Source organism: Lithobates pipiens, unplaced genomic scaffold, assembly GCF_037356315.1.
Source record: "Lithobates pipiens isolate NorthernLeopardFrog02 unplaced genomic scaffold, aLitPip1_a1.2 Scaffold_27, whole genome shotgun sequence".
NCBI classification, from domain to species: Eukaryota; Metazoa; Chordata; class Amphibia; order Anura; family Ranidae; genus Lithobates; species Lithobates pipiens.
Genome location: NW_027507788.1, coordinates 117,311,644 through 117,433,539, shown reverse-complemented (window position 1 = coordinate 117,433,539; position 121,896 = coordinate 117,311,644). Strand labels below are relative to the sequence as shown.

Here is a 121,896-nt window from a genome sequence, read left to right as displayed (position 1 = left end):
ATCGCTCCCGGCGAATGAAAATGTCCGGTGACATCACTTCCTCTCCTGTAATGTAAACACAGGAGAGGAAGTGATGTATTCTCTCCTCCGTGTCGGTAGTTTTCGTTCCGGCACCGAGGAGAGAGAGTCGGTGAGTTGCACCAACACACCCCACATACAGTAGAACATGCCAGGCACACTCACCCCCCCCCCTTTACCCACCAATCACCCCCCAATTACCCCTGCCCCCCCAGTCACAGTGACACCAATTGCTTTTTTTTATTTTTTTTTATTTTTTTTTTGCATTGGTGTCATTTGTGACTGTAGTAACTGTTAGGGCAGTTAGGGTTAGCCCCCTTTAGTTCTAATGTGCCCCCCTAACCCCCCAATAAAGGTTTAACCCCGTGATCACCCCCCGTCGCCAGTGTCACTAAGGCTGGGTTCACATTGCAGCGGTTTATGAGAACGAATGTGATTCGCACCGCACTGCAGTGCAAATCACATCCGATCTCTGTGCGATTCGAGTTCAGCCATACAGATAGTATGGCTGAATTCGTGTCGCACCCGCCGCACCCGCCGCACCCGCCGCAAATTCGCACGGGACCCTTTTTTTGGCCCGCAGCAGAATCGGATCGCATGGGTGTTCACACCATGCGATCCGAGTTTGCAGATCGCACTGCGATATGCGAACTGATCTGGGGGTGTCATTAACATTTCACTGACACTCCCAGCAGTTCGCATAGGGCAGTGTGAACTGCCGCCGGGAGGCATGCGATGCGGGAACCCGCCGCGGATTCATGGCGTTCCCGCATCGCTCCAGTGTGAACCCAGCCTAATAAGCGATAGTTTTTCTGATCGCTGTATTAGTGTCACAGGTGACGCTAGTTAGGCAGGTAGGTATTTAGGTTCGCCTCAGCTTTTTATAGCGCCAGGGACCCCCATATACTACCGCATAAAGCCCCCTGATTGCCCCCTAGTTAACCCTTTCACCAGTGATCACCATATAACTGTTACAGGTGACGCTGGTTGGTTAGTTATTTTTTTATAGTTTCAGGGCACCCGCCATTTATTACCTAATAAAGGTTTAACCCCCTGATCACCCGGCGGGTGTCATTTGTGACTGTAATAACTGTTAGGGCAGTTAGGGTTAGCCCCCTTTAGTTCTAAGGTACCCCCTAACCCCCCCAATAAAGGTTTAACCCCGTGATCACCCCCCGTCGCCAGTGTCACTAAGGCTGGGTTCACATTGCAGCGGTTTATGAGAACGGATGTGATTCGCACCGCACTGCAGTGCAAATCACATCTGATCTCTGTGCGATTCGAGTTCAGCCATACAGATAGTATGGCTGAATTCGTGTCGCACCCGCCGCACCCGCCGCAAACTCGCACGGGACCCTTTTTTTGGTCCGCAGCAGAATCGGATCGCATGGGTGTTCACACCATGCGATCCGAGTTTGCAGATCGCACTGCGATATGCAAACTGATCTGGGGGTGTCATTAACATTTCACTGACACTCCCAGCAGTTCGCATAGGGCAGTGTGAACTGCCGCCGGGAGGCATGCGATGCGGGAACCCGCCGCGGATTCGTGGCGTTCCCGCATCGCTCCAGCGTGAACCCAGCCTAATAAGCAATCGTTTTTCTGATCGCTGTATTAGTGTCACAGGTGACGCTAGTTAGGCAGGTAGGTATTTAGGTTCGCTGCAGCTTTTTATAGCGCCAGGGACCCCCATATACTACCGCATAAAGCCCCCTGATTGCCCCCTAGTTAACCCTTTCACCAGTGATCACCATATAACTGTTACAGGTGACGCTGGTTGGTTAGTTATTTTTTTTATAGTTTCAGGGCACCCACCATTTATTACCTAGTCTCACTAGTGTACCCCTAAATTTAGGGGTGTCTACTTTCCAAAATGGGGTCATTTGGGGGGGTTTGTGCCATCTTGGCATTTTATGGCCTTCAAAACTGTAACGCCCTTAGAAAGCCTGAAGGCGGTGCTTGGTTTTCGGGGCCCCGTACGCGGCTAGGCTCCCAAAAAGTCCCACATATGTGGTATCCCCGTACTCAGGAGAAGCAGCAGAATTTATTTTGGGGTGTCATTTCACATATGCCCATGGCATGCGTGAGCAATATATCATTTAGTGACAACTTTGTGAAAAAAAAAAAAAAAAAGTTTGTAATTTTCCCACAACTTGTGGCAAAATATAAAATATTCCATGGACTCAACATGCCTCTCAGCAAATAGCTTGGGGTGTCTACTTTCTAAAATGGGGTCATTTGTGGGGGTTTTGTGCCATCTTGGCATTTTATGGCCTTCAAAACTGTAATAGGTAGTGAGGAGTGAAGTCAAATATTTACGCCCTTAGAAAACCTGAAGGCGGTTCTTGGCTTTCGGGGCCCCGTACGCGGCTAGGCTCCCAAAAAGTCCCACATATGTGGTATCCCCGTACTCAGGAGAAGCAGCAGAATTTATTTTGGGGTGTCATTTCACATATGCCCATAGCATGTGTGAGCAATATATCATTTAGTGACAACTTTGTGAAAAAAAAATAAAAAAAAATTAAAGTTTGTAATTTTCCCGCAACTTGTGGCAAAATATAAAATATTCCATGGACTCAAAATGCCTCTCAGCAAATAGCTTGGGGTGTCTACTTTCTAAAATGGGGTTATTTGTGGGGGTTTTGTGCCATCTTGGCATTTTATGGCCTTCAAAACTGTAATAGGTAGTGAGAAGTGAAATCAAAAATTTACGCCCTTAGAAAGCCTGAAGGCGGTGCTTGGTTTTCGGGGCCCCGTACGCAGCTAGGCTCCCAAAAAGTCCCACATATGTGGTATCCCCGTACTCAGGAGAAGCAGCAGAATTTATTTTGGGGTGTCATTTCACATATGCCCATAGCATGTGTGAGCAATATATCATTTAGTGACAACTTTGTGTAAAAAAAAAAAAAAATTTTTTTTTTGTCATTATTCAATCGCTTGAGGCAAAAAAATAAAATATTCAATGGGCTCAACATGCCACTTATCAATTTCCTTAGGGTGTCTACTTTCCAAAATGGGGTCATTTGGGGGGGTTTTGTACTGCCCTGCCATTTTAGCACCTCAAGAAATGAGATAGGCAGTCGTAAACTAAAAGCTGCGTAAATTCCAGAAAACGTACCTTAGTTTGTAGATGTGACAACTTTTGCGCAAACCAATAAATATACAATTATTGACTTTTTTTTTACCAAAGACATGTGGCTGAATACATTTTGGCCTAAATGTATGACTAAAATTGAGTTTATTGGATTTTTCTAATAACAAAAAGTAGAAAATATCATTTTTTTTCAAAATTTGCGGTCTTTTTACGTTTATATTGCAAAAAAGAAAAATCGCAGAGGCAATCAAATACCATCAAAAGAAAGCTCTATTTGTGGGAAGAAAAGGACGCAAATTTTGTTTGGGTACAACATTGCATGACCGCGCAATTACCAGTTAAAGTAGCGCAGTGCCAAATTGTAAAAAGACCTCTGGTCATATACCAGCAAAATGGTCCGGTCTGAAGGTGGTTAAAGGCACATAGTCTCTCTAACCAAATACCTGAGAAAAATATATCAGTTCTGGAGAATTTAGAACTTTCCACACAAAAAGACTTATCCCCTCCTGTAACGCTGAAACAAATAGAAAATCTGCTTCAAAAATCACTAAAATCCACTGCAGATACCATCACCACAAAACTTACTAAAGAAATTAGAGTACTTGGTCAGCGTACATCAGCACTGGAAATTAGAGCAGACGATCTGGAAAATTATACATCTAACATTGCCTCAGAAATTGATTTTCTTAAAGCGGAAAATGACATATTACAATCCAAATTGGAGGATTTCAAAAATCGTGCAAGACGCTCCAATATACGTATTAGAGGAATACCCGAATCTGTGACTGATTTAAACGGTGCTATTACTGTACTTTTTCAAGAATTACAACCAGCTATCCCACTAGAGCAGGGGTGGCCAACCCGCGGCTCTCGAGCCGCATACGGCTCTTTGATCGGTTTCCTGCAGCTCTTGCGTTCGGGCTGGTTCGGGCTGTTTCATTGCGGTGACAGGCAGCCCGAGTCTCTGCACTCCTCCGCTCCTCCCACACATCAACAGCCAATCAGCATGTAGTGTCCCCAGCCCGCCACATTTGAATACATAGGCGCTGGAGTGAGGCTGAAGGGGGGCAGAGGAAGGAGAAACACGCTGTATCTGAAGCCGATGAGATACAAAAAGGTATGGCCACAAGTGTGCAGGTTACTGATCTGTCCTCCCTTCTCCTTCTGTCTTGCTCTGTACTTTTTTTTTTTTTTTTTAATAATGGTTTCACCTGAACACTGATAAGATCTGCTCAGCACATTCTCTGTCTGTTGATAGTGTGACACACTGCTGGCTGTTAACCATTTCAGCTTCTTTTCACTTATTTATCCAGAGCTCTGTGTGTGCTGCATGCTTTCTGTGATGTTTTTTGGAAGAATTTACTGCTAGTTCAGGCTAGAAGACCCATTAACTATTTATTGTTATCCTGACCAGTTCACTGTTTGTAAGACAATTTGTATTTTGGAAATTAGATGAGCTGCTGTCTTCTGTCACATGGATGTACTTTCAAAGGAAGATTACTGACCTGTGGTCTTTGTAGTGTTAAAACAGTGTGTGACATTTACAATAAATCCAGCTGAGCAAAAGTATGTGTGTATGAGGAAGGGATGGGGTGATGTTCATGTGTGCCCATGCGTATGATGTGGCTCTTTGCGGTAACTCGGTAAAAAATGTGGCTCTTGGTCTTCGTCTGGTTGGCCACCCCTGCACTAGAGTGTCTTGAAATGGACCGGGTTCATAGAGCCCTAGCACCAAAGAAAACAGATTGTCCTCCCCATGACATTATCGCAAAATTGCATTTCTACCGCACTAAGGAACTACTGCTAAATACAGCTAGAAATAAAGATCCCCTAATTTTCCAGGGTCATAAATATCAATTATTCACAGACCTCTCACAAATTACAATCAACAAAAGAAGAACCCTGAAACCACTACTGCAAATATTACAGCGAAATGACATAATCTACCAATGGGGCTTTCCTTTCTCAGTGCGTTTTACTTTCCAAAGTCGCAAATATATGTGCCGAACAGCTAAGGACCTGCAAACTACTTTACAGAAATTAGGGATGATAAACACATCAAGAGATGCTGCGGACACTCGCCAAAAATCATCCTCATATGCTGATAATCCCTCCTCTGCTTCCAGAAGAGAAGAAGACTACAATCCACAGAAAAGAAGTCGCATACAATCTCCACCTCCATATTCAGATCTGGCTGACACTATGGACTGATAAACACCTGTACTGAGGCTACTATCTTGCCTTTTCAATAGAATGGCTACTGCCGAGTTTTTTCTCTGACTTCCAATCAATATTTTTATCATAATCTTATTTAAGAAATGTTCCTAATAATTTGGGCACCTTATTATAACTGTTTTTTTTTTCTCTCTCTTCTCTACTTAGTCTCTGAGGTTGCCTTAATCTTACATTTTTATTTTTAGCTTGAAAAATGAAATTATATGATTGGCTCTTGGTGTTCTGCAGGGAAGTTCCTTGTACCCTCTCTTGCTACCCTCAGCAGCTCGGTGTACACCGGGCAGTTGACAGTGGCTCATGTACCCTTGGAGGGAGAGTTTTTTTCCTCCCAACGGACACATTAAGAACATAGATATGTTAAGATATATTTCAATATTGTATATTAATTGTATTTTCTTTTTCAGTCATTATCTCCTTTCCCCTCCCTCCCTCCACCCCTATACTCTGGAGACAAATAATTTCTTATATGACACCCATTCTAACATAAACACCAACATATATTCACTTTTCCCAACTCCATGGCCCCATTAAACATCATATCATTAGATACTCAGGGACTAAACGTTCCAAACAAACGCACTAAAGCCTTCCGCACATTTTCATCCAAAAAAAGCACATATAGTTTGCCTCCAAGAGACTCATTTTGCGTCACAATCCACTCCCAAATTTTTCAGTAAAGACTACCCCCAAGTATACACAGCTTCCGCCTGCCCCCAGCACTGACACCAGCACCGTGATAGAGTGCACTGACATCAGCACCGTGATATAGAGCACTGACACCAGCACCGTGATATAGAGCACTGACACCAGCACCGTGATGTAGAGCACTGACACCAGCACCGTGATAGAGTGCACTGACACCAGCACCATGACATAGAGCACTGACACCAGCACCGTGATATAGAGCACTGACACCATCACCGTGATATAGAGCACTGACACAATCACCGTGATAGAGTGCACTGACACCATCACCGTGATAGAGTGCACTGACACCATCACCGTGATTGAGTGCACTGACACCAGCATCGAGATAGAGAGCACTGACAGCAGCACTGATACCAGCAACTCGCTGCTGGGCCCCAAAAATATGACACCGCTCAACCTCTTCAAACAGAAGGGTACGGGCATATAGTACGGTGTGCTTTTTTTGTACAAGGAAGTGAGCCAAATGTAGAAAAAAGGTCTGTGTGCTCGATTAAATAAATCGTTTATAGAGATATACATGTGTTGAATTCCTCCGAGATCCATGCCTCATTCATTTTTTATAAATATGAGGTAATCAACACAGTTGTGAGCTAGGCAAGTGCGCTTATCGGTCACGATCCCCCCTGCTGCACTGAACGTCCTTTCGGACAGGACACTGGATGAGGGGCAAGCCAACAGTTCCATTGCAAATTGGGCAAGCTCTGGCCAGAGGTCAAGCCTGCCCACCCAGTAGTCCAGGGGTTCATCACTCCTCAGAGCATCCACATCGGCCGTTAACCCGATGTAGTCGGACACCTGTCGGTCTAGGCATTCCCTGATGCTGGATCTGGATGAGACCTGTCGATGGGTCGGCTGAAAGAATGACCTCATATGAGAAGTCACCAACACATCTTCAAACCGCCCTCTTCTTGCAGGCGCTGTTGGATTGGTACCTGCAACTCTTTCTCTGGGAGTGGGAATTCCTCCTCTGCCAGCGCACGCAAAAGCAGAATGCAGAAGTTGTCGAAGCAAGGCCTGGAAGTGCTCCATTCTGACAGCCCTCTGTGACGGTGGTAACATTTCCACCATTTTATGTTTGTACCGGGGGTCTAAGTATGTTGCCACCCAGTACTGGTCCTTGACCCTTATGCTTTTTATACAGGGGCCACTGTTAAAACACTGGAGCATGAAGGCCCCCATTTGCACTAAACTGGAAGCGGTGTGGTGGCCTGGCTCCTGCTCATCATCCAGGATAATGTCGTCCTCCTCGTTCTCCTCTCCCCATCCACTCACAACAACAGGGATCCCAAAAAGGTTTAAAGCATGCTCTTTTTGCTCCTCATCCGCCCCGGCACCATCCTCCTCTGACTCCTCTTCAGACTCCTGTTGTTGATTTTTCTCAGATAGAGTAGCCCCCCCTGGGAATTCATCCAGCATTGCGACTTCCTCATCTTCCTGCTCCTGCTCCTCCATGACTTGATCAATGACATGATGCAATGCACGCTCCATAAAGAAGGCATAAGGTACCATGTCACTGCTGGCGCCATGGCTGCGACTGACCAGTTTGATGATCTCATCAAATGGCCGCAGAAGTTGTGATAAAGCATCAGTGGAGAGGAGACACGTTTTTTCCCATATCAACTCTTACAGGAGAGACTTTCCCTTTCTAGGGATAGATTTAATCTCACTTCCTGTTGTCTCCTTCCATTTGAAAGTAGGAGGCGTTTGTAAGTTGGATGTTTGAAAGTAGGGGCCTGCCCTATATGCTCTGCAGAAATTTGGGCCTAAGGTGTTGGTGTTGCCACAACACTGTAAGCTCTTACAGTTACTCTTGGTGGGCGCTGGAACGCCGTGCTGTGAACTATTATATCAAGAATTGTAATTACATGCCATTGTTGAACAGTTGTAGAAAAACTGGGCCTTTGGTGGTGGTGCTGGTGCCACAACACTGTAAGTCCTCACAGTTACTCTTGGTGGGCGCTGGAACGGGCCCTGCTGTGAAATATTATATCAAGAATTGTAATTACATCCACCTGTTGAACAGGGGCAGAAAAATTGGGCCTTAGGCACTGGTGCCACAACACTGCAACACCTCACAGAAACTCTAGTTGGAGCACAGGAATGAGCCCTGCTGCAAAGTATTGCATCAAAAATTAAAATTACACGCCCCTGTTAAACAGGGGCTGAAAAATTGGGCCTTAGGCACTGATGCTGTTGCCACAACACTGCAACCCCTCACAGATACTCTAGTTGGAGCACAGGAATGAGCTCTGCTGCAAAGTATTGCATCAAAAATTGTAATTACACGCCTCCTGCACCATGTAAATCAGACGCTGCCGATGGTTGCTGGAACCCATCATACCTTGGGGCTGCAGACTAAAAAATTGTCTGAACACATCGGTCAGGCGGCCACCTTCTCCACCGCTCCTTCTGTGACTGACCGAACCCTCTGCAACACGTTGTCCAGGACCAGGAATTTGTAACCTCCCAGGCTCTGGGAACGTGTTGCACAGAACTTTCTGCAAGGCCTCCCGAAGATGTTTCACCCTCTAATCCCTCTGCAACGGCAAGATAAGGTCCGCAACCTTATCCTTGTAACAAGGAGAGTTGCCAGCCAGTAATGATCCCTCTCCTTGATCCGATGAATATGAGCATCCTTCCGCAGGCTTTGCAGGATCAGGGAGGCCATGCAGCGTAGGTTAGCTGAGGCATTCGGTCCGGAGTCCTCTGGGTCACTAAGGACGACATGATCCGCAGCCACCTCCTCCCAGCCACGTACAAGTCCATGGGTTTCTTGGGACTGTAAATGATCCCTTAAAGACTGCTGCTGATGCTGGATGCTATGCTCCACCTCCATGCTAACACAATCCTTCTCCTCCTCCTCTTCCTTCTCCTCCTCTTCCTGTGTGATCGGCAGGCCAGCAGGAACACTGTCTGGATAAAGGAGGCCTTGAGAGGTAAGAAAGTCCTCCTCTTCCTGCCTCTGTCCTGCCTCAAGGGCCCTGTCCATTATTCCATGCAGCATGTGCTCCAACAGGTGCACAAGAGGGACAGTGTCACTGATGCGTGCACTGTCACTGCTCGTGGCCTCCTCAAATGGTGACAGGACAGGGCATGCATCCCTGATCATGGCCCACTGGCATGGGGAAAAACAACCAAGCTCCCCTGACCCTGTCCTGGTGTCATAGTCACACAGGTACTCATTGATGGCCCTCTGCTGCATGTACAGCTGCGGCAGCATGGCCAACGCTGAGTTCCACTTGGTGGGCATGTCACAGATTAGGCGGTTCTTGGGCAGGTTCAATTCCTTTTGGAGGTGAGCCAGCCAAGCACTGGTATTATATGACCGGCAGAAATGCACACAGACTTTCCTGGCCTGCCTCAGGACATCCTGTAAGCCCAGGTACCTGCCCAAGAACTGCTACACCACCAAGTTAAGGATGTGAGCCAAACAGGGCACATGGGTCAGTTGTCCCTGTTGGAGGGCGGAGAGGAATTTGGTGCTATTGTCACAAACCACCATTCCTGGCTTAAGCTGGCATGATGTCAACCACCTCTCAGCCTGCCCCTGTATAGCTGACAGAATCTCTGGCCCAATGAGGCTCCTGTCCCCCAAGCACACCAGCTCAAGCACCACGTGGCATCTTTTTTTGCCTGCGTACTTGCGTAGCCCCTTGAACGCCTACGGAGCACCTCTGGTACAATCTGACGTTGGTGTACCAATAGTAGATTGCCTGCAAGTACTTGGCTGTGACACACCTAATTCTACACCTTCATTCCTCTCAGTGCAAGTTTCAGAGAGGACTGAAGGTATAGTGGGGTTGGAGATCCCAGCTGATGAGGAGCAAAGAGAGGTCCGCTTTGTTCTTTGGTGTGGGTCTTTTAGGTACGCTTGCCAACAAACTGCATGGCAGGTTGACATATGTCTGGTCAAGTATGTGGTACCCAAGCGGCTGATGTTTTGGTATAACCTCTTTTCACTGTAAGGATTCACCTGTTTTGGATTTACTTCCCATGAGATCACCATTTCACACATTTCACAGTTAGACTGAACCCCAGGATGGACTGTAAATGGGGGATAACAGGTACTGCTGAATCTGAGGGCAGCCAATTAGAGTTTGCAAGCACCTTTAGAAAGCTAGTATGGGGTCTACAGGCCTGTGCCTGAATTCTTAGTGGCTGAATTTGCATTCTACTACTAGCCGCTTTACCATCTTGTACTTCTCTGGGGCTCACCACTTCACTATGAGACACTGAAATGCCAATGTCTAAAAGACCAGCATGTACTACACTGCTGGTGCTTGCCAGACCACCAAAAAGTAGTGAAGCACTAGTACTCGCAGTCTCCTCCATACACATAGCTCCCAACTGTCCCCGATTTCAAGGGACTGTCCCAGATTTGGAGCAATGTCCCTCTTTCCTCATTCGTCCCTCATTTTGGTTTGATCTGTATAGATGTATATAAGATGCACTATTTCTTTCAAAAAGTGTTTCCCAGCGCTAAACCTTTTATTCAATTTCTAAATTTTAAAAGCCAATATGAAGGAATAGTAGTGGTAAAAGAAAAAGCCCTTGTGGATTTAATTAACCTTTTTTGGTTAATTCTCCTTTAAGGGGGTGTGGAGGGGAGGACGTGTCCTATGCCTACATACATTTGCTAGTAGGTGTCCCTCATTCCCATCACAAAATGTTGGGAGGTATGCATACAGTATGAGCATAATCATGCATTTCTAGCACCTCAGCAACAGCTTTCTACAGGTTCATATTCTGAGCCCAATTCTGACAGTGAGGCATCCCCTTCACTCTCATATGTCATGTTTAGAATCCTGTACACCTCTTCACTAGTGTACCACTAAATTGGCAGGTACCTAGTGTGATTAATGGAAAAAGAGCTCCTGGCTGTCAAGGACTGCTTGTGCACTAAAAATAAAACTTACCTGACAGTGCAAGCAGAGATCAGGCCTGATCTTGCCAACACTGGGGTTTTGTGTACAATGGATTAGAGGTGGCAGTGATCAGAAATCAAATGAAAGTACTAGCAGTGAACGGGGATGATCCTACGAACACTGCATTTTTGGGGACAATATACTATTGGGGGCTCAAGTATAGTTCTGATCGCAATCAAGACACAGATTCATTCAGAAAATATATTAGTACTGGTGATTATAGTGTGACTAATAGTGTTGCTGGCAATCAAGGGGTCAACTATGGATGGTTCTAGTGTGGCGATCTGATGCTAACTGGGAGGGTCACTGATGCTATTTGAAGTTGCCTATGACAATAATAGTGATCAGTAAAAAAACTGAAGTTAGTACTTACCGGTAACTCCTTTTCCGGTGGTCTTCCAGGGCAGCCCTTGAGAGTGGAGTCCCTCCCATCGACCCAGGAAACACATTACCACAGTTCAAAAGGCGGTCCCTTGGGTTCCCTGGTCAGTCATTCACCAAGAACCGAAGGATGGAACTGCAAAACATATAAACCATAACAGGTAATAACATTAGTACATCAATATAATCAAAGAAAGGGTGGGATTGTGCTGTCCTGGAAGACCACCGGAAAAGGAGTTACCGGTAAGTACTAACTCCAGTTTTCCATAGTGCTCTTCCAGGACAGCCCTTGAGAGGATCCCCAAGTACTCACCAGATTAGGGGGGGGAGGGTCACAGCCTGGAGGACTTTCCTCCCAAAAGCCTGATCCTGACTAGACATTAGGTCCAGTCGATAATGCCTTGTAAAGGTGGAAAAGCTTGACCATGTGGCCGCTTTACAAACTTGCTCCAGGGTGGCACCAGCTCTTTCTGCACAAGATGCCAAGAACGCTCTTGTGGAGTGGGCTTTAACACCCCCAGGAGGATCCTTGTTCAAGGCTTTATACCCCCTCTGCTACAGCTAGCCTAATCCATCTAGCTATGGTTACTTTTGAAGCTTTTTGCCCCCTACGCTGCCTGGAAAAAAGGACAAAAATGGGAGTCAGAGATTCTGAATGGATTTGTTATCTTCAGGTATTCTAGAATACACCTCCTTACATCTAATAAATGAAACTGTTCTTCTTTCTCATTTGATGCACTCTGACAAAATGAGGGGAGGACAATATCTTGTGACCTATGGAAACTAGGGTCTGTCTTTAGAATGACTCTGTCCTCTGGAATCTGTAAAAACGTTTCTCTGATGGAAAGGGCTTGGATTTCACTGACCCTACGGGCTGAGGTGATTGCCACCAGGAGTACTTTCTTAAACGTAATAAGTCTTAGGGAGACTTCTGAGGTTCTGAGGTTCAAAAGGTGACCCCAAGAATGCTTTTAGCACAATTTCTAGATCCCAGGATAGAACTCTGTTGACTCTGACCGGTTTACGTCTAGCAAATGCCTTAGCCCTTGTACACACGGTCGGAGAATCTGTCGGAATGAGTCTTATCGGACCGTGTCGTCAGATAATCCGACTGTGTGTGGTATGCATCGGACTGATTCCATCCGAATCTCCGTCCGACCCAATTTTCCAACATGTTGGAAATATTTCCCGACCAACTGGGCCGGACGGACCTAATCCGTTCATGTGTAGAGCATTTTCATCGGACCAAGTGCCACGCATGCTCAGATCAAATTCCTACATCAAAGCTATTGGCTACTAGCCTGAATGTAGTCCCATCGTAACGAAATTACGTCATCGTGTTCTGAAAGATCGGATTTTTCGCCAACTTGGCCCGACCGTGTGTATGCAACAGTTTCGGACACAATCCGTCGGACTAAATCCGACGGGTAAAATCCGACGGATTTGTTTGGCAAAATCTCCGACCGTGTGTACGTGGGCTTACAGAATCTAGCAACAAAAGGATTTTCCCGTAACTGTTCATCTAGGTACACACTTAAGGCAGCTGTCTGTACCTTAATAGTATTTAGAGTTAACCCTTTGTTTATCCCCTCCTGGAGAAACTGTAGAATATTAGTTGTATTCATGTTTTTCTCCTTACGGCTATTCAGCCAGCTATTAAATTTCCTCCAGACTTTCTTGTAAATAGCTCTCATGACTGGTTTACGACTCAGTAGTAAGGTCACAATTACCTCGTCTGTCAGGCCCTTACACCTCAAAATGTCCTCCTCAGTAACCATGCTGAAAGCCTCAGTGTGGCCACGTGCGGATGAGAGAGGTCCCTGCGACAGGAGGTCCCGTCTGCAGGGAAGTCTTAGAGGAGGATGGTGTGTCAATTGTAGCAAGGCTGTGAACCACGGTTTCCTGGGCCAAAACGGTGCTACTAGGATTAAACAGGTTTCCTCTGTGAGGAATTTTGCTAGGACCCTCGGAATGAGGTGAAGAGGGGGAAATGCATACGCCAGGCTGAAGTTCTATGGAGTCTGCAAGGCATCTACAGCCAGGGGCTGATCTTCTGCACTTAGCGAGCAAAAACTGGGAACCTTTGCATTCTCTTTGTTTGCAAAAAGGTCCACTACTGGTTTTCCCCAGTGAGTTGTTATAAGATTGAATACTTCCGGGTGCAGAGACCATTCTTGATTCGAAACTCTTTTTCGACTCAAGAAGTCCGCCGTGCTGTTCAGCTCCCCTTTCAGGTGTACTGCAGAAATGGATCCTAGATTGGATTCTGCCCACTGGAATATGTGTCTGGCCACCGACATTAAACGAGGACTTCTGGTACCTCCCCATTTGTTTATATAAGCTACAGCCGTCATATTGTCTGAGCGGACTTGTAGATGGTGACCCTGTATTGTGGTCTGAAAAGCTAAAATAGCTTTTAGGATTGCTGTTAGCACCTTCCAATTGGAGGACTAACATTTCTCTTCTGGGGTCCACCTGCCCTGGACCCAGCTTGAGCTGAGATGGGCTCCCCAGCCTCAGCTGCTTGCATCCGTGGTCAGTGTTGATGTGATAGGCAGGACCCAAGGAACCCCTTTGTTTAGGTTCTCCCTGTCCTTCCACCACCAGAGGGAGCATTTTATTTTTGAGGGGATCGATACCTCCTCCTCCAGACTTCTGCCCTTTAACTGTTACAACAAGAACCTCTGAAGGTCTCTTTGATGGAACCTGACCCATTGTACGGCTGGGGTGGCTGCTGTCATAAGACCTAGTACTGACATTACCTCCCTTACTGTACATTTGGGGCTGCATTGAAGAAAAGACATTCTCTGCCACAGATTCAATAACTTTTCTTCTGGCAGGACTATTCTCTGGTCTACAGACTTGATCCTGTAACCTAAATACAGGATCTCCTGTGTTGGGGTAGTCGTGGATTTCTCCTGACTGATAATCCACCCCAATTGACTCAGGCTGAGCTGTGTCAACTCTAAATCCTGAGAAAGTCGACTCTCCGAGTGTGCTGTTAGGAGTAAGTCATTTAGATAGGGAATAATCAAGACTGACTGACGGAACTAGTGCCTAGTCTGACTGACTGACGGAACTAGTCTTAATGGAACTAGTGCCTCCCCGAGAACCTTGGTAAAGATCCTCGGGGAGGACAAAAGTCCGAAGGGGAGTGCTCTGCACTGAAAATGATAAACTTTTGTGTCTATCTGAACTGCCATCCGAAGGAATTTTTGGCATTCCTTCCTTATTCCTTATTGGGATATGCAAATAAGCATCCCTTAGATCCAGGGTAGCCATAAATATCTCTTTCTGGAGAAGATTTTTTATGGAATAAATGGACTCCATCCGAAATCTTTTGTAACGGATGGAGTGGTTCATGATTAGTCTGAACCTCCCTAGTGCTTTTTTACCATGAAAATGTGTGAGTAAAAACCGTCCCCCTGTTCCTGAATAGGGACTGGTGTCAATACCTCTTGATCCACCATCTCCCCTATCAGTAATGGTAAGGCCCTGGCCTTTTCTGAGTGACTTGGGAGTTTTGTCACCAGAAACTTTGAGGGAGGGCTGCTGTGAAATGCACGTGACCCCTTTTTATTATATTTAAGACAAACTCGTTTGAGGGTGTCTTTTCCCACTGTGGAATAAATTTGCTCAATCTTCCTCCCACAGGAACCCTGACGTCACTGAGGTTTGGGGTCTTGATTGGGGCGGTTAAAAAGTATGCCCCCTTTTCCCTTCCCCTTATGTCCCGACCAGTGTTTTTTGGGGATGGAGCCCTTCTCTGACTTGGAGGGTTCCTTAGAGGGACGAAAAATCTTCCTTTGAAAAAAAAATTTTTGTGGGAAAGGTTTTCTTTTTATCCACCGTCCTTTCTAAGGTGGTATCTAACTCAAGTGTGGAATCACTGTGGTGTGATCGGCTTTTTCTTCAATACACAAAACTTTTTATGGACTTTTATAGTATTGGTTGTGATTTATTTTTCTATTGGTGTAGTTCCTTTTTTATATGTTTTTTTGGCACAGCTCTTTTTCTATTTGTTATCTAACTCAGGCCGAAGACTAAGTCTCCTGTAAAAGGGACACTGCACAGGCGAGTTTTAGACACCGTGTCTCCCCCAAGTTTTCATCCATACTGACCTCCTTGCTGCCACTGAAAGTGCTGCTAAATTAGCCGTAAACTTTACGGAATCAGTGGATGCATCAGCGATGAAACTAGTGGCCTTGAAAAGCATAGGGAAGGTTTTCCAAAGCTCCCCCCTAGGAGTGCCTGCTTTTAAGTGTTCCTGCAGTTCTGACAACCAGAACTCTAGGTTTCTAGCTACACAAGAAGTGGCTAGAGCTGGTTTCAAGCCTGCCATAGAGGCATCCCAGGCCCTCTTTAAGACTATGTCTGTTCTCCTGTCCATTGGGTCTTTTAAATGGCCCATATCCTCAAAAGCCAGATCAGCTTGCTTTGAGACTTTGGACAGAGGGTGTCTAGTTTAGGATTTTTTTTATTACAGACCGCCTCTGGGCTCTCATCAAAGGGAAACCTTCTCTTAATGGAATTAGGAAAGAAAACCTTCTTATCCGGTTCAGATCACTCCTTGAGGACAAGGTCAGAAAGCACTTTATGTATTGGAAAAACCTTTGCTTTCTTTTTCCCCAGAGCCTCATACATCTTTATGGTTAATTGAGTTTCCTCCTCCTCAATTTCCAGTGTATCATAGATAGCGCTCAATAGCTCATCTACTTCCTCAAGAGACAGCTTGTATTTTGAGACTTTAGATGCTGCTTGATCCTCATCCTGGTCTGAATCTTAATCAGAGGATTCAGGGCTAATCAACGTGGGGCTAGGCTCCCTGACTATACGGGGCTCCCCAGAGCTGGGTGTTGTAAGGCATGGAGAGGAGGAAATTGCAGTTGTTCTACTAGTGGAGGCAGCTGTGCCAACATCCGTGATTAAATCCCGGAGGGACTTAAAAGTTGATGCCATTTCTTCTTTAAAGGAGCCCAAAAATTTAGCCAAAGGAGAGTCTGCCTCAGATTTAAGCAAGCCTGCAATGCATTGCTTGCATAGGGCTTTCTTAGAGCCAGAAGGTAATCTATTCCCACAATTCCCACAAAAAAACCTTCTCTTAATGGAATTAGGAAAGAAAACCTTCTTATCCGGTTCAGATCACTCCTTGAGGACAAGGTCAGAAAGCACTTTATGTATTGGAAAAACCTTTGCTTTCTTTTTCCCCAGAGCCTCATACATCTTTATGGTTAATTGAGTTTCCTCCTCCTCAATTTCCAGTGTATCATAGATAGCGCTCAATAGCTCATCTACTTCCTCAAGAGACAGCTTGTATTTTGAGACTTTAGATGCTGCTTGATCCTCATCCTGGTCTGAATCTTAATCAGAGGATTCAGGGCTAATCAACGTGGGGCTAGGCTCCCTGACTATACGGGGCTCCCCAGAGCTGGGTGTTGTAAGGCATGGAGAGGAGGAAATTGCAGTTGTTCTACTAGTGGAGGCAGCTGTGCCAACATCCGTGATTAAATCCCGGAGGGACTTAAAAGTTGATGCCATTTCTTCTTTAAAGGAGCCCAAAAATTTAGCCAAAGGAGAGTCTGCCTCAGATTTAAGCAAGCCTGCAATGCATTGCTTGCATAGGGCTTTCTTAGAGCCAGAAGGTAATCTATTCCCACAATTAGGGCACTTTTTGCGGCCTGCCTTGTCTTCCTTTGGGAGCTCTTTAGTCTGAAAATAAAGAAACAACAGCATCCAACTCCAATGTCCCTCCTTAAAATCACCATCACTGCATACATCCTTAACTGTGAGGTAACCACCATCGTGGGGCACTACAGATCCCAGCCTTACCGACACCACAAACTCCCTAGACCAGCATGCCCAGCAGCCTACCTGGGATTGGCTGGTGCCTGCCTCCGCCAGAGTGTCCTGGGGATTAGCCTCCATGGTCCCCCTGGATCCTGCCGCTAGTCCTGTGTAGCTGGACGCTGGTCGGGACTGTGTAGGCACAGCGCTGGCTTTCCCTCTCCTCCCTGTGCCCTAGAGACCCGGAACCGGAAGTCTCGGCACACAGTGATGACGAGGTTCCGCCGGAAATGACGCTCGGCGTCTCCGGCCCCACCGCAACAAGGAGCTGAGATGGATGGTTCCACTCACCACTCCTGGGGGGAACCAGCGCCATCCTGCCCCTGGCCACCTCGGCACTGGAAGGAGGAGGGTAACAGGTCTGCTCCGGTCAGCTGGACGGTACCCGAGCCCTGGATAAAAGCGACAAGGACCCCACTGGAGCCTCAGATAGGACCCAGTCCCTTATGGCTCCAGACTCTTCAGGCAGCCCCTGAGAGATGAGTCCCTCCAGGTTCCTGGCAACATGCTCCTCCGACAGAGGAAACACAAATGACTGGCCAGGGACCTGAGGGACCGCCTTTTGAACTGTGGCAATGTGTTTCCTGGGTTGATGGGAGAGACTCCATTTCTCAAGGGCTGTCCTGGAAGAGCACTTGGGAAAAATGCTGTACACTATACTAATGACACTGACAGGGCAATCAAAGTGTTAACTGGTGGGCAAGCGAAGGGTTAAATGTGCCTAACTGGGTGTATGCAAATTCTATTCATTAGGACCTGATTTATCTTTCTTCCATTCAGATCCTGTCTCTGCGATTACAAACATTAACATGCTGCAGCTGATCAGCAGGTGCAGGGCCAAAATCATTAACAGGGAACCTGACGATAAAATTGTGCTGTAGCAAATCCCAGCACAGATTGGGCAGGGGCACTCACCCTAAACCCAGGACAGGTTGGATCATCCAGCCTGCCTCTGCAGGATAAATATTAAACCATTTTTCTTCTTTTTAAAGTCAGCAGCTAGTAATACTGCAGCTGCTGACTTTTAAAATATGGACACTTACCTGTCCAGCACGCCCACGATGACGGCACCCGAAACCAGCAACTGATCTGTCGGTTTATGTTAGAAATTAGGTGTTCATTGTAACTATGGGCATTACCATCTATAATATTATATATATATATATATATATATATATATATATATATATATATATATATATATATATATATATATATATATATATATATATACACACATACATATACATATTATATATACACACACACACCTATAGAGGTAATGATTCACTGGGATTATAAAAAGGTAGCCACTGAGGGTTTTTTTATCGTAAAAAAAACATTTTGATTACAAACTTTTATATATAAAACCTGCATCCACCGGCCCTGTGCATTCACACAGTGCCCTAACCCAGGACTCGAGCCCCTCAAGTGTTACCAACATTAGTGTTCCTGAGTGGACAGTGTTTTTCCTCTGCCCCGGCTGCTCTGAGTGGGTAATATTTCCCACAAATTCATGCAGTTTGATGATTAGCAAAGACACTTGATCCACATTATACAATAGTAGATACCGTGGCAATATTGAAATGCATCGGTGTTCCCATTTATCCTGGTTGACCTATTATGCGATGTATGACAAGTGGACCATCTTCTTATGGCTAATTGATCTGTAACCGCAAAAAATGTTTATACATTTTTATTGTACTTAAAAAATACACGTTTTGATTTTGATTAAAAGAAACTCAGTGGCTACCTTTTTTAATCCCAGGGAATCAACATAACTGTAAAATGTATAAAGTACAACTCTACAGAAATGTTGCAGGTATTAGCAGTGTTGAAAAATAAGAGCTTAGACAATATCCTTCCAGTTCCACTTGTTTATTACGTTTTAATCTCATTTGTTCTATCATACATTTGTTGTGTCTTTTTTATTTTTATATCAAACTGTCAGTCTCATCCCAAGTAAATTTAACATTAAGATCTTTCATTTTGTCCTGGTAAACTGTATTCATGTATTCCTTCTGTTTTTGCGAGAAATGGTTTTTCCAATCTTCAGTAATTCCTAAAAAAGAATAAAAAAGACATTTAGATCATTACCTTTGTACAATTCTTTCTACTCTGGCAGTCTGACCCAATTCAACAGAATTGTTTAAAAAGTCATTTCAAGCCTGCAGATTAGTTAAAAGCCAATGTTACATATTTTATGAAAGCACAGACCTTAGAAAATAAAATGTTGTTAGTTACAATTGTTATCAAGTGCACAGTTCCAGTAAAATTCGACTAAAGTTAATTTTAGGGTACACAAATGCGCAGGGGGGTGCACAGAAAGTTGAGTCAGCTTGTAGAGTGTAAAACCCCCACTGCCACAAGAAAAACAGTGGTTACAGTAAAAGGGTTCAAGTATATCCAAGCTTAAAAAAATTATAATTATTATAGAGGATTATATATATACATATATACATTATATAATACGTATTAGACTTGTGCACAACAGAAAATTTCGTTTAGTTTCGGTTCGTTGTCATTCGTAAAATACATCATTTCGTTCTGTTATATTCGTTATGTTACGTTAATACGTTTTTGGATAATTCATTATTATTTGTAGAGTGTCGAATTCATTCGTTCGTATTCATAGCTCGTAAGGGGCGATGATAGCAAACGTTAACGACTAAAGACCTTAATATATACTTCTTGCTTTGTCCTTCACAAGGGGGCATGAGCTTGTTATTTGGTAAGACGGAGGGGACAGGAGGCTACGTCCCCTCAACCTTCCCCCCCCCACGTTCCCAATCCTTCCTTCCACCTTCCCTATCACCCCCCCTACCCACCCTTCCCAATTTAATTTTCTGAACCCCATGTCATCTATTTTTTTTTGATGTTGGGTTGTACCTAATGGGGGGGGGCTGAGTGCGGATCCCAATGTGAGTGGGACCGGCGGTCAGCACCCCCCTATGCGAGAAAGGGACAACTCAAGGTGAGGCTCTTCTTTGAGCCCACATGATTATCTCTACTTCATTGGGTGTACCCTAAATACCATAGAGTTGTCTTTTATGAATGAAGGGCTTGTACATTCAGCACAACAGTTGTACTTCTGAAATTACGTGCAAATTCTGCTTGTACTCTGACTGAAAATTAAGTTTTATGATCTCTTCTGTAATGATGACATTATTCGCTTGTCTGTTGCGTTCTTGTAAAGTTTTATTCATGTCTTGTTTACCATTTTCTTAAATAAAAGAAAATTGTTAAAGTAAAAAAAAAAAAAAATAAAAAAAAATTAATTAGCTGATTGGACTATAAGATTTTCTTTGAGATGACCTTTTGTTTCATTAGATCTTTAAAGAATTACCAAATCATGTCGAATTCATTCAAATTCATTCGTTGCATTTCTTTCGTATTCGTTGTTATTCATTATATTTTATTCGGATGCATTTGAATGTCCGAAAGATGCAAAAGTCGGCCGAATTTCGATTCGTTATGAAACAAATTGCACAAGCCTACACTGTATATATATATATATATATATATATATATATATATATATACACATACACACACACACACACACAAATATACATATATACACACACACACACACACACACACGTCCTCAGATGTGGCAGCTGCATTCGTAATTTTTCTGGTTAAGAACATTTTCAGCAAGTACATACCTGTCGATATTGCCAGAAATACAGTATCCCTGTCACTTAGGGCTCCTTCACATGGGTGGACTCAGCCAGCGGATCTGCATGCTCAGTGGGAAATCTGTCCCACTGTCTGAGTGGACACAGACACACCCTGCTTTCCTTTATGGGTGGCTTAATGTCACCTTAAATACACTATTGACAAGTTTAGACATTTGCTGAATTCTGCTTACTATAAGGGATTAATCAATAAGAAAACTTGGGTGTTTCTTAATGATAAGGCCCCAAAAACACAGACTCTGTATGCCTTGCCAAAGATCCATAAAAACGCCACCAATCCACCAGGGCGCCCAATAGTCTCGGGGAATGGATGTTTAAGTGAAAACGCGAGTGCACTGGTTGATGATTTTCTCCATCCCCATGTTGAACGATTAGCTTCCTATTTGCAGGATACTCTTGATTTGTTGAGGGTTCTGGATGTGATTTCAATCCCTGAAGGCTCCTGGCTCATTGCTCTCGATGTTGAGGCCCTCTACAACTCCATTCCCCCATGAGTTGGATGTTGGAGTTGTGGAGGGCTTCATTTTGGAGAGCTGCAATGCCTCATTGGAATATTTCAAATTCATTTTGAATTTGCTTCAATTCACCCTAACCAACAAAATTTTTCTATTTGGCAGCTCCCACTACCTCCAGATGCAAGGAGTGGCTATGGGGGCGAATTGTGCCCCCTCTTATGCCAACCTGTATCTAGGTGGGTGGGAGCGGCACCTTCTCTATAGAGAGGATATGCTGGCATTTTTGGACCAAATTCCCATCTGGAGACAATACTCCATTCTTCATTTGGACAGGGACGGAGAAAGATCTAGTATTTTTTTAAAGTTTAAAAACAAATTCCTTCAACCTCAAATTTACCAGGGAAAGAAGTCAATCTCACCTCACTTTTCTAGATTTACAGATTTTTGTTAACTCCAATGGTAACATAGGTTCTACACTGGTTTCGTAAATCTTCGGCAGCCAATACTTTATTACACGCAAAAATTTCTCACACAGTACCTCTAATAGCCAGTGTATCTTATGGTCAGTACCTCCGACTTAAAAGGAATTGCAGTGAGGAAGCTCACTTTGAATTAGAGGCTAAGCAACTCCAGATGCGTTTACGTCAGTGTGGTTATAGTAATAAATGTTTGAAAAGGTCTTACCTTAGAGCCAAAAAACAAAGTAGATTGACTCTTATCCATGGTAAAAAGACACCCAAATTTGATCTTGGGATCAGATTAATCACTCGTTTGTCAGGACAACACCTTCAAGTACGTAATATTTTTAAGAAATATTGGTACCTCCTTAAAGCAGACCCCAACGTATCCAAACATTTGGGTGATCACCCCGAAATTGTGTTCAGAAGATCTCAATCCCTTAGAGACACTTTAGTACGGAGTCACTATGTCCCATCGGTATCCTCTGGGACAAAACAAACTGGCACCAGACCTTGCCATAAATGCAATTTCTGTCGCTTTATTTATGCATCTAAACACATTTTGTTGCCCAATGGCCAACTTTTTAGACCTAAATTTTTGGCCACATGTCAAATCGATAGGTGTAGTATATATTATGATGTGTGATTGTATGTAATGCCTTTTACATTGGCAAGACCAAACGTCCCTTCTTCCATCGCTTCAGAGACCATGTCTCTTTGGTGCTTTAGGAGCCACCACCGTCCCTGTTTGAATGACACCTTGAGTTTCAAATCTTTTCTTTAAAAAATATCTTTACAGTTGATACACTTTGTACTCAGAATTTATGCATTTATTATTATATGCATTATATATTTGATTAAGCATATGATCATAGAGATGGAAACCAGGATTAATTCTCACTATAAGACAATGGTGAATTGATTGTATTATTTAAAAAATGTAATTAATTTGTTATTATTTTTGTTCACAGCCCTCCCCTTTTTTCCAGCGTGCTAGGGGTATGCCGGCTGTTTGCTTGTATGGGCGCCAAGGGCATACCATTGGTTTCCAATCAATCACCTCTCCCGGTGGCCTGCCTTACTTTTTGGGCTTTGCCGCCATGCCTCCTGGAGGACTTTGAATGTTCCTCTTTCCCGGTGTTAAGTGGTTGGCTTGGGCTCTGGCCCACCCATCCCTCCTTTGTAGTGTCTGCCCTCTATTCCAGTGTTGAGGGCAAAGGTGTTCAAAGATGGCTGCGATGCATCAGTGACGCGATTAGAGTCATCGGACGCATGCTCAGTAGATTTCCCTGGATTTCCGGCCTGGTGAAGATGCCTAACTTCCGCCTGCGACTCGGCGGTAATTTCAGACGCCTCCGAGTCGGAGAGGGCTCTTAAAAGGCATTTGTATTCTGCCTTACTTTCTGCTGAGACAGCCATTGAGGGACACAGTGTTGGGCTGTTCCCCCCATTTGGGTTCTCTTTATTTCTTCAACGTTTGGGTAAGACGTTTTTGAGCTTTATTACTGTCATTTTGGGCCAGTATTAAATTTTTACTCGGAAATAGATGTTGTTCATAATAGTACTTAAAGCGGGAGTTCCGCTGTTTTTTTTTTTTTTAAAAGCCAGCAGCTACAAATACTGCAGCTGCTGACTTTTAAAATAAGGACACTTACCCGCCCAGCGCGCCCGCGATGTCGGCACCCGAAGCCGATCTCTCGATCGTCTCTCGGGTGCTGCTGCCGCCATCTTGGGTATGGGAGTCAGGAAGTGGTGCCTTGCGGCTTCATTTCCCGGTTCCCTACTGCGCATGCGCGAGTCGCGCTGCGCAATAAGGATGGTCCCCGCTGTCTCGGGGATCCATGTGTTTCCCAGCAGACAGTGGGGGACCTGCGGAAAGGGGCGTAAATATCCACAGATTCTGCGGATATCTATGCCGGAAGTGGGTGCAGATACCTGTACTGTACAGGTACCTGCACCCCCTCCCCCTGAAAGGTGCCAATTGTGTCGCCGGAGGGGGGGAGGGTTCCAATGAGCGGAAGCTCCACTTTAGGGTGGAGCTCTGCTTTAACCATATCTTATATATTTTTTATTTAGATCTCTGACCCAGTCAATACTTGGTTTGTTGTCAATTACTGACGCCTCTGAGTTTGCTGGTTTTGAGCTATCGGCTATCTTAGCCCTTATCTCTTCGCATTGATTCAATGCTAACTACCAACCACCCAGAGGTAACATTACCGCTATTGGGGGCATTAAGCATCATTTTTGTCTGGTTGCCTTTAACTTATATATACCTTTTCATATACTTTAGACCCTTACAATTTGAGTGTTCCCTCTCTGCAAGCATTATCAATTTCCCACGCACACGGGGCTGTTCTCCATTCTTAATATTTTTATATTTTTCTTGTGGATTCCAAGCACCTGAGGTGAGACCTGGTTGTCCTTATTTTTGATCATATGTTTTCTATGCCCCTTTGTTCTTATTTTCTGTTACTGTTTAGCATAGATTTGTACTTGATTTTCTAATTAAACCTACATATGTTATATGCAGGCTACTATGTATCTTAAAAAGATGTTTTTCATTTATGCTTTATTATTACAGCATACAAAATAACTTTACCACCAATCTCCTGAAGAAACTCGAATGAGCGAAACATGTCGAGAGTGGTAGTGCTTATTATGACTCTGTCTGGATAATTCCAATATCCTGTTTGGATGTATTATTGTCATCCTTTTGTTTTTATTTCTTTGTAATATAATAAAAATCAATGTTTTTTACCTATTTCTACTGGTATTTTGACCTATACATTTGATACCGTTAAAGTCCCCTGGTTTGTTACCTCTTCAGTCCCCCCCCTTCTTTGTTCGACTTTATAAAATTTGGGATGTGGTATCACTAGTAGACATGTGCAGAGTAAAATATTTCGTTTCGGAATTTCGTTTTCGTCCGAAAACTTAATTTATTTAGTTACTCCCGAAATTCGTTTTTATTTATTTCGTTTTTCGTTCAAAAATTGCATTCGTCCGAAAATCCACATGAATTACGGCGGTAATCCACTCTTGCTATCCAGCGACGGACGGTCATCTCTCCAGCGATGTCTCATGTCATCCAGCGCAGCGAATACATCCTTCTTCTGTCTCCTCCACGGAGACACTGCAGGCATTCCGGCGACTGACGTTTCTTATATACGGAGGGCGGGGCCACCCGTCACCTGACCCCGCCCCCCTCTGATGCAAGGGGAAACCCGGGGTTCCCCGTGACGTATGGGTGACCCCGCGCCCCTCTGATGTAACGGAAACCTGCCTGTGTTACATCAGAGGGGTGCGGGTCACCCCTACGTCACAGGGAACCCCGGGTTTCCCCTTGCGTCAGGGGGGGGCGGGGTCAGGTGACAGGTGGCCCCGCCCTCCGTATATAAGAAACGTCAGCCGCCGGAATGCCTGCAGTGTCTCCGTGGAGGAGACAGAAGAAGGATGTATTCGCTGCGCTGGATGACATGAGACATCGCTGGAGAGATGACCGTCCGTCGCTGGATAGCAAGAGTGGATTACCGCCGCTGGAATCTTTTTTTTATTTTTTTATTTTTAATAAAGGAATTTTTCAAAAGTGTGTTTGTTTTATTTAACCATTTTTTACACTTTCTTTGTGAAATGGTAGGGGTACTTTTGTACCCCCTTACCATTTCAAACAGGGGGGGGGGCGGGATCTGGGGGTCCCCTTGTTAAAGGGGGCTTCCAGATTCTGATAAGCCCCCCGCCCGCAGACCTCCACAACCACCGGCCAGGGTTGTGGGGATGAGGCCCTTGTCTTCATCAACATGGGGACAAGGTGCTTTGAGGGGTCACAGACCCCCAAAGCATCCTCCCAATGTTGAGGGCATGTGGCCTGGTACGGTTCAGGAGGGAGGGGGGGCCGCTCTCTCGTCCCCCCTCTTTTCCTGCGGCCTGCCAGGTTGCGTGCTCGGATAAAGGGTCTGGTATGGATATTTAGGGGGAACCCCACGTCAAATTTTTTCTTAAATTTGAGGTAGGGTTCCCCTTAATATCCATACCAGACCTGAAGGGCCTGGTAATTGAATTTGGGGGACCCCCACGCTTTTTTTTTTATTTATTTTTTTATTTTTTTATCAATGACTTTCAATGAGTGTTCTCTGTATTACGGAGCCGACAATTCATAATAGCTGCGAGTGATTTTAAAGGACTTTTTTTCCTGCATAAATGACACTTTGTGCAGGGACAATTCTAAGCACGGGAAACATGCGCCCCTTCACAGGCATACTATAGACAACCCCCCCCCTACGAAATTTAAAGGAATATTACACTTTTATTGTTTCACTTTAATCATTATTAAAATCACTGCTCCCGAAAAAACGGACGTTTTTGAAACTTTTTTTTGCATTGATACATGTCCCCTGGGGCAGGACCCGGGTCCCCAAACACTTTTTAGGACAGTAACTTGCAGAATCTTTTCTCTCTGTCAAATCTTTTTTCTCTGTCGAATATTTTCTCTATATAATCTTGGACTAATAGAGGTAAGGTTAAGCACATTCGACCACAGGTTCTATAGACACAGATTTTTGTCAGAGTCATGTCGAATCTCCTATTCTATATCGAACTGTTGTAACAATGAAAACGAAAAAAAAGCATTTATTTATGTCGGATCTTTCGTTTTTCGGATTTTGTGCTTTCGTTATCGTTTGTCAAAACGAAAATGAAAATAGCTGAAATTCGGACGAAAATGCATTCGGACGAAAACGAATGCACATGTCTAATCACTAGTTTGACTTCTTCATCTCGCTCATTTGATATCCTTAATGTAAACATATCACCTGTCCAAGTGGACAATTCACAACATGTGGTAAGTGACGTGGCAAGTGGACAATTCACAACACGTAGCAAGTGATGTGGCAAGTGGACAGTCCACAACTTGTGGCAAGTGACGTGGCAAGTGGACAATCCAAAACTTGTGGCAAGTGACGTGGCAAGTGGACAATCCACAACTTGTGGCAAGTGACGTGCTTGTAAATTGGAGACATCCTGTAAGGACGTTATTCCATTGCATAGCTTGGTGTCATCTGCAAAGACGGAAATGTTACTTTTGATCCCAGACCCAATATCATTTATAAAGATATTAAAAAGTAAGGATCCCAGCACTGAACCTTGGGGTACACCACTGATAACCTTAGTATTTTAGTCGACTAAAATAGTATTCATTCAGTATTCAAAATGTTTTAGTCATTTTAGTAGACTAAATTAACACTGGACGGACCTTGGGTCAGCTTCCACTTCCATGGATACTCGGCTCACCGCTCTGGAGACTGATTAACAGGCCATCTGCTGTCATCTCATTGATGTCAAGCTGCAGCTGGACGATGGTGAGAATCATAACAGATGGAACAACTTGTGCCCGAGAGGGATTCCTGAGGCCACCATGGGCCCAGAACTGTGCATCACAGTGTTGGCAATTCTTAACCAATTTCTGGGGAAATTGCCCACCGAGTGCTGGGTCCTCAATCTTTTTCTTGATGTACCCACTGGTATCTTTACCCAAGCTGCTTCAATCATTGCGTAGCTATGGGAACCATTCCTATTTTCAAATTAACCTGTTAAAGTCCTCTGTTCTCTTTTGTTAGACTGTGCAGTGGTTGCTGGTCTTCGCTCCTCTTCCGCCTTCTGTTGGGCGTTTGATGCCATTCGTTACTTAGGAGTTAATATCCACTATTGCTAGTCAATATCAACAATTCAGCCGTTGTAGTGCCCTCAAGATGATGTTGCTAGCTAGGATCCTGTATGTGATGCAGGCTCTCCCTATCCGCTTACACCCCCCCTTCTTTCGTCAAGCGTATAAACGCCCTATTCCGAGGGTTTATATGGTCCCATCAGAAACCACGCCTTAAACTCCAGCTTCTTGATCTCCAAAAAATTCGGGGGGAGCGGGGGAGCGGGCCTCCCAGATGTATGAGCATATTATAGAGTGGCTCACCTCACTAGGCAGGTTGATTGTCCTGCTGAGGCGAAGCATTGGGTGGCCATGGAAATGGAGGATTCAGAGGGTACAGCGAAGAGCTAGCCATGGATTGCCTCTCCACTGCCGAAGGTTCTGCATGACCATCCTACTCTGGGAAGCACTTTGCAAGTATCTAAGCACACCTTCCATGGCTCCTCGATTTCTCTGCTGCCTTCGCCCATGGTTCCTATTTTGGGTAATCTGGAATTCAAACCAGTCCTCCAGAACCCTCAGTTTGACTTACTGGAGACAAATGGCAAACTCTCATCTGCAGCATTTGCCTCTGCTGGACATGGACATTTGGAACGGTCTTCAGCTTCAGCACTTTCTTAGTCAGTGTTCTCATTCCCCAGGAATCTCATCAGCTCAGAGTTGGAGAGCATTTGCCAAAAGAGGGAACCAATCTGCCACTGCCTTTCCACCATTTATGCTGCCCTGATATGACCGGAGATGAGTTTTATCCCCCCTTCATTTCCTGGTGGGAATCCGACCTTGCTATACAGTTTACCGACTCACAAAAGGAAAAAATTCTTTACTTTGCCCAGAAACCCTCCATAGCCACTAAGGTCCAAGAGACCAATTATAACATCCTCACAAGGTGGTATAGGGTTCCCACGACCTTACACCGTATTTTTCCACAAGTACCTGACACGTGCTGGCAGTGCAGCACGGATCGTGGCACAATGATACATATTTTCTGGGAGCGTCCAAAGCTTAGAATGTTCTGGCAAGACATGGTCAGTACTATCAAACACTTGACTAATGTCGATCTGGCAGACGATCCTGCAGCAAGTTTGCTGCACCCCTCTCGAAGGCCCATTATAAAATACAAGACCTTTCTTACTATTCAGCTATTAAATGCGAGCAAGACATGCATTCCCTTGTGTTGGAAGTCTGTGAACCCGCCTTCGAGGTCTCTCTGGTTTACCAAAATCAATGAACTCCGGGACTGGAAGACCTTACAGCTAAACACAACAGGGAGGAGTCCTTGGCAACAGTTTGTCTTTAAGGATGCCTATTTAAGTTTTGGACCCTGATTAATTTCCCCTGGGATGTGTTATGAGTCCCCGGGTGAGAGAATCTGCTTTTTTGTTTCCTTAATGTCCTTTCTGTTTCTCCCCTTTATATATGCTTTCAGTCAGTCTGGAATCTTTTCCATGCAGTTTTTTGCTGCTGTATTTGATTATGTTGTTACATTTAATGTTTCTATTAGGATATAATGGCCACCAGGGTTCCCTTTACTACTTTGTTTTTTTCTCATTGTATTTTCCATAAGATTGATTCATTAAGCTGGGGCTAGCCTATATATACAAACACATATATATCCTTGAAGAATTATGTGCGTTTTCTCTTCTGATATATTCCCATCCGCCCAATTTAGAACTCATTCTTGTATGTGCTCCCTCTTGTCAAACTAGTGGTGTAGCACTAATGCTGTGTATGTTACCAGCATAACTATGTAACTGTATTTTTGCAATAGTCTTGTTATGGTATGTATAATGCAACTTATGGTTCAATAAAGGAATAAAAAAAAAAAAAAACACATGCAGCCTGCTCTGACTCGAGTGCCTGTGAAATACCAGTGCCTGACTGCTGTGCGCCTATCAGGGAATGGCTAGTCCCGGGCTTGAGCTACATGCAAATAATTAAATGTCTGTAGCCTGGCTACAGATTCATTTGCATTATCAGTTTTGCATTATCGTAAAGGCAAGTTGTAATATGATTGGTCAGCAAGACAAGATGCCAAACAAAAAATATTTTTATTCTTTCATAATGAATCTATAGACAATTAAACACACAATTTTACCTTTCCTCATAAATTGGTTGTTTTTTGGATCCATGATGTAATTTGGAACCAAGCTATTATTGGACATGTTGTTGCTTTTCATCATATTAAAGCTAGACTGTTCCACCACCAAGTCAATGGTTTGTTCTTCCAACTCATGTCCAAGGAATGTACATATCTTTTTTATAGCTCCTCTGTGATCCTGAAATACAATAATAAATTGTTAAATGGTACCGAGGTAGAAAGGAGCCTTAAAAAAGATAGCTTAATGTCTTCATTTTTTTAGTGGACATTCTTGGGTTTTTTTTGTATTTTTTTTTTGGAAAGCAAAGTGTTTTTACAACAAAACGGTATTCACATGTCTCAGTCTCTTACAAATACACAAAATAATGTGTTTATTCCTCATTTCATCTTACTGGGTACAGATACAGCCTAATATTTTAGCACTATTTATTCCAAACTGCATCTAACTTGTCAGCCAACATCAGTATATTAGAAACCATAGCATCTGTAGCACAGGGCTTGGGGAGCAATCAGAAAATGTATAACCTAACAGGTTACGGTGAACAAGCCCAAAATAAACCATTCGTTTTTTTGCAGTGAGACCTTTTAAATGACTTTCAAGATTTGAGTTTACAGTACTGCAATCTTTTTCTGTGCATTATTAGTATTTACAGGAAATGGACATTAAAGTGGATACACACAACACCTTACCCTTTTCAGATCTTCATAACTGACAAAAAAGAGGTTACTATTATCTTTCATCTGATGCCAACCTTTGATGTGATCAAACCAGGATCCAAAGGGTACTGCAAGATATTGTTAGAAGAAAAGATTTAGAAATCAGCGAATAGCGAATAGTGAATTTTTAGCATAATTATGATCTTAGCATAACCAATTTATACAGCAAGGAAATATTGCAAAAATGCAATGTATTTGTGTTGGTAAGAAAATGTATTTCCATTCCTAAAAGAAGGCACATGAATAAGTCATGCATTGAACATTTAACAATAAAGGGCCATTGGTATAGCTGCTGGTCTCTTCAAAGGAGTCTCCTTTCTTGCATTTGCTCCAATAGTGCCCAAGTTATTTCCAAGCACTATGTTATCAATTAGTTGCGGCACATTTGCTGATAGTCGCTGGTAACCATCAACTACTTATAACCATTTTTATGGTGTTCAGGGACAAATCTGTTTATTGTGCAGGGAATTTTTTTTTTTAAACAATGTCCGCTTCATCAAATCTACTCTGATTCATTGTTCTAATGGCAGGCTTGAAAAAAAATGTACTTGAGAAAATGAGCTCCAGGCTCCCTTTTGGCACCCTGCAAAAGCGACTTTAAATATAATTTTTTACATAAGCTGATCTATTAATTAGCAAACGTTACAGCTTATAATTAATTTTATTCATACATTAATCTACATATCCCGGCTTTTCTCCTACTTGCTTACAGTGCTGTGTCAGTGCCTGGCTTCTACTAAAGTTCACTGGCTAGTCTTAATACCACAGTAATCGGATCATACATCATAGCTAAACAGGAATTATCACTATACGAGTAGGGAAACTGTTGACCATCTCTACTAAAAAGTTCAGTCCCAAGGTATAGTGGGTGAATTATAAGCACATACATTATTCCTCCTAAAAAAAAAAAATATATATATATATATATATATATATATATATATATATATATATAATTTCACATTGCGAAGAAACAGTAACACTTAGGACCCAGTCAGCCTGTACTGGAAGGCAAAGAAGCAGTCTAGAACCCATTTGGTATAAACTGGAATGTCTCTAATATTCTGTAACACGATGCGTGGGTGGCTGTGTACTTTTCCCAGCAGCTCTAGGCCATGGCATGGCTAATGCAGGGCACATACTATAAGCCCAGCAGGCTGAACGACAAAAAAAACTGACAGATCTCCTCTGCTGTGCTATTGTGTTCTGAATTTATTTGATAAGGGGATTGGTGGGATTGGGGTGGCCATCATCTTTTGTGGGTTACTAACTAAGCCTCAACTTGTCAAATTAATCCAGGAAAATACATGTGACTGTCGCCATCTTTTGCAATTTAAAGTGGTTGTAAACGCTTCCATATACCCAGTGAAGTAACTGGCCTTAAGTGATACACAGGGATAAAACAAATCCTCCTAAGCAAGTTATACCTGTTTATCAGCAGCAGTTGTGCATTTAGGTTTTGTGCTGCCCTAGGCCTGACTAAACTTGTGCACCCTCTAATTTAAATATGACCCACCCCTTCCTGTCAAGGCCACACCCCTTGCTGTTTAAGACATGTCCTGAAATTTTAAAGTGGGGACACTAGTTCTGAGGGCCTGGGGGTGAGCAATGGATTCCCTTAATTTGCATAGATTTCCTCTCACTTCCCGTTTGGCTATGGGGCAGGAAGTGAAGGAAAATCTCTGCAATAGGACAGGGATGGTAAAAAAATAAACTGACAGGTGCTATAACCCTTCCTTATTCTTTTTTTATTTTATTTTATTTTTTTTATCTTGGAAAATGTTGCCTATAGTTCTACTTTAACCACTTAAGCCCTGGACCATTTGGCTGGCAAAAGACCAAAGCGTTTTTTGCGATTCGGCACTGCATCGTTTTAACTGACAATTGCGCGGTCGTGCGTTGTGACCTCCAAACAAAATTGACGTGCTTTTTTTCCCCCCACAAATAGAGCTTTCTTTTGGTGGTATTTGATCACCTCTGTGGTTTTTATTTTTTGCGCTATAAACAAAAAAAATTGCATCAAATTTGAAAAAAACGCTTTTACTTTTTGCTATAATAAATATCCCCCCCCCCCCCAAAAAAAATATAAAAAAACTTTTTTTTTCCTCAGTTTAGGCCGATATGTAGTCTACATAGTTTTGGTAAAAAAAAAAAATTGCAATAAGCGTTGATTGATTTACGCAAAAGTTATAGCATCTACAAAATAGGGGATCGTTTTATGGCATTTTTATTAATAATTGTATTTTTTTTACTAGTATTGGCGGCAATCAGCAATTTTTATCATGACTGCGACATTATGGCAGTCATATCAGACACTTTTGGTGCTATTTTGGGACCATTCACATTTAAGCAGCGATCAGTGCAATTAAAAATGCATTGATTACTGTGTAAATGTGACTGGCAGTGAAGGGGTTAACCACTAGGGGACGCTGTAGGGGTTAAGTGTGTCCTAGGGAGTGATTCTAACTGTGGGGGGGGGGATTGTGCGCGACACGACACTGATCACCACTCCTGATTACAGGGAGCTGTGATCAGTGTCCTGTTGCAAGGCAGAACAGGGAAATGCTTGTTTACATCAGCATTTCCCTGTTCTTCCTCTCCGTGAGACGATTGCAGGTATACCCGTGGACATAGAGTCCGCGGGACCTGCGATCACACTCACGGAAGTTGCGGTGGGCGCCCGCAAACTGCTGATTAAAGGGCAACGTATAGGTACATTAATCTGCCTGTACGTGCTCTTCTGCCGACGTATATCGGCGTGAGTTGGTTGGCAAGCGGTTGAGCCCAAATTTCTGATAATTTTATGGAGAGGACTAAGAAGATATAACCATGCCAATGGTGCAGAAGAAAACATAGCACAGTGAAGAAGTTCTGTGGTCCAGGATGATAGGACAGTCAAAATTAGAATCGACGTGCCCCCCCCCCCCCCCCACCACCACAGTTGCGGAATGCTGGCTGCCCGCATGCCAAAAGCAGTGCAGCCACTTTATGGGGGCGCTAGAATAATTTGCCTCTCAGCCCAGTCCGCCCCATAAGACTGGCGCTACACTAACTAGTTTAGCGCAAACTGGCGGTGACTCTTTCCATGCTGCCCCCCTGCAAAGTGCTGCCCTAGGATACAGTGTTGATCAGCAGTCTTCTCTACAGCCATTTAAAGTGCAGAATTTATGAAGCTTGTCTACATGGTCAGAAGATAGGGAGCGAAGAGCTGAAGTTACACTCTGCAGAGCTCAGTGAGGAGAGGTTTAATAGCCGAGTGGAGGGAAGGGACACACCCCCTTTACACAGCATACAGGAACACAGCTGAGGCTGTCAATATGCTGGAAGATCCTCCCGTGTCACAATTTTTTCTCTTGGTGTCAGGAAAACTTGTCAGAAGCGAGTAATGCTGATAGAGGAACGAGTCAGCAGACAAAAATGACACATATGAGGGTTATTTACAAAGTCAAATCCACTTTGCACTACAAGTGCAAACTACAGGTGCAAAGTGCACTTGAAAGTGCAGTCGCTGTAGATCCGAGTGGCACATGCAGGTAAAATAAACAACATTTTAGCTTGCACATGATTATATAATAAAATCAGCAGAGCTTCCCCTCCTTTCAGATTTACCCCTCAGATTTACAGCGATTGTGCTTCCAAGTGCAATTTTAAGTGCACTTTGCACTTGTAGTGCAAAGTGGATTTTACTTTCGTAAATAACCCCTTTAGTGCTCTGGATTGAGGCGAGTACACACAATAGAGGGATATGATTGGTTCAAATTTCATGTCTGAAGTTTACAACCACTTTAATAACTAATGCTTAACCAAATTACTGATTAAAACGTAATTATATGTTGGGACTGTCTAGGAATTAGACCATTTATTTGGGGGGGTCTAGTAATTGCATTTTCTAAACAGGCCTTTTTTCAGCCACACAGGCACTAAGGCAGGAATCTTCAAACTACGGCTCTCCAGCTGTTGTGGAACTACACATCCCATAAGGCATTGTACAACTCTGACATTGACAGACATGACTAGGCATGATTGGAATTTTAGTTCCTGAACAACTGGAGGGCCATAGCTTGAAGACCCCTGCACTAAGGGAAGCCTGTAAAGGATATAACAAGGAGCGTACAGCTTCTGACTGCAAATTAATGCCATGTTGTTGGATGAACACAAAATTTCACGGGTTGGCCAGTGGAGTTCCAAGGCCTAATTTTCTCCAAACAAAAGAACTCGCTGCTCCAGGTGAGACAGGAAGCCTAATGATATCACAGGTGCCCGCCTCTGCATATGATCAACACTGAAGAAATGGCTGCACTACAAGATCCATAAAAATTTTCATGTAATAAAGAACATCACAAGTGTTACAGACAGTGTGTGAAATGCGTCTACCATTTGTACTAACAGGTACGCTTATCCATGAATAATAATAATGAATAAGCACACCTGTTAGTGTGTGAAAGGCGTTTACTATTTGTTCTGTCTGTAACACTTGGGATGTTCTTTATTAAAGAATTTTGATGGATCTTGGAGTGCAGCCATTTCTTCAGTGTTGGCCTAATTTTCTCCAGTGGGCCCCAGTCTCCCAGTCTGCTTCAGATTAACAGGACCAACTGGCATGAGGCAATATACAAGTATCCTCGTTCAGGCACAGGCTCTGCTGGGCAAAAGTGAGTAAATTTTAACTCACAGTTTTATTTTGTCTACCAAGTTAACATACAATAGTTTAGTAATCATTTTTCTTTTTTTGAATGTCACTCGTGCATGTACCTCTGCCTTCCAAGAAGTCCTCCATAAATTCATCAAAGCTATTAGGTTTCTTAATGACAAAAGACATGTGGGCATAATGATACAGAGATACCAGAACATCTTTTGGATTTCTCACTGTATATATAACCTAAAATAAAACAAAAACAGAAATTGTGGAAAAGCAACCATTAAATATAATCTTACATTCTCCTATCCCCATCTATACAGCTTTGAAGAGGTACCAGGCAGGGGTGTCCTCTGTCTCCGCTGTTTGACACATTTTCAGGGTACCAACGAGGTGCTACCACTCTGGCACAATTCAATGTTCCCCTATTTAAAGCAATTTGTGGACTCTGGATTCGGGAGTGTAGGGAGAATGGTTTCTCTGGACAACATCTATGATGGAAATGTATTGGCTTGGTTGTATTGGCTTCTTTTGAGGGATTGCAAAGGAAATATGAATTGCCTCAATCTACCTTTTATAGGCATTTACAACTTTGACAGGTGCTAGATACTCAATTTTGTATTTGTGACACTGACTTCTCTGAATACCCACTGATAGGAGTGCTTTGATCTCAGGGCCCCTAGGGGACATCTCAACTCTGTATCTGCTTTTACTCTCTGCCACAACTAGTGTGGTTCCACTGGGGGTGCGCATCAAGTGGCAACAACATGTTCCCGGTTTGTCTGATTAGGATTGGGAGGAGGCATGCTCCGCCCATCCATCTGTATCTCCCACAGTCAATAAATTAATCCACCTTTATATGTTACATCAAACATACCTGACTGGTCAGTCTACACGCAATGCACCGTATACCTACCTCTGCCTGCACTAGCATGTTATGTGGCTCTGTCCAGTTATAGTGAGATACTGGCAACAGGTGACAGAGATATTATCTGCGGTCTTATCAATTCCTGTTCCATGTACCCTACTGATGTGTCTACTGGGGGCCCTCAAGGAGCAATGGCCAAGACATTAGAACCATACTACTGGAGACATGGCCCGTAAAGCTGTAGCACTTAAGTGGATCCAGCCCACACCTCCATCCATACATACATGGCTTTGGTTAGTGAATCAGGTATTACCCTATGAAAAACTCCTATTTGAACACAGGGGTTGCCCAACTAAGTATAATAAAGTTTTCTTCTGCCCTTGCTGTAACCAACACTAACTATATCACAAAAAGATTTGAGAAATAGCTATTGTACTTGTGTTTCTATGGTGTTTTCTATAACATGTGTATCGGGGTCAATATGCTGAGAAAAGCAGTGTACTTGTAAAGACATTTTATTGCACTGTAAGCCCTTGTACACACGGTCGGAAATTCCGACCACAAAATCCGATTTTTTCAGACAGATTTTGTCCGAAACTGGTGTTGCATACACACGGTAGGACAAAGTTGTCGGAAAATCCGATCGTTCGGAACGTGAGGACATCCGTTCATTACAACGGGACTACTTTCAGGCTAGTAGCCAATAGCTTTGGTCTCGTAATTTGATCTGAGCATGCGTGGCACTTTGTCAGATCGGAATTCTCCACAACGATCGGACAAAGTCCGAACGGATCATGTTGTCGGAAAAGGAAAACACAAAAAATAACGCTATATTTACCTGCTCTGTGTAATGGAATTGCACAGTGCAGCCCTGATCCTCTTGTTCAGGTCCCCCACTGGTGCTCCTGGCCCCTCTGTCCAGTGCCCCCATGGGAAGGCATTTCCCATGGAGGCACTCATGCATGCTCGCTCCTGGGCCCTGGTGCTGCATCTATTGACACAACTCAGCACTGTCCCCCGTCACTGGCCTTGATTGACAGCAACACGAGAAAATGGTTCCAGATGCGCCAACAAAGAATGAGGTCTCAGGTAAGTAAAGGGGGGGGGGGGCGAGATAAAACTAATGTCTAAAAATTTGATACCTTAATGCAAATAGTGCATTAAAGGTAAAAAAATGTTTAGACTTTAGAACCACGTTAACTGTAGAAAGATAATGGCACCATTGAACCACTTTAAATTTAAAGCCCAACTCCAGGTTCTCTTTCACTTTAAAAATAATAAATTTGGGCCAAGAGAGTCCAAACAAACTATTTCATTTTTTCCATTTACTAACAGATGTTATTCAAGTAAATAGCCATCATTATTTCTCTGCAAGCTATTGGATAGTATGTTCTTATCACGGTTCTCAAATTCTTTGTCCATTAGGGAATGCTGGTTTAAATTTCAAGGTAACAATTGTAAAACAGAGATGGAGGTCATCATCATTCACACAGCATTCAGTTGAATAAGTCCCATTCAACAGGCATTTTTGGCATGAGAACACCCCCATCCACTGCCTCTTCAGCTTAAGGGGGATAATTTGGGGGGTAAAAGGCAGTTCAACCACAAGTGTAAATGAGGCATTAAAGTGCTTGTATTACCCATATTAACCAATAACATTGACATCGCTTTTCCATTTTGCCATAGAAAATAAAAATAAATATTGAATTTGTTGCCATAAATACCCCATACAAATTACATTTTAATTCATGACATCCCTTGTGTTGACAAACTATTTTGAAACCCAGAAAATATTTTGTATAAAAAATGCTTACCTTAGCTTTTGAAGAAAAGAAAGACTTTGGAAAAAACTGTATGGGCAAATGAGAAGAGAATAATCGAGGAGATTGGTATTCATCCACTAGCTTTATTCCAGGGCCGCAGACATCAAGCCAGGGGATTCTTATGTAGTTAGGGACTTTATGGCACCAGGAAATGTCACCATTGCTGTGGATAAGACTCAGGATTTCCATCATCCAATTGGTACCTAAAAATAAATACAAAAGAAAATAGGTGTCAACATTATAGAATTGAGTACTGGGCTATTGAGCTGGTGTAGGATAGGGACAACTGAGCCTTTATGTTCCAAATTTTTTCCATGGATTTCACAGACTGCCCCAAAATTGGTCCCTAGGACTTAAAGGCTACCGAAAAATCTCTACCCACTTCTAGTAACAAACCACAAGACAAATATTCCAATGGTCTTTCCTTTCTCTACTTTACTTGTTCTGCAAGTGCAGAGGTGGCCCTTTTGGTAGAGGCATTTGCTTCATCGTGTCTAAGCTGCCACCCTGATGTCTGGTGATTCGATGAGGAGTACTGAGTGAATATTCAAAAAACAGTAAAAGATGCGAAGTAAGCATAGATCCACAGAATGATTAAAGCAGAAGCAGGGAGACCCTTGCACTGTGTTCCTCGGGTACAGCTTCCTCGCCAGCAAGGAAAACAGCAAGCAGCACAATAGTGACATATAAAAGTACAAATTTTGTGAGATTCAGTCAGACACACACCGCCTTAGATTAAAAGGGTACAGCAACGAGGCTGTAGACACTGGAGTGCCTAGGCACAGGAAGTGGACTGCCATTTTTAGGAGGATATGCTGGCATAAAGTACATTTTCAGGGTACTGCTTAGGCACAATATACATTTTCAGATGTTGTCCATGTAGCCCCAATGTGCAGCATTTCTGCCCACCACTGCATGGACCGGACTGTAGCAGAGGTTCTCATTGCCTCTGCAGCTGCCAACGCAAGCATTTCTCCCTCTCCTTGGTTGCCTGTCTAGGAGGAGAGGGCACAGGACAGACTGGCACTATGTGGCTATAAACAGCCTTAACAGAGTCCTGAGGAGAGCCTACCCACTCCCCCATGTTGCAGAAGGCACTTTGATTGGCTGCTATGCAGCCTGGGAGGACAGAGGACTGCTGGGAACTGCCTGACAAATGTAGTACCCAGAGAGATCAGGTTCATGGGGGATCATCCTGTGCCTCTGTTCACTTTACTGGGTCAGTGGAAAATTGTCATGGTGGATGCCTGAGCCACAGCTGACATCACCATGTCCAGACAGAGAATGGGAGGAGAAAAATCCCAGATAGCTTGGTGGTGAAAGGCCATTAGACACAAATTCCTGGCCACTGCTTAAAGGGACAGAGACACCTATTTTTAGGATACAGCTTGGGCACTTACACCCAGTATTGTTTATTCTACTCAAGTCTGAGCACTCCAATACCTGAACTTTGGGCCCCAACGATTACTAACACACTGGTTAGTGGGAGGGGTTTGGAGACCAATGGACCTTTAGTTCCCAGTACCACCCCTTAATTAGGACCACCCCGGGTTTCAGGGTTTGGGGCAGAGACATTAGGTCCTACCAGTTGTTTATAGCGTTATTGATTTGCTGTGTGCATTACATAAATTAGTAGTCATTCTTTATCCTTGGTGTATCAGAGGGTGTGACATCGCCATAAGGTCACTGTCATCCAGAGTCATAGGACACTATACCTATAAAAACAGTGAATCTTCATTTTTTTTAAATTCAGGTTTACCTTAAACATGCGGGAGGTGCAAAAGTATACCTGTCTGGGGGCGTGGCCAGCCGGAACTCAGGAAGGACGCTCTCTGCCTGTGCTCTGCTGGCCGTTTCGGAATCCACAGCCATCCTCCGCTGTGATTCGCTCTTTTTGGTTCCAAAGCTGACCACCCTGTCTACCGGGCTTCGCCCTACAGCCCCATACGGAATTGGCCGTGTTTCGCTGCCCGCAGGCCGCACAATCCGGCCCGTTGCGGACTCCATTGGTCACCCGTCGGCCACCATCTTGCGGCCTACTAGGCCTCCAGGAACGCCGTGCTCGCCTGCGAAGCCCGCCGGGAGCTGATCCAACGCCAGCAGGCGGACATCAGGGGAGGAATCACCCGGTCGCAGGGCCCCTGTGGACGGAAGCTGCCTCATAAACCCCCGCACAGACTTTCTCCGGCTTGGTGAGTCCCCTCAGGGATTGTTCCTGGATCCCCCTCTAGGTCTTATAGGGGGGCAGAATCCTGAACAGGCCTGGAAATCCAACCTGATATTGAGCCTGGTGTCCTCTGGCTGCAGCTCTATCTAGGCAAGGCCCTGGCTCCGGCATACTCTGGATGTAGTCGGCCATCTTGCTACACCCAGCATCTTACAGCTCCTAATTTCACAGCCTACTAGTGTGGGGGGGGGGGTGGATTCTCCTGAAACCATTTGAATCCATCATCAGCTATCGATATGTGTCTCACTACCACTTACCAACATGACTTTTAAATGAGTTAAAGGGCCTATCTGCTCCCCATGACCCCTGCCACGCCACACTAGCTACTAAAAGCTCTGGGGGTAAGCATTCCTCTTCATTGCAGTGCTAAAGCGCCCCATGGGAAAAATTGGTCAGCAACAGGAATATTACAAACACATCCCTGATCAGCAGATGGGGCCTATTATGGACCGCTTTGTTACCAGATCTCAGCTGCCTCCCTCCCATTTCCCTCCGGACCCTTTCTCCAATATGGACTTGCCTCTGGGAATGGAGGGTTCTGGCTCCCTGCCAGTTATTGTCCCCCAAGCCTCTGACTCGGGTCTGCCACCCCCGCAGGGGATCCTTACCCCTGATATATTGGACGCCAAACTGGATGCCAAACTACATCTCCTGCTTCAACAGATCACAACCAATGTCTCGGCCGAGGTAAATAAAATTGCGGTGGAACTGCGAAAGGAAATCAACCAGCTTGGTGACCGCACGGACACGCTTGAAAACAAATTTGATGAGATGATCAGCTATGTTCAGGCTGTTGAGGAGGACAACCACAACCTGCGCCTCTCAGTGTCTCAACTACAGCGCCAACAGGAGGATCTGGAACATAGAGAGAGACGCCAGAATCTGCGCTTTAGAGGTACCCCGGAGACTGTGGGAGTTTCTGCTTTATGTGCTTATCTGCTAGGCCTCTTTAACGCTGTGGCCCCCACGGTAGTGGACATAGACTGGTGCCTTGACAGGGCTCATCGCTCTCTGGCCCCTAAGCCTCCAGCAGGGGCTAGCCCCAGAGATGTTATTGTCCGGTTCCACTTCTTTGAAACCAAAGAGGCACTGATCCAATCCACGCGCAATAAACCTCAAATTGTCTACAAGGGAGTGAAGTTGCAGATTTTCAGTGACCTCTCCCCCATCACCCTGGCTAAACGGAGGAACCTTCGGCCAATTACCTCTTACCTGCAGCATCACAAGGTCCCATACTATTGGGGCTTTCCCTTCCGTTTGCTTGTGTCCAAAAATGAAGCTCAGTACACCCTTTGTGATCTTCCAGAGAGTGAATACTTTCTAAAGAGCCTCGGGCTCCCTCCCCTGCTTGAGGAAGACATGCATCCAGCTGATGCCCAGACTTGCCCACTTCCCAATACTCCAAGCTGCATCTGGACACCCGTGAGGAGCAAATCCAGGTGGCATCTCTCCACACCTCAACGTCCACGGTTTTCCAAACAACCTCCCTGACTTCCCCCGCCATACACCACATGGTTCAATTATTTATGCTGCTCATACTCCCCCATCTTTTCTTTTTCCTCTGTGAATTGAAAGGATAAGATCCTGTTGCAATGATCATTTCAAGTTTGTCCTTTGTCTTGAATGTTCAAGCTGGGACTAGTTTTCCCCATCCCATGGGTTTTGTTCTTACAAAAGACTATATGTTGTTAATGCACTTTGTTAATTTCCGAGTTCATAGATGGCCCTCACACTTTTACGTAAGGCCACCTCCGGTGATCGTCCAGCCACGACCCTCTTGGCTTGGGTTGATAGCCTGGGTTGATACCCTGGGTCTCCTGAGGTACATGTTTCCCTCAGGCTCTCAAGATGTTCTGTTCTTTTTTGTTTTTGTTTTCTTTTTTCTTTTTCTGACGCTTTTGTTAATGTTCCTTTGTAATGTTTTTTGTTCTACTGTGTCAATTCCTATAGATCAGTTTTATTGTTTACTTATGCACTGCATATGCTGGTTTGGCCTCAGGTTATCCTGGCTCTGGGTATACCTAATCTTTCCCCACCGCCTAGGCATAACTGACACTAATGACACCTTATATCGATTAGAGTTTTGGTTCATTGATACTTATTGTCGGGTGTATTGCAACCTCCAGGTACTTACATATGCTTACCTACCTAGATCGCCCTTATGGCTTTAAAGCTCTTGTCATACAATGTAAAGGGCCTAGGCTCTATACGTAAGCGCTGGGTAGCCCTGAAGGAATTCAGGTCTTCTGGTGCAGACGTGATTATGTTGCAAGAAACCCATTTTAAAGCAGATGGCTCCCTTAAGTTTGCCTCCAAACACTTCCCCATCTCCTTCCTAGCCTCTGACCCCACAGGCAGAGATTTTGATCAGAAAGTCATGCCCCATTAAGGTTAAAAACTCCCATGTAGACCCCCATGGGAGATACCTAATCCTAGACTGACAATACTTTAACACCTCTCTGACCCTCGTCAACCTGTATGCCCCTAATGTTGGTCAGATTGACTTCCTTAATGGTTCGTTTGACTCTTCCCATTATCCATCACAGCCCTTTATGATAGTCGGCGGGGACTTTAATTTGGTTATGTCCCCCACTAGAGATAGACAAACACTGTTCTCTTCAACGCCCTCCAAGAAGCTTGCCTCTCAAGCTACCTCCTTCCGTCAGCTTATTAGATGCCACTGCCTTTTCGACTCATGGAGGACTAAACACCCCACAACTCAGCAATTTACCTTCTATTCTCCAGCTCATAAAATGTATTCACGGCTCGAACACTTCTTTATATCTGCCCCTCTCATTCCATTTGTGGTTGACTCTGAGGTGATGCCGATTACCTGGTCTGACCATGCCCCCATTACCCTAGATCTCCTGCTCACTCAGGCCTACCCCAGATCTTGTCACTGGTGACTTAATAATCATCTCTTACAATCTGAAAGCTCCCACTCTGTCCTTGCGCAGAACCTTGCAGAATTTTTCCAACTAAACAGTGGGTCAGTCTCTGATTTTTCCACCCTGTGGGAAGCCCACAAGGCCGTTTTTAGAGGTGCTTGCATTGCAGAGAGCTCTAGACTGAAGAGAGACAGAACCAAATATATTCGATCTCTAACTTCTGCTCTTCTCTCGGCAGAGCAGAGGCTTTTGGGCTCCCCCACGGTGGAGAGACTGGGGAGAGTCACCCTACTCAAGGAACAGATTAAAACGGCACAACTCGACCGGGCAGCTAAATCGCTGCTCTGGATGAAGCAGAAATGTTTCAAATTTTCCAATAAACCCCATAAAATGTTAGTTAATAAACTACGTCCGCGCACATTCAACTCCTTCCCTGAGTTTCTCTCCCGACCTGACGGAACTAAGGCTCATTGCCCTCGTGAAATCTCCAACACCTTTGGCGAATTTTACCACAAACTATATAACTGTCTATCCCCAGAAAACCATTTTCACTTTACACAAGAGAAATTTAAGTCCTTTTTCTCTAACCTGAAACTTCCCAAGCTCTCGTCAACTGATTTAGAGGCCCTAAATAAAACTGTAACGGCAGACGAGCTCTCGGCTATAATACGGGAGCTCCCTTCGCATAAATCACCTGGCCTTGATGGTCTCCCCTATTTCTACTATAAAACCTACCTGGATATTTTGGGATGCACATGCTCACTTTATTCGATTCCCTACTAGAGGGCACCCCCCACCCCCATTTTTCACACTCCTACATCTCAGTGATCCCCAAACCGGGTAAGGACCCCTCCATCCCAGACAATTATAGGCCTATAGCCCTTCTAAATTCGGATTACAAGATATTTACAAAAATCCTTGCTTCTAGACTGTCAGTTTTTGCCCCCAACCTTTTTCACAGAGACCAGGTGGGGTTTGTCCCTGGCAGACATGCCAGAGATAACACCCGACGCACAATCAACCTAGTGCACCTTCTGGATAGGACCAACAAATCAGCATTGCTACTTAGTTTAGACGCACAGAAGGCCTTCCATAGGCTTTGCTGGCCTTATATGTTCGCCACGCTCAAAGTCTATGGTTTTACTGGCCCCTTTTTAAATGCACTCGAGGCTTTATATTCAACTTTTACTGCCCAGGTACAGATGTCGTCCTTCATGTCGCCTTGCTTCCCCTTGATGAATGGAACTTGACAGGGGTGTCCTTTATCACCGTTGTTATTTATTTTATGCCTTGAACCCCTAGCCGAATCCATATGTTCTCATCCAGATATCCATGGGGTGGTGATGCGACAGGGGAAGTATAAATTATCACTCTTCGCAGACGACATCTTGCTAACTATTACCAACCCACTGGTCTCCCTCCCCTCATTGCACAAACTACTCTCATCCTTTGGGGGATCTCTGGTTACAAAGTGAATACCTCAAAGACTGAAGCTCTACCCATACACATACCCACTACACAACTCTCTAGGCTTAAAGAAACTTATCCTTATGGATGGTGCAATGACTCACTCAAATACCTGTTTTTTTTTTACTCCTTCATACTCCCACCTGTTCCGTGCAAACTTTCCTCCCCTATTCCAAGACATAAATAACTCCCTACTGACCTGGTCCAAATACCCTCTGTCCCTCTTGGGCAGGATCAACGTCCTTAAAATGTCAGTCTTGCCCAGATTGCTCTATCATTTTGAGACACTGCCAGTCACCATTCCAACCCCACAGCTTAAACTTCTCCAAAGACGTTTTTTAAATTTATATGGGCTGACAGATCTCACCGCCTTGCCAGTTCAGTGGTATTTGCGCCTCGAGCTCGGGGAGGTCTGGGGGCTCCGGATATCGTGAAATATTACCATGCTACTCATTTACGAATTATTACCTCTTGGTCCTCTCAACGCCACGAGTCAGTGGGCTGCTATTGAGAAGGGGGTCCTGTATCCGGTGCACCCATGCTCCTTGATCTGGGGTGCCCAGTCCCCTCTGCACCCTAACCTTAGGCGTCAATGTATGGCCCCAATGTCCTTTACCCTGGACATATGGCAAAAGTGCAACAAAAAGTACTCCCTTTCCTCACCCTGCCCCCCCTCACGAATGTGTTGTTTAACCCTAGTATCCCCGATGGACTGTCTTTGGGTAGGACCTTCGCGTGGCTGGACCCCCCCCCCTTTTCCAACTTAGAAATCTGGTGCACCCCATTTCGCGTAGGCTTCATGCCTTCGAGACCTTATGTGACAAATATGATATCCCCAAGCATTCGTTTTACTTCTACCTACAGGTTAGACAACTTTTCAGCTCCAAATCTCCGACTTTAACCCTTGATAACCCCACGGCCTTTGAACACCTTTGCGCCCAGGGTCCCCACCAATTACATCTAATCTCCTCTATCCACCAAATCCTCCATGAGTCGACCCCCTTAAATGAACTTACACATCTGTATATGAGTAAATGGTCTCAGTTGTTGGACAAACCTATCCCCCTACAGACATGGGATAAGATTTGGGCCTCTGCTTTTAAATCCTCTAAGTGTGTCACGCAAAGGGAATCGGCAATTAAAATTCTTATGTTCTGGTATAGGACCCCCGATGTCATCCACAAATTTGACCCCTCAGTCTTGCCGCGTTGCTGGCGTTGTGGGCTTGACATCGGGTCACTGTTCCACATCTTCCGGAAGTGCCCCCTGATACGTTCTTTTTGGTTAGAGTTGGGATCGTTGGTGATGGAGGTGACGGGGGTGTCCCTTCCGATCGACCCCCGGCTTATCCCGTTATGCTGGTTGTCTGGCGCAACCCCCCCAGCCTAGACTTCTCCAACTAGTGTCCGAGATACGGAGAATGGAGTACCTGGCGGCCTCGGTGCATGACTTGGTTTCCCAGTTTGATAAAGTCTGAGAACCCTGGGATCGGTCGGAATATGGGGCTCCCCTGTCTGTACACCCTTAACGGCCGCAGCTGCTGGTGGTAGCACCTCCTTTCTGGCTTCTACTCCCATCTTTCCCCCTCCCATTTACTCTCTCTATATACTAGTCCAGGTAACCCCCCCGAGATTCACCATGATGATCTTATGCATGTTTTGTTGCTTTGTCTCTCTCTGGCCTCCGGCCTACTGTCATACGGATTTTCTGCCTTTCATAAACTGTATGTTATTTACTTTACCTGTTATAGTTATGCAGTTCACTTTTGTGCCTGCATTTGTGGACATTAATCTCTAACTTCTATAGTTAACGTTTATGTTATAATCTATGTTTACTTCTGCTTATTGATTATTTCATTGCTCGATTATACTGTACTTGCTTTGAAATTTAATAAAAATACAATTATATAAAAAAAAAAAAAGTATACCTGTCTGCTTGAGACAGCCATTTGCTTTTAGGAAAGCTCCAGACAGCAAAAAAAAAAATGGCTATAGGTGCTAGGCTTGTGTCTGCAAGTCTAACAAGAGTGGTGGTGCAGCACATGTGTGCAATGTGATAATAAGCAAGCATGGCATGCTGCATATAAAGTTGGCATGGCTTAAAAATTACATGTAACCCTTAACAACAAACTTCTCTTATTTGCTCCCTTTGGGTTTGTTAAATATACCATTGGAAGCATGTTGTCATTTCTGTTCTATAAGTGCAAAAAAATACCAGCTGGCCATATCAGAAATTCAGAACTGTCCTGCGTCATCTCCCTCCCAGTTCTTGGACCACTGAATAGTTACCACTGACCCAGCTGAGGAAGGTTAACCTGGATGTTATCCACTGATCATTTATATATGCTTCATTCCATATATTTTCTGGTAAGCGCATTCAACATATGGTGACGGGCATTTCACGCGCCTTGGAAAGTGTTGAACCACTGTGGTGTTGTCATTTAAGAACACTAACGTCCGTTATTTGGATTCACCTATGAACTTTTCTTAGATTGGACTTTTTTCACTTTATGCCATTTTTTGGCTTTTTTGGTTATCTACACATTATTTGAGGTTTTTTTGCATAATTGTATTAGTCTTTATTTTTATTTTCATATTCTATTTTTAAATTTCATATTATATTTAGTGGAGGGTTGGCGCGGCTTTATATATACTTTATTACTGTTGGGTGCCATATCACATTTATTGCTGCCGCCTATTTTGTTAGTTTGTCAATTTTACACTATTTTTCCTAGCGCGGTTTACATTTTTCCTATTTTATTAAATATACCATTGGAAGCATGTTGTCATTTCTGTTCTATAAGTGCAAAAAAATACCAGCTGGCCATATCAGAAATTCAGAACTGTCCTGCGTCATCTCCCTCCCAGTTCTTGGACCACTGAATAGTTAGTCCATACGTTATGGAGAATAAGATAAAAGGAAGAGTCTGAGTAGTTTAGCAAAAAGACATCTGGGGAGGGTTGACACCACTCCCTCTACAAAGTGTGTGTTGTCAGCACACAATAAGACTTAGCTGAGTGCATTTCTGGTAGATCAATGGATATTTTATTTTTCTGAGCTTGCAGGATTGTGTAAAAATGTACTGCATCAGTTTTTCTGTACTTTTCCGTGACATACAAGATACCACCAGTGTAATACTGTATATAATCATGCAATAATCTTGTATTAACAGAGTCAAGTTTTTATTGATAACGTATTTTTTTACTTTTGTCTGGGATGTAAAGTTGCTTAAAAAGGGCCTTCTCTTACAAACGTATAGATTTTGTTTTTCATATTGTTCTTTTATATAAGTTGGTAATACATTATTGTTTCTGATTTACAGCATGATGAGGTTATTTACAAATAAAATTAAGTTTGTTTTTTAATGTGTTTTTTTCAAGCAAACAAAATGCACAAAAACAAAAGATTACAAGCAAAGAATGCCAAGGAAAGAATTAAGAACTAATTGTGCTTAACCACTTCAGCCCCAGAAGGATTTACCCCCTTTCCTGACCAGGGCATTTTTTGTGATTCGGCACTGCATCGATTTAACTGACAATTGCGTGGTCGTGTGACGTGGCTCCCAAATAGAATTGACATACTTTTTTCCCCACAAATAGAGCTTTCTTTTGGTGGTATTTGATCACCTCTGTGTTTATTTTTTGCGCTATAAAAAAAAAAGGAGCGACAATTTTGAAAAAACGCATTATTTTTTACTATTTGCTATAATAAATATCCCCCAAAAACATATGTTAAAAAAACATTTTTCTTCCTCAGTTTAGGCCGATACGTATTCTTCTACATTTTTTTTTTTTTTTTTACAAAAAATATTGCAATAAGCATTTATTGATTGGTTTGCACAAAATTTATAGGGTCTACAAAATAGGGGATAGATTTATGGCATTTTTATTAATATTTTATTTTTTTACAAGTAATGGCAGCGATCAGCGATTTTTATCGTGACTGCGACATTATGGCGGACACATCAGACAATTTTGACACATTTTTGGGACCACTGGCATTAATACAGCGATCAATGCTTTAAAATTGCATTGATTACTGTAAAAATGTCATTGGCACTGAAGGAGTTAACCACTAGGGTGCGGGGAGGGGTTAAGTGTGTCCTAGGTGAGTGTTTCTAACTTTCTGGGGGATGGGCTGTGTGTGATGTGACACTGATTGCGGCTTCTGATGACAGGGAGCAGACGATCAGTGTCCTGTCATTAGGCAGAATGGGGAGATGCTGTTTACATCGGCATCTCCCGTTCTTCAGCTCCATGACACGATTGCGGGCATCCCCGCGGCGATTGAGTCCCCGGGTCCCGTGGGCACAATAATGGAGCCCGCGAAATTCAAAGTAATGTACGGGTACGTTACTTTGCCCAGCCGTGCCATTCTGCAGACGTATATTTGCCGACAGCGGTCGGCAAGTGGTTAAAGTGTCACTAAACCCACAACAGTAAAAATCAGTCTGTATATGCAGTAAAGCATGCTCGTTATACTCACTCCAGAACCTAAGGGGTTAATCTTCTGCATTGTGTGTCCCCAATCCATCTCCTGATGAGACAGAGTTTTTGGAGTCAGTATGCACATGCTCCGTTTGGTGTGTATTGCTAGAAAGATTCTCGTTCTTGGGAGAGTGCATGCAATCAACACAGGGCCTTCTTCTTGGGTCCCCTGCTGGTGCTCCTGGCTCTCCCCCCCCCCCCCCCACTGCGATGAGTCCCCACCATCACAAGCCGCTTGCTATGGGGGCATTTGCATGGGCTCACTCCTGAGCTGTGCGTTTTAGGTCTATTGACACAGAGCATGGCTCAGGCTGCCCCCTGCTCAATGGCTCCTGCGGCTGTCTGAGCCTATGGAGGAGGATGAGAGCTGCTGTATACAGTGTTTTCAGAGCTGCCACAAGATCGGGCTCAGGTAAGTATGGGGGGGGAGGCTTAGAGGGGTGAACTGAACTCATAAGGTTTTTTACCTAGTGCAGGGAGTGCATTAAGGTTAAAATAAATAAAAATTAAATAAAAATGTCAGCCTTCAGGACCACTTTAAGAAAGCACCAGGATAAATAGGTTACTTAACAACTTAAAGACCAAGCCTATTCTGGCACTTCAAATCAGTATTTACTACAAAGTTACTTATAACCTCCTTGAATTGGGATCAGAGGGTTGGAAAGGAAAGTTCAGGTACTCTTAATGTCAAAGTCAGATTTGCTAAAGAACTTGCTTACTTCGACTGCATCCAGAGAATAGCCATTCGCAACTGGATGATCACACTCAGGTTGGACAGTCCATCTCAGCAGCCAACAAGGTGCTTACTTTAGAACAAGTCTCTGCCACATATGTTGTAGAACATACAAGATAATGTCTCTACCACAGACGTTGTTGTAGAACACGTAGGAAAACTAAGCTTGAGAACACTTGTAGGATACCTGGTTCTTTCAGCCAGCTTAGCGATATCCACAAAACCGGATTCTCTCAGTTACTTCAGCCCTTCCAGGCTCTTGCTAAGAAAACCAACCACACGTGGTGTTCTTCTGAAGAGTCCTCCCCTGGAATGCTTGAAGACACTGGGTCTCTCCCGAACCGGAGACGGCACCCAACCACCTCAGAATCCTTCTGTTAGTTTTCTTGCCTCAGGCTAGCCAGCCCTGAGACATTAAAGTCGGGTGGATCTGCACCCCAGGCCATAGCCTTCCTGGGGGCTGGTCAGGAGGACCATGATCATGAAGTCAGTACATCATTCTGGACCGGAACCCCGAACCACATGACGTCCGCATCTTAAGTACCCTCTCCCAGCAAACACAGCGAGAACGCCACTCCCACTGGGCGGGCTCTGAGAGAGAGTAGCTTAAGCACCTAACCAGACCATAGTTCCAATGCCTGCCAAAAGAGACAGTGCCCCCTGTGGCCAGGCTGAAAATCTCATGGTCTAGTCAGACTGATGTTGAAGTCTAACAGACAATTGTAACCAAACTGCAGTTTAGGCAAACTTTAACTTTGTAAAACCTGCCTAGCGCATGCTCTTCAGGAGCCTCAATATATATACATATATACACACACACTAATATATATACACACACACACACTAATATATATATACATAAATATACACATATAGAAATATATATATATATATACACACACACACACACACACACACTTTTACACTGTCCCTTTAACCACTGGGCATAACCAGACCAATTTTCAGCTTTTGGTTCTCTCACTTTGAATGATAATTACTTAGTCATGCAACACTGCACCCATTGTTCTTTTTTTCACACAAATAGAGCTTTCTTTTGGTGGTATGTAATCACCGCTGTTTTTTTTTTTATTTTTTGCGCTATAAAGCAAAAAAAAAACAAAAAAACTGAAAATTCTGTTAAAAAAAATAAAAAAAATAAAAAAAGTCTTTGTTTATGTTCAAATTCAGCAAATTCGTATTTTTTCTTCAGAAATTTTGGCCAAAATTTATACTGCTACATATCTTTGGTAAAAAATAGTCAAAATTGGTGTATATTATTTGGTCAGTGTGAAAGTTAGAGTCCACAAGTAGGGATGAGCTTCGTGTTCGAGTCGAACGTAAGTTCGAGTCGAACATTGGCTGTTCGTCCGTTCGGTGAAGTCCGAACATTTTGGTCCGTTCGCTCCAAATTCGTGTGGCGCTCACGGCCCACAATGCACTGCGATGGCGCAGTGCATTGCTGGCTCATGATTGGCCAAGCATGCACTGTGACCCCGCATGCTTGGCCAATCGCAGCGCCAGCAGCGAGGAGAGCCATGATTGGCCACAGGCAGGATGCCTGTGGCCAATCATAGCTCAGGCTGTGTAGTGCACGCCCCACACTATATAAGGCCGCCAGCACGGCGGCCTTGTGTAGTGTGTTGGCGTCTGAAGCAGTGGGTGTTCTGTGTACCTTCAACACAGTACACACTGATCGTTTTCGGCCGATTTTCGATCTTGCTGTTGTGTAGTGGTTATTGTCTGCGTGCCCTGACCGCAGTATACACCGCTATATTCACCTCACCTATATAGCTAGTGATCTATCTTTTATAATAGAGCTTGCAGTCAGTAGTGTTAGGAGATAGTGCGTGCTGTCTGCGTGCTCTGTACCCAGTACATACCGCTATATCCACCTACATAGCTGTTCTCTATTTGAGCCCACTTGCCATCTGCAGGAGTTATTGGAAGTTGTGTGTGCCTCCAGCACAGCACAGTATACATCTGTATATATCCCTTTATCTCTGGTGTTCTATAATAAAGGCATCTGCAGGAGTTAATGGGTGTTCTGTGTACCTTCAACACAGTACACACCGATCGTTTTCGGATGATTTTCGATCTTGCTGTTGTGTAGTGGTTGTTGTCTGCGTGCCCTGACCGCAGTATACACCGCTATATTCACCTCACCTATATAGTGATCTATCTTTTATAATAGAGCTTGCAGTCAGTAGTGTTAGGAGATAGTGGGTGCTGTCTGCGTGCTCTGTACCCAGTACATACCGCTATATCCACCTACATAGCTGTTCTCTATTTGAGCCCACTTGCCATCTGCAGGAGTTATTGGAAGTTGTGTGTGCCTCCAGCACAGCACAGTATACATCTGTATATACCCCTTTATCTCTGGTGTTCTATAATAAAGGCATCTGCAGGAGTTAGTGGGTGTTGTGTGCCTCTAGCACAATATACACTACCCAACTGCTTTTTTACCCAACTCCCTTCAGGCCATTACCATGTCTGGAAGGCCAGCAAGGAGAGGCAGACAGGCGCGAGCCGATAAAAGAGGGCAAGCAGGCTCTGTGTCTAGAGACAACAGTGCTGTTCGTGGACGCGGTGCATTGTCATCAGCACGTGGCCATGGGACACGCTTGTCCTTCTTTTCGGCAGCTGGACATGTTGAGCCGCAACATGCCAACGACTTGGTAGAGTGGATGACCAAGCCCTCTTCATCCTCCTCATCCTCTCTCACCCAGTCTCAGGGTACTAGCAAAGCAGCTGCCAACGCATCGTCTTCCCTCCTCTCAATGTCATCATCAGTGACTCCTTCCCTAGACCCACCACGTCCTCCTGAGGAGTCTCCTGAACTCTTTGAGCACAGTGTTGGGTACATGCTCCAGGAGGATGCCCAGTGTTTTGTGGGCTCTGATGATGACACTCAGCTAGAGAAAGGCAGTAGCGTGAGCGCAGAGAGAGCGGATGCTCAAGAAGGACAGCAATCTGGCAGTCATGTTCCACAAGCTGCAGCATACTGCCAGGTTTGCTACAGCGATGAGGAGGGAGGGGATGATGAGGGCACTGACTCCACGTGGGTGCCTGGAAGGAGAGAGGAGGAGGAGGAGGAGGAGGCACATGTCCAACGAGGCCGGGGGCCAGCTTAGGGGCAGCACACCGACTGAATCACACCGCAGAGCTCCGCCTGTGCAGAGCGCTGCCTCTGCACGTTATTCTAAAAGTTCTTTGGTGTGGGCCTTTTTTGAGACGAGTGCATCAGATCGCACCGCTGCTATTTGCAACATATGTCTCAAGCGTATCTCACGTGGCCAAAACATCAGCTGCTTGGGCACCACATGCTTGACCAGACATATGTTGATCTGCCATGCAGCTCGTTGGCAAGCGTACCTCAAAGACCCACACCAAAGAACAAAGCGGACCTCTCCTTGCTCCTCATCAGCTGGCATCTCCAACCCCACTAGACCTTCAGTCCTCTCTGAAACCTGCTCTGAGAGGAATGAAGGTGTAGAATTAGGTGTGTCACAGCCAAGTGCTTCCGGGAACTCTGCTAGCGGTACACCCACGTCCGATTATAGCAGGCAAATGTCCCTGCTCCAGCTGCTGGACCGGCGAAAGAAGTTCACTCCCGGCCATCCACATGCCCAGCGGTTGAATGCTAGCTTGGCTAAATTGCTAGCACTTCAACTGCTGCCTTTTCAGTTGGTAGACTCGGCCCCCTTCCGAGAGTTTGTACAATGTGCGGTTCCTCAGTGGCAGGTCCCCAAACGCCACTTTTTCTCACGGAAGGCGAGTCCGGCTCTCTACCGGCATGTGGAAGGCAATGTCCTTGCCTCGCTGGACAGAGCGGTCAGTGGTAAGGTGCATATTACCGCTGACTCATGGTCCAGCAGGCATGGACAGGGACATTACCTGTCTTTCACGGCCCATTGGGTCACTCTTCTGGCAGCTGGGAAGGATGCAGGACAAGGTGCAGTAGTGTTGGAGGTTGTTCCGCCACCACGCCTCCAAAATGCTACTATTGGTTGTGACACACCTCTCTCCTCCACCCCCTCCTCTTCTTCTTCCTCCATGGCCTCTTCCAGTGCTCTGTCCTCAGAACCAGCGGTGCTCCGTAGGCGTTCCAGGGGCTACGCAAGTACGCAGGCAAAACGATGCCATGCCGTGCTTGCGCTGGTTTGTTTGGGGGACAGGAGCCACACTGGGGCGGATGTTTTGTCAGCTCTGCAGGGGCAGGCCGAGAGGTGGTTGACGCCATGCCAGCTTAAGCCAGGAATGGTGGTTTGCGACAATGGCACCAACCTCCTCTCCGCCCTCCGACAGGGACAACTGACCCATGTGCCCTGTGTAGCTCACGTCCTTAACCTGGTGGTGCAGCGGTTCTTGGGCAGGTACCCCGGCTTACAGGATGTCCTGAAGCAGGCCAGGAAAGTCTGTGTGCATTTCCGCCGATCATTTAATGCCTGTGCTCGGCTGGCTGAGCTCCAAAAGGAGTTGAACCTGCCCAAGAACCGCCTTATATGTGACATGCCCACCAGATGGAACTCAACATTGGCCATGCTGCAGCGGCTGCACACGCAGCAGAGGGCCATCAATGAGTACCTGTGCGACTACGGCACCAGGACAGGGTCAGGGGAGCTTGGTTTTTTCTCACCACGCCAGTGGGGCATGATCAGGGATGCATGCACTGTCCTGTCAACGTTTGAGGAGGCCACAAGGATGGTGAGCAGTGACAGTGCATGCATCAGTGACACTGTACCTCTTGTCCACCTCTTGGAGCATACGCTGCGTGGAATAATGGACAGAGCACTTGAGGCAGAACAGAGGCAGGAAGAGGAGGACTTCCTTGCCTCTCAAGGCCCCCTTTATCCAGACAGTGTTCCTGCTGTGCCACCCATCACACAGGAAGAGGATGAGGAGGAGGAGGATGATTGTGTCAGCATGGAGGTGGAGGCTGGCACTCAGCATCAGCAGCAGCAGCAGCAGTCTTGTAGGGATGATTTACAGTCCCAAGAAACACGTGGACTTGTACGTGGCTGGGAGGAGGTAGCTGCGGATCATGTCGTCCTTAGTGACCCAGAGGACTCCGGACCGAATGCCTCAGCTAACCTACGCTGCATGGCCTCCCTGATCCTGCAAAGCCTGCGGAAGGATCCTCGTATTCTTCGGATCAAGGAGAGGGACCATTACTGGCTGGCCACTCTCCTTGATCCACGGTACAAGGGTAAGGTTGCCGACCTTATCTTGCCATCGCAGAGGGAGCAGAGGATGAGACATCTCCGGGAGGCCTTGCAGAAAGGTCTGTGCAACGTGTTCCCAGAGACTGGGAGGTTACAAACTCCTGGTCCTGGACAACGTGTTGCTGAGGCATCGGTCAGAAGGAGCCAGAAGGTGGCCGTCTGACTGATGCCTTCAGACAATTTTTTAGTCCGCAGCCCCAAGGTATGATCGGTTCCAGCACCCATCGCCAGCGTCTGATTTACATGGTGCAGGAATACCTAGGGGCAAGGTCAGACTTGGACACCTTTCCCACCGAAAATCCTCTGGCTTACTGGGTCTTGAGGATGGATCACTGGCCAGAGCTTGCACAGTATGCAATTGAGCTACTGGCCTGTCCTGCATCCAGCGTTCTTTCGGAACGCACCTTCAGTGCTGCTGGTGGCTTTGTTAACGATCACAGGGTGCGCCTGTCCACCGAATCAGTTGATCGACTGACCTTCATCAAGATGAATCAGTCTTGGATCACCCACAGCTACCAAGCACCTGAAGCTGATGTAACAGAATAATTTTTTTTGAAATATCACATCCCTTCAAGACTGCCTATGCTGATGCCGAACTTTTGGCGTGTCCCTGACTATTCCTGTCTGATTGTGGCCCTGACCTTGGCTTTGTCCCTCTCTATCCCTACCCTCCTGTTGCCTACTGTGGGTGTGAGCTGGGGGACCCTGGGCGTCGCGACCTGGAGCCAGTTGCAGCCAAGTCCATCCTCACCACTAGAGGCGCTGGTGAACACCTGCTGGCTCTTAGACTCCACGCCCCAGGGAATCTTACGCTCTAACCCCAGTGGGATCTGTCTCCCGTCTGCAGCAGTCAACCATAGGGTCCACAACTTTGCGGTGCCCTCCTGATCCCTACGGTGTGCATCTGTCACCTCGCCTCAACGTGACCTGACAAAAAGATACAGTGGCTTTCACCTTGCAAGCATCACCTTGTAATCCTAATGGGAGAGCTCAACAACAAACCTTACATGATTTTGAATCTGTATGCGCCAAACTCACAACTACGTTTTTTAAATAAACTGTTCCGTAGAATCCACAAGATTTGGGGGGCGCATGCGCGGAAGCGTCCAAGATGGCCGCATAGACCGGGAGCTCCGCGCCACCCTGGACTAACGTTCGCCGCCACGACTTTCTGAGCCCTCGTTTTTACCGGTAAACGGTCACATCGGATTGGGGAAAACACAGGCTTCACACGAATGCCCGGTTCTAAGTCCCGACGGAACCCCAAACCCGCGCTTTCCACAGCGTTAGAGAGGTCAGGCCGATCCAAGATGGCCGCCGTTACCTCACAAAACACAGCCTGCAATGAGGAATCCATAGCGGACCAAGACTACACAGTTAAGCACCTCTCTTCAACTTCAACTTCAACTTCAAACGGCACAGTGAGTGAAATTCAACCCGGGACCCCATCCCCAGCATCCACGGACCCCCTTCTGAGTCATATTAGGGGGGAAAGTAACCCATCCATACAGCATATATTACCTATCAGCTTTGCCCCATGGGACATAGTTCCTAGAGATGCGCCCTCACCTCCCACAGACTTTGCCTCCATGATGAACGCATTCTCCCAAATGTTGTCCAGAGGTTTATCTCAGACTGCCACACAGATCACAGCTTCCATCCATGCTGATTTGCAACAATTAGGAACCAGGATTGATGCAATAGAGCAACAATCAGATCAGTCATGCCTACGCATTAACCAAAACACAGCCAGGATTCAAGAACTCCAGGATCATTTAGAAACAGCCACAGCCAAAATTGACGACCTCGAAAATAGGTCGAGGAGATATAATTTCCGTGTTAGAGGCATTCCTGAATCTATCAAGGACATTCATCTCGCTATCCAAGACCTCATCAAAAGTTTAATTCCCACAATTTCACAGGATCGTCTAGAATTAGACAGGGCTCATAGGGCTCTGCAACCTCTTCGCACAGATGGTCTTCCTAGAGACATTATAGTGAAACCTCACTACTATTCAGTGAAAGAAGAGATAATGAAAGTTTCCAGAACCTCAGATTGTCTGTCATTTCAGGATCATTCCATACAAATTTTTTCCGATCTATCACCATACACAGTCCAAAAACGACGAGCTCTTAAACCACTACTTCAAGTTCTGACGAGCAAAGAAATCCCTTACAGGTGGGCCTTTCCTATACGCCTGAATTTTTCATATCACAATAAATCATACCACTTCTCGACGTTCCAAGATGGAGAACGACTTCTGCTTCAGTTGGGATTGATTAATCAGGAACTTCCACAGACTCCTACACCGAAAGGAACCTCTTCATCCAAACGCCCCTCACCGACAAGCCCCTTGACGCAAATATGGCAGAAACAGATGCCCAAGAGGTCGAGGGAATCTCCACCAACCTGAATATACACCTGAACTGTCAAATTTTTTGTTTGAAAAATTGACTTCCTTAGGGTTTGTCCTCAGGGCCGAACCTTTACCCGGGCCGGGTTGATAATAGGTCCTGTTTTTCCTTGGAAAATCTCCAGGTTTTTTTTTTCCTCAAGAAGAAATTATTTTTATTTTTTATTCTTTATTTTTTTGCTTCCAATGTGGAAAATTTAAAAATATCTTTTCTTTTTTTACATATAATTTTACTGTGGTGCCTGTATTACCCTCCTCTTCCTCTATAATTGTATTATTTATTTCTCTCTCCAATTGACCTTTTGGCTTTATATTTGATGTTTTGTTTTTTTTTTCTTATAATGGCTCTTTCTGCCATTAATTCATGGTCACCCACTTTGTAGAGGAAGAGGAGGGCAGCTGCTCATTATTTATATATCCCCTATGCTTATTTTAGTAGGGGCTCAGATTTATTTTTATTTTTTTCTGGTTTCAGTACCTTTGAGATAATCAACCTCGGCGGCGGGGTTGTCTAGGGTGGGTACAATGCACCCCCCTCTTTACTTCGATAGGAGAACTAAATCTCCTACCGGGGTTTGACTGCAGCGTCCCTTTAGGGCCGCTTTGGGATTTTTTCCCTTCCTATTTTATTTATTGTATACATTACTAATTTTTTTCTGTCTTGAATTGCTATTTTATATAATGCATATTCTGATGTTCTTTTATTTTTTTTTCTCTTTTTCTAGCTCTATTCTCTCTTTACCTTCTTCTTCCCCCCTTTTCATCCTCTCTTTCTTACCCTTCCCATTCTACCCACATCCTCCTTCCTATCTCCCTTGTACAGGATCAGGGGCTGGTTGGATTCTCCTCGTTTTTTTTCCACAAGCATTTCTTCAGAAGAACGGGTGTCATCTCCTATCTGCCAGGGATCACCACAAAGACAGGTACTCCTTTCGCACATAGCATAAACTCTTCCATGCTCTTCCCTTGATCTCTACTTCACCGGTACAATCTAATCTCCGTATAATGTCCAATAATGTTCAAGGCCTTAATTCCCCAGTGAAAAGGCGTAAAATTATGCAACAATTTCATGCCCTCAAAGCTGATGTTATCTTGATGCAGGAGACGCACTTCCCCATTTCTTATAACCCCATTTTCCTACACAAAAACTTTTCTCAATTTTATTTAGCTAATGCTCCCAATAAAACAAGAGGGGTTGCGATTTGCTTTGCCAACAAAGTTCATTTTCATCATTCCAAAACGATTAGAGACCCAGAAGGCCGATACATCCTGGTCTCTGGGACAATTAATACAGTGACTTACACATTTGTTTCCTACTATGCTCCAAACTCCCACCAGGACCATTTTTTTGAAAAGACTCTCTTGATGCTGAAATCCCATCTGAAGGGATTTATTATACTGGCGGGAGATTCGAACATTCCATTTGACCTTTCCTCAGACAGATCTAATCCTTCAAAGCCAATGCCCAAAAGACCTCCTAAAAGCAGTCTTAGGGTTGCACATTCCATACAATCAGCAGGCCTAATAGACATATGGAGAGAAATGAATCCCCGATCCAAAGACTATACTCACTTTTCTATCCCTCATAATACATTAACCAGAATAGACCATATCTTTATTCCTCCACATTTCATCTATTTGGTCGAATCCTCCAAAATTTATGATTCCTCTCTCTCTGACCATTCCATCGTTTCTTTAATTATTCGTGGGGGAGGAGGAGATAAACGACCATTCCAATGGCGGCTTAATGAGTCTCTACTAAACAATCAAGCTCACTGTGAGGTATTAAACTCAGCCCTTTCGGACTACTTTACAGATAACAATTCAGACTCAATTTCGCCAGGCTCCCTGTGGGCGGCACACAAGGCGGTTATGCGGGGTAAAATAATTCAACTCTCAGCCCGTCTCAAAAAGGAACACTCTGCAGAGCTTATACGACTCAAAGAGGAATTCCAAACACTTAGCAAAAGTCACAAACGACATCCTACCCCAGAGAGCCTGGCTGAACTTGATAGGGCACGCATCGCACTTAATCTTTTACTCACTACCTCAGCAGAAAAACATCTGCGATGGACAGGAGCTCGCTTCTATTACCAAAAGGATAAAATAGGTGCCAAACTCGCGAGTAAATTGTGTCCTCGAACTCGTACCTCGGTCTTCCCTAAAATTAGGCAATCTTCGGGTACCCTCACTCAAAATCCGGTAGAAATTTTGAAATCATTTCATGATTATTATAAAAACCTCTACACTAAGACAACTCATACACATTCCAAAGCTAGGAATCAGTTCCTCGATCACCTCGATCTACCTTACATACATCAATCTCATAAAGAACTAATGGATGAATCCTTTACCCCTGCCGAAATACTTTTTTTTCCTTTTTTTTCTCAATAGATTTTTATTAAAGATTTTCATTACAAACAAATGGTGAACAGAGATGATTGTCTCATAGCACATGTAACATATACAGTTCCATTGTACAAATAGAAAGGAAAATAAAAAACAGAAAAAGAAATAACGTCAAATCAGTAGATAACAAAGAAACAGATACCATGACTCATATGCTATAATGCCGTTACCTGGGTCTACTGGTGATATCCAAGGAAGTACAAGAATGGACTACCGCCTATTCGTTACCCTTCATGTGTCAAGAAGCTTAGCGTTTACGCGATGTGATACAAGTTACGCAGGGGAGCTCAGTACGGACCTTCATTATGTGTTGGAAGTCGTTCTGTGGGAGAAGTGCAGGAGGAACACCCCACCTGGACACCCCGTATAGGGATCACTTCTGCGTCCCTGTAGGGTGCTCCCCCCCCCCCCGCTCCGTTAGTGAATCTAGAGATCCATATGTTATTGACCTTATTCAAAGATCTGTAACAACCTTGGGGATTCGGTCCATTCTATCCATGGTTTCCACATGAGGAGAGTTTGTGATGAGCTCTTATGGGTTAGTGCTAGAGTGGATTCGTGAATAAAGTGTGTCTGTATTGTGTGAAGTACTTCTTTCAGGGTGGGGGGAAGTGGATCTTTCCATTTCCTGGTAAGGTTAAGCCTCGCCGCCAGAAAAATGTGAGCTGTAATGTGTCTGGTTGGGTTGGGGAACCTGTTCAGTGATAGAGATAGTATGGCAAGAGAAGGTTTTTTTGGTACATCAGCTAATGTTACCTCAGTTATAAGTTGGTATACTGTTTTCCAATATTCCGAGATTTTTGGACAGTGCCAAAGTATATGGAGTAAGCTGCCTTTCATTCCGCAATTTTGCCAGCATAGGTCAGATATTGCAGAATCAAATTTGGATATCCTGACCGGGGTCAGGTACCAACGATACGTTATTTTATATGCTAGTTCCCAGAGGGTGGAGCAACTGGTGGCTTTGTAGACGGATCTACCTGCTTTTTCCCATTCTTCTGCGGTGAAGGAGTGGCCTAGATCTTTCTCCCAGCGGATTAGAGGAGTCGATTTGACAAATGTCAATTTGTGGTTAAATAGTTTATAGAACAGAGATATGCCCTTACTAAGTTTAGAGGAAGAGGAAAGGAACTGCCAAGCTGGAGGATCGAGACGGTACGTTTTTTGAGGGAATTAATACAATGTTTAGTGCGAAGGTATAGAAATATATCAGAGCCGGGAAGTTGGTATTGTGCACATAGTATAGGAAAAGGTGTAATGTCATTCTCGCTAACCAGATCATTTAGGTGAGTTATTCCTAACCCTTTCCATCGCTTGAAGTCGGATTCTTCGATCAGATGTTGAAGTGTTTCAATGGGGATAGGAACATTGGAGCAGTCAGGGTCATCAGAGGAAAGTTTTGTTAATTTGGACCAAGTTTGGCATGTAGCAAGGATTGGGGGAGATAGGGTTCGGGGATGTTTGCCTCCTAAAGGGAGGGCCATTAGCCAGGGCACCAGGTCCTTGCCTGGGACTGAGGATCGTTCAATGGATTCCCATAGGGTAGGGGATGGTGCGTTGGAGAACCATGCTTTAGCTTGGGTCAGGATGGAAGCCCAGTAATAATCTTGGAAGTTAATATAGCCTAGTCCACCCGCCATACGATGTTTAGTCAGTTGGGACCCTGCGCAATGGGGTCTTTTGCCTTGCCACACAAATTTTAAGAGGAGAGATTGCAGAGATTGGAAAAACTTGGCGGGGATGGGGATCGGGACAGTCCTGAACAAATATAATATTTGGGGGAGATGGAGCATTTTAAACGCTGCTAGTCTGCCCAGCCATGAGAATTCAACCGATGCCAGCCTGGTCAGGTCTGAGTGAAGTTTAGTTCGAAGTGGAATATAATTTGCTTCAAATAATAGCTTCGTTCTAGGGGTAAGTTGGATGCCGAGGTACGTTATGCTGAGCTTCGCCCAACTATAAGGGAAGATTAGTTTGAGTCGATCGCTGGTGTCCTTACTTACTCCCAGATCCAGTATATACGATTTAGTGTTGTTAACCTTGTAATATGATATTTCTCCGAACCAGGCTAGCATCTTTTGGACCTCTGGTAGTGTTCTTTCTGGGTCTGTGATTAAAAGTATCACATCGTCCGCAAAGAGGTTAATCTTGTGTTCAGTGTCTGCTATGCGGATGCCCTGTATGTTGCTATTGGTTCTGATGCTTTCTGCTAGGGGTTCCATAACTAAGTTGAATATTAGTGGGGAGAGCGGGCATCCCTGTCTTGTCCCGTTAGTGATATTGAAGGGATCTGATAGGGTGTCTGAGGCAAGTACCCTGGCAGATGGGTTTGAGTAGAGAGCCATTATGTAGTCGTGGATTGGACCTGATAGCCCAAATTTATGAAGCGTCAATGAGATATAGCCCCAGTGCACCCTATCAAATGCCTTTTCGGCGTCGAGAGATAGGAGTAGGGATGGGGTTTGGGTGTGTTCGACATGGTGGAGAAGGTCTATCATGCGTCTAGTGGCGTCAGATGCCTGGCGGCCTTTCGTAAATCCGGACTGGTCTGGGTGTATCAATGAGGGTAGGATGTTATCTAGTCGATTAGCAAGAAGTTTAGCATAAATTTTTATATCAATATTTAGCAGCGAAATGGGTCGGAAGTTTTTAGGGGAGTCTGGCTCCTTCCCCGGTTTGGGAAGAGCCACTATTCGAGCACTAAGCATTTCAGGGGGAAATTGTGCGGATTTGGCAGCTGTGTTAAAGGTATTACATAGAAAGGGTGCTAAAATGTCTTGGAACATTTTATAATATTCGCCTGTGAAACCGTCAGGGCCAGGAGATTTGGCTGCTGGGAGGTTATGGATGGCTCGTCTAATTTCATCAATCGTGAATGGGCTATTGAGTGAAGCGAGTTGGTTTGGCGATACTTGTGGGAGTTGTAGTTTGTCAAGGAAGGAAGATATACTCTCCGGGGAGGGCTGTGTGGCGGAGGGGTCTTTAGCAAGGTTATATAGATCTCCGTAGTACGTACTAAAGGCATTGGCGATGTCATGAGGTTTAAGAAGTTTCCTGTGGGAGTGAGGGTGGAATATAAATGGGATTTTAGTCTTGGTTCTATATCCTTTGATTTTAAGAGACATTGCTTTACCTGCTTTATTGCCAGTGGTGTATGATCTGGCCTTTATTAACCTGTATAGCTTTCCTTGTTTCTCAAGGAGGTGTGCCCGCAGGTCGTGGCGCAGGGTGAAAATTTGTGCTTGGAGGGCAGGAGAGGGTGCAAGTTTGTTCTGTGACTCAGCCTTCGCTAATGCATTAGTCAATTCATCTAGCTTCTGCGATCTAGCCTTTTTTTCTCTAGCACCTAGTTGCAAGAAGGTTCCCCTAATCACCGCTTTATGAGCGTTCCACACCACCACCGGGTCCGACACAGCTTCCTGATTGATTGAAAAGTATTCTACTAGTCGTTCCCTGATATGGGAGCATGAGCTAGTATTACGGAGTAAGTAGTCGTTTACTCTCCATATGAAAGATTTTTGGTGGGAGGGGCCATCAGAGATGCTAATGCTCACTGGAGCATGGTCCGACCAGGTGGCGGTGTGTATATCAGATTTAACTATTCTCTGCAACAATATCTTATCAACCAAAAATAGATCAATTCTCGAGTAAGTGTTGTGACGCGGCGAGAGGAAAGTAAAGTCCCTCTCACTCGCGTGACAGCACCTCCAGACATCATACAAATCCATTGAGGACAAATAACTCCCCAGTAGGGAGGGGCGTCTCTTGGTGCCAGAGGTTGAATCAAGGTCAACATCAGGCACCATGTTAAAGTCTCCACATAGGATGATATGGCCTCGATGGATTCTCTTAACTTTACGGACAATTTTTTTGATAAATGCCAATTGACCATTGTTGGGAGCATAAACAGAGACAAAGGTATACATAACATTATCAATTGAACCGATCAATATTAAAAACCTTCCTTCCGGGTCGGATTCGCAGGATCCAAGTTGGAAATTCACTGAGTCTTTGATCGCTATCATCACTCCCCGTTTTTTCTTGTGGAATGAGGATGTGAACACCCGTGAGTACAGACGATGTTGGCATTTAGGGGGAGCTTTCGCAGAGAAGTGTGTCTCTTGAACGCAAATAATGTCGCTATGGTGGGACATAGCAGTTGACCATAGAGATGATCTTTTTGCGGGGTGATTTAGACCTCTTGCATTAATTGAGATGATGTTGATTCCCATATTCGTATTTAGGGGAGGATGTCTCTAGCACTTAAAGATGTTGAAGATAAGAGAGAAGGAAAAAAAAAAAATAGGCAAACAAAGGCAAGGGAGAAGATTCCTGGGGTCCTGAGGACCCGGGTGCTGGTGGATAGCTCAGATCTAGGATGTGGTAGAAGTAACTTCAGCTCTAATCGGTATCCCCTCAAGCGTTTGGAGTTGGCAGTAGTTGTGGAAAAGACCTGGGTATGTCCTCAGATGTCACCTGATAAAAGCACTAGTCGCTGCTCCTGGTAGCGGCGTTGAAAATATTGGTCGGTGAGCTGTGGTATCTGCAACTGGGGAGCAGGGCAATGAGAACAATAGAAGGTGGGACAAATGTGTCCAGAGGGGAGAAAAGGGGAGTAAAAAGAAAAAGTTAAAACAACAAAAAAAGTGGAGATCCGAGATGTGCAGTATGCACAATGGATCAGCCAGTGGCCAATTCAGCAGCAGACGCTGAAGGGCAGCTGGTCAGGGTGGGGGTATAGTTTAGCAAATATGATTCGTGTCGCAAACCATGCCGGACGGGCAGTCGTTGAGAGTGTCCCGGGTTCTTTATCAGCGACGGTTATTCTTGCGGGATCCGCGGCCTGCGCCAAAGGAGAATGGATTTGGGGTCCCTATGGGATCACGCTTCTCCGGTGGTGGATCTAGAAGGACACCCCAATCTCGCAGCAGTTTCAAGCCTCCTTCCAGGGTGGAGATGGTGTGGGGTATGCCGTTGTAGGTGGCCAATATGGTGGCCGGGTGACGCCATTTGTACTGAATTTTGTGGTTATTCATGGCCTTAGTGATAGAGCGGAGTTGTCTGCGCATCTGTAGCGTGTATTGAGACAAGTCAGCGTAGAGCTGGATATCCGAGTAGGGGGCAGGTAGAGGGGACAGTTCTCTCGCTTTCAGGAGGATTTGCTCCTTGGCTTGGAAAAAGTGCACTCTGAGAAGAACATCTCTAGGGACATCCGCCTCAAGATGGCGTGGTTTAGGCAATCTATGTATGCGGTCAATCGTTAGTTCTATGGGGGACAGTTCTGGTAGTAAGCTGGAGAACAGGGTGCTAGCAAAATTATGCAATTCTGTAGGCTGTACAGATTCCGGGATGCCGCGTATCTTAACATTATTGCGCCTTGAGCGGTCCTCAAGGTCCGCGAGTTTAGATTTCATCCATAGGGAATCGTCTTTTTGGTCATGATAGGCATCAACCAGATCATTAATCGTTTCCGTACACTCTTCCACTTTGGTCTCAATGAAAGTCACCCTGTTATCCATGTGTTTCATTTCAAGTGAAAATTTGTTGATCAAAGAGGAAAGATTTGACATGAGGGATGATTGGAGGGACACTAACATGTCCTTCATGGTGGTGTCTAGCACCGGTTGCCCCAGGGTAGGGAACTGAGCGATGGATGATTGCAAGGAAGAGATTGCAGTGTCATTATGTAGGCCTGTACTCACAGTATCTGCGGCCTGTCCTGCTGTATCCATCCGCATCCTTGTCTTCGCTGGACTCTGGGTAGCTGGGGTCGCTGGAGCGTAGTCTGGCGGTTCTCCTGAGGCCATCCTGTGCCTAATTTCGTGTGGATGGTTTGAGGCAGGCTCAGGGAAGGACAGTGAATGGCGCGCTGTGCCTCCGGCGGCGCCATCTTGCCTGGCTGTGTGGGGCTGATAGGCGAACGATTGGAGGCGCCGCGGGCCCGGTTCCTGCCCTCGTTTGCGGGACATCTCGGTCGCTGGTGATGCGGGCAGCTACGGGGGATCTGTCGGTGCCGTGGATGTCGGTGTGGGAGCCCGGTAAGTTGCTTTGCCGTCCGGATGGTGTGCGGAGCTCTCAGCTCAAGCTGCCATGTTCGGCCGCGCGCAAGCCACGCCCCCCGGATCCCCCCCCCCTGCCGAAATACTTGACGTCATTAAAACCCTTAAATCTGAATCAGCACCGGGCCCCGACGGTTTCTCCGTCAGATATTACAAAACTTTTGGATCAAAATTAGCTCCCTACATGGCCCGGTTCTTTAATTCTCTCCGGGATGGAGCCCCCCTCCCGAATGATTCTAATACCGCATTTATCTCTGTTATACCGAAACCTGGTAAAGATACTAGTGAAGTGGGAAATTACAGACCCATCTCGCTGATCAAAAATTGATCTTAAAATTATGACTAAGATATTAGCCAACAAAATGTCCAGTTTTATATCTAATTATATTCATAAGGATCAGGTGGGCTTCATCCCGGGGAGACAGGGAACGGATCAGGTGAGAAGGGCAATTGACTTAATATCACTATTGAATTCGCAATGGGACGGGGGCCCGACACAAGAAGGCCTTCTGCTGTCTTTGGACTTACAGAAGGCATTTGATTCTGTTTCATGGCCATATCTTTTTGAAATTCTCACCAAATGGGGTTTCGGGGCAAATTTTATGAACATTCTAAAATCCCTATATTCAACCCCCTCTGCTCAAGTACGTCTATTAGGCCACCTTTCTCAACCATTAGATATCTGTAGAGGTACTAGACAGGGTTGTCCCTTGTCACCGTTAATCTTTATTATAGCTATAGAAACTCTAGCCATCGCCATTAGAGCAGATACAAATATTAAAGGTGTTCGCTGTGGTTTAGAAGAGCATAAATGTGCTCTCTTTGCCGATGATATGCTTATATTTCTGACCTCACCCCTAATCTCCACCCCCAACTTACTTCATCTCCTCCGGGACTTTGGAACTATCTCAGGTCTCCAAGTTAACACTTCCAAGTCAGTTGCTCTTAATATTTCAGTTCCCTCATTAATCATCTCCCGACTTGCGCCCTTCTTTCCCTTCTCCTGGGCCACAGATAGGATTCCCTATTTGGGTATTTCTCTCACCAAATGTGTCAGTAATTTATACAATGTTAATTACCCACCCGCCTTCAGATCTTTAGAAGCAGATTTAACTAAATGGTCTAAAGAAGGATTGTCTTGGCTGGGCAGGCTCAATGCAGTCAAGATGAACTTATTTCCTCAAATTTTGTACTTATTTAGAGCCCTTCCCATACCTATTAAAAAGTTGACCCTCAACAAATTCCAATCAAAAGTGGTTGGATTTGTCTGGGGAAAACAGGGTCATAGACTGACGCGTGACATCCTGTTCCGCCGGACAACCCAAGGTGGTTTAGGACTTCCTAACCTCTTTTTATATTATCAAGCAGCACAACTAGCACAATTTTCAGCAATATATACTAAAACTAATAGCCCAGACTGGGTTTCTATTGAGAACCAGGCAGTACCTGACTACACATTAGATCACCTATTATGGAGACCAACAAAACAAAGACCTGCCATATTGTCCCCCACACTTTCTCAATCCCTAGCACTATGTGACAGACTATATAAAAACGAACACCTGATTTCCCCACTGAAACCTCTCGTACATTTATTCCATAACCCTGATTTCCCTCCTGGCCTGAATACCCAAGATTTTCAATGGTGGTTGAACAAGGGCCTTTTCAGAATTGGACATTTCATTACACCAAATGGACCCATTTCAATGGGACACTGCTACTCCAAACTAAAGATGCCCGATTCAGAACAATTGAGACTTTCACAGATTAAACGTTTTATACATTCTCTTGAACTTGACAAATCAAATAGCTACAATGCTACGATTTACGAGCAATGGTGCTTAAAACAAGGTCACCGCAAAGGAGGTATTTCCCTCATCTACTCGTCCCTGGCAGATAGGAGTGACAAACCGACATATGCTCGTTCTTGGGAGGAAGACTTGGACATCCAACTAGATACGGAAATGTGGTTTCGAATTTTTAGACGTTCTTCCAAAGGTATTTTGAATATTTCCTTAATCGAAGCTAATGTCAAAATTCTAACGAAATGGTATTATGTTCCTGTGAGACTTTCAAAGATGTATTCAGAGATTTCACCGCTTTGTTTCAGAGGATGTGGTCTTTTAGGTACAATGTTACATATATGGTGGACATGTCCCCGCATACGAAATTTTTGGAATAACTTTATACATCTAGTGAGGAAGGTCTCGAAAGCCCCAATCCCACAAGATCCTTCATATATCCTTCTGAACCGCAGGTTACACAATACCCCTAAACATACTCAACAACTAATCTTTTTTATGTGCTTGGGAGCCAAGATCACTTTAGCAAAAGCTTGGAAAACTTCTAGGGTTTCCCTTGTGGCTACCAGGCACAAAATCTCCTGGATTATGGTTCAAGAACAAATAGTAGCTAAATTACAGAATACCATTCAACAATTTGAATTGACATGGGATCCATGGGCCCAACACATCAAAGTACAATTGTTTCCAGGACACCTTCTGTCTTAAATTTTACATGGATGGAGCCAGGACCCTGAATCCTGTACATCTCTCCCTTCCTTACCCTCCCTCTGTTCTCCTGAATTCATTTTCTACTTCTCTTTTTTTTTTTTTTTGCTTTTCTTTTCGCAGGATTTTTCATATTTAGTTATGGATTTGATGTTGCCTTATTCTACTACATTCTTCCTCAGTTAACCTTTGTGGTTCTAACTGGAGTTTACTAGTTCTAAAGAGTTCATTTGAAATTGAATTGGGAATTTTGAAGTTTGGCAGTCCGCTTCCCTCCGGGGAGCACAATTTCTGGGTGCTGTCCGGGGGTTTAAAGGGACGTAGATGGGGGGTTCTTCGGCGGGAGTCCCCCGAGCTATCCCACTCCACAGTGTGAGCCCATTGGGGTGGAGTGGTGACCTTGGGGGTCTCCTTAGAAGTTGCCGCTATGTTTATGACTTAAATCTTCTACACCTCCCAATTAAACCTTAATCAAATCCTTTTTTTTTTCTTTCCCTATTTCCCTTTTATCTATGTGTATGTATGTATATATATATATATATATATATATATATATATATATATATATTTTTTTTTTTTTTTTTTGTGTCCCTTTTTTTATATATATCATTATTATAAATTTTAAATGAAGTGGATCTTTACACTCCAAGTCTTTCATGACATATAATAGTCCCAAATATATCTGTATAAGATACCTTGTATAACTTGTCTTTTTCTGATTGATGCATCCTGCCTTATTTGAATTCTCTGTCTTTTATGTTATGTTTTTGCTTTATTTCTATTTTCTGATTATACATGATGTATTTACCAAAGAGTTAAATTCAATAAAAATTATTGAAAGAGAATCCACAAGATTAGAGTAGGTTCCTTGGTCGTCTGTGGAGACTACAATCTAACTGTGGACTACCTAATGGACACTACCTCCAGGTCTAAAAGACCTCTACCCGGGCTTCAGCCTCTTTTGAATGTTGAAGGCATATATGATGTTTGGAGGTGCCAGCATGTGACTGAGAAAGACTATATGTTCCATTCGGCCAGACACAACTCGTATTCTAGGATTGACCTTATACTAGTTGACAAGAGGTTACTACAAGCAGTGTCCTCCTCCACCATTCATGATATATCGTGGTCAGACCATGCTCCCGTTTCCATGATGGTGGCGGAGGAACACACTCAAAGTCCGGCGAACCTATGACAGGCCAATCCCTGCGTGTTTCAAACACCCTCACATGCTGGCACCATTTCTGAGAAACAGAGTTTTTTGCATTGAATTATCCCACAAGGCTTTCATCAGAGGGATTATCCTGCAACTGTGTTCACGGGAAAAGAGGCTGACGACGCAGAAAAAATTGCCAGCAAACTTTCCCAACTACGCCTCGATCTTAGATGCCTACTTGTTGACCAATATGATAAGCATGTCCAGTCACTTAAATTGGCCCACTACCTGCCTGGTAACCAGGCAGGCAAATATTTAGCTCACAGGTTGAGAATCTCTAGAACTAGAACTAAAACTAAAATTCCTTATATTTACCACCCTTTAGATAAGAAGAAAAGATTCAAACCAAAGGAAATAGCTGAGTCATTTGCAGAGTACTACTCCTCCCTATACAATCTTCAATCTGACCCAAACACACCACAACCTACAGATGACAATATTCAAGCCTTCTTCTTCAGCATTAGCCTTCCCTCTCTTTCGCAGGACCAACTAGCCTCACTCAATACTCCCATCACCGAATCAGAGATCAGGAAAGTTATAAAAACCCTCCCCTTAGGTAAATCACCAGGCCCGGACGGGCTCATCAACGACTATTACCATACCTTCTCTAACATACTTTCTCCAACGCTCACTGCGGTATATGCTGAAGCAATGTCCTATGCCTCTTTCCCTCTGGAAATGCTTAGAGCATATGTGGTCACTATCCCCAAACCAGGCAAAGAACCCATTACCCCTGCAAAGTTTAGGAAAATCTCCTTACTCAATTCGGATGTTAAACTGTATGCCAAAATTTAAGCACAAAAATTACTCCCTATTTTGCCCACCCTTATCCAACCGGATCAGGCCAGTTTCACACCAGGCAGGCCTCGGATGCCACAAAGTGTGACATTGACATCATTCAATACGATAAGACCTGTCGGACGCCTTCTCTGCTCCTTTCTTTGGATGCGGAGAAGGCATTCAACAGGATTCATTGGGGTTACATGACGCACACACTACAAAGATTTGGCTTTTCAGGGCCGATCTTCTCCGCTATCCTTGCCCTCTACTCTGCACCCACAGCACAAGTGTATACGTCAAACATCCTATCCTCCCCTTTCATCATATCAAATGGGACGAGGCAAGGTTGCCTCCTCTCCCCAACGATCTTTAATCTTATTATCGGACCTGCTGGCAGAGAGGATTAGAAACCACCCACAAATTTCAGGCTTCTCCATACAAGGTAGACCATACCACATCAATCAATTCGCAAATTATATTATCTTATTCCTCACATCCTCTGCCAACTCACTGCCTCCCGCTCATAAGTTGCTTGAGGAATTTAGCCAAATCTCCTTTTACAAAGTAAACTTTACGAAATATATTATCCTGGACCTAGGAACCCGGCCCACTCTTCACACTCATTTGCAGGCATATCTCCCTTACAAGCGGAATAAGTAGACTATATCCTATCTGGGGCTCCAACTTACTACAGATATCCAAAAGCTGGCCGACACCAACTACCTTCCGCTAATTGGGAAACTAACTAAAGAGATGGACAGGCTGGCTGGGGTTGAGTTGTCCTGGTTGGGCCATTTGGCCTCATTTAAAATGCTGATGCTGCCCAGATACTATATATTTTGCGGACACTGCCTATCGCCCCACACCCTAACCACTTAAAATCGCTTAATGCTTTGATGTCTCAATATATTTGGAGATCTAGGTGGCCTAGATGTTCCAAAGCTCTGTTAGTCAAACAGACTCACGGGAGGTATGGGTTTGATGGATATTTGAGACCGGGCAGCCATCCTCACCCAACTAAAACAATGGTTAAATCCTTCTCCCACCTGCTTGTGGAGTGGCATTGAACAAACCTCAAGCCCTAATAAAAACCTAAAACTCCTTCTCCTTTTAGACATATTCAGCCCTCTTCCTTTACGGCAACTCCCAGGCACTATACAAGCTTCTTTGTCAGTATGGAGAGACCTTCACAAGTTAACACCTCAAACTGCCAATATGACAGAACTTCCTATTCCCAATTTCACCACAGCGGGGTGGGTTAACAGAGGCATAGAGTGGCTAGCAGATTTCAGGAACAATCCCTGATTCCATTTCCAGTGTTACTGAGCCGTTTTGGCCTAGAACCCACTGAGAGATCTATCTATCTATCTATCTATCTATCTATCTATCTATCTATCTATCTATCTATCTATCTATCTATCTATCTATCCCACCAAATTTCCCATCTTTTAAGAACCCACAGAGAACACCTAATACTTCTAGCGGAAGTAGTATGGCGGTTTTTTGATGCACAGCCCACTCCCCCTAAGAGCATCGCCTTTTTCTACAACTTCTTTCAACAGAAACTCACTTTTATTAAGTCCCATCTGTATCGGACATGGGAGTCATGTTTGGGGACCCCCATCTCGGATTCGCAATGAAGATATGCACTTAAAGCTAACTATAAAGCTTCTAAAGGTGTGGGCCACTGGGAAAGAGTGCAAATAAAAAAAAAAACGCCCTTAGATGGCATCTCATACCATATAAAATGTCCAAGTTTGGTCGAAGCACCTCTCTACTGTGCTGGAAGAACTGTGGGAAGGTGGGCAACCTCCTCTATATGTCCTGGACCTGCAGGCATTTGACAAGTTTTTGGAATACCATATTTTGTACCATCTCTACCATCACAGGTGTCCTCACTGCCCGTAACCCAGGGTTAGCTGTCCTCAACCTAGGTATAGAAAAGTATAGAAAGTCTCTCATATTCTTCTAGTGGCCAGAACCTCAATTGCAAGATATTGGAAAAGGGATGAGGCACCTAGTGCCTCGGAGGTGATAATGACCACTCAATTACACTATACCTATGAGCTACTTATAGCTAGGAGAAACTGTTCCAGGAATAAGTTTGATATGCATTGGCAAATATGGGACAACTGGTTTAACCACTTACCGACCGCCTCCTGTACATATACGTTGGCACTTTGAAGAGGGCTTCTGCCACAACGGAGATATCCATCTTTACAGGAGGCGGTCGTGTTTACGATAATGGTGGTCTCCGCGGCCGCTCTCCGCTGCTTACCGGAGCCGTCGGTAGCGGCGGAGGCGATCGGGACCTTTTCCGTAGTGGGTATGGAGACGAGTGAGGCTAAGATGGCCCCCACTCGTCTCTATACCATAAGAGGTTGGAAGCGACGTCAAAACGTCATTTCCGCCCATACCTCTTAAAGGAACATTTTTTTCAATGAAATTTTTTCAAAATTACTTTTTTTTTTTTTATATATATATTGCATTTAAATCCAAATATGAGATCTGAGGACTTTTTGACCCCAGATCTCATATTTAAGTGGACCTGTCATGGTTTTTTCTATTACAAGGGATGTTTACATTCCTTGTAATAGGAATAAAGGTGATCCATTTTTTTTAAATAAAAATAAAATCAAGTAAAATAAATAAGAAAAAAAATTATAATTTTTTTTTTCAAAAACACCCCGTCCCAACGAGCTCAAGCGCAGAAGCGAACGCATACGTATGTAGCACCCGCATATGAAAACGGTAGTCAAACTACACATGTGAGGTATCGCCATGATCGGTAGAGTGAGAACAATAATTCTAGCCATAGACCTCCTCTAACGCAAAACATGCAACCTGTAGAATTTTTCAAATGTCTCTTATGGAGATTTTTTAGGGTAAAAGTTTGATGCCATTGCACGAGCGGGAGCAATTTTGAAGCATGACATGTTGGGTATCAATTTACTCGGCGTAACATTATCTTTCACAATATAAAAAAAATGGGCTAATTTTGCTGCTGTCTTATTGTTTTATTCAAAAAAGTAAATTTTTTCCAAAAAAAGTGCGCTTGTAAGACCGCTGCACAAATATGGTGTGAAAAAAAAGTATTGCAATGACCACCATTTTATTCTCTAGGGTGTAAGAAAAAAATATATATATAATGTTTGGGGGTTCTAAGTAATTTTCTAGCAAAAAAAAGTTTTAAACATGTAAACACAGAGTCTGAAAAAGAGGCCTGGTCCTTAAGTGGTTAAGGGGAATGGATAACTTCAATTCTTTTTCCGTATCTAGGCCCTACAGGATGGGGTTGTGAGCTTACCTTAAAGCTGGGCTCACCTGATCTAGGACATAGGGTGTACCAGCTGGTACTGTTATTGTTTGACGTTTAAGTTTATACTTTCTAACTTTTCCTTTGCTTCGGCCACACCATAACGGTGACTGACCCTCCTTTGTGGCACAGTCTATAAAGCATATTAAAATTGCTGTTCAACTACTCCCAATTGAATACTAAGAGACATCTCGTCAGAATAGTAATCCCTGGTGGGGTGGGGGGGGGGGGGCGCAACCCCTCCATTCCACCGTTAAGATGTAAATTTCCGTCTACCATATGGTAAATTAAGTGTACAATATGAAATAATCCTTACTGTAGCATTTGTTGAATGTATATATGCTCTGTAAACCTTAGATCTGTGCCAATCTATATTATGTTGTACCATCAAGTTTTTCAATAAAAAGAAATTAAATAAAAGAAATTACTAAACCTAGTGGTTCAGTATAATAGCCAGGCAACTAGCATTTTTAGAAGAACCACAATGTGGGTCATTTGTAAAAGCTATAGGGGCAATGTCACACTATAATGTCACTGTTAATCACATTTGGTATTCGTCCTAGATTCAGATTTAACGCTGGCTCCTCAGGTAAAAAAAGGTGTCAGTGCATGTCACTGGCAGCTAAAACTCCTGAGGGGGCTGTTTAAATATCTGGATATCTGGGACAGAAAAACTGTCATCTGCGCCACAATAGGTAGCTGCTTAGACTACTGCAACTCTATCTGGGATTGCCAAAAATGCTAGAGCAGAAGCTTCAACTTATTCAAAATGCTGTGGCTAGGTTACTCGTGCATGTCCTTTTGAGGGATCATATCACCCCTATTCTCTGTGCCTTGCAGTGGCTGCCAGCTCACTATCGCATCTTATTTAAGGTAGGTTGTATTATGTTTAAGATTATGAGAGGCCTGGCCCCAAGCTATCTCTGCTCTCGTTTTCATAAACAAGCTCCTGTTGGGGGTACTTGAGGACTAGCTTTAGGGGGACATATGCAAGCAGCGAAACGCTTAATTGCTTGCATATGTCGCTCCCTGGTTGGCTGGAGGAGTGAGGCAATGCTTTCTTGGCATCCACATAGGTTTTGCAATGTTTCCAACAGCAATGGAGTGACAATTTGCTGCTGAAGCTGATGAGGCAGCTTCTCTTACAAAGTCTGGACAACCCTCACTGTTTACCATGGATGGAGAGATCTGTTAGATTTCCGTTCAACCTGTGTACTAACTAAAAATAATTTACCCAGCTAATCTGGCAGACAATAGTTTACAGAAACTCCTCTACAATGGAAACATAGGATAAGAGAAGACCTTACCTGATTTAGGAAAGGTAACAATATAGACATCATCATCCAGAACTTGAAATTCATTCTCCAGATACTCAAGTCTTTCTTTTGAGTAAATGACTGAAGCAAAGTTAATCCCTTTGTGTTGGAAATATTCTGTATCCATCAGCACAACTCTTCAAAACAATGAAAAGAAAAAACAGAAAAAACAAGGATGCACACAAATGTCCTAATGCAAATAAGTAGTCAATTATCTTCAAGCAAGGCAAACATTAGCTGCAATTTCTTTTCAAATAAAGTGCTGCATCCAACCCATCCCACATCATACTGACTGACCGCCCCACTTCTTTATGGTGGCCGTCAATGTCTTTAGTGACAAGGGATATACTGAGTATTCTGAACAGAGGTACACAGTTAATTGTCAGTACAAGTTCAAAAGAAAAAAAAAAACTAGGATGTTAAAGATCGGAGCTTTCTTTAAAGGTGTGCCAAACCCACATACTATCATTACAAGCATTGGATCTGCCCAGTTTTATGTACTTTTTGATCTTCACTTAGAGTATTATGTCACATTCTCTGTTTATATGTATTAAACACATTTCTTGTAGAACCAAATCCCCTACAAACTGAATTTATTCAAAATGTTATATAAAAAATAAAATGGAAATATGATCGCATTTCAATTATATTTTTAAAAATTAAATAGTTACATTAAAAAAAAAAGGTAATTTTTAAATGCACATTATTCCAATTTTACATTCCAATCACCTTCTCTCTCCTCAGCCATCCCTTCACCCCCCTCCCGCTCACCCCCTTCACCCCTGTCATTTTTACAACATAAATATATAAATCTAATTATAAATACCTTACTTTTATCATAAATTATATATTGTGAGGGGTTAGCTCGGCAGCGGGTGTGTGTGACCCCCTGGATGGGTTCACAACACAAAATCAGGCACAGCAGACAGCGTTGTAGGTGCAAAAAAACAAAAGATGCAGTTTATTTATGCTACATGCAGTGATACATATAACAGCCAAACAAAAGATAAAACATGAAAATAAATCCTGGTCAGCTTGACCTCTAACTACACACTTAGATTCCCTGTCTAACAACTGAGTGCAGCCTTGTGCTGCACCAGTCCCTGTCTCTGTTGTAGAGGTTTGCCACACAGGCGTTAACTCACCGCACAGAACAGATATCACACTCCCCAGTCTATACAACACAAAACTGGTTCCAGGATGGAGCATCTCCCTAAGCATGCTGGGGTTTTTTGTAGAGGTCTTAATGAGCCCACTTACTTCAGCTGGGCTCATTAACTCTTCCCCTCTAGTTGTACAAGTCTGCATAAAGCCTGAATCTAGGGCACACATATTTCCCATCCTGGATACAACCAGGTGACTTTACCTGCCTGCTGCCACATACCCCCCCCCCCCTCTTGTTTCAACCTTGGGGTTGTAACACAAGCAGTCAGACACGCATGTATCCGAGACAGAGCATCCACATTCCCCATTTTAACACCAGGGTGATGCTTAACTGTAAAGTTAAATTCCTGTAGGGCCAGAAACCACCTATTTACCCTTCTATTGGTCTCCTTGTTTTGAGCCATCCACTTTAAAGGAGCGTGATCAGTCACCAGGTCAAAGTGCCTACCTAGCAGATAGTACCGAAGGGAATCTAGAGCCCACTTCACTGCTAAACATTCCTTCTCAATCGTGGAGTAATTTACCTCATGGGACTTCAACTTCCTGCTGAGGTAAATGACTGGGTGCTCTTCCCCGTTCCAGACCTGGGATAACACTGCTCCTAACCCAACGTCTGATGCATCAGTTTCTACAACAAAGTCCTTAGAGAAGTCTGGTGAGTACAACACTGGCTGGCTACATAAGGCTGTTTTTAAGGACTGAAATGCTTCTTCAGCCTCTGGGGACCATTTAACCATGACCGACTCTTTCCCTTTTGTCAGGTTGGTGAGGGGCACAGCCTGAGAAGCAAAATGGGGAATGAATCGTCGATAATAGCCAGCGATTCCCAGAAAGGCTTGTACCTGTTTCTTGCTGTTGGGACGTGGCCAACTCTGTATGGCCTCGACTTTATTGACTTGGGGTTTTATCACCCCCCTCCCAATAGTGTACCCAAGATATTTGGCCTCCTCCTGTCCAATGGTACACTTCTTTGGATTGGCCGTAAACCCAGCTTCCCGGATAGAGTCTAGGGCTGCTTATACTTTTGGCAAATGTGAGACCCAGTCTGTGCTATGGATAATCACATCATCCAGGTAAGCTGCAGCATATTTCTGATGGGGCCTCAGAATATTATCCATTTTCCGCTGGAATGTTGCCGGTGCATTCTGTAACCCAAACGGCATTCTCTTATATTGGAATGCCCCATCTGGGGTTACAAACGCAGTTTTCTCCTTGGCCGACTCTGCCAGGGGAATTTGCCAATACCCTTTGGTGAGATCAAGAGTTGTCATATATCGGGCTGTTCCCAGCCGGTCAATCAACTCATCTATACGCGGCATGGGGTAGGTGTCAAATTTTGTAACTTTATTCAATTGTCGAAAATCGTTACAAAACCGCCAGCTCCCATCAGGTTTGGGCACTAGTACGATAGGACTGAACCAGTCACTCTGGGACTCCTCTATCACACCCAATTCCAACATCCTTTGAACCTCCCCACGTATTGCCTCCCGTCGGGCCTCTGGTATTCTATAAGGTTTTAGTTTTACCCTTTCTCCTGGCGGGGTGATAATGTCATGCTCTACGCCAGATGTTTGTCCCGGAAGCTCAGAGAAAATCTCTTTGTTACGAAGTACAAACTCTTTAACCTCCTGTTGTTGGGCTTTCGATAAGGTGTCTGCTATTCCAACCTCAGGAACTAAGCAATCAGGCTGTGCTTGTGACAAAGTCTCTGCGACTAGGGATTCCCTATCCCTCCAGGCTTTCAGCAGATTGACGTGATAGATCTGCTCCGGCTTTCGCCTTCCTGGCTGTCTAATCCTGTAGTTCACCTCACTAATTTTTTCAATTACTTCGTATGGACCTTGCCATTTGGCCAGAAATTTGCTTTCAACCGTAGGGACTAGCACCAAGACCCTATCCCCCGGGGAAAAAGTACGGGTCTTGGCCCCACGGTTGTACACTCTCTGCTGTGCTAACTGCGCTTGGGTTAAATGTTCCTTTACAATTGGCATTACCTGTGCAATTCTATCTTGCATCAGGGCGACATGCTCAATCACACTCCTGTGAGGAGAACTCTAATTTTTCCAAGTTTCCTTGGCGATATCCAGCAGCCCTCTTGGGTGTCTCCCATAGAGCAACTCGAAGGGTGAGAAACCCGTAGAGGATTGGGGTACCTCCCTAATGGCAAACATTAGATAGGGTATTAGACAGTCCCAATTCTTTCCATCTCTATCCACCACCTTCTTTAACATTTGTTTTAGGGTTTTGTTGAATCTTTCAACCAACCCATCTGTTTGGGGGTGATACACAGATGTACGCAATTGCGTCACTTTGTACAACTTGCATAATTCTTTCATAACCCGGGACATAAAGGGTGTACCTTGGTCCGTAAGCAGTTCCTTACAAATACCCACGCGGCTAAAAACAAGAGATAGCTCTCTGGCTATGGTTTTGGCCGAGGTATTTCGGAGAGGAATTGCTTCCGGATAACGGGTGGCATAGTCCAATATAACCAAAATGTACTGATGCCCCCTGGCGGACTTCATTATCGGACCTACCAAATCCATTGCGATCCTTTCAAAGGGGACCTCAATGATAGGAAGAGGTACCAGCGGGTTACGGAAATGTGGCATAGGTGCCGACTTCTGACACACAGGGCAGGAGGAACAATACTTTTCTATTTCCTTCATGACCCCAGGCCAATAGAATCTCTGTAATATCCTCTCTCTGGTTTTCTCTGTCCCCAGATGACCTCCCAGAATGTGCCCATGAGCCAATTCTAACAACAACTTCCTGTAAGGTTTGGGCACTACAAGTTGCTCAATGGTTTCTTCTGCCCTTTGAGCCACTCGATACAGAAGGTCCCTTTCCATAGTGAAGTACGGATAAGTGCAAGTCTTATCTGGGTTCACTAACTCGCCATCCATTTTCACCACATTTTCCCGTGCCTTTATTAGGGTGGGGTCTTTTAACTGTTCTGTGGCAAAATTTTCCCTGTGAACCTCAAGATCCGAAAACTCCACAGACGGCATGTTTTCATCTGAGGATGTTGGCTCCTCCCGAGTTTCCCCCGCCAATACCGACAAGGGAATTTCAGGAGAGTCCTCACCACTCCCAGAGGAATTCTGGTCATCTTCCTGGTTTATAGGGGCACCAGTGGGGGGCTCAGGACAATCCCAGAGTTCCCAGAATTTTGGAAAATCCCTTCCCACAATAGCATCATGTGGTAAGTGAGACACTAACCCCACCTGATGAGAGAGGTTACCTTTGGGGGTCTCAAAAAACACTGACGTTACAGGATACTCTTGGGTGTCCCCATGCACACAAATAACAGCCACCTTGTTCTTCCCAGAGACCTCTGTAGTAACTAATTCAGCTTTTATCAATGTTACCAGGCTACCTGAATCCAGCAACACATCAACATTTCTACCATTAATACACATTTTACATAAATGTTTCTCAGGTCCCCGAATGGCAGTGCATGCAACTGTCGCAAACAGCGACTGACGTCTCTCCCTTATAAAGTCACATTGCATAGGCTCATCAACAACTGGGCAATTTGCTGCAATATGTCCCTCTTGCCGGCAGCGGTAGCAAATAATCTTTTTCGCTGCCTCTTGCAGCATGGGCTTCCTGGGCTGCTCCCGCCAGACCTTAGGTAGAACTCCCACCCTCTCACTCTCTCCACCCTCACCCCTTGGAGTCATCTTACCCGCCACTGGGGATGATCTGGTCTTAGGGTGGAAAGTCCGTGAGTCCCTGGAAGAGGTGGTCAGGTTCTCTGTAGCCAAGTACCTCTCAACCAGATCCACAAGTTTATCTGCATTTTCTGGGTCTCCATGGCTTACCCATTTTTGGATGGCAGTAGGAAGAGCTCTCAGGAAACGATCCATAACAACACGTTCCACAATGTTTGGTGCGGTCAAAGTCTCTGGCTGCAGCCACTTCCTGCTCAGGTGAATGAGATCATACATTTGAGACCTGGGGGGTTTTCCAACCTGAAAAGTCCAATTATGCACACGCTGAGCCCGGACGGCCAGGGTGACACCCAGCCGTGCCAATATTTCTGTTTTTAGCACCACATAGTCTTTTGCTTGGTCAGGCTCTAGGTCATAATAAGCTTTCTGCGATTCCCCAGTTAACAGAGGGGCCACCAGTCCAGCCCATTGCTCCTTAGGCCACTTTTCCCTTTCAGCAGTCCTTTCAAATGTGGTCAAAAACACCTCCGGATCATCCTCTCCAGTCATTTTTGTCAATAAACGGCTCACACCAAAGGATGCGGTATTATTGTAACCACTTGCTTCATTGGTCTGCGGACGTTGCTGTATTAATGTCTCTATTTTCTGTTGAAAATTCTGCTCTTGCTTCTGCAACAGGTCTATGAAGCGGGCTTCAGATCGCTGCTGGGCTTGTTGCTGAGCTTCCAGACTCTGCAGGTGAGCTTTCTGCTGGGCTGCAAGGCTCTTTTGTAAAGCCGCATTTGTTTGCTGCTGATTTGCATTTGCTTGCTGCTGGTTTGCATTTGCTAGAGCCAGCTGTCTCAGTATCTCCTCCATGCTGGCCTTTAAAAAAAAAGATGAAAAAAACTGCCAAAATTCTCCACCAACTGTGAGGGGTTAGCTCGGCAGCGGGTGTGTGTGACCCCCTGGATGGGTTCACAACACAAAATCAGGCACAGCAGACAGCGTTGTAGGTGCAAAAAAACAAAAGATGCAGTTTATTTATGCTACATGCAGTGATACATATAACAGCCAAACAAAAAATAAAAAATGAAAATAAATCCTGGTCAGCTTGACCTCTAACTACACACTTAGATTCCCTGTCTAACAACTGAGTGCAGCCTTGTGCTGCACCAGTCCCTGTCTCTGTTGTAGAGGTTTGCCACACAGGCGTTAACTCACCGCACAGAACAGATATCACACTCCCCAGTCTATACAACACAAAACTGGTTCCAGGATGGAGCATCTCCCTAAGCATGCTGGGGTTTTTTGTAGAGGTCTTAATGAGCCCACTTACTTCAGCTGGGCTCATTAACTCTTCCCCTCTAGTTGTACAAGTCTGCATAAAGCCTGAATCTAGGGCACACATATTTCCCATCCTGGATACAACCAGGTGACTTTACCTGCCTGCTGCCACAATATACATACAGTTTCTCACAAAAGTGAGTACACCCCTCACATTTTTTGAACTATTTTTATGATATCTTTTCATGTGACAACACTGAAGAAATTACACTTTGCTATAATGTAAAGTAGTGAGTGTACAGCTTGTATAATGGTGTAAATTTGCTCTCCTCTCAAAATAACACAGCCATTAATGTCTAAACAACTGGCAACAAATAAATAAAACATTATATATATATATATATATATATATCGTAAAATCTTATATCATTTTCAATTATATTTTGGTAAAATTAAAGCAACATCAAAAAAAAAAAACAATTAAAAGTTTTTAAAATTGTTATTTAAAAAATGTGTATGTATATACCTCTTCATCTTTTTGCAGATCGCATTTTATTCGGTCCTGCAACGACTTCCAACTTTTTGGAACAAATTCACTGTGAAAAAAATATATAAATCAAGAAATGTTAAAAATAAATTATAATTTTAATAATTATGACATCTACAAACAGTAGGCCCATATACATCGATCTTCTTTCTGTTTGGGTGAAAGATTCTCCCAGTATGGTGTCAAAGATGTTTTAAATACAAAAACATAGGCTTTAGCTATACGATCAGAATAAAGCTGAGATTTTTCCTAAATTTGAGAATACTGTTGCAGTTTCTATAAGTTGCGACTAGGTCACATCTGAGGACATCCTGACCTGTACAAAAGATGTCTGAAAAGGTTTGGGGTCTGTTCCTTGGAGGGAGGGAAATGTTTGGTTAAAGAAATTGCCTGAAGGTTGGGTCAATCACCTAGGTAACCAGAGGTCACCTTAAGGGGGAGAGACAATGAGGTTACCTTAAGGGGGAGAGACAATGAGGTCACCTTAAGGGGGAGGAGGGGAGGAGCAGAAAGTGTTGTGAATCCCACAGTCTCAAAGCTAGCTTAACCACATGTTGGATCACAGAAATGCAAACAGCCAGACTAAGAAAATATAATGTATGGAGCGTCTCAATCTCAATGGGAGTTCATGATTTTATTATCTCAAAGGTTAAACACACAGGTTGGGCATATAAATGAATCTGCTAGTCAAAATTGAAGGACTCATAGGGATGCTCACTGTTGGGATCATCTGGTTATCATCAAAAGGATACAGCTTCAGCTGCAAATGCTGGGGATAACAAAAACTAGAGTTGTCTGAAGGTTAGGGCAAGCTCTACCTGTGAGAGATTGATAGGGTCAGGTTGTGTGGGGGGTCCAGCAGACATTAGCATGACATTTCTGCTGATGTTGAAATTCTATGTCTCCTCAAAGTCTTGAAGAGGACAATGCATAGATAAGCTCAGAACTTGGATAAAGGGTGGGCCAGTGTAAGCCCTTGTACACACGGTTGGAGATTCCAACAACCAAATCCGTCCGATTTTGTTCAACGGATTTTGTCCGACGGATTTTGTCCAAAACTGTTGCATACACACGTTCGGACAAAGTTGTCGGAAAATCCGACGTGATGACGTTATTTAGTTAAAACAAGACTACGTTCACGCTAGTAGCCAATAGCTTTGGTGTAGGAATTTGATCTGAGCATGCGTGGCACTTTGTCCGATCGTAATTCTCTACACATGATCAGATTATGTCCGATCGGAGCATTTTGTCTGAAAATGTTACCAACAAGTTGGAAAACTTGGAACGTCAGATACTCAGACGGAAACAGTCTGATCGATATAGACCACACACAGTCAGAATATCCGACAAAACAGTCCGATCGGACACATTCCGTCGGAATCTCCGACCGTGTGTACAAGGGCTTATAGATAGCACGTGAGTGATTAATATAGGGTTATAGGCTGGGGGAAGGAAAAGACAAATTGTATGAATCTCATTAGCTAGCTGGAAAACTTTATAACACGTTGGGTCATAAAGAAATGCAAAACAGCCAACCATCAGGGTCTCAAGATCAATGTGGGGGTCATCAGGTTAAATTCTCAATGGCTGACGGGTGAGTGAAATTCCTATTCAACTTCAGCGTCAAGTAATGCAAGTTGTGTATTGTACAGCATAATTGGCCGATGAGGAGAATATCACATGGTATATCAAGCTTGTAGGCAGTGGTAATTGAGTTTTTGGCGTGTTTTTAGCATTTTCCAGGCTCAAAAGTGATAAATAAAATGTTTCCCTTTAAAAACACTACTAGGAGGAAAAAACACACCTAAACACGGGTAGCCGTGTTTAGCGTTTGAAATGCCTCTTAACACAGCTTCTGCACGCATTTTTGGGGGTTCCAAAAAAGCCTCTAAATGAAACTGCATAGAAATGACTATAAAAAGAACCAGTGTACATGTACTGATAAGATAACAGAGGAGAGTTCAGGAGCAGTTGAAAAAAATGCCCATACATCCGTTTAGTAGCAGTGTACATGAGGCCTGGAGTTTACCAATTTGATACTATAGTATGTTTTTGCTGTATCTGCCAGTGGCTGCTTTAGGCTACATGCCCACGGATGTTTTAAAAAACTGGGCTGTAAAGCCAGCATAGACACGTTTTCCATTGAATTCAATGCATGTTACTCCGCGCTGGCTTTCAGCTGCGTTTCTCTGTCTCTATGCAAAAAATTAGACGGTCTGGTATGGATCTTAAGGGGAACTCCCACACCAAAAAACATGACGTGGGGGTTTATTAAGAGCGCAGATAGGAATGACGAACATTTATGATGATTGACCCTCCCTCTTGGATTGTAAGTGCTAACGAGCGGGGCACTCAGATTCCACCCGTATTGAATTGTATTGTAACTGTACTGTCTGCCCTCATGTCGTAAAGCGCTGTGCAAACTGTTGGCACTATATTAATCATGTATGACAATAATACTAATAATGATAAAGCCATATAAAAAGTCCACTGAGTATTATAAAAAACACTTTTCAGATTCTCAAAATTAACTTTTCTTCTTGCCAAAAGCAACAAAATAAAATACACCAGAATGATCAGTTTTCAGTTTTTGGAGTACAATCTGAGCAAGACTGCCAACATTTTTGGCAGGCACTACAGTTGCGCCACTTTTTTAAATCATTAGGACAGGCGACAAATTACCAAAGACAACTGACAAGTTCGAAACATACTGTGAGGAGAAAGAACATCTCTCTCAGACGATCTCTAAGCCCACGTACACACGGTCGGAGATTTTGCCAACCAAATCCATCAGATTTTGTCCGTCGGATTTAGTCCAACGGATTGTGTCCGAAACTGTTGCATACACACGGTCGGGCCAAGTTGGCGAAAAATCCGATCTTTCAGAACGTGATGACGTAATTTCGTTACGATGGGACTACATTCAGGCTAGTAGCCAATAGCTTTGATGTAGGAATTTGATCTGAGCATGCGTGGCACTTGGTCCGATCAAAATGCTCTACACATGATCGGATTAGGTCCGACCGGCCCAGTTGATCGGGAAATATTTCCAACATGTTGGAAAATTGGGTCTGACGGAGATTCGGACGGAATCAGTCCGATGCATACCACACACAGTCGGATTATCTGATGACACGGTCCGATAAGAAGTATTCCGACGGATTCTCCGACCGTGTGTACAGGGCATAAGATATACGAAATGTTGAGTGCCCCCCTAGATGATTTTAAGATGCCTGGAATTGAGAAATGGGAGAGAGATCTAGGAAAGACCTTCACACCCACACGACGGCAGAAAATAATATATCTCGCATTGAATTCATCGATTTGCTCGCGGACCCAGGAATCTAATTATAAAGGTACGGACGCAGTGGTATTATACCCCGTCAAAACTTTGTAAGTTCTTTCCAGAGGCTTCTGGCCACTGTTGGCAGTGTAATAAGGAATGGGGGACCATGATGCATATATTCTGTTTATGTCCCAAGATCAGACAATATTGGCTAGAAGTACAAAAGATCTCCCAAAAATGTACAACATTTTAGATACCAGACGACCCTCCCTTTTTTTTTTGCTTCACTGCACAGAAATACCTTTACAGATATATAGGAAAATCCGTCTTATGCCACTTAGTCAATGCAGCTAAGGCAGGAATCGCACTCAGATGGAAAGACCCTAGGCCACCTTCAATTGCAATGTGGCTCAACAGAGTGAGAAATGTTGGTGCCATAGAGGACTTAGTTCTCTCAGCCCAAGATAGAAAGGATCAATATGATGAAACTTGGACAACATGGAACTCATTTGTGCACTCAGGAAGGGAAGAATCTGTTAGGGAACATAGTGGAGGAGTGAGTCTGCACGTCTTTGAATGCGTTTGAATTCCTACAAATGCTCAGAAAATACTGAGCCCCATATGGGGGTAAGGGATTAGGAAGAGGAGAAGGGAAGGGGGGGTCCTTTTTTTTATGGGTATAGATTATGAGTTGGGTTAATGGGTATAAAAAGATAAAACGGAAGGGAGGCCTAAGATAGATCTGGACCTATAGTAGGGGAAGACAAGAATTAAAACAGGTAGGGATGGAAAGAGATAGATAAGCAGAGTGGATAAGAAATAAATATATACATATATTGTAGGATACAAGTGAAGGTAGAATAACTATGTTCAATCTGCAAAATGTTAAGAAAAGAATAGAACATGTTGCATTGGATATAAGATACAATTCTGTAAGACATGCTGTCTATTTTGTCTCTCATAATCACTGTTCCTTTATGTCCTGCGTGGTATAAATAAAGTAGAACAATCTGAGCAAGACAAAATCTAACCGATTCTTGCTAGGGATACATGGCTAACTAAGTGTCCCCATGGGACTTGTCACCCCCTACAGCTAATCCCTCCTTTCCTTCCAGACATGTACGGAGCTGTATTAAAAAGGAAGCGCAGGACATACATGACAGGGTGCAAGGGAATTACTGGGCTAGAAAAAAGGCAGCGTGGGGGTGGTTTGGGATGCAGGCATACTTACCCCATTGGTGGATGGTCACAAGGGGGGGAGGAGTGTGGTTCCTTCTTCCATGTGCCAGGGTGGGGCAAGTCAGCAGTTGGGGGTCAGCAAGCGAGGAGAGACGTTGTGTCCTGCAATCAGATAGAGAGAGGTTAGTTAGGATGAGTGGGTTGCAGGATCTTTGGGCGCAGCTTAGGGAAGCAGCGGAGGCTCATGGCACGGAGTGGCTTCAGGGCCAGATTGCTGCCACGCTGCAGGGGGTAGGACAGGGTCCTTCCACAGCAGGGCCTGTCCAAATGCATGCTTGGAGGTCTAGACCCCCGGAGTGCCTGAGCCCAGACAATACCCCCAGGACTCAACGCCGTTATGGGAGCCACAGCTGGGCCCCTTCAGGTCCCCCCGCCGAGCGGACACCCCGTCCACTGCAAAATCCCTGGGGGGGAGGTTCGGGGGGCCGGCGGGCCCCCACCCCCTCCTGCCACCTCCGTGGCTCAGATCCGTTCGGCTGCTACCTCCGGCGATGTTCCGTTCGGGGGGGGGGGGGGCGGTCCGCCGGGGGAGAAGCAGACAAGCGGGCACCAGTGCGGGAGTTGAGGCAGCTGGGGGCTTACCTCGTGGAGTCTCCATTTTGGCTGCTGCCAGTGTCCGGGATCGTGCCAGTGATTCGCGTTGGTCGGGAGGCTCCGCCTCCAGGCTCAGTGTGGGTCCTGGGAGGGCTGGCCGTAGGAATGCCTGTACGGTGGATGTGAGTGCGGCGATGCTTGATGACATCATCGTTTCGGCGCCACTTTTGAATCCTGGACAGAGCCCTCAGAGGGAAGACAGCTTTTCTCCAGTGCCCAGCGCTGCAGTGCCCAGGGGGAGAGGAGGACCTGAAGGACATCAGCTGTCACAACGATCGGTGGACTGGGCTGGCAGCAGCAGTGAGGAAGGAGAACTGTCTGAAGATCCCCAGGAGGCTACAGGAGTGTCCGGTGGTGCGGCTGGAGGTTCCTATCGCCTGGGACAGCCTGGTGAGTGCTCACACTCTTCATTGTCTTGTGGGGCGGGGGGGTTGTAGGGGGGGAGGGGGGGTGTATTGGGGGAGGGGGGGTTGTAAGGAGGGGAGCGGGGAGGTTGTGGGGGGGAGGGGGGTAGGGGAGGGCAGTGCTCAGGGGGGTGGGGGAAGGGTCTCAGGGGTTGTGGGAGTCCCTCAGGGAGCTGCTACGACGATTAGACGGGGGGTGAGACCCCCAGCTCCGGTCACGACGTGGGTTCTTCCGCCCACAGTGGTAGGGGGGACGTCAGGTGGGAGGGAGCAGCGCAGAGGGTGTCGGTGTCGGTGTCGGTGACAGCGGAGACGCAGACGGAAAAAGACGCCGGGGGTACCAAGACTGGATCGGAGGCGGGAGACAAGGACTTGGGCAAGGTGCGTTTAGCGGACGCAGCGCGTTGTGAGGTATACGTGTGTTTTTGAGGGCCCTTTAGGGGCTCATTTGAAGAAGGAGGTGCGGGAAAAGATTTGGAAGGACGAGTTTGTGGAAATTTTTTCCCTGCTTCCCTTGGAGAAATTTAATTTAGATCGGGTGAAGCCAGATGAGAGTAAAAAGGATGAGGAGGAGAAGAGGAGGTATAGATTAATCCCGCGCACATTTGCAAACTGGTTGCAAGCGTTTGCGATTTTTGCAAGTGTGATCGGGGAAAAGGCCCCAGAAAATTGCTCTGCACTGTTTTGCTATCTTGAGGCGATCAGTGAGGTTCATAGGGTTTATGGGGGCTTGGCTTGGATTCGGTATGATGAACAGTTTAGTCAGCGGAAGGCGGTTCGCCCCTCCATCAGATGGGATCACAAAGACATTAGTCTTTGGATGAAGTTGATGACATCTTCGAGAGGGACGGGTCAGTTTTTTCCAGGGGGGGCCAGCGGTGCTTCCTCCGCGGGATCGCCGGCCCCTAAAAAGAAAGGGGTCTGCTGACAGTTCAATGAAGGAACGTGCCGTTTTGGGACATCATGCAGATACAAGCAAGAGTGCTCAGGCTGTAGCGGGAGCCACCCCTTCCTGCAATGCTTTAATCAGGGCAAGGGTCGACCAGGGGACAATGCTGGAAAAAGGGATGATGCTGGTGAGTCTGGTAAGGGTGCTTCCTTTTCTAAGTAGGTATCCGGACAGGGCGGTGGCGCAGTTTTTGGAGGTCAGCTTTAGGGAAGGGTTTAGGATTCCGAGTAAGGTGCGGGAGGTGCCACCGATCTCGGATAATTTGAGGTCGGCCCATCTCCATCAGGAGGTGGTGTCGGCCAAATTGGCCAAGGAGGTGGTGTTAGGGCGGATGGCGGACCCATTCGTGGATCCTCCGCTGCCAGGTTTAGTTGTTTCCCCATTGGGTGTTGTTCCAAAAAAGGAACCGAGTCAGTACAGGATGATTAATCATCTGTCCTACCCTAAGGGCGGCTCGGTCAATGATGGTATTGACCCGCAGGCATGTGCGGCATGTGCGGTTACCTATACATCATTTGATGCGGCAGTAGCGTGGATTAGGAAATATGGTAGGGGCTCGCTTATGGCGAAAACCGATGTGGAGTCGGCTCTTCGGTTGTTGCCGGTACACCCCGAGAGCATGTGTTTGTTGCTGGCAGGGGGCGTACTTCGTAGACAGGTGTCTCCCGATGGGGTCTTCCATTTCCTGTGCATATTTTGAGCAGTTTAGCTCATTTTTTGAATGGGCGGTTAGGGAGGTTGCGGGGGTGAGTTCTATTATCCACTATTTGGATGATTTTTTATGCATAGGCCCCCCGGATTCTCATTGTTGCGGCATTTTGCTCGGGACAGTTCAGCATTTAGCAAACAGATTTGGGATCCCCCTGGCGGCGGATAAGAAAGAAGGCCCAAAATCGGACTTGATTTTCCTGGGGATCACAATTGATTCGATGGCAATGGAGTGTAGATTGCTGGAAGACAAATTGGTGGCATTGAGACAGGAGGTGGGTATGGCCAGTGGCAAGTGTAAGCTTCGCTTGAAGGAAGTGCAGTCCTTGCTCGGCAAATTGAATTTTGCTTGCAGGATTATCCCTATGGGGCGCATTTTCTTTAGACGATTGGCGGCGGCCACGGCGGGGGTGCGCATGCCGAATCATTTTGTGAGATTGACGAGGGAGTTACAGGAAGACTTGAAGATTTGGGATTCCTTTCTGGCGGAATTCAATGGGAGGGCCATTTGGCAGGTTGGGCCGGTCGGCAATGCAGATCTGGTCTTGTTCACGGACGTGGCCGGATCGGGTGGCTGTGGTGCTTACTGTCAGGGTAGGTGGAGCGTGGGTCCGTGGCCGGAGAGTTGGAGGGAGGCGGGTTTCCTCAAAAACGTAGTCTTGCTGGAATTATTCCCCATCGTTTTAGCTGTTGAGTTGTGGGGGGATGTCTTTGGGAACAGGAAGGTGCGATTCAATTGCGACAACATGGGGGTGGTGATGGCCATTATTAACATCTCGACCTCTTCTTCCCCGGTGTTAAGATTGTTGCGGCGCTTGGTGCTTTGCTGTTTGCGCATAAATGCGTTTATATATGCTGTGCATATCCCTGGGGTCGACAATGGCTTAGCTGATGCTTTGTCTCGTTTCCAGTGGGACACGTTTTGCAAATTGGCACCGGAGGCAAATCGGGCGGGGGAACCATGCCCGCAGGAGCTGTGGACAGTTGCATTGGAGTCACCGCAGGATTGATCAGACAGTCTCTCAGCGCAGGAACGTGGAAGGCTTATCAAAAAGTTTGGCAAGAAAGGTTGGTCCTGGTGAATGAGGTAGGAGGTACAGGGGGCCCGGACGGGATGGAGATGCTGGTGTTGCTCTTTGTATGTGCTAATCATGCCAGAGGCGTGTCTGGGGCAGCCATAGGACGGAAGATGGCTGCGTTGGCGTTCTGGTTTCAGATGGAAGGTAGGGTGGATGTCACAAAGGCATTTTTGGTCCGCAGGGCTCTGCGGGGTTACAGAAGGGGTTCCCAAAAACGAGACTCCAGGCGCCCTGTGTCTTTTGCGGTGCTGGGGTCAGTTCTGGCAGTGTTGGGGGAGGTGTGTTCGACTGGTTTTGAGGTAGTACTGTTTTGGGCGGCATTTGTGTTGGCGTTCTTTGGGGCCTTCCGGATTGGGGAGCTGGTCTCGCCGTCCAGGAGGGTGGCTGGTGGACTGCAGGGGAGTGACGTTCAGTGCTCAGGAGGGAAGGTAAGGATCTGGATTAGGAAGTCGAAGATGGACCAGGAAGGAAGGGGGGCCTGGGTGGAGTTGTTTCAAGGGGTGGATGAGCAGCTTTGTCCAGTTACGGCTATGCAGCAGTTTTTGGCGCTCCGTCCGCCGGGGGAGGGGGCGTTGTTTGTACATCAGGATGGATCCTGCCTGTCCAGGATTCAATTTTCTGCGTTTTTTCTAAAGTGTCTGGAGGCGACTGGTCTTCCTTCGGGTGAGTATGCTTCCCACTCTTTTAGGATAGGGGCGGCTACTGAAGCAGCTCGATGGGGACTTCCGTCGGAAGTCATTAAGAGGATAGGTAGGTGGGAATCGGCTAGGTACCGGTTATATGTTAGGTCACAACTATTGTACTGATTTGCTGTGTTAATTTTGGTGTTTTGTCTATTAATAATGTTGATGGGTTTGAATGTTTTTCCTTTGGTTATGTCTTTTCAGATCCCCCAAGATGTCTCGTTTGGATAATGGGACATTCTTTTGTTTTTTGGGGGGCCAGGAGGGCGGATGTCAGGCCTGAAGGTAGACAACTCAGGGTGGCCAGGGAGGAAAGCACGGTCAGGTGGATAGGGATTCCGGGGATGATGTGGCATAAGGTAGTCCCCGAGCTGCATCGTTTTGCTGCATTGGACCGGTCCCCGGATATTCTGGTGCTCCATGTTGGGGGTCCGACCTATGCGACAGGTGATCAAAGATATCCAGTGGGATTTCTTGAGGCTCCGTACCGCTTTCCCAGACATGATGGTGGTGTGGTCGGATATAGTGGCCCGCATGTCTTGGAGAGGGGCTCGGTCCTGGGAAAAACTAAATAAAACCAAGATTAAGGTAAACAAGGAGGTGAGACGGTTTGTGGCCCGGAATGGAGGGGTGGTCATTCGTCATTGGGAGCTGGAGGTATTTGAGGGGTGACGGGGTTCATTTGAACCCTGTTGGCATTGATCTGTGGGCCTTAGGGCTGGAAGATGGAGTACACCGGGCTTTGTTGGCGTGGCGGCGGCCACAAGTGTAAGGTTTCACACTTGTTCCGCGGTGGCGTTGGGTCCTTGACGACTGCTATATATATATGGAAATATATATGTAGAAATGCATGGGTCATTTGAAAAAGGTTGGGACCCATGCCAGAGATGGAGTCATTATGTTTGGGCTGGTGTCAGTCCAGATTAATGGCTAACATGTGTTGGGGGTCTGTGGTCAGTTAGTGAGTCCTCGAGGTAAGTTTGGCGGCTGGGGACAGATGCTGACGAAGAGGGGATCACAGGCTCAAAATAATAAGGGGTCGTCAGGGACCAGACAAAAAGCACTTAGGGTCTTTTGGGTAACTGGAAGTTGTTACAAGTTTTGTATTATTAAAATATTTAAAATAAAGTTTAGTTTTTTATTGTTATTTAAATAAAGGCCGTTGAGGCCATTTTCATCCAAGCAGGTGTCCGAGTATTTATTTTAAGGATAATAGTTAAGGTCTACATGTATTGTTGGGGAAGTAAGTTATCTGGCTACCCTAGTCAAGACATGTACGGAGCTGTATTAAAAAGGAAGCGCAGGACATACATGACAGGGTGCAAGAGAATTACTGGGCTAGAAAAAAGGCAGCGTGGGGGTGGTTTGGGATGCATGCGTACTTACCCCATTGGTGGATGGTCACAAGGGTGGGAGGAGTGTGGTTCCTTCTTCCATGTGCCAGGGTGGGGCAAGTCAGCAGTTGGGGGTCAGCAAGCAAGGAGAGATGTTCCCGCCCGCCCTCCCTAATAATAGATAGTGGTTTGGTTGGCAGCTTTTTCAGGTCCTGAGACATCTCTCTCCTTCCCACCTCACATCCTGGTCAAAGATAAGAAGGCACAGAAGACAGCTATTGCCTGGAGTTAATCTCTGCTTTGACCCTGGGCAGGTAAAAAAACAGGTATGCACTCCCCCTTTCATGTAATGCTGACACATTGTTCTTGCCATCTATGAAACTTCCAGCCCCTCCTCCATCCCCTCTGCTGCCTTCTGGGAGACACACAGGTCCCAGAAGACAATGGGACCATTCAGAAAGCTCTGCGTGACTCACCCATGCGCAATAGGAAACGTAATTTCCCTTAGTAAGGATGCCGGCACCTGCACCTGGAGCCGATGGATGGATTGGCTTTGGGTGCCGACATTGTGGGCTCCCTGGACAGGAAAGTGTTATATTAAAAGTCTGCAACTACAATATTTGTAGCTGCTGACTTATTTTTTCACCCCAGGCTGGAACTTTGCTTTAAAAACAAAATTTGAAAGTCAAACAAGCAACCAATGGGGATGAAATGTTTTACTTTATAGATGCCAACATCCATGGTCTGGTACAACATTCTGAATTTTCAATCAAACTGTCATTCCCCCTCCAGCCCCAACTTTAATGGGGTAATGTCGCCCCAAAGGTGTGGGTGGACACAGTTTATGGTGGTACTTGGTGGTTGGTACGGTTATTTGGTGCTCGATCCTAATTATGTCCTTTTTGTGTATATTATAATTTTATTAAAGGATAACTCCACACAAAAAAAAAAAAAAAAAAAGGAAAAATATAGCATATACCGGGGATATGCAATTAGCGGACCTACGGCTGTTGCAGAACTACAAGTCCCATGAGGCATAGCAAGACTCTGACAGCCACAAGCACAAGACACCAAGAGGCAGAAGCATGATGGGACTTGTAGTTTTGCAACAGCTGGAGGTTCGCTAATTGCATAGCCCTGGCATATACAATTGTGCTACAAGTCATATTGTAATTTAATGTTATTAAAAAAGGCCTTTCCTTTTCAATCTGCAGCCGCTGTAATTTTCTGTAAAATGCAATGCAATATGGCTACCTGAAGGTGTTCTTTACACAGAATGTGTACAGAACGCTCCCCATAAATATTTCCTGCTTGTGTGATTGGCTCACCGATTTTCCCAGAAGTCTGCACTAAGATGCAAGTCAGATTTCAGGCACCCCCTGCAATAAAAATATAATCTTTGGTGAGATACTCCCAATAGCAAATCACGTCTAAAGGGATGCAAACCATGCAATTTTCCTTATAAGAGCCCTGCAGGTGCAGCAGCTGATTGATAATTATCAAACCACTCCCTTTAGATTTACTTTCCACATGGACACTGAAAAACACACAGGGATTTCTTCAGAACAAAAAAGAGGTAGGAATTTGCATCAAAGTTTGTTAAAATCCTTGCAATGTAAATAGATCATGTAGAGGGGGATGTTTATTTTTCAACTAAAGTGGAGTTACTCTTTAAAGCCCAACTGAACTTTCACTTTAAGCCCTAGTCTCACTTTGACATGTCACGCACATATGCACTTTTTTTGCACGTTGTAATGTAACACAGAGGACAGCCCATTCATTTCAATACACTGCCTTACACATGATATTTGCAGTGCATATGCAAGAATACGCACGTAGAATTTATACTAGTTTCCAGAATGACAAACACTTAAATAAGTGAGATACAGGCACATTTGCATATACAAGTGTAAAATACTGACAACATTTTTTTTATTGAATTATCCAAGCACAGTGCCATTTTAGTGATATTTACGCACCAGTGTGTATATGCCCATTGAAAGCAATAGGCTACATTTAGATCAGTTAAAAAAAAAAAAAGCCTGAACGTCTAGAGAACCATGGCAGTTTTGTCACTGTGTGCAAGGACCCCAAATCTATTAAATGCATTCCAGGTTCATCAAAACATAAGGTTGGATATTTTACAAAGCTGTCTTGTTGTTTTCAGTTGCTAATCTCTTGTTCTTTTATTTACAGAGCAAGTTAGGAACATATTTATTTTCTGTATGCAATTTGTGCAATTGGTTGCTGTGAATATCAGCAGATGCCAGTATTTTACAAAGCTCCTGAAATGATTCCTTTGCATCAGTCCAGTTACTCAGCACAAGACAGGGGAAGCAAGTAGATATCACTTGAGCAGCAGTGTCTGCTAATGGAAGATGCTAGGTATGGCAGATGTATACAGTGGTGTGAAAAAGTGTTTGCCCCCTTCCTCATTTCCTGTTCCTTTGCATGTTTGTCACACTTAAGTGTTTCGGAACATCAAACCAATTTAAACAATAGTCAAGGACAACACAAGTAAACACAAAATGCAATTTGTAAATGAAGGTGTTTATTATTAAAGGTGAAAAAAAATCCAAACCATCATGGCCCTGTGTGAAAAAGTGATTGCCCCCCTTGTTAAAACATACTATAACTGTGGTTGTCCACACCTGAGTTCAATTTCTATAGCCACACCCAGGCCTGATTATTGCCACACCTGTTCACAATCAAGGCATCACTTAAATAGGAGCTGCTTGACACAGTAAGGTCCACCAGAAGATCCTTAAAAGCTACACATCATGCCGAGACCCAAAGAAATTCAGGAACAATTGAGAAAGAAAGTAATTGAGATCTATCAGTCTGGAAAGGGTTATAAAGCCATTTCCAAAGCTTTGGGAATCCAGCGAACCACAGTGAGAGCCATTATCCACTAATGGCGAAGACATGGAACAGTGGTGAACCTTCCCAGGAGTGGCCGGCCGCCCAAAATTACCCCAAGAGCGCAGCGACGACTCATCCAAGAGGTCACAAAAGACCCCACAACAATGTCCAAGGAACTGCAGGCCTCACTTGCCTCAGTTAAGATCAGCGTTCATGCCTCCACCATCAGGAAAAGACTGGGCAAAAATGGCCTGCATGGCAGAGTTCCAAGGAGAAAACCACTGCTGAGCAAAAAGAACATCAAAGCTCGTCTCAATTTCTCCACAACACATCTTGATGATCCCCAAGACTTTTGGGACAACATTCTGTGGACCGATGAGACAAAAGTGGAACTCTTTGGAAGGTGTGTGTCCAAGTATATCTGGCGTAGAAGGAACACTGCATTTCATAAAAAGAACATTATACCAACAGTAAAATATGGTGGTGGTAGTGTGATGGTCTGGGGCTGTTTTGCTGCTTCAGGACCTGGAAGACTTGCCGTGATAAAAGGAACTATGAATTCTGCTGTCTACCAAGAGATCCTGAAGGAGAATGTCCAACCATCTGTTCGTGTACTCAAGCTGAAACGAACTTGGGTTCTGCAGCAGGACAATGATCCTAAACACACCAGCAAGTCCACCACCGAATGGCTGAAGAAAAACAAAATGAAGACTTTGGAGTGGCCTAGCCAAAGTCCTGATCTGAATCCTATTGAGATGTTGTGGTATGACCTTAAAAAGGCCGTTCATGCTCGAAAACCCTCTAATGTAACTGAATTAGGACAATTCTGCAAAGATGAGTGGGCCAAAATTCCTCCAGGACGCTGTAAAAGCCTCATTGCACGTTATCGCAAACGCTTGGTTGCAGTTGTTGCTGCTAAGGGTGGCCCAACCAGTTATTAGGTTTAGGGGGCAATCACTTTTTCACACAGGGCCATGATGGTTTGGATTTTTTTTCACCTTTAATAATAAACACCTTCATTTACAAATTGCATTTTGTGTTTACTTGTGTTGTCCTTGACTATTGTTTAAATTGGCTTGATGTTCCGAAACACTTAAGTGTGACAAACATGCAAAGGAACAGGAAATGAGGAAGGGGGTAAACACTTTTTCACACCACTGTAGTTACATTGTGCCAAGCTGGAGCAATGCAGCAATATATTGTGCCTTAAATTTATCTTTAAAATGCGCTTAGCCTTTAAAAGTTGCCCACTGAAGACAAGTACAAGTTTTCTATTAGTGGAAGATAGTCATCTGGAGCATGAAAGTGCATTGCACATTGAGATGTTGCGGACAAACCCAAATCACTTTAAACCCCACTCCAAAAAATTCACACAATCACTGGTGGTCCTTGGGGCTTTAAACCCCCTCAAAACAATCTCACAATTATTTGTCAGTGGGATATAAACCCCCTCCAACACAAACCCCCTACAACACAATACCCGCCATTGGTGGTCAGTTGCACAATTACTCCTCCTGACCAGGTCTTTTCTGGAACTGTGTTTAAAAGTTTAAATCAGTATTTCCTGACAGACTCCATGGCAGCCTACGTGTGGGTTTAGTCCCGCCTCCATTACCCTATAGGACGACACTCCCATAAATCTTTGCTCCCTGCCACAGGCCGTGTTCTTTTTTTGTCCTCCTCCATAGGACCTAACGAGTCTTTTTACCCTGAAGACTTACATTTTTTCTGCGATACGGACCAGCCGTGCGACTTGGAGTCGCAAATTTCCGATAAGCTCTAGCTACTAGCGGAGTATGGAAAAGGGGCATATGGAAGAGGCGCTGAAGAGGTGTGTGCCTGGTCACTGACAGGTGAAACCGCGTGTTAGTCGTGAGCCTTGCTACTAGCAGGTGACTATTCGCCCCCCCCTCCTCCCAGAAGTCCGGCATGTGTGGGGACCTACCTCGGCTGGTGTCCGTCTACAGGAGTGGTGAGCTGTTTCTTTTCCATGGCAGCCTTTATTTGTCTTTTCTGTCTGATTGTCCTTCTTGTGCAGTGCCCCTTTTTGTTTCCCCATACAGCGCCGTGCGGTGTATCTGGCTTGTTGGGCGGCTGGTTTCCGTGCGTTCCAGCCGCCCAGTTACTTCCTCGTTCGCCGCTCGGTCATTCTGCGCATGCGCGAGACCGGAGCGAGGACGAGGCTTGGTTCGCGCATGCGCGATGCGGGCTTCGCGCATGCGCACTAGCTTTTTAGTGACGAAAATCGTGACGTCATTATGGCGGCAATTTTAAAAACGGAAAACAGCTTGTAGTGTTCCTGGGATGTTTGTGAAGCCTGCAGCACCATTCCTGAGCTCTGATTCTTCAGTGTTAGGTATGTGTCTTTTATGGGATCAGTTTATCTCTGCCTCCTTAGCTGTTTTCTGTATTTAAATTAGGCTGTTTTTTCTCCAGCCCTGATGGATTCTTTGGATGCCTCACCGCCTGCTAGTGGCCAGCCCTCTCAGAGAAGGTACTTTTTTTGGGGTTACCTGCCGGGGGGGGGGGGGGGGGGGCGAAGCAGTGGAACATTAGGGAATGTTCCACTAACACTGCTGTTTTTTTTCTACCTGTTCAGCCCTTCTAGGTCTACTCAACGACGTAGTTCTCACCAAGGAAGTGACTCGTCTAAGTCCCACCGCCGGCATTCCTCTTCCAGGTCCAGACGACATGATTCTCCTGCGAGAACCAGTCTCCGTAGCCGGGAATCTTCCCGCCCTTCAACAGCTTGCCCAAGTCACGTAGCTGAAGGTGTATGCTGGGGGTGCAAGACGCAGGTTCTTGCTGACAAGTCCCTTTGTGATGCCTGTTATATTAAAGCGACGGGTGAAAGGAGTGACTCTGACCAACACCTAAGGTCTATGGTCGAAAGATTGGTTAAAGACAGTCTTAAGAAGTTTGAAGCCCCCCAGTTGTCTCCCATAGAGTCTCCAAGGTCTCCGGGGAGGGATGCTCAGGCCCAGGACACTTGGGATTCCTCGTTGCCTAGCCATCCGTCTGCTGTCCTCTCAGAGAGTGAGTCTGAGGAAGAAGAGTCTGGTTCAGGTTTTGACTTTGCCCTGCTCCCTCCCTTGGTCAAAGCCATTAAGGAAACACTGAACTGGGAAGAGCCGGTAGTGGCCCCGGCAAAACAAAGAAAATTTTTCAAACAATTGAAGAAAGAGCGTATTAGCTTCCCTTTCCTCTCAGAACTGGGAGAAGTGATCTCGGATGAGTGGAGTAAGGTAGAGAAAAAGAATTCTCTTCTATCTAAGATTCAGAGACTTTACCCTTTTAAGGAGGAAGAAGTTAAGAACTTGGAGTCTTCCCCTCTAGTGGACGCAGCAGTAATGCGATTGGTCAGACATGTGACCCTTCCCCTTGAAGACACAGTCTCTTTTAAGGACGCTTTGAATAGGAAAATTGATTCTGATCTAAAGAGGATCTATCTTACGGCTGGCATGGCCTGTAAGCCGGCTCTGGCCTTAGTGGCTCTGTCTAGAGCAATGGAAGTTTGGTCCAATAGCGTTGATGATTCACTCAGGAATGTTTCTGAAGATCTGGCCAAGAGTTCTCCCATTCAGGAACTGAGACTGGCTTCAGCTTTCCTGGGAGAGGCCTCGATCGACATTATCCGTCTGGTGGCTCGAGTTATGCTCTCATCTGTAACTGCCAAGCGTGCCCTTTGGCTCCGTCCTTGGCTGGCCGATCCCGCTTCTAAGCAGGTTTGGTGCCGTATTCCTTTTGATGGTTCTTCCCTTTTCGGCAATAAGCTGGATAGTGCCATAACTCGAGCCACTGGGGGTAAGTCGGGGTTTCTTCCCCAGGATAGACGCCTGCAGAATCAAAGAAGATTGTTCCCTAGGAAGCAGGGTCAAGATCGTGCCAGGGAGGCACGCACTTACATGCCTGGACGGGAATTTTCCAGATCTTGGAGGTCCAGACAGACATCTCTCAAAAAGTCTGCGAAAAGCAGTTCGATGGGGGAGAAGGAGCCGACTAAGTCCTTTTGAGATCGAGCCCGTCCAGGCGGTCCGGGTAGGAGCACGTTTGTTCCACTTTCGGCACGTTTGGGCGGCCTTGATCCAGGATTTTTGGACCGCCAAGACGGTTTCCTCCGGACACACGTGGACGTTCAGCAGTGTACCCAAACTCAGGTGTGTTCCCACATCCATTCCAAAGTCGGAAGGAAAAAGACAAATTCTTCTAACTTACATAAAATCTTTATTGGATCAAGGCGCCGCTATTCCTGTTCCAGATGTCCAGCGCGGCAGGGGAATGTATTCGCCTCTTTTCCTGGTCCAGAAGAAGAACGGTACATGGAGACCCGTAATAGACCTGACGCGTCTAAATCGCTGCATAAAAAAGGAAAAGTTCAAAATGGAAACGCTGTCCACGATTCAACAATCAGTGCAGCCAGGGGACTGGCTTGTCTCAATAGACCTCAAAGACGCCTATTTTCACGTCCCAGTGGCCACAGAGTTCCAACAGTTTCTTCGTTTTTCCATTGGCCAGCTTCATTTACAGTTTACTTGCCTTCCTTTCGGTCTGTCAACCTCCCCTCGCACTTTCTCAAAGGTCCTTCTAGCAGTTGTAGCCTTGTTGAGAGTCAGAAAGATCCGGATTCATCATTATCTGGACGATTTGCTTCTTCTCACTCAGGACAAGGATTGTCTCTTGAGCCACAGGGATCAAGTCATTGCAACCCTCAAGGAATTCGGTTGGCTCCTGAATTTAGAGAAAAGCCAGTTGGTTCCTACACAGTCTCTCGTGTTCCTCGGCACCCTGTTCAATACGGCAAAAGGTACCATCTCTCTGCCCGAGGAGAAGATTGCAGTAGTACGGGACAGGATCCACCTGGCTCTCTCCTCATCTCGTCTCAGTGCTCTTCATTGCCTAAAGATCGTAGGCACCATGGTGTCTACTATACCGATGGTGAAGTGGGCACAATGGAGGATGCGCCCCTTTCAGGCGGGGTTTCTTCGTCAATGGTCGGGAGAGAAGGCCCAGTCCATCGAAGTTACTCGGACCATGAGAGGTTCCCTACTTTGGTGGCTTCGTCGGGAGAATCTACTGAATTGTCATTCTCTTCTGCCAATCAAATGGATCTCAGTAACGTCAGATGCCAGCAACAAGGGCTGGGGGGCACATTGTCTTTCGGAAGTGGCTCAGGGCATTTGGGACTTTCCCTCTCGGGGAATAGTGTCGAATGTGTTGGAACTACGAGCAGTCTTCCTAGCGCTGTTGGCGTTTCCACATCTGATAGTGGGTGCATCCGTAGTCCTCAGGCTGGACAATACGACTGCGGTCGCATACGTGAGGAAGCAAGGGGGCACCAGAAGTCGGTCTTTGCTGAAGGAAGTGGATCCAATAATGCGTTGGGCCCAGAGGAACCTGGCCAACCTAACAGCAGCCTATGTACCCGGAGTCCTCAATGTCCAAGCGGAATTTCTATCACGAGTCCACTTGGACAACAACGAGTGGACCCTTCACGAAGAGGTGTTTCAGTGGGTTCTATCCCTGGGGATGTCTCCAGTAGTGGACCTATTCGCCTCTCGTTTCAACAAGAAGCTAACAAGGTTCTATTCAAGGTTCAAGGATCCACAGGCCTACGGGATAGATGCCCTAACAGAGCAGTGGCGATTCCACAAGGCATATGCCTTCCCTCCAACGCCAATCATCTTCCAATTCCTGAAGAGACTCAGATGGGAAGGAGTAGAAGTATTGGCAATAATCCCGTACTGGCCCAACAGGCCCTGGTTTCCTCTCCTATCCCTCCTCAGCTTTCGGGACCCGGTTCCTCTTCCATCCAGACGGGACCTTCTCTCCCAAGGGTCGGTTCTCCATCCATGTCCGGCTCACCTTCGGTTGAAGGTCTGGTTCTTGAGAGGGGAAGGCTGGAAGCACTAGGGTGTCCTAAGGAAGCTATTCCCACTCTCCTAAGTGCAAGGAGAAGAAGCACTAATAAGGTGTATGAACGAATCTGGGCCAAGTTTGTTTCTTATGTGTCCTCCAGAACCAGTTCCTATGTTTCACCCACAGTTCAAGACGTGTTGGGGTTCCTGCAATCAGGCTTGGACTTACCCTTATCAGTTAGCTCCCTTCGGGTTCAAGTCTTGGCTATTTTCGCTTTTACAGGGGTTCAGTGGGCCAAGCATGCCCTTATCCAGCAGTTCTTCAAGGGCGCAGTAAGATTGAGACCCCAAAGAAAACCCAGATTCCCTAAATGGGATCTGCCTCTAGTTCTGGACTTCTTTTCTCTGCTCAGTAAGGTTCTCTCCATCAGAGAACTCACCTTGAAAACCGCGTTCCTGGTGGCGGTCACCTCAGCGAAACGAGTGTCAGAGATTCAAGCTCTAGGAGTCAAGGAGCCTTTTCTAACTTTTTTTCCGGACAGAGTGGTCCTAGTTCCAATGTTGGGGTCAAACCCTAAGGTCACTTCGGTTTTCATGAAAATCAGGAAATCTCTCTACCCTTATTCAGATCTTCGAATTCCTCGGAAATTCATCCTCTTGACGTTGGACGCTCATTAAAGCTCTATTTGGAAGCTACAGCTCCGTTCCGGCAGTCGGACTTCCTGTTCCTTCTGTTCTGTGGGAAGAACAAGGGCACTAGAGCATCAGTCAGGGCAATTGCAGCATGGATAATTCAAGCAATCCAGTGGGCATACAGAGAAAAGGGCTTGGCTCCTCCTCAGGCGGTGACGGCACATTCGACCAGAAGTCTTTCTACCTCATGGGCAGCTTCTCGCCATGTGGCCCCTGACGTGATATGCAGGGCGGCCTCATGGTCTTCCATTCACACCTTTATATCTCATTATTGTGTTGAGCCAGCGGCTCTATCCTCAGTTGATTTTGGAGTTAAAGTTTTGTCAGTTGACAGTGTCAAATAAATCTTTGTTAAGCAGCATTTTTGCCCACCCGGGTGTGTCTTGGCGAGTTATTTCCCACACGTAGGCTGCCATGGAGTCTGTCAGGAAAACTGAAAATTTATGTCAAATACTTACCGTAATTTTCCTTTCCTGATGGACTCCATGGCAGCAGGAGTTCCCTCCCAAATGGCTGGAGTAGGATAGTTACCGAACACGGCCTGTGGCAGGGAGCAAAGATTTATGGGAGTGTCGTCCCATAGGGTAATGGAGGCGGGACTAAACCCACACGTAGGCTGCCATGGAGTCCATCAGGAAAGGAAAATTACGGTAAGTATTTGACATAAATTTTCTGTTTTTTTGCTAGAAAATTACTTAGAACCCCCAAACATTTTGTTTTTAGCAGAGACTCTAAAAAATAAAATGATGAACTGTTGCAATGTTTTATGTCACAGTATTTGCGCAGTGGTCTTTCAAATGTAATTTTTTGGGGAAACATACACATGAATTATAATGGTAAAAAACACCATAGCTAACCCATGTTTTGATATTGTAAAAAAGTGTAGCGCTTCTCATACCATCAATCGATAAATCACATAAATCTTACATATAGATGTAAGATTATACTGTAAAATAGTGCTCAAAATATATAAATTTTTGATATAAATTCTATATATAAGTGACTCAAAGAATATCCAAAATAAGTAAAAAGAAAATTTTTTTAACCAAATAGAAGAACAAAGTCCCAAAAAACAAAGTCTTTAGTGTGTGATGTCTTGGTATGATCCACAAACGTGAAATAAATTGCACCTCCTTTCAAAGATTCATATATTTGTCGTGTACAGTTCCCATCACCAAGCGAATTGGAGGCTTACCGGAGATGTTGGATCCTCACAAATTTACATTTGGGGGATCATACAAGCTTTTGTAACTATATGCAAGTCATCACAGCAGTAGTTAACCAGGGGGACCCCAAGTATGGATGATCTCTTCATAGGTTACAAGGTATTTTAACTCCAACCAGATATATCCAAAAACGGTTTAGGAACATAAGAAAGAGAAGCAGGGACCAAACATAGCGTAATTCCGTTTTTATAGAAATAGATAAAAAATAAAAGTACAAAACACATGTGTAAAGTGGTTTGTGCACTTAACAAGATAAAACAAGGTTGCAGCAGAGTCCCAACCCATGTTTTGTAAAATATAAAAGATGATGTCACGCGAGTAATTAGATTCATAACATGTCACGCTTTAAACTTGTGCACGCTTGTGGAATAAAGACAAACTCCCAGCAATTGCCCCAGGGAAGAGAGAGGAGAGCAGGCGGCCGGATCATAAGAGCGCTGAGGAACATTGTGTAACAAATAATTCAGCGCTGCCCTTAAAGATAGCAGCTAACACAACAAATTGGATAAATGGCGAAACAAAGAAAGGCAAATATAGTGTTGCGCTTAAAACATAACGTGACGCATGGGTCAGATAAGGGGTAATAAACCCAAATAATCACAACACATGAAAATAGACGTAAAAATACAAAAAAGCATATCCAAATGGGATGGACACAAAAACATATGAAGAATGTGCAAAGGAAAACCAAAATAACGATTTTCAACATATAGTTCATATACTTGAACAATTCAAAACTTCTTGTGTATGTCCCAACAGTGAACCAGGATTTATAGCAAAAGTGAAAGGTACCACCAAAGATTTGGGAGGCTTACTGGAGTATATGAACGCACAAGAACATATGTTCTGTTAGTCAAACAGGCTTGTGTTCTATGTACAACCAATAGAAATGGACACTGGAACCTTCAGATGGCTGGAATGGAAACTCCCAGCTATCCTCAAGATGAGAGATGTCTTTATAGGTTTGCCTGGGGAAGAGATGGCATCAGGATTTACTGCGAGAAGATGACAAGCTGATGGAGGCACTTGGGTTTATTTACCAAAGGCAAATCCACTCTGGATCATTCCGTCGGATATTCTGATCGTGTGTGGGATATTCTGATCATTTTTTTCTTCAAAAAATTCACATGAACCTAGAAATAGAACATGCTTTAAATCTTTCCGATGAAATCATGTTCTATCGGGGAAAGCCGTTAGTCTGTATGCTGGTCTGACAGACCAAATACGACGCAAGGGCAGCTATTGGCTACTGGCTATTGAACCTCCTTTTCTAGTCCCGTCATACGTCATCGCGTTCAAAATGAACGAACTTTGGTCCGTTTGTGTGTGGGCAAGTCCGTTCAGTCGGAACTCCGCCAGGAAGACCGTCAGACCTTTTCTGCCAGAAAGTCCAGTCGTGTGTACGTGGCATTACAGTTCCACAGACTTCTATGAGGCTCCCTCATTTCTAAATCAAATTCTTCAGTCAGTTGCCTTATTCCAAGGGAGCCCAAATGCTGGCCCGTGGGCCACATGTGGCCTGCGGCGCCCTCTGATGTGGCCCTCCATCTCCTGCTCTGTGATAGAGGGTTGGCCCAGATTGCAGGTCCTGATCCGCCATCCCGAGCATCAGTGTGAAGAATGGCGCTGGCACTTCCTGTATAGCGCCAGCTCATGTCATTGGTGGTGTAATACCAAATGTACTCCACCTGTGACAGGAGAAATACAAGGATTGGCTCTGCTCTCTACTCTAGCCGCATGCTTCCTCTAGTTCCGGCTCCTGTCATACTGATGCTTGGGGGTGACGAGTTGGGAAACAGCCAGCAATACCCACCAACAATACCCACCAGCAGTACCCATCCTGGAGGACAGCCAGCAATAGCCACCAGCCATACCCAGATGGGGAACATCAACAGCCAGCGATACCTGCACAAATCTTGAGGAAAAAGTGAAGATTGAAGTCAGCTGAGGTGCAGGTAAACCGCAGTGCATCAGTGTGAAAGCAGCCTTAGGTCCCTTTCACACAATCAGTCCAATCGGGTTGGCCTGTCTGATTTTCAGGTGGACCCAATCTGACCCTCCATTCACCTCTATAGAGTGGCAGATGTCCACTTTAAAAAACAGAAGGGGTTTCGTCCCCTTCTGTCTGGGCGGATCAGATCAGGGGCCCATAGGATATAGTGGGCTGCGTCCAAGTCTGCACTCTATATGCAGAGTGGACACAGACCTGTCATAGGTTTGCTCATTGTGGCCCATGACTGGTTACCAAGTTGCTAAAGTGGCCCTTGCTCCTCAAAAGGTTGGGCACCCCTGCCTTATTCTGATCTATGCCCAATCTGTTAGGTAAATAAAATACATTTTCTCTCTTTTTTTTTACTGCTAGATTCACACTATTGCTGGTGTGGAATGGCATGTGAATTACATGTGTTCCTACAGCAAAAATATACAACTGTTTAGGAATTGCTGACACCCCTGCTAATCGCACCCCTATGCATTGGAAAAATTGGAGCTTTTCTTGTGCACAAAAACGCATTAGTGCCAAAATAGTCAGGAACCTTTTCCCAGCATTTCCTGCAGAGGCAGCAGCCCATTCAAATGATTGGGCTGCTGTGCCTGTGCATATGCAGCCACAGGGAACCGCACAGGTGTGTTATACATTGCAGCTTCTGGCATGGGGCTGACCTGGGAGAAAAATTTGTATTTTGTTTAAACTGTTGTTTTACTTTCAGCACTTTGAGTCTTAGAGGTTGATTTACTAAAAGGCAAATGTACTGTGAACTCTAAATGCAGTTGCTCTAGATCTGAGGGGAAGCTCTGCTGATTTGTATCATCCAATTATATGCAAGAAAAAAAATTGAGATTTAGCTAATTTACTAAGGTCTGATGCAAGTGCACAGTATATTTGCCTTTAGTAAATGAACCCCAATATATCTTGTCAGTAAAGCAATGAAGGCTAAAAGGGGGCACTATTGTTGGACTAGGGCATCAGTTGCCTGTCCCTGCTGTAAGTAATGTAAAGTTATACTGAGTATACAATCTGCATATCCATCAGGAAAAAATAAATAAAAATTTATAAAAATGCCATAAAACTATCCCCTATTTTGTAAACGCTATAACTTTTGCGCAAACCACACGCTTATTGCGATTTTTTTTTTACCAAAAATATGTAGAAGAATATGTATCGGCCTAATCTGAGAAAAAAAAAGTTTATATATTTTTGGGGGATATTATAGCAAAATGTAAAACATATTGCGTTTCTTCCAAAATTGACGCTCGTTTATAGCGCAAACCACAGGGGTGATCAAATACCACCAAGAGAAAGCTCCATTTGTGGGGGGGGGGAAATGTCAATTTTGTTTGGGAGCCACGTCGCACTACCATGCAATTGTCAGTTAAAGCGACGCAGTGCTGAATCGCTGTTTCTGGATTCTGAGTCATGGGGACACATACAGCATGTTTTTCTTCTAAAATACTATTTGACCAGGTTTTCCTTAAAATAAAATGTTGCTTCAATTCATAAGTTCAGAACTGCCGATAGGCAGAATACTCCCAGATAGGAATGGCCTTGCGGTTCGCCCGGCATTCGGTTTGTGGCAAACTTTGCTCGTTCGCGATTCGCCAAACCAGCAGACTTCTGGCGCTGTTTGTGGCGGACATATTCGTTTACATTTACGATGTGAAGAACTTTGACCCATGACACATCCATCATGAGGTACAGGACAGCCAATTGAGACATTTCAGCACATGGACATACCCCCTACCTTTTAAATAGACCTGATCTGGCGGCCATTTTACATTCTGTCTTTTGTCAATGTAGGGAAAGGACGCTGTGTGGAGCAGGGACAGTCAGTAATCACTAGCTATTACTATTAGGTCCGCAAAGATCCTTTTAAGGACTGGTATAGGTGTACAGTATATAGGGTTGTAATACACTTATAATATACTTTCTTTCAAATATAGAAAGCATATTATAGTGCACTGAATGCATGCAGTGCTGCTGACCGATTCTGCAGCTGTCATTAGGGAGGGACAGTTTAGTGTTTGGAGCAGAGACAGTCTGCAATTCACTAGCTACTATTAGGTCCACAAAAGTCCTTGTAAGCCGTGGCACCCGTGTAGATTTGGTTTTACCGCCACCGATTGCATGCAGGCCTGGCTCTTCTCCTCCTCCTCCTACTCCATCCTCCCTCTCCTCCTCGGCTGACTCCACCATTTCCGCTGCTAGCCTCTCTTCCGCTGCGCTGCCCAAGATCCCCAGAACCTATTCGACATGCCAGGTGAGACGTTGCCATGCCGTTCTGCGTCTGTTGTGCCTGGAAGCCAAGAGCCACACTGGCCCTGCACTCCTTTCAGCTTTGCGTTCACAGGCAGATCAGTGGCTAACACCGCTCAATTTGACAGTTGGTAAAGTGGTGCGTGAAAACGGTGCCAATCTGCTTAGCGCATTGAAACAGGGCAAAATTACACACGTGCCATGCATGGCACACGTCTTAAACTTGGTCGTGCAGCGATTCGTTGTCAAACACCCTGGGGTCCAGGACATCTTGCTGCAGGCAAGGAAAATCTTGGCCCATTTCAGAAGATCTTACACAGCCATGGCTCGCCTTGCTGACATTCAGCGGCGACACAATCTGCCAGTCAGACGTCTTATTTGCGATTGCCCGACACGATGGAACTCAACCCTCTATATGCTTGATAGGCTGCTCCAGCAGCAACGTGCAGTTAATGACTACCTGCAGGGGAGGGCTGGCAGCCCTAGGCCAGGGGGGCAAGTCCAGTCAAGTGGCCCATATAACCGGTGGTGGCAAAGTGATGGATAGGGAAAACAGACTAAGGTTTTCCATGATCACAAAGGTGGGGGGGAGGGTCAGGGAGGACAATGTGGCCCCCCAGGGCCCGTGGAGGACTTGTACCACCATAGCCTCCAAGAACTAAAGTGCAAACAAGTCCTTGTATGAATCCCTCAGAGTTGAGGACCTGACCCCCCCCCCCCCAGACCAACCTGTGAGGGACTACAAGTCCAAGCATTACCGCCTGAGATTTAAGGATTTGACCCCCCCCAACTAGTGAAGGACTACAAGTCCCAGCATGAAACCCTGAGATCTAAGGATGTTTCCCCGTAGGTCCTGAGCTCTGAGGGGTTCATGCTGGGACCTGTAGCCTTTTACTTTTGGGATATCACATCCCCAAAAGTAAAGGACTACAAGTGCCAGCATGACCCCTGGCTGAGATTTAAGGATGTGATCTCCTCCTCTGCTACCAGCTCATTCTCCCATGACACATATGCTCCACATTACACATATGTTCTAATTCATTCACTGCTCCCTCACCTCAGGCAGAGGTGCTTCTGTCAGTCAGTGACCGTTCCCTTCCCTCAGGCAGGCTCCGAGGCGCATGCCGCCACACAGGAGAAGATGGAGGGAGGAGGTGAGTGGATAAAACACTAATAGGCGTGGTGGAGGTGGAAGATCCTTTCCTCCTGGGGACTGTGACATCACTGGTTGCTAGATGCCAGTCAATCCTAGCAACCCCTGCAGATGATAGCGGCCAGCAGTGGAACAAACGCATCTTGGCCAGCAGAGTCACTTTGTGAGTAAAGCTATGCCACACAGAGACACCGCTCCACATTTCCCTGCACAGCGAGAGAGAGACCCTGCTCCACATTTACCTGTACCTGATTAGAGCCATAGGCTCTAATAGGCTTCAAAATAGGGTGGACTCAGAGCGCAGAGCATTGCACTTGGAGCCCACCCAGGTGTATTAGAAAAGCAAATGAATATTTGCTTTTTTTTTAACACTGAATCGGCTCTCCACCAATCAGGATAGCGCAGGTCTAATACCCATCACCTGATTGGCTGGAAGGTCAGGCGCTCCTATTGGACATCTAGCAGGAGGAAGCATGGAGGACACAGGAGCCACTGCCTGACCCTCTGCCCGTCCCACAGCTCACCCCCGTCATCTGCTGCCTGACCCACCACCAAGATGCGGTAAGTGGCAGTCAGAAAGCGAGCGGGCAGGGGTTGTGCTGGTTAAATGCTGCTGGGGGGGTCGATGCGGCTGCATTTGATGGGCACAGTGAGGCTGCATTTGATGAGCACAGTGCGATTGCATTTGATGGGCACAGTGAGGCTGCCTTTGATGGGCACAACGAGGCTGCATTTGATGGGCACAGTTTTGCTGCATTTGATGGGCACAGTGAGGTTTCATTTGGTGGGAAAAATGAGGTTGCATTTGGTGGGCAAAGTGATGTTACATTGGTGGGCACAGTGAGGTTACATTTGATGGGCACAGTGAGGCTGCATTTGATGGGCACAGTGAGGCTGCATTTGATGGGCACAGTGAGGCTTCAATTAATGGGCACAATGTGTCTGCAATTGATGGGCACAATGTGGCTGCAATTGATGGGCACAATGAGGCTGCATTTGGGCACAGGGTGGATGCATTTAATGGGCACAATGTGGCTCCATTTGATGGGCATAGTGAGGTTGCATTTGGTGGGCAAAGGGAGGTTGCATTTGGTGGGCACAGTGAGGTTACATTTGTGGGCACAGTGTGGTTGCAATTGATGGGCACAGTGAGGCTGCAATTGATGGGCATAGTGAGGCTGCAATTGATGGGCACAATGAGGCTGAATTTGGGCCCAGTGAGGTTACATTTGGTGGGCACAGTGAGGTTGCATTTGGTGGGCACAGTGAGGTTGCATTTGGTGGGCACAGTGTGGCTGCATTTGGTGGGCACAGTGAGGTTACATTTGGTGGGCACAGTGAGGTTACATTTGGTGGGTACAGTGAGGTTGCATTTCATGGGCACAGTGAGGTTGCATTTCATGGGCACAGTAAAGGTTACATTTGGTGGGCACAGTGAGGTTACATTTGGTGGGCACAGTGTGGCTGCATTTGGTTGGCACAGTGAAGTTACATTTGGCGTGCTAAATTAAGGTTGCATTTGGTGAGCACAGTGAGGTTACATTTGTGGGCACAGTGTGGCTGCATTTGGTGGGCACAGTGAGGTTGCATTTGGTGGGCACAGTGAGGTTGCATTTGGTGGGCACAGTGAGGCTGAATTTGGTGGGCACTTTGTGGCTGCATTTGGTGGGCATAGTGTGGCTGCATTTGGTGGGCACAGTGAGGTTACATTTGCTGGGCACAGTGAGGTTACATTTGGTGGGTACAGTGAGGTTGCATTTCATGGGCACAGTGAGGTTGCATTTCATGGGCACAGTAAAGGTTACATTTGGTGGGCACAGTGAGGTTACATTTGGTGGGCACAGTGTGGCTGCATTTGGTTGGCACAGTGAAGTTACATTTGGCGTGCTAAATTAAGGTTGCATTTGGTGAGCACAGTGAGGTTACATTTGTGGGCACAGTGTGGCTGCATTTGGTGGGCACAGTGAGGTTGCATTTGGTGGGCACCGTGAGGCTGCATTTGGTGGGCACAGTGAGGCTGAATTTGGTGGGCACTTTGTGGCTGCATTTGGTGGGCATAATGTGGCTGCATTTGGTGGGCACAGTGAGGTTGCATTTGGTGGGCACAGTGAGGTTGCATTTGGTGGGCACAGTGAGGTTGCATTTGGTGGACACAGTGTGGCTGCATTTTGTGGGCACAGTGAGGTTACATATGTTGGTCACAGTGTGGCTGCATTTGGTGGGCACAGTGAGGTTACATTTGGTGGTCACAGTGTGGCTGCATTTGGTGGGCACAGTGAGGTTACATTTGGTGGGCACAGTGTGGCTGTATTTTGTGGGCACAGTGAGGTTACATATGTTGGTCACAGTGTGGCTGCATTTGGTGGGCACAGTGAGGTTACATTTGGTGGGCACAGTGTGGCTGCATTTGGTGGGCACAGTGAAGTTACATTTGGTGGGCACAGTGTGGCTGCATTTGGTGGGCACAGTGTGGCTGCATTTGGTGGGCACAGTGTGGCTGCATTTTGTGGGCACAGTGAGGTTACATATGTTGGTCACAGTGTGGCTGCATTTGGTGGGCACAGTGAGGTTACATTTGGTGGGCACAGTGTGGCTGCATTTGGTGGGCACAGTGAAGTTACATTTGGTGGGCACAGTGTGGCTGCATTTGGTGGGCACAGTGTGGCTGCATTTGGTGGGCACAGTGTGGCTGCATTTGGTGGGCACAGTGTGGCTGCATTTGGTGGGCACAGTGAGGTTACATTTGGTGGGCACAGTGAAGTTGCATTTGGTGGGCAAAGTGTGGCTGCATTTTGTGGGCACAGTGTGGCTGCATTTGTTGGGCACAGTGAGGTTACATTTGGTGGGCACAGTGAAGTTGCATTTGGTGGGCACAGTGTGGCTGCATTTGGTGGGCACAGTGTGGCTGCATTTGGTGGGCACAGTGAGGTTACATTTGGTGGGCACAGTGAAGTTGCATTTGGTGGGCACAGTGTGGCTGCATGTGACGGGGGGACATGCAGGAAGACAGTGAGATCAGCAACACTGCAGCACACCAGTGTGAGCCCACATCATAGGACCAGCTAATGCACATGCTGCTGAAAGAAACTTCCTTATCTGCAGAGAGGGGGAGAGACTGGCCATAGCTCACTTACTTGGAATGAAGGACCCAGCATGAGGCTCAGTCATCACAGCTTCCACAGCGTCCCATAGAAAGGACTGTCTGCTCTGTTTAAATGTTCCCGCCCACACATCCTATTCAGACGCAGCACATAGGCTGCTCAGAGTGTGGGCGGGCACAGAGAGAGAGGGGGCTGGAGGAGGCGGAGCGGATCCACCCTCTTCCATTCGGCTGTGCTCGCAATGGACACAGACTGTCAGCTCAGAAGCCAGGGACAGCACTGTGACAGGACAGATGTCCGCTCACAGCACAAACGTTCCTGCGCTTCTGGGCTGTTATCCAGCCCTGTCAGCCTCCCTCCGGACCGAGCAGTAACATGTGGCCAACTGCGGAACTGCACATCATGTGCACTTCCCAGCTCAGCTGGCAGCACATCAGCCTTTTTCTAGCGAATCAGAGCAGCCCAGGGGGAAAATGCATCCCTGCCCCCCAGCCCAGCCCGCCCCTGACTACCTGTATGAACTCTGCGGCAGAACAAGTTCTGGGGAGCTTGTTTTTTTTTCCCATGCCAGTGGCTGCTCATGCGTGACGCATGCGGACTTCTGCGGCCATTTGATGAGATCACCAAACTGGTCAGTCGCAGCCATGGCGCCATCAGTGACATCGTACCTTATGCCTTCTTTATGGAGCATGCATTGCATCGTGTCATTGATCAAGTCGTGGAGGAGCAGGAAGATGAGGAAGTTGCAATGCTGGATGAATTCTCAGGGGGGCTACTCTATCTGAGACAAGTCAACAAGGAGTCTGAAGAGGAGTCAGAGGAGGATGGTGCCAGGGCGGATGAGGAGGAGCAAGAAGAGCATGCTTTAAACCTTTCTGGGATCCCTGTTGTTGTCTGTGGATGGGGGGGGGGGGGGTGAGAACGAGGAGGATGACATTATCCTGGATGATGAGCAGAAGCCAGGCCACCACACCGCTTCCAGTTTAGAGCAAATGGGGCCTTCATGCTCCAGTGTTTTAACAGGGATCCCCATATAAAAAGTATAAAGGTCAAGGACCAGTACTGGGTGGCAACGTACTTAGACCCCCGATACAAACACAAAATGGCGAAAATGTTACCACCATCACAGAGGGCTGTCAGAATGGAGCACTTCCAGGCCTTTCTTAGAGAAATGCTGCATTCTGCTTTTGTGTGGCTGCTGGCAGAGGGATTCCCACACCCAGAGAAAGAGTTGCGGGTACTAATCCAACAGCACCTGCAAGAAGAGGGCGGTTTGAAGATGTGTTGGTCACTTCTGATATGAGATCATTCTTTCAGCTGACCCATCGACAGGTGTCATCCAGATCCAGCATCAGGGAACGCCCTGACCGACAGGTGTCCGAGTACATCGGGTTAACGGCCGATGTGGACGCTCGGAGAAGTGATGAACCCCTGGACTACTGGGTGGGCAGGCTTGACCTCTGGCCAGAGCTTGTACAATTTGCAATGGAACTGTTGGCTTGCCCCTCGTCCAGTGTCCTGTCCCAAAGGACGTTCAGCGCAGCAGGGGTATTGTGACCAATAAGCGTACTCGCCTAGCTCACGACAGTGTTGACTACCTCACATTTATAAAAATGAATGAGGCATGGATCTCGGAGGAATTCAACACATGTGACCAGTAGACCATGTATATGCATAACTCTATAAACAATTTATATAATCTAGCGCACGGACCTTTTTCTACCTTTGGCTCACTTGTACAAAAAAGCACACCATTCTATATGCCTGTACCCTCCTGTTTGAAGAGGTTGAGCGGTGTCATATTTTTGGGTCCCACAGCGAGTTACTGGTATCAGTGCTGGTGTCAGTGCTCTCTATCTTGGTGCTGGTGTCAGTGCTCTCTATCACATTGCTGCCGTGGTGTCAGTGCTCTCTATCACGGTGCTGGTGTCAGCGCTCTCTATCACGGTGCTGGTGTCAGCGCTCTCTATCACGGTGCTGGTGTCAGCGCTCTCTATCACAGTGCTGGTGTCAGCGCGCTCTATCACGGTGCTGGTGTCAGTGCTTTCTATCATGGTGCTGGTGTCAGTGCTCTCTATCTCGGTGCTGGTGTCAGTGCTCTCTATCACGGTGCGGGTGTCAGTGCTCTCTATCACGGTGCTGGTGTCAGCGTTCTCTATCACGGTGCCGGTGTCAGCGCTCTCTATCTGGGTGCTGGTGTCAGTGCTCTCTATTTTGGTGCTGGTGTGGTGTCAGTGCTCTCTCTCAGGGTGCTGGTGTCAGTGCTTTATATCACGGTGCTTGTGTCAGTGCTTTCTATCACAGTGCTGTTGTGGTGTCAGTGCTTTCTATCACGGTGCTGGTGTGGTGTCAGTGCTCTCTATCACGGTGCTGGTGTCAGTGCTCTCTCACGGTGCTGGTGTCAGTGCTTTCTATCATGGTGCTGGTGTCAATGCTCCCTATCTCGGTGCTGGTGTCAGTGCTCTCTATCTCGGTGCTGGTGTCAGTGCTCTCTATCACGGTGCTGGTATGGTGTCAGTGCTCTCTATCACGGTGCTGGTGTCAGTGCTCTCCTACGGTGCTGGTGTCAGTGCTCTTTATCACGGTGCTGGTGTCAGTGCTCAATCTCTATCTCAGTGCTGATATCAGACAGTGAGGGAGATAGCAGTGGTGAAGCCAATCAGCAGGCAGTGCCAGCACCATGGCCGAGGATCAGCACTGGACTGGCACCTCCGGACCACCGCAGTGGATCCCTGCATAGGTGGGGGTAAGGGCCGGGCAGAGGGAGGGGCTCAAGCACAGGTTGGCACACTGGGACGCTGGCACAGGACTGTGCTGCCCTGACTGTGGCACTGATCATCTCTTGCACCCCCTTCATAGCCTGGCCTGACCTTGCCTCTCCTCCATGGCCCTCATGCGCTCCTGAATTGACAAAATTTCACAGATAAAAAAAGAATGCTTGTCGTTGTCGATCCCAGCTTCACTTAATACTTCTGGTATGTCAGTGTCCATGTTTTGGGACTATGTGTGCACAGTTAGTAAGTATTTTGTGGCTGAAAATATGACCTGGAGGTTTTTAAGGTTCGCCTGCCATTAAAGTGAATGGGGTCCGCCGCAGTTCGCGAACATTTGTGCACGATCGTGGATCGCGTTCGCGAAACGTCCCATCGGAAATTCGTCCATCACTACTCCCAGATGACAGAACGCAGGCACTTCTCACCTAACTACAATTAACTGTTAAAATTGAAATCCAGTTCCTCCACACCCATCCATTAATCATTGCTTTCCTTTCTGTGTCTACTCATGTGGTCTGCCACAACAAAAACCTTGGTATAAGCTGGAGAAAAGCGTAGCCACACCCATTATTTTAAACTGTCACTCCTTGTAATTACACAGTTGTCATGTTTCATGTGTTATATGTTTGTTATAGGAGCTCTAAATTCCAAGGAGACCAGGATTCAATGATGTACAGGGTAAAGCCTTTTGAGGCTACTCTTCATCAACATGATGTATCATACGAAGTCCCCAGGAAAAGTGTTCAGCACATGTGTCAAACACAAGGCCCATGAGCCGAATCCAACCCACCAGGGATTTCATGTTGCTCTTCTTACCCAGGGCATTTTTTCAGCTGGAACACTGTTCCGCCACCTCCAGCCTTCTACTCCCTGCTCAACAACGTCAGTTGTAAACACAGAAGCCTTTTGCATTTAGATCCCTGCCTGCCCTGCACTCATGGAGGGGACAAGGGAGTTGCAGTGTGGGATGGGGCATCACATTGTAAGCTGCACTGTGATCCCCATTTGTGCCCATGTGCACAATGGCAGAGAAGCCTGCACTGCTGGGAGGTACTAGAGCCAGGCCATGTAGGTGAGATGAAAGGAAGCTTTTTTTTTGGGGGGGGGGGGGGGTGGTGTGAGAGCTGTGGAGGGAGATGTGTGCAGATGTCAGATCTGAGGAGGGGGTGGAAGTGAAAAGTGAACAGCCGGTGAAAGAGCCGAGGCATGCACAGCCCTAAACTCCGCACTTTGCATGTAGCGCACTCCTCAACCCTGCATTCTGTACATGGTTGAGTTCTTGCACCTATTCCGAGAAAGAAAAAAAAGCCCTGGATAAATGTATATTTACTCTTAACGAGACAATCGGCCTTTTGAGAGCAGCCATAATGCTGATGTAGCCCATGAGGAAAATTAAACACACGAGAACCATAACTATTGCATATGTCTAGTAGAAGCAGCTGTTGCACTGGTGCTCAATCGGTATGATCCCTGAGGAAAGAGGAGATTTGAGCTCCCAAATGCATTAGCTACCCACATTTGTATTGTACTCCTGCTGGACATCAGCAGGGCACACCATCCCCTATTGGTGGGTGGAATGGGGAAAGATGGGGGGGGGGGGGCGCTATGGCAGATATGAAGGTTCCTATGTTACAAACAACCATTGGAAATGGTACTATTTTTACTAAAATAAATATGCAACATACGTTTGCAAAATGTGACAGTGAATTAAAGTGTTCACCAATGCCAATAGTCTGCCAAGCAAAACAGGTGAGTTGGAAGCTCTGGTGCAGAAAGATAATATGATCAAATTGGTATTGCTGAATCTTGGCTTCATTCTTCTCATGACTGAGCTATTAATATTCCTGGCTATGCTCTTTTGGAAAGACAGGGTAAAATGGGGGGGGGGGGGGGTGTCTGTCTCTATGTGAGAAGTGATCTCAAAGTGAGTGTGTTGAGTCTGAAGCATTATGGGTGGAACTGTACATGGGTGTGTGTACTACAAAGGTTGTCATTGAAATTTGTTATAGACCGCCCAGTGTTAGTGAGGAGGTGGAGACTCTGCTTCTTGTACAGATGCTAAGGGTTGGGATGGTGATAATGGGGGATTTTAACTACCCGGAAATTGACTGGAGTAATGGCACTGCTGGGACAGTTACTTTATGGTCCAGGTTGAGGCTCTGACTTGGAACAAAGCTCTGCTGGACCTGGACAATCTCAAACCATGCAGAGATTACTACCAATATTCATATAAAAGAACATTTGGGTAGCAGTGACCATAACACAATTTAATTTAATGTTAGCTGTAAAAACGGGAAAGACAAAAACATTTAACTTTGAGACTGAGAGCAAATTTTCCAAGGATGAGGGCTGGGGGGGGGAATATTGGCATCAATGGACACAGAACAGAGATGGGAAACACTTCAAAAAGACTATATGCAAACTCACTGAAAAAAGTATATTCCCATGGGCAGCAAGTTTAACCACTTAACAACCGGCCCATAGCCGAATGACGGCTACTAGGCGGTTGCTTAACTCAGAGGACGTACATTGACGTCCTCCCAGAGTTCCACTCTCGCACACCCCCTGGGGCGCGCATTCGAGAACATCCATGACCGCCGGACCCGGCACATCACGGTAAACGGCCGCGATGAGCCAAATGACGGAGCAATCACTTGTAAACAAACCGGCACCATGTCATGACGCTGGATCCTCCCTCCCCTCTCTGTACCGATCAGTACAGTGTGAGAGGGGAGAGATTGGTGGCAGCAGCAAAGTGGGCTAGATCTGTAGTGCCCACAGCACTGCTCACTGACAATTAACCCTGCAATACCCAGCAATACCCAGCCATGCTCGGCCTCTGTATGTGGCTAGGCTGTGGAAGTCTCACACATGTGGTGTCGCCATACTCAGGAGGAGTAGGAGAATCTATTTTGGGGTGTCATTTTTTAATGTACATGTTATGTGTTAGAAATATTGTATAAATTAACAAATTTTTTTTTTAACACAAACGCATTTTAACCGGTTCCCGACCGGCGCACGCCGATGTGCGTTGGCAGAATGGCACAGGCAGGCAAATGGGCGTACCTGTACGTCCCTTTAAATTTTCCGCCCTGCCATCGCGAGCGCGCCGGCACGCTCACGTGCTGGTCGGGACCCCCGTGAGTCTGCTCACGAGTCCCGCGGACTCGATCGCCGTGGGCATACCCGTGATCGTCTCACGGGGCAGCTGAACAGAGAAATGCCGTTGTAAACAGCATCTCCCCATTCTGCCTAGCAACTAGTGACACTGATCTCTGCTCCATGTGATTGGAGCAGAGATCAGTGTTCACTAAATGAAAGCCCAGCCCCCCACAGTTAGTAACACACCCCTAGGAACACTTAGCCCCTACACTGCCACCCACTGGTTAACCCCTGCACTGCCAGTGTCATTTACACAGGAATCACTGCATTTATATAGCAGTGATTGCTGTATAAATGACAATGGTCCCAAAAATGTGTCAAAAATGTCCGATGTGTCCGCCATAATGTGGCAGTCACAATAAAAATCTCTGATCGCCGCCATTACTAGAAAAAAAAATGATTAACAAAAATGCTATAAAACTATCCCCTATTTTGTAAACGCTATAACTTTTGCGCAAGCCAATCAATAATCGCTTATTGCGATTTTTTTACCAAAAATATGTAGTAGAATACGTATCGGCCTAAACTCAGGGGAAAAAAAAGTTTTTTTTATATATTTTTGGGGGATATTTATTATAACAAAAAGTAAAAAATAATGTGTTTTTTTCAAAATTGTCGCTCTATTTTTGTTTATAGCGCAAAAAATAAAAACCATCATTCAGATATAATTTTTCAGCCGGCGATTCCCTACACCATAAAAATGATGATAGTGACTGTTCTGCTGCTTGATCGTTCTTAGGGGAGGCGAGGGGACACCCCCCCACCACCACCCTCCGGTGCTTCTACCAACTCACCGCTATGATCGAAGCCAGGATCGTTTAATTTTTTTTTATTTCAGGCTTCCCAGCCTAGACCCCATATCTCACTGTAAAGAGGACCTGTCATGCCATATTCCTATTACAGGGGATGTTTACATTCCTTGTACTAAAAGTGATCAAAAAATTTTGGGGGGAAAAGTATCAAACTAAAATAAAGTAAAATGAACAAAAGAAAAAAAAACAATTTTTTTAAAGTGCCCCTGTCCCCGTGTGCTCGCATGCAGAAGCGAACGCATACGTAAGTCCCACCCACATATGAAAATGGTGTTCAAATCACACACGTGAGGTATCGCTGCAAACAAAGTAAGAGCAATAATTTTGGCCCTAGACCTCCTCTAACTCAAACCATGTAACCAGTAAAAAAAATTTAAGCGTCGCCTATGGGGATTTTTAAGTAGCGAAGTTTGGCGCCATTCCAAGTGTGTGCAATTTTGAAGGGTGACATGTTAGGTATCTATTTACGCAGCGTAACTTCATCTTTCACATTTTGCAAAAACATTGGACTAACTTTACTGTTTTGTTTTTTTAAAGCACAAAATTATTTTTTCCCCCAAAAAAACGTTCGAAAAATTGTTGCGCAAATACCATGTGATATAAAGAGTTGCAACGACCGCCATCGTATTCTCTGGGGTCTTTGCTAAAAAAATATATATATATATAATTTTTTTGGGGTTCTGTGTAATTTTCTAGCAAATAAATGATGATTTTTACATGTAGGAGAGAAATGACAGAATTGTCATGGGTGCTCCAGAACGCCTGATGGTGCTCCCTGCATGTTGGGCCTCTGTATGTCGCCACACTGTGTAAAAGTCTCACATGTGGTATCACCATACTCAGGAGTAATAGCAGAATGCGTTTTGGGGTGTAATTTGTGGTATGCATATGCTGTGTGTGATAACCTGCTAATATGACAAATTTGTGAAAAAAAATAAATCTTGATTTTGCAAAGAATTGTGGGGAAAAAAATGACAACTTAAAAAAACTCACCATGCCTCTTACTAAATACCTTGGAATGTCTTCTTTCCAAAAAGAGGTAATTTGGGGGTATTTGTACTTTTCTGGCATGTTAGGGTCTCAAGAAATCAGGTGTGATCAATTTTCAGATATTAACTTGTGGACTCTAACTTTCACACAGACCAAATATACACCAATTGGTACTTATTTTTACCAGAGATGTGTAGTAGTATAAATTTTGGCCAAAATGTATGAAGCAAAATACTAATTTGCTAAATTTTCTTTCAATAGACTTTTATTGAATGAATCAAGCATACAAAAGAGAAGGACCATTACAAAATTGAGTAGGCTTAACCACTTGAGACCCGCGCTATAGCCGAATTACGGCTACAGCGCGGACCTCCTTTGCCGGGACTACGTTTATTGACGTCGTCCCGTGCACGAGCGGCCTGCGCGCCCCCTGAGGGGCGCGCGTGGCGCGCTCTGTGATCGGAGAGTCTATGAGACTCGCCTGATCACCGATCCGAGCAAGGGGTCGATCCCGACCCCTTATCACGTGATCAGCTGTCAGCCAATGACAGCTGATCATGTGATACAATGGAGCCGGTAATCGGCTATTATTCCTCCTCGCGCTGACAGTGCGAGGAGAACAAAAAGAGCCGATCACCGGCGGCCGTGATCGCGACATTAGTCCCGATCACGGCCAGCCCTGCCAGTGCCCACCTGCCCCCTGCCAGTGCCACCTCATTAAAAAAATAAGTGCCCCCCGTCAGTGCCACCCAGCAGTGCCCACAGTGCCACCCAGCAGTGCCCCCCAGCAGTGCCCACAGTGCCACCCAGCAGTACCCACAATCTGCCTCAACAAAGGTGCTGCACCCCAGTGCCACATATCCGTGCCCATCAGTGTCATCTACCAGTGCCCATCAGTGCCGCCCATGAGTGCCCAGCAGTGCCACCTATCAGAGCCACCTATCAGTGCCCATCAGTCCCATCTATCAGTGGTACCTATCAGTGCCCCTTAGTGCCACCCATCCGTGCCATCTTTTCTGTGCCCATCTTTGCCCATTACAGGGGATGTTTACATTGCTTGTAATAAAAGTGATCAAAAAAGTGCCACCCAGCAGTGCCCACAATCTGCCTCAAGAAAGGTGCTGCACCCCAGTGCCACATATCTGTGCCCATCAGTGTCATCTACCAGTGCCCATCAGTGCCGCCCATCAGTGCCCAGCAGTGCCACCTATCACAGCCACCTATCAGTGCCCATCAGTCCCATCTATCAGTGGTACCTATCAGTGCCCCTTAGTGCCACCCATCCGTGCCAACCATCCGTGCCACCCATCAGTGCCGCCTTATCTGTGCCCATCGGTGCCGCCTTATCTGAGCCTATTAGTGCCGCCTTAACTATGCCTATCAGTGCAGCCTATCAGTGCCCACCAGTGCAGCCTATCAGTGCCCACCAATGCAGCCTATCAGTGCCCACCAATGCAGCCTATCAGTGCCCACCAGTGCAGCCTATCAGTGCCGTCTCATCAGCGCACTTCAATGAAGGAGAAAAATGACCTGTTTGCAAAATTTTATAACAAACTATTAAACATGATTTTTTATTTTTTATTTTTTGCATCTTTTTTTGTTTGTTTAGCAAAAAATAAAACTCCCAGCTGTAATTAAATACCACCAAAAGAAAGCTCTATTTGTGGGAAAAAAATGATAAAAATTTCATTTGGGTACAGTGTTGTATGCCCGCGCAATTGTCATTCAAAGTGCATCATTGCTGAAAGCTGAAAATTGGTCTGGGCAGGAGGGGGGTTTAAGTGCCCAGTAAGCAAGTGGTTAAATGAAATGTCACGCAAACAGACATTGTTCCGCCACAGGCTCCTTAACAGCATCTTCTTTATAACAGCATAAACCTTGTTAGAGTGTAACTCCTAAAACTTAGTATAGTGGATAGTGAACTTAGGATAGTGAACATTAAACCTGACAAACAACCAGGGACATCACACCGATCAGGAAGGGAGCGGTATCCTTGCCTCAGCACCCCTAAAGGGAACTAACTGTACTGGGAGCGAGGGCACAACGCCCCCCCCCCCCATCACCAACCCTCCGTAATGTAGGATCGTCTAGTACCTGATGATATATTAGAGGCCTCTGAGAGAAAGCACGTGTGGTGCAATGGCCCTACTGAAAGAAGAAGTCATAAAAACAAGACTATTGCTAGTTATGGCCATTTATCCTGCTACGCCATAAGTATTCTGTTAAGAACAAGATCATATCTCAAAACCTCAACTTTGAAGCGATATAAGGTTACTGAGTGTGTAGAGTATAGGGAAGAAAAAAAATGGAAAGCGATACAGTAGGGAAAAGGGAAAAGAAGAGGAGAGAAAAAGGCGCCTGTCGTTGGCTGTAAAATGGCGTGGAATCTCTCACACCCAGGATCAGACCGGCAGAGCAACGCCACAACTAGGACCAGAGATGTAGCCGAGCCATGGTTACCACACTGCTGTGTGTTTATCCACAGTGTCCAAGAAGATGCTGACAGTTTTTTCCTGGGCCATAATCCAGGATATTTTCTGTTTAACTTGCCTAAAGAGCCCCGTACACACGAGAGGATTTATGTCCGACAGACTTCCGAAGGAGTCCTGCTGGAGTTCTGCCGGAGTTCCGACAGAGTTCTGACGGACTTTTCGACTGAGCGGACTTGGCCACACACAATCACACCAAACTCCGACTGATTCGAACGTGATGACGTACGACTGGACTCGAATAAGGAAGTTCATAGCCAGTAGCCAATAGCTGCCCTAGCGTCGGTTTTAGTCCGTCTGAATAGCATACACACAAGCACATTTTTCAAAGGGACCGGGTCCGTCGGAAAAATTTGAAGCATGTTCCATTTTCTAAAGTCCGTCAGACTTTTGCGAATCAAAAGTCCGTTGCAGCCCACACACGATCGAATAGTCTGACGGAATCATTCCGTCGGACTTTGGATGTTGAAAAGTCCGCTCGTGTGTACGCGGCATAAGAGACACCTTGGGCTGCTTCCAGGCCCAAGCAATGTTCAGTTTCGTTCCTATCAGGATAAACCTAATAAGAGTTTGATATGATTTCGGAATACCTTGTTGGGGAAAATTAAGTAGAGCATACTGAGGAGATTTATAAACAGGAAGTGAGGTGATTTTCCTGATGATATGGAATACGGTGCTCCATAGACTCCTAATTTTAGGGCATTCCCACCAAATGTGTATAAGTGAGCCCACATGACCACAGTTGCGAAAACACAAGGAGGAAGCAGAAGGGTCAATTCTGGCTAATCTTAAGCCTCATACACACTATCAGTTTTTCTGCTGAGTTTTTCCTTCAGACTTAACAAAACTATGTAGTAGAAGGGCCTGCCTGATTGCATACAAACTGAAACTCCT

General features: G+C 45.4%; 1 protein-coding gene across 1 annotated transcript; it reads right to left on the bottom strand.

The window, feature by feature from the left end:
• Positions 1-19,067: 19,067 nt before the first annotated feature.
• Positions 19,068-81,416, bottom strand: LOC143934089 (sulfotransferase 2B1-like). The gene is made up of 7 exons (XM_077457400.1): positions 81,337-81,416; positions 74,695-74,840; positions 37,651-37,862; positions 35,085-35,211; positions 30,306-30,400; positions 29,613-29,793; positions 19,068-19,267 (listed from the first exon to the last, which is right to left on the bottom strand). The coding sequence occupies exons 1-7, from the start codon at positions 81,342-81,344 to the stop codon at positions 19,140-19,142; spliced, it is 897 nt and encodes a 298-aa protein (XP_077313526.1). The 5' UTR covers positions 81,345-81,416; the 3' UTR covers positions 19,068-19,139.
• Positions 81,417-121,896: the final 40,480 nt, after the last annotated feature.

Bases quoted from the DNA above. Each gene is read 5' to 3' on its own strand.
- LOC143934089 (XM_077457400.1), bottom strand. The intron at 30,401-35,084 runs GTACATGCACGA...AATATCTTGCAG, and splicing joins GGACTTCTTGGAAGGCAGAG to TACCCTTTGGATCCTGGTTT. The intron at 19,268-29,612 runs GTAAAATTGTGT...ATTCTTTTTTAG, and splicing joins CAACCAATTTATGAGGAAAG to GAATTACTGAAGATTGGAAA.